This window comes from Molothrus ater, chromosome 2, assembly GCF_012460135.2.
Source record: "Molothrus ater isolate BHLD 08-10-18 breed brown headed cowbird chromosome 2, BPBGC_Mater_1.1, whole genome shotgun sequence".
In the NCBI taxonomy this organism is placed as follows: Eukaryota; Metazoa; Chordata; class Aves; order Passeriformes; family Icteridae; genus Molothrus; species Molothrus ater.
Window position 1 is genome coordinate 40,744,991 of NC_050479.2, and position 110,703 is coordinate 40,855,693.

General features: G+C 40.6%; 1 protein-coding gene across 10 annotated transcripts; it reads right to left on the bottom strand.

Annotated features, from left to right (window-relative positions):
• Window positions 1-1,587: 1,587 nt before the first annotated feature.
• On the bottom strand, window positions 1,588-107,900 carry MBNL2 (muscleblind like splicing regulator 2). 10 transcript variants are annotated; one of them, XM_036392885.2, is made up of 10 exons: window positions 107,804-107,900; window positions 70,128-70,968; window positions 35,768-35,932; window positions 32,573-32,773; window positions 31,175-31,438; window positions 25,521-25,574; window positions 24,678-24,831; window positions 21,465-21,500; window positions 19,960-20,054; window positions 4,406-4,531 (listed from the first exon to the last, which is right to left on the bottom strand). In XM_036392885.2, exons 2-10 carry the CDS (start codon window positions 70,299-70,301, stop codon window positions 4,517-4,519), a joined length of 1,158 nt encoding a protein of 385 aa, XP_036248778.1. In that variant the 5' UTR covers window positions 70,302-70,968; window positions 107,804-107,900; the 3' UTR covers window positions 4,406-4,516. The 10 variants fall into 10 exon arrangements, with proteins under 10 accessions (XP_036248759.1, XP_036248769.1, XP_036248765.1 ...); XM_036392866.1 differs by lacking the exon at window positions 19,960-20,054 and having other exon boundaries at window positions 1,588-4,531; XM_036392876.2 differs by lacking the exons at window positions 19,960-20,054; window positions 107,804-107,900 and adding an exon at window positions 95,535-95,620 and having other exon boundaries at window positions 1,588-4,531.
• Window positions 107,901-110,703: the final 2,803 nt, after the last annotated feature.

A 110,703-nucleotide genomic window follows, 5' to 3' on the forward strand; every position in this document is an offset into this window, starting at 1 on the left:
GTTGAGCAGCCTTGCTCACCAGTCCTTTTATCTATTGTCACCCACAGTACAGAAATGTTGGGTTGTTCCTGAGCTCTCTTCTGGAGTGAAACGACTCTTTTGGAAAGAAAATCCAGTTACTGTTTTAGTAACTTGCTCAAGAGTCACGCCCAAAGAGCAGCATGAACAAGGTTCAACCAGTTTTGGCTTCCTTTGCTGGATACAAACATGCAAAACTATCCTAGCAGTCTCTGATCCCTCAAATGTCACATTCCCTTTTGTTCCATGCTTTTAATTCCAGTGGATTGCGAGAACACCACAGTGCTCAGATTACTTCAGATTTTTGAACTGACAACCAAGCAAAACAGAGAATAAGTCTTATGGCCATGGCTACCCCATGTAGGGCCAGGGGAGGTGCATGGCCAAGCGCAGGGGGGAAAACCAAAGGTTTCTAAAGGCTCTTCTCTAGAAGTAGCATGCTCCATTTTGGAAACTCTTATGTTATCTGAAGGGGGGCCACTCTGCACGTGGACACATACAGACATTGTGGATTTGCTGTGGCCCCTGAAGGCTCACAGTATCCATGAGCACTTCTCCAATGCCAAGAAAGTGTCAAAGTTGACAAGAAACAAAGCAGCTTTTAGACAAGAAAAGTGACCCTTCTTGGCAGCTGACAACTGTCCAGGGTGGGGTTTAACATAATAAAGTGTCAACAGACAGGCTTCCCGCTCCTGAGTCATTAGGAGTTGAATTTTAATCATTTGCTGCTCCTGCTCTACAAAGCCCTTGCAGCTCTCTAATGCTCCAGTCCTTCCCTGTCCCTGCAAGTCATCCTATTTCTCCTCTCCATCCCACATACTCATTCTCAGCAGGCTTCTGGCTCAGTGTGTCTGTGATATATCCAAATGGACTGGTTGACCTGGTGGTTTTCCTCATCACTTGTGACTCTGGGCTCCTTTCAAACCAGCCCTGTGCTGATGAAACATAGACAACTTTATGACACAAACTCTTCTTGATTCTGCAGGATTGTATTTCCTTTCTTTAAAAGCATTTTAAAAAATAAATCAGTGAAGGCAGTGTGAAGTAACCACAGAGCTGCCAGCCAGAGTGTTTAATTTAATCCCTCTTCTGTCACTAGTTTGCCATGCAATCCCTGCCCGTTGGCACACAACTCCTCTGTGATACTGCTCTCTCCAGAGGAACTAGCAGGTAACAGGGATTATCTGTTGGTGTAACACTCTTCAAGATGTAGGAAAGAAAAGAAGATGCAAAGGATGTGCCACCAAAGTTCTCCACAATGGTCAGGCAATTGTGAGCCAACCCCTGGGATAACCAGTGCCTGCCTGCACCCCGGCATGCACGGGTGGGTGGGAAGGGCTCAGGATGGCTGTTGGAGGCGTGTGGTGCAGGAGAAGGGCATGGGCTTCCTCACACAGCATCTGCATGTCCTGCACTTGGGGATTGCACTTACGGATTTGTTACCTGAACAAGCAATTAAGGAAAAAATCCAATTTAAAAAACACATACTTTTAAAGATTCCTATTTTTTGTTACCCCAGGCCCCTCTTCCCAGAGCGCGCCACAAGAAAGGATCGCCCCGACTCCGCTCTCATTTTAAAATGCTTCTTTTTATTTCAGTGGTTGTACATTGGGTGAATGAATTTAACGTCACAACAGAAATAGAATGGCTATTTAACAGACCACTAGTAATTATATATGCTGGAAAAGAGTGAATGGAGGGGTTTCTTTTAACTGTTACTGAAATATTCATTGTACGTGTCGTCAATTATGCTGGATGAGAGAGGCAAACAAAAAGGTATTTTGGTGAGGTGCTGTATCCTTTGAAGAAAATAAGCACTGAGACATCTCAAGTCACTTGAAACCATGTCCCAGCTACAGTATTTACTGTCTCCGTGTTGGCCCATCTCATGGTTCTTTTAGGGGGTTATATTTCTTGTTGTATTTTTTTAATTAAACAAAGCATTTAAAATTTAATCATTTTCATTAGACTTTTTTTTTAAAATATAAACAAAGTTTTGGCAAATAATATTTATACAGAAAAATAGTTTTAGATCTTCCCAAATTTTGAAATAGTCTATAAAATTACTTTATAAATAAATAAAATGCAGAATCTGTTGTACACGTATTTGCACATCTCTGTAATTGCCTCCTTACTGTTAGCATAGGTTTGTACTTGTACAGTTTTCAGGAATATTACAAAGTCATAAAGTCGGAAAGTGGATCTCTTATTAAAAATACATTTTCTCTTTTTGTCTGTCAGTTTATCTGGATGAAAGACCTGATGTATCTGAAGCTTCGTCATCCATGGGCAAAAAATAGTAATATTGGATTAATTGTAAAAAACATAGAATAACAGTAATTTTGAAACATAAAAAGTTCACACAAAATGATGTCTTGAAGAGTTATCTACATAAAATATTTAAACATGGATAATTTACCATTTAGTATTATACAATAAGCTACCCAAATGCCTAAATTAACTATTATAAAAAAATAAAAACAACTTTGACAGATATAGGCAAGTTGCAGTGTCAACTACCTAGTTATAATGACTGAGAAAGTCTACAAATATTAGTGTTTTAATAGTATATAATGGTGATACCTTAACTGCTAAATAACAAGTTAAGATACGTTATTTTTCCACAAATTAAACTAATGCAACGTTACAAGCACTATGTTAATTTTACAACCAAATTGTGATTATTTTTTTTTCTTTCGGATGATCAAATCTCCAGCTTTATATATAAATAGATAGTAATTAGACATCGGACAAACAAGATTTAGCCTGGAAAATAATTTCCTAGACAAATAATAATATGGTTAGTGCCTTCAGTCGTTCAGAACAGGCAGTGCTGCCAAGGTTTAAAATAGTTTACAATCAATCTGAAGAGGTTAAGTTAAAATACTGCAATCACTAGTAATGTCCACATAGAAAACTTATGCTGCAAACAATTATACATAATATCCACTTATAACAGCTGTCTTGCTTTTTTTAAACAATAATTTAAAAACTATGTCATTTATGTGATACATGTGCAACATATAAAATGTGAAATATGAAATATTTGGTACAATAGTGCTTGAAACAAATCTCAAATCAAACAAATGAAATTTTAATTATACATATATAATTACCTTGTAAATCAACAAAGTATTTAAAAAAGTAAACAACATTAAAATCTGCTTCATCCATATATATGTATGTATGTATATATAACATGTATATAATTGTATTAAAGATATCTTCATACTTTTGTGACATAAAATATGTTTTTAAAGGAAAACAATTAAAAGAACTATTTTTTCTCCACTCTAATCTGGTTACAATCTTATAATCCAATTTAAAAAATGCAAATACAGTAATTTAAACTGAATCTTATTCTACATTCTTAGTGTTGAGTTAATAGCCTAGATTAAAGTCACCTATGAAGTCTCAGTGACTCAACTGAATTTTAATTAAATTAGAGTATCATACAATCTCTTCATCTACAGCCTTTTTTTTTGCCTTTCCTTTTGTTAGTTTGGTCTTGGTTTTTTTTTGTTTTGTTTGATTTTACACTTCTAGAAATTACTTCTTAACAGCTTGGATCTTTTTGGTAACCTGACTATGAGTTTCAAAGATTATTCACGTCTGATGAGATTTGACTGTTGGCATCAGGCTCACTTTCATCAAGTCTGATGTGACAAAATTTAGGCACTTCTGCAAAGTCTATTTTAAAAACATTATAAATATACTCGTAAAATAATATTTTCAAGACTTTGTTCTTTTGGGGATTGAAAGGGGTATGAAGTTCATACTGTGCAAAATTTTTAAAATTTTCTTCTGCTATTCTGCTATGATTCAAATGCAACTTCTCCATACAAGTCAAACACCAACCATGTGCATCTAAAGACTTTGTGCTTTACTTTGGACTTCTGGCTAAAAATATCAGATTGGCAGGATGATGTGCAGGACACCGGGCTGCGTTTCACTTCCTCTGTCTTGGAATCAACTCACCGAGGGAGCAAAACCAAGATATTTTTTTAGCTGAGAAGAAAACCCCGAATCATAGTTTGGGTGAAAATTAAACCTGCAACTGGGGAGAGTTTTTAGTGAATGCAATTCAATTATTGCTGAGCTCGAAAGATTCATAAACGAGGAATCTCACGAGACTAACTGATCTGGACCATTTTCGTTAGGTGTAGTTATGGAGAAACGACAATATTTGCAATAATTAAACTATGCTTAGAAAACCTTTAAAACTAAATGTTATCCTTTATGTCTTGAAACATCACAGCTGGTATCAGGTAGTTAACTATTTTAGGTTGGAGTATAGTAAGCATACCATATTTAATATTCATATATGACATAGCAGCACTAGCTTTTTTGAGTTTTTGATTTGTCCATAAGAACAAATTCTTGACTTAGCATGCAGTTTGTGGCAACTCTAGAGAGGAGGAGACGGGGTAGTATGTACAGTAGCCGTGCTTGGCCGTCCGCAGGGAGGCTTCGTGACACTCCGTCCCGCTCCTGCCGGCTATTTCAGGATTATCTGTGGAGAGAAAGGGAAAGCGTGATCGCGCTTTTAGGTGACGTGGGGACAGCAGTGCGCCCCCCGGCCTGCGCTGGCCTAACTGGGCTCAGGCACAGCTCACACAGGACAGTGTCCCTTGTGGGACAGTGCCCCGTGTGGGAAAACGTCCCCTGTGGGACAGCATCCCGTGTGGGACAGTGCCCCGTGTGGGACAGTGTCCTGCGTGGGATAGTCCCTGTGTGGGACAGTGTCTTGTGTGGGAAAATGTCCCCTGTGAGACAGCATCCCGTGTGGGACAGTGTCCTGTGTGGGACAGTGCCTCGTGTGGGACAACGTCCCCTGTGGGACAGTACCCAGTGTGGGACAGCGTCCCGTGTGGGACAGTGCCCTGTGTGGGAAAACTTCCCCCTGGGACAGCGTCCTGCATGGGACAGCATCCCGTGTGGGAAAATGTCCCCTGTGGGACAGCATCCTGTGTGGGACAGTACCCAATGTGGGACAGTGCCTCATGTGGGACAATGTCCCCTGTGGGACAGCATCCCATGTGGGAAAACGTCCCCTGTGGGACAGCATCCTGTGTGGAACAATGTCCCCTGTGGGACAGCATCCCATGTGGGAAAACATCCCCTGTGGGACAGCATCCCACGTGGGAAAACATCCCCTGTGGGACAACATCCCATGTGGGACAATGTCCCCTGTGGGACAGCGTCCTGTGTCCTCAGGCTGCCTGGGAGGTGTTTGTGTCTCACACACCTGGTGTCTTCTCCTGCACATGTGTGAGAACACGCAGAGAGGGAAATTTATGTGTCAGAATACTGGAGGGCAGTGCTGAACCCAGGGCCTGGCTGTAGGTGGGTGTGTACCCTCAGCACCCTGCCTATCAGAGGAGGTGGAAGCCCTGCACCTCCCGCAGGAGCTCAAAGTGCATCTGTGCCTGGGGCGATTCTCAGCTCCACTGTGCTCCCAGAAAGTCAGGAATGACCAGGGGAAACAGTGGAGACAGGGCTCCTTGCCATAACAAGCAAAAAGATGTACTGGCCTGGGTGTTTTCACAAAGCAAAAGTGTCTCTTCATTGCACTTCTAGCATTGCTAGCATGCTTATTCTCTAAAAAAATTAACTGCAGATCAGTGAACTTGAGAGGTTTTATCACGCTTCCTTATGGCAAGGATTCTAGGGGGAATACTATAGTGGTACCTCTGTGCACCTAACTAGTCACTAACCTTGCTGCTTTACCTTCATGGTGTCTCAAATGGAGGGTGAAACAACCATTTTACACATGTATTTTACTTGTGCTTCCAATATTGCAAAGGTTAAATGCACAGTGTGCTCAGCAACCAACTCCACCTGCTCACAGTATTGGAAAATGGTTCAGATTTCCATCACCTGCCTGAAATGGCTGTCAGTGAAAGTGATATCAAAAGGCAGAGGTGTGATATTTTATCACACCATTGCTATCCTGTGCTCCAGACTTAAGCACAAGTCAAGGAATTAAGAGTGTATTGCCTGCTCTTCCTGCTTCATTTGGCACGTGGCATATTTTTAAGCTGTATCTGCAGGTGGTATGCAAGGTAGTCATGACAGCACTTGGACCTACTTGTGTATTATGAAGTTAGACCACTGCTTAATGCAATATTTATATTAAAAGGGGGGGGAAAAGGTGTTTGGAAAGTAACTTAAGCAACATACTACCTCTGACATACACACCACCAAAAAGAAACACACTCGGCTCTGCGTGGCAGGCGCTCGTCCCAGTCCCCTGCCCAGCACCCCACTGCTCCTCACAGCTGCACTGCCTCTCTCCCTGTACACAAGCACCATCTCCCTGACCCCGATGACTTTGCCAGCAAGCCAAAAAGCCATCTTTGATTGCCATCAGCTCTGGAAATCTGGTGACACGTGAGGCCCCATTGTAATGACACTGTACAAACACCTGCTGCTCCAAAGGACTTAACATCTAAATACATCATGCACACAACAAGGACATATATTTTTAATGAACTTCCACCCATTGTGAGTTTGTTAGCTTATCACCTATCTTCTGTTTCCTTTTGAAATAACAAAGAAATACCTTTGCTCAAATAATAAAGCCCTGTCTGTGATAACCCTGGTCCAGCTCCAGCACAGTGATTTGACAATACGTATAAAGAACATAGCCATGCTGAAAATAAGAAATGACCAAGATTTTCAGCACTGGTATTTTTAGCATGTTACAACCAACATTAATGTAATTAATAAAGCAGCTTTAGCTACACTGGGTTAGCCATAGTCACACAAGTGTATTTAAAGGATCCTGAGGTCTCACTTACTGGGACATAACCTGAAGCTTATGCAGTAAGTTTTTTACTCAATAAAAAAATCCCAGAATTTTAGACACTGCAGCTGACTACATCATCTGCCAACTTTTGAGGGGATAAACTTACATTTCCTATAGCTTTTTTTCCTCAAGTACAGGGAGACAGCTAACTGCTCCTAGTGCCAAGATTACTTTGGTCAAACAGTCCCACAAGACCAGTATTCACAGTTCCCCCAAAATGTGTGACAGAGAAGGCAGAGGGCCTAATCTCAGGCTGTTTCTCAGGAAAATGGTAGGACTATTCCTGGAACTGTGATTAACCCAAGTGCCACTCATCCTGCTGTGGACCATCCAGGCAGGACAGAGAGGTCCTGGGCAATGTGAAAGAGCAGAGACCCCTTCTCTTCCCTGCCCTGGTGAGTGGCAAAGCCCAAGGTAAGGACTTCACTGCTGTGTCCCTATTCCTGCCTTTTCTCTCCTCCTGTCACAACTCAGGAAAACAGCGAAGACAATGTGAACACTTTCTTTTCTGTGCAAGCATGTCCTGTTTATGGGCTGCAGGTGCCAGAGGAGCAGCTGGAGCTCTCCCTGCCATGCCTTCCCTGCTGCCAGTGGCTGTGGAGCTGGCTTGCTCACACCGCATCATCCTCGATGTGCCGCCCCTTGTACAAGGGCCGTAACTAGGGCATGTTGCACCCAGCTATTTCTAGTACACGTAGGAGTCCTCCTAGGAAAAAACCCTCAAGTCTCTCTTTCAGAACAAGCTTCTCCAGTGCAGCATCACAGAACTGAGGAGCTACATTTCTTTTTTAACCTTAGCCACAAAGTGTAAAATGTCTCCCGTAGTCTTTAATTACATGTTCACACCCTATTTCTCAAAAGATATCACAACTCTGCCACAGCTACATACACAGGCATCAGCTTCTGCCACTGGTTTTTTTTTTTTTTTGCTGTGTCTGACAGAGAAACATGAAATGCTAAACTACTTTACATGGAAAACACACTGTAAACCTCTCCTGTTTAATCTACAAATGAAGTAATAATCTGTGATGGAAGGTAGAAGTTATCTAAGTCTGCTAATTGCTCCATCACTTACATGCTGAAAAAGGAGAAGCTGTACTGGAGAAGGAACATCCCTGCAAACACTTTCTACAGCGTCTGCACTCCCTTGTTACTTGTAAATAGGTCCAGCCACCTTCATGTTCACTACTCTTTGAAGAATTACATCTCAAATGCACATATATATGACTTGTTGCATTTGCTCTGGTACTATTATAACACTGTACTTCACAGCAACGGGATGCAATGTCATGACACTTTTACTATAGTATGTATAAGAAAAAAACCTGAAAAACAAGACTATACAAAGACAGGTCAAGCATGGGAAGGCATTTTCTCCTGCTCTGAATGGTTAAGAACCACAGGTGTGGATACAGACATGCCAGAAAACACATCTGCTGTTGCTGCAGTAAAAGATCTAATAAGAAGGCTAATCCCAGCATAAGCAAAATGGCCTGGCACTTAAGAGTCTTGCAAAGTAGCTCACAGAAGATTTAATGACAGAAAAGGGCATTTTCTGGGTACCCTCTCCATCATCTTTTTTCTTGGCACATGTTTGAAGTGGCAGAAAGCTGTCTACCCTTTAGATTAAAATCATTCACACTGTGCCAGTGACAGTTAACAGACCTCACTGAAACTAGTAACGCGAGTGAAACTAAATTTCTGCAAACTACTTTCTAAACTCGCTACTCAAAATTTTCCAGCTCTTTAGAGGTGACATTTTCAGCTCCTAAATGTCAAGACTTTCTTTCCTACCAGAGCATGCCTCTTTTAGACCTTTACTTTCAGGACTTCTGAGTGATCATAGTGGTCATTAAGCCCCTTGTGCAACACAGAACATGCCGAAATTCAGGGTTGCTCATAAGGGTGATACAGTTCTGCAGTGTCATCCAGGGGAATGACAACCAAGAGAGATATTACTGCCAATGGTATCAGCTTCTCACCAACTACCAGCGCAGATAAATCAATTTGGGAGTTCCTCAGACCCGGCAAAGGTGGCTGTGATCAGTCACTGTCTCAAGACTCAAAAAGTAATATTGAAAGTCTTTTTAAATTAAAGTAGAAATTCCCTTTTTGTGAACTCTTTTCTGACACCCAGGTTACTGCTTTACTTGATACAGTTCATGGAATTGACCAAATTATAGAGAATCGTGACTAGGTTCTAGCAATTACAAGAACACTGTTTGGCTTGAGATTTTCTATTTTGAAGCTACAATTCACAAAGCTTCTTTATAGTCTCTGACTTAAATGCATTTTCCAGTTCCAGATTTATTATACAATGATGAATACAGAAAATTTACCATTCTGCATGAATTCAGTGTACATGAACTCTTGTTCAACTAAAGATCTGTCACAGTGGATCAGCTGGAAAACATGACTTTGCATCTACCACTGACATATTTCTTTTCCAGAAGTTTTGAAATTATTACTCCAAAATATACTGTGCTTTATAAATCCTAATACATTTTAAGAAGATGTTAAGACTGTATTTGATCTTTACATTACAAAGCACTTACCCCTCCAAAAATTAACTCAGACATAGCAAAAATTCTGGTCTGCCCAGCCTTCCATTTTGAAAGCGATGTAGTAACAGGAGTTTCTTGTAAACAGGATTTATCTCAGAGCATTTCAGACATAAATGCCTCAGCCAGTCACCCATTTTACATCTTCCTAGGCTACCTCAGGCAACTTATTTTAGCATGAGACAGATTATCAACTCATGATGCTTTTTTGCCCTCCACCAAATGAAAGAGTCCGTGGTGAACAGTTTGCACCAAGGTATTTAACTTCTGAACACCTGGGTCAGGATAGATGAACCCTTCCACAGTGACATTTTCTGTTTGCATGTTTTTCACACAAGAAGCAGACTGGTCAGATATATCTGGGGTACACATTAAAAATGACAGATATTTTCAGACAGCCGGCTCATATCAGGCTGTCTCATAACTTCTCCCTCTTTCTAAAAATAAAAGTAACACCAAGTATTTCTTCCTTATGACAAGGAACCCAAGACTATTTATATTTCCCTATGCCTTTGGGAAATGCCTCCATGTCTTTATTTTTCATTTTCTGTTAGAATGTTCTCTTGTGGTATGTGTCTTGTTCCTTTTCTTCAAAATAAACAACTTTTCTTTTTTTCTTTTTTCTTTTTTTTTAATTACTAGTGGAGAAAGATGAATAAATGTTCAGACACTTACTTAAAGTAATCCCTATTATATCAGTTATGCCTGGTCTTATTTAATTGTTACATAGGCTTACAGATGGACTTTTCCCCCTCCTTTCCCCCACAAATTCTGCAGCAGCACCTCCATGGAGCACCATGCCAAACATTCTATTTGCCCACACCAGGGCTCCCACCAACACTGTCCCATGGGATAGGTTTTGTCCCTGCCTCAACCACTGACAGCTGAGCCAGCTCCAACTCTTGCTTGCATTAAATGCAGCCTGGACTTCTCCTTTGCTACTCTTTCTCCTCTGAAACCTTGTTCTCATTTCCAGCATATTATCATTTAATGGATATGTGCTTTGTTTTATTCACTAACCATGGTCCTCTCTTCAATCCAGGGCTAAAGGAGGATTTTCTCTTATTGCTTTTCCATTAATCCAGTTCAGCCCCAATATGCTTGTCTACTTTGCTCATCAAAAAGATGACCTCTGATTTGAACACAGCCAGTAAGATGTCTGGGCCACAGATGGCTGCCTGCCCATACAGGGTCTAATATAGGGACATCAGGTGTTTCCTGAGGGCTGGAGGTCTTATTTCCTTGGCTTTCTCATAGCCCATTCCCTCACATGGTAATTCTGGTGCCCTGTGCCATCCTCTCTTCTCTTCCCTAAATTTGAGAGTGCCTAGTTTTGCCTGTCCCATATGTTGATGATATGCCTCTGGAAATGGCTGAGGGTCAGATGTCCATGCTGAAGTGGACACATCTGCTTGCACATTTTCATTCCATCAGGCACAAGCTGTTGGCCATTAGAGTGTCATAAAGCTGACAAAGATCTTGTCTGAATCCAGCTCTTCATGATGAGCTAAAAAAAAAGTTCAAGGCAATTATGGGATCCCAAAGGGTTCAAGGGCTCAGCATCACCATTTTTCTTATTTAATTGTCACAAGGTCCTGAGAGAAGAGACCAAAGCTACTTGTGCTGCCAACTCCTTAGCTTGCTTATGAGCTTCAGTAGGTATTTACTCTAGTAATAATGTACAATATTTAAGTTCAACTTAATAAGTATTTACTCACTCTGGAGAAACAGAGGATTACTTGGTTTAGAAATGAAAGCAATCTGGCTTTATTTATTCTTCTTTAAAGTAATAAATAATGCAGTGCTAAAAATTGATCATAACATAGGCTGATATATTCTACCAAAATCTATTTTTAACTCATTGCAGAGGCAGCAGACAGACTATATAGAAGTGAGAAAACCACTGCTGTAGTATTTTAGGAGCACTCATGCAGTGACTGTTTTGGATAGCCACTCAATTTTACCTCCCAGCAGGTCCAAGCTACTGCAATAATCTGTATTTTTCATTTCCTACTTTTAGGTAATTTTCCTCCTTTTCTTGAATTTAAACTACCAGAATAGGCTTGTCCAGAGAAACTGAGAGCACAAATGTGTGAAAGCCAAGCACAAGTTGTGCATCATCTGTGGAAGTGCCCATATTTCTCTTGCAGGGGTGTTACTTCTCCACCCCAACATCCTCACTTAGCCTTTTTTTTAACAAAACCTGCTTTGCATTTTCCTTTTAGACACCAAGCATGCCCACATCATGCAACATGAGGCTGCCAATACACATACAGCATCCTTTTCAGGCAAAGGCACCAGTGCAAACAGAGCACAGCTGGCATGTCTGCAGTTATCACCACTCTGAAACCCCTCCTCTCCCAAAACCTGGCACTCCAGTTCAGACTCCCTTCAGAGCAAGAGACAACATCCAGAACTAAACTTGAACACAGAAAAGCACCAAGTTTATGTTCATCAAGCTTACTCATAAGACCTTGAGTCAGTTTTATAAAACTCATTATACTGATAACTTCTCTGAGGAAACCTTAACCTTCCTGACTTTTGACTACTTACCACTTTCTTAATTTTCTGCTTATCTGATTACTCTCACATAAACAGCTGTGCATACCAGTGTGTGCCATGGCAGGTAACACTGCACCAAAAATGAAGTCAGGCAAGTTAGCAAATTTTTGCATCCAGCTGAAAGTCACAACAGACAGAATCAACAAAACTAAATATACAGATGTTTCCAGTGTAGCCTCCTGCACACTCAAAGCCAAAGACTGGCATTTCTAGTAGGCAATAAATCATACACCAAGATAAAAATATGATCTCTGCTTAATTCTTAAAGGGAAAGTAATTGGAGCACCTAGAGATGTCCAGATGCAATTATTCTAAAGGACAGGATCCCAGACAAGTACATCTGGAGCTCCACACTGCTCTGTGTTGTTAAAATTTTATGATGGAAAAACCCAGACTCACATGGAGCTGTGTGTATAAGCCACGAAATAAACTCATTTTCCCCCAAATGCCTACAAAATTAGTGGACCTCAGAAATAATTTTCTCTGTTTAAATTATAAATACATGCCCCAAAAGACTTTTACTCCACTTATCAAAGTAACAGTTATTGAATAATTAAATGCAAGAACATAAAAAGAAATTATCATATCAAACATCAACATTTTTTCTTTAAATTTCAGTAACAGGGAAGGGAAATCTGTTTTGGTTTTTGTTATAGAAAAGAATGAAGCCTTTGCTTACTGCTGATATTGTGTGACACTGCCATCTAGCAGGACACCAGAGGAAGTCAGGTTTTGGTCCTATACAGGGGAGAGGGGTATGATGGGAGAATTTCTAAAAAAAGCCCAAAACAGAACAGAGATTTTTCCATTTCTTCCCCACTGGCTTCTTGTATATGAACATGCAATCTAAAGTTCCATATACAAGCCTGCTGGAACTTTTTATCATCTACAAAGAAACAACATGCTATGTTAAGAGGCCAAAAAAAATTATTAAAACAAAGACTCAGTAAAGTTTGCATGAAACTAAAATAGAGTTCCATTACATTTTCCAGGGTAATATTTTAGTTTTGCTTCTCTCATGCCTTAGAAAATAGTTTTGCCACTTATTTTGTACCATCAGTTGTTTCAAGGCAGTTCAAAGGATGTTTTCTTGACATTGTTCAAGATTTGCTGTGGGCTTTAATATTGGAAACTCTCACTTCTTCAGTCTGTGAGACCCAGCTACTTACCTGTGTCAGACAAAATAACTTGAGTGAGATGACGTTTGTGATTCTTGTGTGTCTAGCATGAAAGAAGCAGCAAGCAGTTTAAGTTTGCCCTCCCTACTGTGACAAACTATTGCTATTTAACTATCTTCTCTAGAGAAATGATTCAAGGGTCACTTAGGTTTGTTTTTCCAGCCTGGTGCAGGTACAAAGCAAGATGGGCAGTCATTAGGTTGGCTCGCTAGATGCTCAGCACTGTTCTCCTCTGAGCTGGCTCCCTGAAAGTATTCCCTCTGATAGTGTCTGAGGATGGAACCTGTTCCTCTGTCTCCTTTTCTGGACTTTTCCAAGTCAGATTCAAATCACTCTTTCTATTGTTGGAACAGAATTTTCTATAGGAGCATTTAACTTGGAACTTTATGGAACTTTTAGACCAAAACTTTCCATCAGAAAAAAACCTAAAACAAAACTAAAACTATTTAGACACTCATTATTCCCAGAAGAAGTGCTTTCCTACCTGTTTCCTCATTCCCTCAGAAACTGCAATTAAAGGTTTTCTATGAATTTTGCATAGGCTCTTATTTGTAATGTACTTGTATGCTGGCACTAAGGATGTAAATAACATTTGTTTCCACTTCCCACCTTCTTTCTCAAAAGCTTGCTTTTAAACAACAACAAAAATAGTCCATTTCCTACTATTTACCAGATTTTTCAATTCATTTTCTCAGCATATTGCTACTTTTCAGGTTTCCATGAGGAAGAAAGGGAACGTGAGACAGTAAAAGCCTTGTCAGCAGTGCTATGGGCAGCTCTCTGCCCTGCCAGACAGCCTCCTGAGTTACAGAGGAATGGAGAGGAAGCCCTGATGGGGGACATTGAGGAATATTTGCACAAGGGAGCAACTGGCATGTCTGCTTTGTGCAGAAGGGGAGATCACCTCGAGTCAGTGCCCCCTCAGATATTCTGGTCTGAGAAGAATCTGCCTCCCTTGGGAGTGCTGCTGCCTTTGCAGGCACCTTGGCAAGGAGAGGTGCGCTGTTGCTGCATGTCCCAGCTCTGCTACCTCCTGACAAAGCCACCACACATGGTATCCCAAATCCCAAAAGCTTGGTATGTTTGCATTTTACACTATGTTAACTGGTTTTTGAATTCTGGGGCAAATATTTTAATTGTCCTTTTGTTTGCGACACTCAAAACATAACTATTTTTATTTTTGCTTCATTGTATTCTAACAGATTTTGACAGAACTGAAGGCTACTGAATGATTTCATAATTAATATCTGCATAATTGCCACCTAATTCAGTGCAAATGCTGATGCATAATTTAAAGCAGCTGTGCCAGATAATCACAAGCCTTAGCATGAGACAGCCTGTTGATCTTTTATTTCTTTTTAGACACAGGCTCTAAGTATTTCATTTTTCTTTTGGATATGTTCTTTACTATTTCCTTCTTGATAAAAGGTCATATAACCAGTAGAATAATGTAAAGAAATAACATCTTTGAGCAGCACTCTCTATTATGCTATTTTTATACTATCAGTCTCTGCCCATTTTCATTGGTACAAAAAATAAAGCCATGAACTGTTCTGAACTGATGTGATGTGAGTAAGACTCACATTGCTTGGAATTTGGTATATGTCCTCTAAATTACCAGGAGCTATGGAAACACTCACTGAACCTGAGGAATTGATTAGCACACACAAATGCTGGTGTCTTAACCCCCTGCCACACTCACTGAGGTGACACAACCCAGTCAGTAAGCCTACACAGCCTGGAGATCCCTTCATGTCCTCACCAGCTGCAGGCTTGGGCCGTGTGCTCAGCAGGGGTTGATACCACTTGGGCTAAGGGCTAATGTCTCCTGCCTGTTATCCCACTGCCAGTTCAGAAGTAGGTGTGCAAATTTGTCTGTAGGTCCTGTACTGCATCTGCCAAGCTTGTGAAAATGTCTTGGGTAACGCAGACTTCCAAGGTTATCTTGGGACAATCTCAAACATCACCAGACACATATTTAGGCAACTGAACCAAGCCCTGTGAGACTTTTGAAGGACAAGCCAGGCTACTCTCCAGATTTCATCTGACTGTGTTGATAAACTTCACAGTCTAAAATGGGTACTTAAACTTGTATCTTGCATGTAGACACCCATACTTAGACACCAACACTTAAGTGTCTTAAATTTTGGGCTGAGTTCTAACCTTCTAATCCTTGTAGGACTCACCAAGATATACATATATAAATGGAACAGTAGTCAGGCTTGCTTTCTCATTTAGAAATTTAAAGCCCTCACAAGGAGGTGCTTGCCATTATTTAAAACTGAACTTCAGCCCCAAAAGTCAGAGTAAGATCTCTCTCAAATAATGTCAGGATAAACCATCCTCTGTTAAATTACCTTTGGTGTGAAGGGTAGAGGAAGTCACATTTTTCTGCATTTCCATTAACAGGAACATCCTCATCTCCAAATAGGCTCTATCTGATCTTTCTCCAAATTTCTAATCCTGTATTTTCTCATAAACAGCAAAACAAGAAGAGAAAAAAAACCCTTCCAAAATAATTTTCCTTAGGATCTATGACTTATATCATCCTGAAACTGCAGCACTGTTCATCTTAGCCTAAAAAAACAGTCAGTAAATATTGCTCTTCCCCTCTACAACCCTCTGAAAGGAGGTGGTACCAAGGTAGGGAGTGGTCTCTTCTCCCAAGTAACAAGGGATAGTATGAGAGAAAATTGCCTCAAGCTGTACCAGGGGAGGTTTAGATTGGATATTAGGCAACATTTCTTCATGGAAAGGGTTGTCAAGCACTGAAACCATGCCCAAAGCAGTCACCATCCCTGGAGGTATTTAAAAGAGGTTTTCTTGCTGCACTTAGGGGCATGGTTTAGTGGTGAACTTGGCGTTCCTGGGTTAACAGTTGGACTCAATGATCTTAGAGGTTTCTTCCAACCTAAATGATTCTGTGATTCTACATGTGAGTGAAACTCAGCAGGTAACAGTTTCCTGGCTTGCTTGAGTATTGCTAGTGCACTAGCTGAAAGAGTAACAAAAGCTTTGTTAAAGATCTCTGAAATACATACTCACACACAAAGACTGTATTAATATTTTAAGCAGGACGTCCTCCATACCTCTGTCCAAATGCATGCACTAGAGGGAGCTAGGACCACATCCTCTGTATTCACATCCTAACGCTGCTTCTCACCATCATTTCACACGGTTTCTAACTTTGCTCCAAGAAAATGCTGTCAGCATCCCCAAACAACTGAACTGAAAGTTCACCAAGCATCTGCTGCTGAAGTGGGGTTAAGCAGCTGAGGCTTCAAGCCCCATCCTAGCAGGAATGGCTGGAGCAATTGTGAAAAACAGAAGAAGGAAAAGGGGAAGGGCCTTTTACTTCTGACCAGTCATGCTCCTGGACCTTTCCAGCTACCTTTCACTGAAAGCTGAAGTCCCCTCCCCTCCATTCCCTCTCACCACAGCCTGGCAGCTACAGTAAGGGGGGCATTTTGCTGCATCCTGTTTACATTGGATTGCACTAAAGCAATTCTCTTCCCCTCTGCAGTACACTGCAAGAAAATTATTTTTTAAACCTAGCCTTTTTAAGTCAGAAAAAGTAAGGGATACCAAATTTTCCATATGTTCTTAACTGGTGTCACCCTGCACAGATGTACACAGTACATTCAGCCTCTAAGTCTACACAATCTTCTCACGTGCCTCAGGCCATACATTGAACACACAATGCCCAGAGCTGCTGGCCAAGCATGACTGACAGTGTGTGCCAGTGCAGGTGTGTTTTGAGCTCTTACTCATGTTATTTTCTGAAAGAAAGGATATACAGAAGACATGGGACTTAGTGACTTTTTTTTTTCAAAATAGACACTGATAGCATGTACTAAATAATTTACTGGACCCAACAGAGTTATTATGTTTCATTAGCCATCAGCTGAGACTCCATAACTTTTGGGATGTTGACTTTTCCCTTCCACTTGTGCTTCAAAGACACTGGGATCATCACACTCAATCCCAGGAAGATCTGCAATCTTTCCCCAGGTCAGAATACTAAACCAAATGATATTAGGATAAATTATTAAGCCCTGCTAAAACTTTCTTTTCATGCCCAGAATTGTGAGGAGAAGCTGTGGGAGCTAAAATGGGACAAGCTGAAGGCTGCAGGTTGTAAAAAAACCTATGGTAAAGACATTGGAAAGAGGAAACTGTACCTCACAGATATTAAAGCAGTGTGGCACAGACTAGAAAAGGAAATTTTATCTGGTTGGGAACAAAAAAGTCCTTTTCTGAAATACTCAGGAGAGTTGAAACCCATACAAGAGGACACAAAGAATGCTATGACCATGAAGAAAGTCATGCTAATTACCAAGTTAATAACCTGCTCCTGCTATGTTTCTTGGGCTAAAGAAATACTGAGAATTAGAGCCACAGAGTTACCATGGGGCTTTCCTGGCATTATAGCTTTGTCTCCAACCTTAGGATTTTGTAAATAAGCAGAAAACTTGGAGTTTTGTCTCTCATAAAGGAGAATGAAATACTACTGTTTTCCCTACTTTAAATACATGGTTTTTTTTTTTTAACAGGAGCTTTTAAAGACTTAAAATGACTAAAACAAAGACAGGAGAGAGAAAAAAGAAGACTGTGATGGCCCATGCTGCAGAAGTCAACAAGCTCCTGAGGTGGGACTCATCTCCTCCACATGCAGTGGTGCAGAGCTTTGGTAGCACACCTACATTAATTCTACAGGCAAGGGACAGAGGCAAGACCTTCAGGGCAATTTTCCCAGTCCTAACAGAGACTTCCAGAAAAGCAGATGATCTAGATGCCAAACTTACAAATGGCTGAAGTTAAACAAGTGAAAACCTATCCTCCTGTTAAACCATCCATTAATTTCAGCATGGAATTGTATGTATACACACACACACACACATATATGCAACTAGATAAATACAGACACTTTCTACAATTCCTGTTAAATTTAAAATGTTATAATCCTCCAATGAAAACAAAATCTGCACTGGGAAAGAAGGGGCTCTGCCTGCCATCCTGATGGATGAGGAAGAGTATTAAGGCACACCTTTGTCTTCTCAGAGGCACTAGTTGCTTGCATGATAGTGTTCTCATTAACTTAAAAAACCCCACCTGCTTACTGGTCCTTTTGTAGGCATCCATGTATTTATTCTACCTTCAGCCCCAGTCAGCCCCTCTGGCACTCAGGAGTGCAGGTGGCGGAGCTGCCCCAGCTGCATTCCTGTGCTGGAGAGGGTCCCTGGCTCAACCTCTCCCCAAACCATCCCATTTTCTCATAGTCCCTTAGCATCTTCAAGTCCCTCTGTCACCACTTTGAGATCACAAAACTACACTGGATACCACCAAACAACTTTCTGCTGTAGACACTGTTCTGGGAAGGACTGTGTAATGCACCATATGCCTGCTGCACTTTCATCCTTAACCCCAGCATTTTTCACAAGCTAGCTCTCAGAAAAGTAAGCACAAAACAACAATCCTCTTTTGATGAAAATGCTAGAAGAAAAAACATCACAATGTTGGAAAACGAACCTTAAAAAAACCCAAAGAAAATGGACTGGTTTGTATTTCTTTAAGAAAGTAGGATGTATTTCAGAGGTAGTATATTTTTCCTAAATTATTAAAAATAAACTCTTGCAGCAAGTTCTATTTTTCCATGAGATACCTCAATAGTTTTGGGAATGCCAGTAAAAACATAAACCTGTTAGTGTATCATTATTAAGCAAAACATTTTCACATATTTCTTTCTAAGTTCTTGGCAAGTGGAGGGGAAGGAACCAACAGGACAGCATTTCTACTGGGTCTGCGACAGCTTGTCAGTCCGTCCAGGAGCAACACAAGGAAGGATGATGGGGACACAGCCCTTTGCTTTCTTCTGGTGAGCAAATCTGCTTGTTTGCTTTTCCATCTGACCTCTCAGAACCTGAGGGGAACACATCTCAGGTGGAAGTGCCTGAGCATGGTCCCAGAGCATGAGAAAAGCCAGAGTGACCCAACTGCTGTGCAAACTCCTCTCTTGGCACATCAGGGTGGGAACCACCCCAACAGAGGAGTCAAAGCTACACACCCAGGGCTGCAATAGATATGTCTTCCCTGGGAGTTAGGTCCTACAGAAGGAGGGGAAACCCAGCCAAAATGAAAATTGCCATTAACGTAAACTGCAGAAGAAGAGGAGAAAATATCATCTTTCCTAGCCTACCTCAGACAATAATCCTTGGGGTTCTTTCTATCAACGTTCTTCCTTAGGGAAATATAATTCCCAGGTTAAAGAGACACTTTCAAATATAAAGCAGGTATAGTCATAAATATCTTCATTGCTGTTTTGATCACTAGTATTTACACAAAACATTCAAATTTTTTTTCCAGCTGCCTCGTCCTGCTTGTGATTTTTTGACAGCTTCCATGCTTACAAATTAGTCACTTCCACACCTCATGGAGAAGGCTACATTAACACACCTGAATGTTTGAAACCTGTGACGATCCTCCTTCTGAACTTAGGAGTTAATAATAGACTTTTGTAAGTAGTCCAGTGCTACGGTGATTCTAACTCCAGCTGGGTTAATTACACAATAATTAGGTACAAACATCGCAACACAAAACACAGCTACATCATTATTTGCAACAAATGTTAACTCTAAATAAGTGCAACCTGTCCCACAAACACTTGCTATAAACGACTTAAAAATAAAAGTAAAATTTGATGGGGTAAACACAGAAATAAAAAAAAAAAATTCTCTGTGAGAATTTTTTTTGTTAAAAAAAATAAAATAAAAATCTCAGCACTCATTTAGAGTTCAGGATCTTGTGAAAGAAAGCTTTAAAAGGAGCAAACCTGATTTGCTGTGGCTGTTGCGGCGAAGGGAACACTTGTTGCAGGAGTTGTTGCTGCAGAGACAGTGGCGGCCGTAGCGTTGTGCATCATGGGTACTTTCAGGAGGGGAACCATGGAAGCAATGAACAGGAGGGTGCAGCATTATGGTAAGAGAAGTGGTATTTTTGGCATGGTGAATATCAAGAGCGGCAAGCCATCGTCATGGGTTAAACCGGCAGATGGCATGCAATCACAGTGCAAAGCGAGAAAGCGTGGCGGAGAAATAAAAAAAAGGGAAAATAGCTTATTACAAGTACAATTAAAGGAAGGTTGTCAACACAATCGGCGATTCCCAGAAAAAAAGAGTAAGGACCACTGAAAATGCAAGTGCTGTCTCTAAGAAGAAGATTACTTGTGCAAATGAGGCCTTTACCAAAATAGCCCATTACCTGCGGATTGTTACATGTGTAATTTGTTTTCCCCCAGTACAGCTATAATGCATTTCAAAATAAAATCCTACTAAAAAACCCCCAGTGGTTTATACTGGGAAGAAAACTGTTAAATGTTCACCCTAATTTTTAAACAGAATTAAAAATGAATTATTTTCATGTATCTTCATTTTGAAGTATGCTAGATACTCACTGTCTTTCTTTATAATCCAATTTATGCATTTTTTCCTACTAGCACTGCATAATTGTTCGACTTTATCAGAGTTAAATTACCATCTGCTTGAGGCAAAAATCAGGAGAGGGATGATAATAATTATCCTGATATATATACTACTTTGTTTGATCTAAAAAAGCAAGATCAATTTTGTGAAAGACACTGCTTTTGCTCATTTTAAGAATGAATTTTAATCAGCATCTTCATAGGGGAATTATAATTTGATGTTTTAAAGGCTTGATATTTTAACTGTTTATGTGAGTAGGCCCAAAACCCAGAAATAAAATCACTGGATAGGACAACAGAAGAAAGATTACTTTTCTGTCTCAGAGGCTGTGGCATTGGACTTCCACTTTGCATGCCCAAAATATTAGTTTCAGGTTGCAAATATATTTAAAGAAGGAGTGAGATTCAGATCACGAGTTTTAACAGAACCTCTGTGCATCAAAGTAGGCATTTCTGGGAAACGCTGATAAAACTTTCTAACACACAGCAAAGGAGAAATAGGCACACCACTATGAAACTTTAAAACACTGATGAAATTTGCTGGCTTTTTCCAGTATTTTATGATTTTATAGTACTAGACAATATAAAATATAAAGGGAAATAAAACTTTGAAAACTGAAAAGCAGGCTGGAATTCATGGTATTATGCTTTTGCAGTGTAGTTGTTATAGCAGGTGATATCATGTCTAAACTGCAGCTTTCATCTACAAATCTAAACACTCTGCAAAGTCAACCAGAAGGATAAGCAAACCTTTAATTCTAGTCAGTGGCTAAATCTCGCCTAGAATTTTTGAAACAAGTGAATATACATCATATACGGTATAAAAAAAGAGATCAATAAAGAAATTTGGAACCTACCAATACTGGTAGCGGGTGTCATGCACAAAACTGACCCTGCGTGTCATGCAATGATAGGTGAAAAAAGTGGATAAAGGGAAGAAACAGGTTAGCTGTTTAGAGTTAACATTCAAAGTGAGATTCAAGCATAACCACAGAGAAGTAAGTTAGTTAAATGAAACTGTAAGGTCATTCACAGTTTTGCTTAAACACAAAGAGGTGATTGTGTTCTTACTAAACTCCTGCATATACTGTGTGGGTTTTGGCAAGTTTCTGTACATATTCAAGATACTTCATAAACTTTTTTACTTATTGATGTTATCCTTTCACTTAGTGCTTTTGCACCAACAGGTTTTTGTTTATAAAAACATCTGTGGTTAAAGACCACAGTATTTGGGACTTTTAGAACTCATTGCATAATTCAGACAGCTCAATATTGTGCAATCAACATTCACCAATTTTTTGACATGTGGTAGGAAAAGAAAGTGGAATTAAGACAATATTCTACTGCAGGGGTTTTGCCAAATTTGTGTTTGATGTTAGCCTACCCATTCTTAACACAAAGAAAACAGTACTTTGACAAGTCCCAAGCTAAACACCTCAAAGCGTGGAACATTCCAGCAGAAGGCTCCCAGTGCACCTCAGAGATGCTGTGGGATGACTGCTCACCTGCCATGCAGTTTACCTTTGGTGCCTAGTCCACCTTTAACCTTTCTGGAAAGGCCAAATGAAAGAAAGAGATCAGCCTGTTTCCAGCACAGTGCATACAGCAAGCTGGTGAAGGCAAGCAGGTAAGGAGACTAGTGTGAGGTAGTGCATGTTTGACACAGGGTCAAATATGCTTCCTGTATTCCTGCTGAATTACTACTGCAGCCCCGTATGGACTTGTGTGACTATGAATGACCTTACCCAAGAACAGTCCCCAGAGAATACACAAAGTTCCTCCTCTAGAGGCTATAGAAACACTAACAAACAGCAATGGGAAGAGAGAAAAGATCTGCTGTTTTTAAGGTCGTTCACCGAACAATAAGGAGAAGGTGACAAAGCAATCAAACTGATGTAAAACAAACAAAGTGCAGAACTTTAGAGGTAAGCCATGCTAAGTCAAGCCCCACACTTTTTATTAGGGGAGCCAGTGGTTAATAAAGCAGAGAAGTTATATAAAACAATTAAGTTTTATATATATTCCAGCAGCAAAACTTGTCTTAAAATTTAACACACACGCACACACACACAAGGAACACATTTGAAAATTATACCAGTATAGAAAATATCACATAATCATTTAAAATCCAACAGATAATGTCATGCATTGCTCCTCAGACGTGGGTTGCATGACAGTCCTTACACCCACCAAATCCAACCTTCCCAGGAAATGTGGGAATATCAGATGTATCATCTTTAATGGAAAGCTCATGACACCCATTCTTGCAGAGGGTCTTCCCTTTCCTGAACTCCTCCCATACCCCACTCCTCTCTTTAATATCCTTCCTTGGAGCTGATGGTGTTTGAAAAGAGCAGGGGGGTCATCACTTTAAGAAAGGTTTTCTACTCTGGGGCTTGGGCTCCATCTGGTATTTTATACCTCTGTTTCTTCATTCTTTTCATGCACTTTGTTGAGACTTGACAACAACCTGGACCTTAAGATCTACCCTTCCTACCACCAGCAATTGGTCAGCTAAAACTAGAATTACAACAATTAGCTGGAAAGAGGGATGGACAATAAAAAAGTACAAAAAATGAGCTACTTAAGGAAGCATGAACATTCCAAAAGTCTGGAAAATATCCAAATGCTTTCTCACTGAAAAAGGTTTAAACTACTGTATTTTCCATAGTTAATTTGAAGTCCTTGTCAATTGCAAATAAGAGCAATAAGCCCTGAAGGGGAGTGCTTAGGTAGGAAAAATACCTATCATGCTACAAATTCTCATAGTTTCAATGTAAAATAAATTTGTGGACATTTCTTCAAGCACAGGGCAGTCTTCCATTCATGTCCAAATAGGCGGTCTCACCATTTATTTTTTTTTTTCAAACACTCCCATAAATGTCAGTGTGTTTTCTGCCACACATATTCTGGTGCACCAATGTGCTAAAAATAAGGCTGTGCTTTTACTTACTATTACAAATACGGGGGCAGGCTCCAAGGTTGTTACTGAGGCCTTATAGAAAAATTCCATGAAGTCAAAGCCATCTGTGTTTGTTTTTTATCTTTAAAAACATATGGGAATGCTGATAGATTGGGAAATCATCATGTGTTGCCTTTCATTCCTTGTTTAACCGACATTATTTCTATAAACTAAAATAACATTGCTGAAACGTCAAGCACATTTGCAAACACGTAGTTTTAAACTATTCTGAAGTTCACACTCAAGAACACCCTGACACTAAAATATGTAATTTGTTAATTACGAATGAAATCACAGAATTCCTTAGGAGGGAAATTCTCCTTTGGAAGTTGGAGTGGGGGTGACTGACACAATTTAGAGGGTTGTGTTGTAACTGCTTACACGAGCACCCAGCACATCCCTTCTCTCGCCCTGCTACCAGCCAGGATGCAGGTCAAGCCATCTCTGAATGCTCTGATTTTCACAGAGCTCTGAGCACTAAAATGTAAATTACATTCACTCATCTTCAGATCATCTCCATCAAGAATTATAACCCCAGCTATGAGCCACAAATGCTAGGAAAAGTTCTTGTGGTGCTCCAAAACCACGAAAATGCATCTGATGCCTGAAAACCCTTAAGTGCAGCTGTGGGGAGTGATGTTTTTTGCCAATGCTTCCACTGGCAGGTATTGACTGGAGTTTATGGCTGGTGTTCCCCCTCTCAGGGTGCTCGTGTGGGGCTGGGGAAATCCCCACAGCTGCAAGACAGCAGCTGAGGGAGCAGAAGGATGCTGTGGCACCTCTGAAGCACGATGCTTTTCCCAGCATTTTTGTTAGTGGAAACAGATACGAGTCAAAATCCAGCCAATTTACAGTAGGCAAAAAGGGGCAAACTCTGGAGAATGATGAGGAAGGCTATGAATGAGCAAAAAAGCAGCTTAACAGCATGTTGAAATTTCTGCTTGAATTCTTGTCCTTTGCAAGAGGAATTAAAATAATGTGCAATCATCTGTGCAGGCTTCACCTCAAGTGGGGAAGGGAGCATGACAAAACCTTCTGTTAAGTGCAAGTGCCTGACACAGAGGCTACCTCAGGGACACTAAATTGGTTCAATGTGGATACCACATACCTGTCGGGATAAACGCTGCATGTTGCTGCAACTGAGCATTGGCAAGAGCCTGTTGATAGTGCAAGACACTGGGATTGAAAACGGCACTGGCACCATTGCTTTTTTCAAGTGCTTGTCTCTTTGGTAAAGGGTGAAGAACACCAGGAGGAAAGGCCTGTAAATAAGAAAGTTAGTTAAAATGGCTCCATTTTTAAGACCTTGTCCGTAACATATACATAAATACAAAAACTTAGTAATTTTTAAAGCGGCTAAGGATGCCTCGCCATGCATATTAACTCAAAGCACAGCAATGTAAAATGAGTGAAATTTTGTTATTGGTAGCAAAAGCATGGTACTATTCACCTAGAACTGCAGCAGCACAACTACTGAAAAGAAACGTTTGCTTTAAAGCAACGAAAATGGCATTGCCTTTAAGTAGGTTTTCAAATATTACAGGGAGAAAAAACCACTTGTGTTTCATTGCCAAGTATTTTCTTTTATTTTTAAATTTAAATATAGTTTCCTATTATTATACAGATTAATGGATTACGTTATGCATTTTCAATTACAAAAGCAGTTTTATCTCAATTCGACTTTTCATGAGAGATTTAAAAAAGATGAAACTGTGTTAGGAACCAAACTAAATCGTCTGCGGTCTATTACGTATGAGAATGAGATGGATAAATAGAGCTTCCGGTAAATTAATGAGTATGTGAAATCATTTCCAGTTGATGTTTGAAAAGTAAAGCGATACAAATTTCATTAGTTGCTTCTCTGAAGGAAAAAAACCAAAAAAAATTATAATAAACCAAAATAAAATTAAAAAAAGCTACATGCAAAGCAAAAGGTGAAAGGTCAAAGTACCAGGTCTACAGTTGCTTCGAGAGGTCGCTTCATTGCTTTGGCAGTCGACTGAGTCTTTTAATAACAGGCAGCGAGCACATGATGGCAGTGGGCCAATGGGAGTCAAGCGAATTAACATACAGGTAAACAGCAAGCAGAGGTGCGTCATGGGAACGGCATTGCATTTGTGGATAGGTGAGAAGGAAAAAAATATTCTGAATGCAATATACAACATACAAAACACTAGGCATGCACAACAACAAAAATGTCTTCTAAAGAAATGAATATTACATTTTGAATTAGTACCGAAGCAAAAATGCATCTACTATACCTTAGTTAAAAGCATATAAGAGAGTAAAATATAGATGTTTGAAATTCAGGAAAGTTGAGTAAAACAGCAGCTTGCAGACACTATTAAGCATCATATAAACACTTCACAGAGATGCAGAAAGTTTTAAGGATACACCTATTGGAATTCCTGATAAGTCAGTTCGGTCACATTTTGAAGTGAGAAAATTGATTTTGGAGGTTACATTTTCAAACACAAAAAACTACTGAAAGTTGTAATGCATTACAAATGCTATTAATATCAGTGCTTACAAGGTGATTTTCTTTTAATTTAGAGAAGTGAATCATTCAATGGTCAAAATGAGAGAGGTTCTCATTCACCAATACAAACCACAGTACATAGGATGTCCAGTTACACTAACTTATCATTAATTCCTTTTCTTTCCTCCTACAGCTGGGTCATTTTTGTAGATTTTTTTAATCTTGTAACTTACCACATTACATTGAGAGGGAAAAAGGTCTTTCAGAATTGAAAACATACTTTCTAAATTTTGCTACAACCTTCAGTTACTAGCTTCAGAAGCAGGGAGTAAAACTGGGCTCCCAGTTCATATGCCAACATTAACATATGAGTTATGATACTAGTCCAGCATTATTAATTTTTCAAAAGAAAGTATTTAGGCATAATACATAGGCATATACATTTATGTATTCTTTCATAGTAAATTCAAAATTATGGCTGATATGACAGCATTCTGTAAAAAAATTCCTCATATAAAATATTACTTTCAAGTTTTATAGTGTAAATAATTCTTACAAACCTTTAGAAAGGAAAGAGAAATTTACTTAGAAATTGAAATTTTCACTTTTGTTTCTTAAGCACAGGCTGATATTTAGCTCTTTTTAGAATATGCAGATTATGTCTACCTTGAAATCAGTATGTGGAAATAGGGAACAAAAGCTGAGGTGGAGGAAGAGGGCAAGGCACAAAATGCCTGAGAACATCTTGTGGTCATAAGTTTATCAGGTGCCAACAGGGTATTCTGCAGGACAGTCCTCAAAATTTTACTTATTTCTTGTACTTGTCTCTGTAGCATGAGTCTTGTCAACACCCTCCTCATCTCTTCTTTAGCACTTTTCTGGATTACATACCTGATCTACAGGATCTACTCATCTCTCTGGGCCCAAGACCCAGACACAACAAGAAACACCTAGTCTGAAGTGAGGATCTGCACAGACTTCTGTCTAAGCAGGACACTGAGCAGGTACCACTGCAGAGGACATCACTGCACTGCCTGGGGCACAGCCTCAGAGCTACTCTGCCTCCACCACAGAGGGAAATCCACACAGAGGTGACACAGTGCAACTGAATTCAGCACTATGCGATGATGAAGTGCACAAGTTCAAATCAACTTCACCAAGAGTAAAGTGTTTCAGTTAATTACCTTTCTTATGCAAATACAGATCTTGTCTAATCTCACTTGTTAACTTATTATCTCTCTGTTTATTATTGCCTTTCTCCAATTTTTCTCCATGCTCTTCTTAACATCACCTCCCTACTTTGAAGCTTTCTTCTGGCTTTTCCCTCATATTCCCCAGCAAGTTCAGTCTTAGTCTTCCCAGCCCAAAGGCTTGATCTGTTCTAAACATACTCATCAACCTTGCTTCATGTAGTCTCCCATTCTTTTCAAGCTTTCAAACTGCTCATTTTGCTCTCCTACATTAATATTTTCTTTTATTTCATCCCGATAGTAACACCTCCTTTGCCTCCTTTTGTTCCATCAGATTATCTCCTACTCAACATTTGATCTACATAACTAACAACCAACGAATCCATAGCTACAGGATAGAGAGGAAGAGGATACAAAAAGGAAATAAAGATAATATTAAAAATGATCAAACATCCAAGGCATAGTATTTGCCTGCCATACAGCACATTGGTATGCTATAATGTCTCCTGGAATACAAACAAGATCCACACAGCAGTGGCCTCCATGAATGTGCAAGGAGCTCCTGACTAAACTCAAATGAAAGAAGGAAAGCCCACAAGAGCTGGGAGCAGGGACAGATGCCTCAGGAGGAACAGGGACACAGCCTGAACATGCAGGGATATGTTAGGAAAGTCAAAGATCACCTGGAGTTGGATCTGGCAAGGGATGTGAAAGACAACCAGAAGGGCTTCTGAGCAACAAAAGGAAGACTAGAGAAAATGTGTTTCCACTGCTCAGTGGGGCAGGCAACCTGGTGACAGGACATGGAGAAGGCTGAGGTTCAGAAAATCCTTTCCATCTCAGTCTTTACTGGCATGACTGGCTTTCAGGCCAGTGGGAGACTCGTGGGAAAGTCTGAAGTGAAAAAGATTTCCCCTTGGGGGAGGATGATCAGGTTAGGGAACATTTAAACAAGCTGCATGTACACAGAGCCATAGGAGCTAACAGAATTCACCCTGGGTGCTGAGGGAGGTGGCCAATGTCACTGCAAGGTTACTCTTACTTATCTTTGAAAGGTCCCTGTGACTGAGGGAAATTCCCAAAGTCTGCAAGAAAGTAAATGACACCCCTATCTTCAAAAAGGGCAGGAAGGGAGGTCTGAGGACTGGCAGGTTGGTCAGCCTCACCTCAGTCCCTGGGAAAGCAATTGAGCAAATCCTCCTGAAAACCATCTGCAAACACATGAAAGCCAAGACAATGATGGGAAGTAGTCACCATAGATTTATGACAGGGAAATTGTGCTTAACCAGCCTGACATCCTTCTATGATAAGACTGGCAGGGGGGTGAAGAGAGAGCAAAGGATGTGGTTTCTCTTGATTTCAGAAAGGATTTCAACACCATTTCATCCTCATGGACAGATTTATTTATCATGGGCTAAATGGGAAAAAGGGAGGTGGACTGACAATTGTCTCACATGCCAGACTCAAAGGGATGTGACCAGCAACACAGAGCCCAGCTGGAGGCCAGTCACCAGTGGTGTGAAACTTGGAGGAGTGGTTGATACACAAGATAGACATGCTACTGCTCAGAAGGCCTAGGAAGTCTGGAGAAATGGGCACAGAGGAACTTCACAAAGTCCAACAAATATCAAGACCTGTACCTGGGGGGGAACATCACAAAGCACCAGCATATGCTGGGGGCCACAAAGGCTTGGCAGAAAAGACCCTCAAGATCCTGGTGGACACCAAGCCAGCAATGTGTCCTCAAAAGCAAAGGCAGCTAATGGAATACTGGGCTACATCAGGAAGAGTATCACCAACAGGTGGAGGGAGGTGATTCTTCCCCTCCACTAAGCCCTGGTGAGGCCACATATGGAGCCTTCTGTCCATATCTGGGCACCCCAGTACAAGAAAGATACAGGTGTACTAGAAAACACTCCCATAAAGGACTTGAAAGATGATCAAGGGACTGGATACAGCCTCCAGAAGGTACAGGGGTATCTCATCAGCGTATACAAATACCTGATTCCAGGGTAAAGATGGAGCCAGTGGTGCCCAGGGACAGAAGAGGCAATAGAAACAAATTTAAAGAAAGAAATTCCATTTAAATGTAAGATTAAAAAAAAGGCATTTCTTTTTACTGGAAGTATGGAATAGGCTTTCAAGTTATGGAGTTTCCATCCTTAGAGACATTAGTAAACCAAACAGGCACATCCTGGGCAATCTCCTCTAGCTCCTCTGCTTAAGCAGGGGAAACAGGCTAGAATATTTTGTACATATTTCTCTGCAAAATGTTACCCTGAATTACAGGTCCCTGTTGCCTTCTCCTGTGATATTAGACTGATAACATTTCAATTCTGTGTTTCCAAAGATGCTTCATCTTGCTTTGAGGCTAATGCAACTCTAATTAAGCCTTATTTAAAACCCCAGGATATATATCTGCAACCATTACCAAAGCGCAAAAAAAATTAATCCCCTCATCTCTCTCCTTTCTTATTTAGTATAGTGCCTAGAAATATTACATTCTCTAAATGAACAATAAATATTGCACAACAGAAGCTAATCAGAATAAAGCCCCAATCTTCTCTGCTTTAATTTCCAGATGGCATTCAATTTCTGCAAGCACAGGAAACTTTAACTAAAAATCATCCAATTTGAAACAAAGGCTGTGATGCTATTAGAGAAAGAATATTGAAACTTAAGAAATATTCTTCTGTATGATGGTTTGCTTTCTTGCATAACTTACCCTTTGTCCCTCAGAAAAGTCTGGTCTTTTCTAATTTGTTAAATACAATAGCTTGGGGTAGTTATGTACTGTACTGTATTGTGTTTCTTGTAGGCCTTTAGACCAGAGAATAACTGTATTGTCTATAACTATTGTATGCACTGCCCACAAGTCCACAAACCACATCTGCTTAATTATTCGTCCACTGCCAGCAATGAGGACAATGATTCTTTGATTTGCTGCCACAGTTTTGTCTCTCAAGTCAGATCCTGGATGTTCAATTTATTTAACTTTATCGATACCACTGCAAACTCATCAACTTTCCTGGTAGCAACTGTAAGAGGAATCCAATCCTGGTGAAGAGGTGGGCTGTCTTGTCTGAAGAGTTTTAAGTAAGAGGTTAAAATATCTGAAAATAAATCAGATTTATGATCACTCGCTCTCTTTTCTTCTGACTGTAGCCACAATGTTTCTTTCCTAATGATTCCCATTACAGTTTACTACTTTAAAACCTCATGATTCAAGTAACTGGCCCATAATAGAAGGAGAGGCAAGAAGTCTCTAGGCATGAAATGTGTCTAACCAAAGTTCAAAAATACACAGGCAACACTTTTTAGTCATTGGGGATAGCTGTAGATCTACAGAGGGCAGTTCTTTCTCATCCTCAGGCAGGTACTAATGGTACATCAGATGAGTGTTCTGGTTTTTGTACATTGCCAGTACAGTGAGACCAAGGTGGCTGGCTGGTTGTCTCGTTTCTAAGGCAGACTGTGCTGATCTCAATACAGGTTTCTGTTCTACTACTGATCTCTGAAACAAACACTCTCTCTTTGCTTTTCTTCCAAATTTCCACATGTATATCTGCCATCAAAGAGCTAAAACAGCATACGTGTCCCTGTTTTCCTGGGAACACTGAAGCTCATCAGTTTTGTTTCTGTTTGGAAATACGAGGGGCAAATTTACATATTATTAAGGCAGAGAACAGAAGTGGTATAGAGTGTCATTTGCTTCACTGTCTTGAATAGAAATACACATTAAAACAAGGGCATAAAGAAAAGAAAGTGCTTCCTCCCATCAAGCAATAGTAATAATTTTATAAATTCTTATCTTTCACCAAAAAAAAAAATTAAAAAACAAAAGAGGCAAAAGAGAAAAGAAAGTATAAGCAAACAGCATTAAATTGAAGCAAAATAGGCATCAAAAAAAAGGCAGCCATACATGCCAGCACTTACCATCACAGTCGCAGCTGCCGCAGCTGCCTGGGCTGCCACTGCAGCCTGGTTGGCTTGGTGTTGCGCCGCTTTGATTTTGGCCTGCAAATGTGCAGGAGGGTGAAAATACTTGCATTTCTCCCTCATGCAACGACCTTTTATGTAATCCATACACACGGTTACGGTGTTGTCATTTGTGTCAATCATTGTGCTGTCTGCCGGATGCGCAAAGCGGCAATCAGTCTCTCCACGCGCACAGTTCCCCCGCTGGAACTCCCTGCACACCTACGCGCAAAACAACACACATTGCAGGGCACAGCTCGCTGCAGCCTGGAAGGGCAGGGAGGGTCCCACGCCCCCAAAAGACAGGCCTGGCCCCCTTCCCCTGCTAGTTCAAGTTTTACAGCAACCTCACTTTAATAAACCCTGCATCTTTTGGTGGGTGAGGGGAATGCACCTATTTTATCTTGATGTTGTTGGCTCCTTAGGTAGCTCTCTGGTACTGTGGTTAAATAACAGAAGCATTCCCAAATGCCTTTTATTTTTTCCTGTTTAAAAAGCAGCTGGGAAGGATACTTACATAACTGCTCCTGCAAAACTAGCTGGGAATCACAAAATATTTTGTCTCTTTCTGACTACACTTTGTATTCTTGCAGGTGGGCTGGTAGGGAAGGAGTTCCTCTTGCTGAAATCCAGGGAAAATACACATCAGATGCACTGCATTTTTTATGGAGTCTACAAACAAAACTGAGAGCCTACTTAAAAATAATTTTCAAAAATAGGCAGAATGAACACACTTATTTTCCTAAGAAGAAATGTGCTCAAGACACTGGTGCTTAGGCTTTTGGGAAAGGGCATTCATTTCTGCAAGAGCCATTTGGCCTCCTTGTGTACTTGGATCACAGATTCCACTGAGTCCACGCAGTGATCCAGCAACTGCTGGGAGGCTCTGCACATAGCTGGGGGATTGTCCTTTCAGACTGCTGCAGGGTTGGTAATATTCCACATCCCCATTGGCAGCTCAGGGCTGAAGGGCTACACCATTCCCCTAATACCAATCCATAAAGCTATAAAATTACCTTATTATCAGTGCAGAAAAACCTAGACAATTATTACTGAAATAAAAAATGTACTTGTTAGATATTTCATCAAGGGATGCCTTTACAGGCACGTATACCTGAGGTTTTTGAGATGATGAACTTTAAAAAAATGAAAACTCATCTGTGTATTAAATATAAGCAAAAACAACCTTAAAATAACAGTGTTTAATTACTACTGGCTGTAAGTGCAGAAATCCTGCCTGGTTACAAGTTTTTTATCTGTAGCAACTAAATTTAAGCTTCGCTTCTAAAACAACAGTCATACCCTCTAAGATCTCTCACACAACCTAACAGAGAATGTGCTTCTAGTCTACAGTACCTCCAGTTTATCAGTCCTGAGGAGTTTCTGGGTAGCAGTTGAACTGGGGACTGAAACCGGTGGACTTCCAGGAACAATGACAGGCGGCGTGGGTAGGATCTCAGTCGGGACTAAGCCAACTCCTGGTGTTACTGGCGTTAGGTAAGGAGCAAAGCTAATAGCCGTGTTCGTTCCTATTGTGGGACCCACCGGAAATGTGGGCTGAAAAAGGAAAACACACACCAAGGTGAAATAAAAACTCCTTAATCAATAGCTTACTAGTTGTTCTTTGCTTGCTGTTCTTTCTGGCACTGGTTCATTTTCTAGCTGAAAAAACTTCAAACAGCTGGCAAAATACACAGCATCCTCTCTTCTTTTAATCATGTAACATATTCCAGCAGTACATGAAGAACCACCTTTGTAACTCTATTATTGGAAAAGAGTCTGCAGATGCAAAGGAAGTCCTACATTGAACCTGAATCTGTGTGGAGGTCCAGCTTACATTGCAGGCTTATTTACACACCTAAATGTAGAAATAACATAGACTTTATTGCTTTTTCTCAATACCTGTTTTCCTTGGAAAAACAGGCTGTTTTTCAAAGTATTCAGATTTCATAGCTGAAGCATTATTAACTATATTAAAGTCATATTTCTAATAAGAGTACATATAATGAGCTCTTTGGCATGTAACTTCCAGTATGTTTGCATACTGTATTTTGCCACCTCCTGCAATTATATGTTACTGTGTCTCATACACTGAAAAAACTCAACTTCACAAAATTTGTGCGCTCAGCTGTCACCAGTGGCAAGCAGAATAAATATTATAATCTCAGCTGGACACAATATTTAGAAAGGGATTATTCAAGCTTATATTAGTTCATCATATGAAAAACTTTGATTGGAGGGAATGATACGGGTCTAAAAATCTTGTTTTGTTTCTTCCTACAGTGAGTCAGTGAAGTCATGACCAGAAGAAAGGGCATTTGTGTGATGCTACAGCAGCCGTGATGAGGCAGAATAGTGGGTTTGTTAACACCAGCTCCACAGGGGGTGGAGGCAGGACATCACCATGGTCAGCTCATGCTCAGACCTGCAGAGTGCTTTAGTTCTGCAGAGCTGAGTACCCCAGAGAGTGAAGCTATAATTATAAATGAGGAAAAACTTTGTGCAAAAACAGGACACTGATCTCTGATCAGCTTTGTCAGAAATTAGGTTCCCAAATAAGCCAGCAGCTAGAAACACAATAGCACAACACTAAGACTTCAAAACACTTTAACAAAGGAGAAGTGTCTTTCATGTTAAAGTGGCCTGCACGACATAAAGTATGTAGAAAATACGCAAGAGAAAACACAGCAGCTAGAAGGCAGTTGTTTTTCTTTTTTGTTTGTATTTAGTTTTCTTGGGATTTTTTTCGTCTTTGGAACCAATTACTAAATTATAAATGGATGTGACTTAGCACCAATAAGATGCTCTGAGTATACAGATTAACCAGGATAACCAACTGTACAGAAATGGCATCTAACTGCCCTTAAGAGTTAAAAATGCTGTGTTCTAATAGTGATCAAATCTGCTTGATATCAAGCAACCCAGTTTATATGTCAAACATGAGCTAAATTCTGAAGAGCATAATAATGAATATTTATATGAAACAATGGTTTGACTATGTTGAAAACAGTATGTGTTATGTGAAATACAAATAACAGCTTTGTCTCAAACATAATTTTGTGAAAAAAATCCACTCATCAAATGACTTCTATGAAATTTTCTTTCACTTTTTATCCATTTGGTCAAGGCTGAGTCATCTTAGTCTGGCAATTTGTGTGAGACAGACCTGGCATTTTTACCGCAGCAGTCAGTACAGAAGGCATTATGTCAATGAAATTGTAAAGTTCAAATGATGAAATGGATGAGAAGAAAAAAGTATAATTTTGCCACTTCAATTTTTCACATAATATTAAGTGGTGGAATCTATTACTTCAGCAAAACGTTTTCTGGTGAAAATTCAAGCAGTAAATCCCTAGGAAATATCAAGACACATTAGGAGGCCAACATGACCAGATACAATTTGATGAACATGTACCAGAAATTCAGGGAGTCCTGACACTCAATGCCCAATCCCACCTGACAGTGGATGTTCTGAGTATAAAAAGGCATTACTGAAAAAGGCATCTGGGGTGAGCTTCCTGTGACCAAATGCAGATGTCTTCTTCTGAGATACCTACACTTGACTTCTGTGGTAGCCCATGGAAAGACAAAGGCACTTTGAAAACTAAATCACCTAATCCAAATGCTGATGTCTGGAACAAGCCAAGCAAATAGTAATTAGGAGTGCCTATGTCTTTTGATAAACTATAAATGGACCTTGGAAACTCACTGCAGAAGTTGATGCCAACACTCCAGATGCCTCAAGTTAGAGAAAAAGATCCCACTCTAGTGGGATGCCTTACACTAGGAATTTAGATTGAAAAAACATCATTAGCAGCCATGTGTGAAAAGTTTAATTCAGATTACTTGCCAAACCATGCTTTAGAAGTCTACTACACTGAGAAGCCCAACTGCAAGGACTGCTCAGAGCAACTGATCACTTTAGTGCATATCTAAAGATGCTGGTCATGCATGCTAGACTCTAGTTCTATATCACCTCCTGGATATGAAGCGTCTCAGGCACCGTATGAATCACCTTGAGACAAAACACTGAGTTGTGAAGTGCATGCACCACCAATTCTCTGTCTTATCCTCAGACACTTCAGTCTTCAACAGAGTAAGAAAATGCTAACTGTTAACTTTTGTTCCTGGTACTGGGATTAAATAATATTTAAAGCCATTCAGACCCCTAGACTCCTGAAAAACTTTGTGTTCCTTCTCAAATTACTTACTAGCAAATTATTGTTATTATACAAATTTTCACCTCCAGAAGGATTATAGGTAAAAATCTTGCAAAATCTTAAAAATTCATGACATGAAATGCATCAAGGGGGCAAAAAAAGAGGGAAAAATGCAAATTATTATGGCATTAAAGAAAAATAAATCAAGACTACAGCAACACTCCATTACATCTTGAAATGCAAATCTAAATGAGCATATCTCCAGCATCTTGATCATTCCTTAAGTAAACAGACAGGGGCTATTTTTATTTATACTATTTAGAGAACTTTTGCAGGTCAACAGAGTCTTCAACTTTACTTACCATTAAGACCACCAGAGAAACATACTTACCACTGGCTGTAGTGGTGTCCCTGGAAACATGAACTGCATTTGCTGGGCGAGCATTGCTGCTGCAGTTTTTTGCTGGATTAAGTTGTTCCTGCCATTGATTTCCAATTGAGTTTTTAAATGTGTTGGTGGATGAAGGTACTTGCAGTTCTCCCTTGTACAACGACCCTGGAAAAAGAAGTCACAGTAATCAGTCGGCTGCTTTTGATGATAGTTCAATGCCTTAGAGCAAAATATTACATCATAAGCTAAGCAACAACTAATGAAACACAGGGTGTTTCCTGGGAGCTGTGTAGAGGGCTGAGAGGAGCTGATGGCCTTGAGCTCTGCCTCAGCCCACCACCTCTGACTGATCATTAAGGCTATTAGCCACGGGAAAAAAAAAAAGAGAAAGGCTGTGAATCAGCATTTTTATTGTTAAGTACAGATCACTGCCATACAATTAATAATCTCAGAACTGTCCAGACTGCCTGAACTGCCTCTCATGACATCCTGGCTGAAGTATCTGGTGTTACCGTAACATAAATTTTTTTATTAAATAACATCACATTATGAATAACAAATTGAAACCTTCTTTAAGAGAAATGTAGCCGTATTAAAAATAATTGTGTGATCATTGCAGGGAGGATCTAAAATTGCCTTGTGTTCTCTCATACATTCACCCTTATTCCAGTTCACTGCCTTCCAGCCTCCTGTTTTTATTACATCAGCACAACTTTGAACTATTTCCATTCAAGTATAAAAGAAGTAAAGGTGGTACTTTTACAGCCTAAATTTAGAAGCAGCGCATGCTCCTAAATCTGAAGATACACAGCAAAAGGACACCTCCAATCAACATGAAAGGAGGAGTTTTTAGACAGTTGCAAGACAATAAGAGACTAAAAATACAGGTGGGCTGTCATTTTGAGGTGGCTTGGGTTAGAGGAGATGGATGTACAAGCTGACCACAAACACAGATAGAGCAGCGTAGGATGCACTGATATATTTTCCCCCAGAAAGGGAAATCGTAGGGTGCACCAGGAGGTTGTGCAGCTGCAGGGCAGGACCTGCTGAGATCAGAGGCTCCTTGATGACAGGGCTCACAAACAATCACAGAGTTTTAAGAGCTGTGACTAGAGGGCCTAAAGCATTAGTCAAAGCGCATTGGATACACTCAACCCGTATAAGTTGTTTCCAAATTGAGATGTTTTTAAGAAGTGTTTTTTAAACTTCCCATTCACTGGTATTAGGGCTTTACTATTTGCAGACAAGCAGGAATATCCTTCTATAGTCAATAAAGCATCCAGATCCCTATGCAGGAATATCACACAGTACAGACATACAATGACTCTGTATATGCACACACACACACACTGCTACAAAACTTTCAACAGGCTTCAAATGTCCCAAAAACCAGTGTTACTGTTATACTTTTGACTTAGACACCAAAAAAGAGTGGATTCTGCCTCTAATTTGCTACAAGGACGTCATAACTAACTGTTAAGGGGTGAGTTAAACATGGTCAGGAAGCTTCTCCTGTGTCGAGGCTGATGGGAATGCAAACAGCTATTTCCACACTATTAAACTATTGAGAACAGCCCTTTCTTGAACTGCCCCTGGCTGCTGCTGGGAGTATGCTAAATAGCAGAAGCCAGACAATACAAGAAAGCTAAAAATTTAAGAACAAGCAATGGCCTCAACACTCAGGAACAATAGTCTCAGTGCTGTTTCAACCTCCTAGTACAGTTGCAACCACTTTCAGGACCTTAGGCCTTCCTTCTGTTGAGAGAATCACTAATGCTGCCTGATTTAATGAATTACACAAAAGGAACATTACTCTATCAGCTGGCATGAGCAGAACCAGAAATAGCTGTGATTTGATGGACAAGAAAGAAAGCTGGCTCCTTCATTTGGGGGGAATGTGGCCTTTACCATCATAATGCTAAACTGGAGCAGATCCAGCACAGACAATGAGCATATGCTTTTTATTGGCTGATGAGGCCAACTGATTTAGACATTTTTAACTGATATTTATTTTACCTTAGCCCATATTGTACATGAATGGCTCCTACAGCAAATCTAAAAATTAAAAAACCAAAATCATATCAAACTACTGAATCTGATGGAAATATCAACCTATGGAATGAAAAGTTTTCCTTAAACAAGGACTAAGAGCAACTCTCATGCACAGTGGCTTCTGAAGTACCTTAAACCTGAAGAGTGCCTTCAGCCAGACCTCCAGTCTTACCTCTGAAAGCACACATCTACTCTATACCACCACTTCAAGCTCTGCAAAGCAAGCCACAGTGCACAAAAGATTGGTTATTTCTGAAAACTTTCAAAATAATCCAACCATACAGAAATGTACTGTCCTCTCTGAACTTATTCATGTCTGTGCATCGTTTACCAGTTCTTTGAGCTCCCGGTTAGCAATGAACGTATGTACTATAAAAGAGCTGTGTGGTCCCACCATGCTGCTATAGAAAGCCCTCTAAACAGATCAAGCCTTGTTGAAATTAAATGACCCAAAATAAACTGCAGTGGAATGAGCACTGAAAATAGTGAGTAAATTAATCCGCCCTCACTACCAAAATTAAATAAATTCTGAGACTGGCTTTTTTACTTTTTGAACCCTTAATGGTAGCAAGAAAACATCTAGAGGAATTTTTCATTCCTTTTTTCCCATATGCTCCATTTCCCAGCTACTAATCACTGCACAAACAAAAATTCAGACCTGTAGTATCATTTCAGTCAAATGAAATTATATTGACCCTGAAATTTTTTGTTTATTAAAAAGTCAAATACGAAGTCCACCTCACATGACAGCACATATCAACCAAAAACCAGAACAGACAACTGTATAAAACATGCAGGAGTATTCAATGTATTGGCTGGGTCACCACCAATAAGTCCACTTTGTAAAAAAACTACTATGCTAGAAAGCCACATCATCACAAATGCAGAGCCAAAAAGAGGTACTTTAACTTTCAGGTGCATCAATACCAAGCTTCTGGAGCAAGGCTTTCTTCATCTTAAAACCACAACAGTTTAGGAGCTGTTCCACAGACATTCAGTCCCTCTGGCACAGGACGGCACAAACTCAGGCAGGGAAAAATAATTGGTTCTTACAACTTTTAACCTGTTCCCAGATATGAGTCAGAGTCCTGAAACCGAGGGCATGGACAGGTTGGTTTGAAACTAGGACCCTAGAAACTCCTGTCACCCATGAAATGAAGGTTATCAACAAGCACATCATAAGTGGTTGTGCACTTCCCATGGGAGTTCATAAAAAAAAATCACTGTCAATGAGCTGTCTCCTTATCTGCAATGGATAAGAACAACGAACAGACATCAGATTACATTCCCAGCAGTCTGTTACTCCCCTCATCCTGGAAGGATGGTACCTAACTGACTTTTATTTCTTTGCCTTTGTCCTCTACAGCTGTCCAGCCTACTGCCCAGCACCCCATTTCAGGCAGGTAATGGAAAGTTTTAACAGAAAAAACTACTTTTCTACTGCTAATTATCTGGACTAGAACATGCTGTGGCTTGCGTCAGGCTGTTCCACAGGTTTCATTCTAGTAAAGCAGTGAGAGAGGGAAAGGGTGCATCGAGGAGCTCATCGGGAACTCAAAGGACTTCAGTGCCCAACACCAGGGCACAGCAAAAGAGGCTCCACTTTTACAGGGGCAATGGGCTGGGGAGCTGCTAGCTGATTGGCTTAATTTCATAAACTGGTAAACATCCCTTAACAAGCCATGTCACACCACTGGCTTTTTGCTTTTTTTTTAAAATCAATAGATTTTCCCATTAAGAACAATAAGTAGTTTGTCTAAGATCAATGCCACAAGACAGCCCACAGACTAAAGTACATTAAAAAGCTAGATATGTGCTTAGAATTTTACATTTAAAATAAGCAAAATGAGGTGAAGGTAGAAGTAACACCCCATAACTTTGCATGTTAACACTTGCAAAGGATCCACATAAGGATTAATTTCCTGTCTTTTAATATTTCATAAATTCACAACTTCTTTCAGTATTTTAGTCTTGCTCTATTAGTAACAATAAGAATAATTAATTCAAGCTTGAGAATTGCTTATGTATAATGATGAGATAGCTTTTACTTGTTAAAATTATCTTTCATAAAAGTAAGATGTTTGAACAGAAAAAAAAAGGCAAAACAATGTTTCTTCTATCTCTTAAGGCAAGAATCAACTAAAGTTTCCAGAATTATTTTGCTTAGGTATGGAATTTTGGGCAATTTATTTATGCTATTAGTGGGAGATAACAGAGCATGACTCCCCCTACTCACAGCACACTGTTAAAAAACAGGTCTCCCAATGAGAAGCTGAAAGTAGGAGGCCTGCTGCCTTGCAGGCATCTGTCCCTTGTTCCAAACCTCGCTCCCCAGGGTGCTTCCAGCTCCCCCTACTCAACTCTCTGTCAACTCCCAGCTTCCTACTGTACCCCACCTCTCTCCTTCCTTCTCCCCCAGAGCATCCTCTCACCTCCCCTAACTACAGCCCAGGAAACCACTCACAGGATAATTACAACAGGCTGGAGCCGTGCGTGTCCCGAGGAGCCGGCCAAGGCGCACACGCTGCCGGCAGACTGCGCTCGGGAGAGGCCTTGTGCCTGCTCCTGCCTTTTCTTAATTGGGTAAAACTTTGCATCTGCCTTCTACCCAGACACTGATTTTTGCATAACCAGTAGGAAGTTTGAGATATGTCTTTGAGATGTCTGCTTCTAGCAGCTTTGCTTGAAATTGGCTACATTGTTCAGAAGTTATTAGGGTGAGAGATGACGCTGGCAAAAATATGGACAGTGCATTTATGCAAAACCTGTTTCCTTAAGAAAACAAGCTAAACCTAAAATGCAGATGAAATTGTATGAACTCTTAAGATTGAATTGCTGTCTAATGAGAAAAGAAGAAAAGTATATGACTTCCAAGACATAAATGGTTTTAGAAGGCATCTGAGCAACTCGTTCTACAGGGGAAAAGAAGATTTTCTGGTTTCCAGATAGACACTATGAGAGCTAAACATTTGCTGGAGTTAGAAAAGACATACACAAATTTTTAAAAAGTAATAATCACCTAATGCCACAACTATTCCTCCCACTCAAAAAAAAAACTTTTGCAATTTTCTGCATGCCTTGCACATGCCTGTAAAGATCAGAACACGTTTTAAAACAGTAATGTCCTTTGCAGCTGTGGGCATGCTGCTTAGTTAAACATTGCCTACTGAAAGTATTACACACTGTCAAAGCCCCAGCAGAGTGGGAGCTAGCACAGGCCACTGTCCAGGGTGGTGGCAGCACATGGCAAGAATGGCCACAGAGACAGCAGTGTCAGCAGCTGGGGTGGTACCTAAGGCATAAACACTTCTTTGGAAGAGTTTCTGTCAACAGCAAAAACTGTTTTTCCTCCTTCGGGATTCCTCCTCAGCAGCCTCTCAGCAAATTCTGTTTGGGAACATGTGTGGCCTCACCCAGTCAATTAAAAAATTTCAGTATTACATAAACCAGGAACTTTTCAATAGTGATAATCCTGTGCTCCCTGAGGCTAAAAATAGACCCAGTCAATAGGAGGGCAGGTATTTTGAGATACTTAAGCTTCTGCTCCTATACATAGACAGCCACACTAACTCTACCACACCAAAACTTACAGTTCAGAAGTTATTTTTCAAATGCAGAAATATCAAAAAGGAAAAAAAAGACAACAAAGAAAACACTGTGTGTTCATACACAGAGAGGGATGATTTGCCTTGTTCTACAGGATTTGAATGCATGCATTTCCCTACATATTTTAGTACATGAGAGTTCAATCACCAACAGCACTTTCAACAGCCATCGAAAACCCTCAGACTCCAGTATGGACTGAATTAAAAAGCATTTCCATCTAACATCACAATCCATGAATTCAGTTTTCCTATGCAGGTCAATCTGCTTCCTAACTTCACTCAGGAAGTAAAAATCCAGACACCACAGCTCCATTAAAGTATTCCCTTTGCACTTGCTGTGAATATGCACCACCTCACACAATCTGCAGGACTACACATGCTCATAGAACGTATGCATATGTCCAAGGACTTAGGGGATTTAGTTAAGCCTTAAGAATGACTAGTCAGAGATTTAAAAAATGTAATGTAGCATTTTATTTCTTCCTTAAGGCATACAAAAAAAAAAATTCAATTTTTTTTCGTTTTGCATAATTTCACATCTAGAGTACATTGCCTTGCAAACATGTATGCTTATGAAAACACTTTTTTTTTAGCCTAAGCAGAATTTTACATAATTTCATAGAAATAAATGGAGATCAGAATAATATATCTTGAAAATGGGGCACACTTGAACTATTTGTGAAATTGAAAAATAATTCAAAAGGACCAAACTGTACTACTAATAGAAACACTAAGCTTTTGATGGTGAGTTCAAATACCTCAGACTTTACAGTTTGCCATACATCTTATAAACACAAAGACCTAAATGAAAAAATGTATTTCAAAACAACACAAGCATCTCTTATATTACACTTGAAATGGTTCAGCTCTTGGATCTGTTTTCCTAGAAAAAAAAAACAGACAAAAGCTACCCACAAAAACAACTTAAAACCAACTTTGAAACATTGCTGAGAACTTAGTTCTGTATTTATAAAGCCACCTTGCAAGTCCACCCACCAAAGTCAGTGAGTGTGCATACATATTTATACGCACCTACACACTTCCGTTTCAAGAAAAAGTAGAAGGCAAATTCACTTTCCTACTTTAAGGTAGAAAAGAAAGAAGGAAAAAAAATTCTCAGGTGACTTCAGTCTGATTCAGTTTCCAACTAGCTAAGAAAACCCATTAGCTACTCTTTTAATGGCTTCAATTTTTTGTAAGCTGGTAAAATAAAAATGATCATTTAATTCATAAAAGTAGAGAACAAGAACTGCCTGTAACTGACAGAAAAAATAGAAAAATATTGAACAAAAATGGAAGCCTTACAAAAAGATGGAATGTCTAAATGATGTAAGAGTCTTACCACTAAAGACTTAATAGGAGATATTTATTTAAATGGAAAAAGACAAAATGTTCTACTGAAGAGCACATTTGCAATGCACAAAGAGCTCTGAGTCTCTCAAGATGCTCTTTCAAACAAATGTTGAGCATAGCTATAGAGAATGGTTTAATAATTTCCCTTGCAATATCAAGGGAAGCGTACTCAATATTAAATTGCTCAGAAGACAAAGAAGTCAGGCAGATATAGCAGACTCAAAAAAAAAAAACCCTTACAAAATTCTAAGTTGTTTGACAAACATCCTCAATATTATTCTAACAAATAAGAACACTCAGACAAAGAGACAACAGTTTAATATAAATTTATTTTATTTCTATGTTTACTGCCTTGAAAATAATTTGAGAATAATAGGGCAATAGAGATTATTTCTTTCCAAATTATCTAGCTCTTTTTGTTTTTCTTTTCCCATTCCTCCTCCTTCACTGACACTCAAAATCAACCAGTAATTTTTATCTTAGCATTGTTTGGCTACCAGCATCTATCAGTAGTACATCACAAGCAACTGTGGCCAATGGACAATCCTTGAAATAAATCTTCGCTCTAATTCACACAGACAACTTCCAGGGAATGAGAGGCAGCAAAAACAGGTAGTATAAAGGAAAAACCCAACAGAATGAGCATAAAGAAAGTGGAGGGAAGCATAACCTTATTTAGATAAAATTCCTCAGACGTCTGATTTCTATTACATGGGTGGTGAGAGTGTTAACATGGTGTGAAGCTGCCTTGTGCAGGTCTCCAACACAGCTCCCCTGTGGGAGGACTGGATGCAGCCTGCCACAGGACTCAAGATGGGTTTCAAAAGCAGAGCAGGGATTTAAGCCCTCCAACTCTGCCCAGCCAGAGAAGCCAACATATGCACTGATTCCTGCATTATAGAAAAAAAATGCATTATAGAAAAAAATGTCTAAAACCTTTATAGAGTCTCAGAATAGAGCATTACACATAGTTTACTGATAGCTGGGCAGCTCTCACACATCTGCTCATCTCAAGGATTGAGTGTTTTTGCGGAAGACAGAGGAGAGATGTGTAAATTGCGGGCTGGACCACACAGTAAGTCAAGGTGACACAGAATTTTGCTGGTAAACAAAATACTACACCATTAAATTTAACTTGACTGAACAGTAAAAGAAGATAAGAGCTTGATAAGAGGCAATTTTTCTTCAAATTTTCTCCGTATCTTAAGAGCAGACAAAAGTAGCCATTTCAGAATTAATAACAGCAAAGAGAGGTAAGTTGCTTGGCTGCAGGGCAGATGGCAAGAGAAAAAGTAACAGTGATGTAGCAGAGCAGCAAAACACCGAACAAGAAGATGGGTATGGCACAGCACCACTTCCTGACATACCCCTTTCCCCACCTCCTCTCCAGTTCCCATAAAAACCTCAAGCAGACATGTGCTGACTTTAATGCAAGCTTGCTCATATGAACAGGACTAAGATTAAATTCCCTTGCTTTGGAAACACCACTTTGCAGTGATAAGGTAGGCAAGGGTAACTGCAGAACTGACAGTCAAGCCCTGAGACACCTTATTTCTCTCTCAGTGGCCTGTAAAGGAAAGGCACTGTGGGTCAGCACACAGACTTCACCCTCCAATGTCCATAGCACATACCCTCCACCATATCCAGGTTAGAAAATAAATAGTGAGTAATGGGGAGAGGTCTTTGCTGATGGGATAGGATAGGATGAACACCCCATCCAGGACCAGGCAATGGGCTGGTCTGCTGGCAATGGTTCCCTCAGCAACACACCAGGAATCTTAACACACCTCAGGAAAAGCCATAAAATCATTTATGTGGCATCAAGAATGAGCAGAAGATATGCCTAGGTATTGAGGAGCCTGGTTGACTGGATCAGAAAGAAAATAGGAGTAGAGTGCTATGAAAGTGACTACATTGGCTTCCTACAGCAATTCACCTGGCCAAGGGAGTCTTCAAAAGGTGCTTCATTTGTGAGTTGCAGTGGATGAAATGTGACTTGGAAAAGGCCCATTATTTGGAATAGTGTCACCATATGGAAAAGGTCATCAGTATGATGTACCAAGTCCCCATACTAAGGGATCCACTGGACCCACTAAGGGCAGGACTTAACGAACACCAGGAGCAAGTGACTGCCTTGGACACCAGCATGCCACTGCCCCCAGCTCTCATGCAGAATGCCCAGCAGCCCTGAACTGCAACCAGGTGACCTGGTATGTCATTGGTGAGCCCCTGCACGGCTCCTTGGGAATATGCTTTCACTCCAGCCAGGCCACCCTGCACCCCTCTATTTGCTGGGGCTCCCAGTCCAGCTGGGGCTTCCTGGGACTCTTCCCTGTTTCACAGCCAATCATTTTGTAAACAAATGGAAAAAGCAAGGGCCAAGTTAAATACACAGATGGCCAAGGACACCTTACATAACTCAGAGGTGAAAAGTACAGAGTCTTGTCCCTCTGCAGAGGAGGAGTGTTTACCCACTCCCAGTGGCAGCGCTGGCACCGCAGCTGCGTTATTAATAAATCATTGGCCTTGCTCATAGGACCAGCCAGCGAGGGCTGGAGTCTGACACCAGCTCTCAACTGACTGGAAAGTTCCTGTGAACAAACAAAAATTAAAGAAACAAACACCTAAAAATGAATATACATGCATTTTCAAGGAAGAATCACACATAAAATCTTCCTTCATTTGTATAACTGCTGAGAAGCAGCAAACAAATTATTGACATTAAAGGACACCATATCTATGTGGGGCTGCCTACAGAGAGAATCGAGTATACTTGAAAAGCCAAGGGGAAATAGTGCCCCTTTCCTCACCTTTTCTATACCCAGTTCATGATCCTCCTCTTCTGGGAATTAGTTTCTTAACATCAGTGAAACATTTCAGTTTCCGTCTTTTCTTGCAGTCTGACATACCTTGAATTTCCCTCCTCAGGGAATGGGGAAAACAGCACTACTAGCAAGAGGGGCACTGAGAACCCTGCTCTGAAGCAGCAGGACATAAGAGTTAGCAGTGAGAAATACCCAGAGAATCAACAAACTAAATTAGCTTAAAAAAAAAAAGGGAGGGGGAGAAAGAACAATGGTAAAAGGTCCATAAACTCAAGCAAGAGGAAAGAATGAAGCCCTGGCATTCCAGTAAGCTAAACCTCCCCTCCACCCCCTTTTCTTTTTGCTGAAAGGCTATCTAGCCCCTTCCACCAGGTATTAGGAAGATTCCAGAAGATCTAGCAAAAATAGCAAGAAATATAATGCAGTTACATTTATCTGAAATGGTAGCTTATGGAATTAGGCAGCTAAATCGTGGTTATGAGAAAAGATAAGACACATTAGGATGTCTTATTACTTTCCCTGAATACTATATTCATTCCAGTACTAGAATATAGGATTGTGGTCTCGAGAGTGCTTATACCTTCTCAATACTGTGTTGAAGGAGCAGATAATTATTCTCTTCCTTAAGACAGATTCAGCACTGACTAAATAAAATTCTAGGTTAATTTCAAATTAAAATAATGCCTCTAGGTTTTCCAATGCATATATCCATGACTTTGGGAGGAACACACACACTAAACTCTCTAGCATTTATTATATAGCAATGACATTGGAATACCGTGATAATCTCCATGGTACCTGTCTTCATCAGTAAGAGCAGTGATACCAACCTCAAACACATAACTACCATTTACTATTTTGCACAGCCTTTTTCACCCAGCAAATAGGCAGTCAGATGGTATTTCTTTTAACCCTGACAGTCAGTGGTCAATACTCCAACATGTGTTTACTTACCTCCTGGCCTGAATGCAAGCTACTCACTCCCTTTTGGGCGTACGCATAGGGCTGACTCTACAGGATCACATTAGCAATGGCTCCGTTAAAATTATTAATGGATTTCTCAGTCTTCTCGTGATACTAGACAGCATTACTCCCACTCTTTGCAGAATAAACTGAGACCAAATATGGTTAAACAGTTGAGAAATGCCTGCAGTTTTTGGCTGCAGGTGTCTGTCCTCCTTTCACTTTGCTGTTGCATCCATGTGGCACATGCAAATGCCTCACTAGACACCTACTGCCCTTGGGATTTGGGAGTCCCCCCACCTCATGGCTAGCAGCTATGATGCCAGTTTCAGGGACCCACTCACTGGTTTCCAGAGGAAGAGGTAAACACCTGACCAAGAGCGCATCTCCTGCCAAGTCTGCCACTGCCCACCTCTCTTGCTGTACCAGCACTGTTTGGGCAGAGACCTGACCCCTCCATTTGCCATCTCACACTGAGGCACAGGGAAATACAGGGCTGGAAGAGAGCATGCACTAATGTTGCCTGGACAGCACATCTCCCAACACATTTTCCTCAACTCTTGGCTCCTACCCAATTCACCTGGCCAAAACCCACCTTGCCCCTCTCTCTCTCCATTTCCTCACCTTCAGCCTCTTCCCTGCTGCTGGCACCAGCACCTGACACCACATGGAGCTGTTTCATTGGTCTGAAAACAGCTGAGTGTATGTGGAACCTGCCTGCCAGCACACAGCCTCTGCTAGGTGTGCATGGATGGTGAGGTTTCACACTTAAAATATGACCAAATTTGGGTGAAATTTCACAAAAATGGCAGAAGGCAAATTATTGATATCAGAGCAACAGTTGTGGTGCTGGATCTCAAGGTTCAGCTATAAACAATGAAAAATCAAGTTTATTATTGAGCCAGTTTAAAAAAAGTGGAAGGAAAACCAAGGTGTTTACATCTCAAAGATGTTTTTCAAAGATGGTTGAAGTGTTTCACCAAAACTTTAAATAAACACTCTGAGTCAGTAATTGAAATGTTTCAGCCCAGATAATTGCATTTTGAGAGACTTAGAAACCACAGAAAAGGAGGATATTATTTGGAAAGTGGTGGGGAAGATTAAATCCAGGTGATGATGATGGCACACTGTTTGTTGGTAATAAAACACTCATGTGTGCCTCATCAAATCATGCCTGACCAAAAGCTAATGATCACAGCAACCCCAAGCATTTATGGAGCAATGAAAGTATTTAAGCACAATGGCAGTAAGCAAAACATTCATGTTAAAAATGAAATCTGTTGGACCATTCATCCAGAAATACTTGAATACAAGCAGTTGTAATACGTTCAAAGCTGATGCACTCCACTGACAGAATAAAGAGCTACCAAACAGCATTTTGGAGAATGTAATGCTATAAGCACATTAACATAATTTCAAGGCAAACACTTTGTTCTACTTTAAATTCCATTGAAAGGAATCATGTACCAGTGTACCAAGACTTTCCAGTGTCACAGCAAAGTCACAATGATTTATACAGAAAGAAAAAGAATCATGACTTGAATTAACCCATTTGACTTGAACAAGGACTACTTCAATTTGTTTTCTTCAGCATTTTGAAGATGATACCTTCCCACCTTTAACTCTTAGCAGGGAAAAGATGTTCATAAAGTATTAACAGGATCTCATAACATCTAGTATGACATGTGCAAACTCACTTGGCGAAAGGAACCACTTTTGTTTACTTCTTCTCCCTTTCTACTAAAGTTTCTATGGGAGACAAGCAGGCTACGCTGCAACAGTGGCCAATTGACAACTTTCAGTGTTCTATCTCCTGGAAGCCTTCACAGGTTTGGCACCATGCTCCTCTGTTTCTCAGGAGAAACCCAGGGCCTGAAATACTGTTCTGCAAACAGGAACTGAAGTACAACACAATTTATGACTTTCCTTTGTGGGTAAAGTGTTTTCACTGCTCGCATCTTATCTGAGCAGGAGTCACAAGACAGAGATTCCCATCAAACCTCTTTTTGTCAAATGTTTCCTTTTGTTCGGGTGCTGGGAGGGAAGAGGCAGGATGCGGTCAGGAGCCAACAGCACAGCCAAGGCTTCCGTCACTGCTTTTTATGCCAAAGTGACAACAACAACCAAGTGAGAAGCTCTAAGTGAAGATTATACCACCCTCTTGCTCTCTACTCTCAAGCAGGAACAGAGAGACCAGAAGTGCTGAGAACTTTCCTCTCTGGAGCAGGAAGGAAAAGACCACAACCACCAAGACCTCAAAACTGCATGCAGACTTTGAGAACATACTCAGCTCATCACCTGGCCTGGTAGTGTGGCTGAACCATGTTTTCATTGCTCCCAGGAGACTCATTCATCACATCTACTTTAGAGAATATTTAGAATAAATATTCTTTATAAATGTCACAAGGCTGAAGAATACATTAAACTAAAACTCTACAAACCAAACCAAAGTTTTATGGAAGAAAAAAAATGTATAATGATCTTATGCTTTCCACAAGAGTGGCTCTTTCACAGCCAGAAACCCTTCAGTATTTGTTTCTATATTCTATTCATCTGATGTGCACATCATAAAGTGATTACAATAATTGTGGCCTGTCAGATTCAACCTAAGGGACATACAGGTTAGAATGTAGTATGGTTAGAAATGTTACTCATAATTGAAACCATCTTGATTCAGATTTTTCAAAAAGCCTTTGTAATTGCAGACAGTCTGGAAAAGAAGTATTTAAATGGCCAATTCAGTGGTTTTTTCCCATCCTGCTGCTTTTCAGCAAAGAAAAATTGTGATGGATGGGTACCATTCATCAGGAGAAATAGTCAAAATATAAGATCACTAACCAGCAACTAGACAGGGTTTAGTCAACTCCCTTGTTTAATCACTGGGGATTCAGTGTCTGGATGGAGGGAGGGTGGGAGGATTCTTCAATTTAATAGTAACATATTAAAAAAATTTTAAGACATTATAACCATTCAAACCAGGCTGTAGTAGCCTATTTCCAGCAGAGCAGAGAGAGGCACTCTCTCAATCAACAGTGACTGCATGAAAGTCGGCGTATGTAGCAATAAAAGCTATTTTGGCATGTTAGCAAGACAAAGTCTAGAGTTAGATCTTCTTTGTCAAGTGCAATCTAAAATCATGCCCAAAAGATACAGTTCCTGATACAAGCTATCATTTATCTCCCACCACTCATTCACAAAGCAGCTTATAAAACATTAATTTTCAGGCTATTAATCCTTACACTATACTACTTAGCAAATAAATAAAACAATAAAAGCTAAAGGAAGTTGTCAGATGTGTTTTTACATCTTCAGGCCAGTCTTAGGGGCACACAGGCTGCTCTGTAGGGTAAGAGGGCATCAAAAAACACAGTATGGGAACACATTAGGGATCCTCTAGACGACCTGTGAGACAGATGGAGCATCTTCCTATGAGGGCAAAGCTGTGACCCAGGGCACTGCTGTGATTGTGAGCACACAGGTAAAAGATGGAGGAGTTTGGGAGGACTGCACTCATTTCCCTTCATTGGCAGGCAAGCCAAATGTTACAGAATCCATGGATGATATATATATAGGCAGACCAATCACTTACAAACAGCTTTATAAGGAGTACCTCTACTTCTCTAAAAATATGGCTTCTGACACAGAGATTGCTTTGGAAATGAGTCAAACATGAAGGCACCCCAAGCACGTAGTTATTAGCTTCACAATTATAGAGTTTCCTTTGGTTTTAGATTTTTAGATACCTTTAAAGCAGACTGATTACAAGTATCTTGCCTCCCTACAAGACATATTGTGGAATACAGTAAATAATCTCAGTCTTCCTTGACAACTTCACAACAAAGGAATAAACTGCCAATGGGGGAAAAGTATTTTAATTAATTTAAAATCAACACTAAGATTACAGAAGTGCTGTTAACACTTTTTTAAGGAAATTGTCTCCTTCAGTACTTATCAACAGGATTTTAATTTATTTTACTTTACCATCCCACACTGAAAACCCAGTGTTTCGTCAGTGAGTATGTATCTGAATTCTTCCCACCAGTGGTAGTTTCAGTCTTAAAGTTTTACTGAATAGAAAATACCAAATCAGCTTTAAAAACCAGCTGTGCTTTAAGAAGAAGAAACATAGTGAATTTTAAAGGCGTGAGGGCCTCAGTAAAAGGTTCATCATATCTACAGCCACCCACCATACTGTAGACCATGTCGTATTTGTTTTCCCATGCTATAATCCTGAGAACAATGAAAGAGACAGTAAAGAATGGAGATGCATGCCTGAAGGACTCCCTTGGCTGGCTATATTTAACAAATGAAGTGTTCAGTTTTAACTAGTTAAAGAACATTTGATTAGCATATCATAGAAACCAAAGAAAAGGTAAGAGCTATGAAAAACCTTTTCAAACATCAAACAGAAATGAAACAAGCTTATAAATAGAGTTGCCTGCAAGCAAACAATTTCTGGAATGTACTGGGGGAAGCAAGGGAGAATCCCACAACAAAGGAGATTGTAAAAGCCAACCCAGTTTAACAAGTGGAATTACCAGTTTGGAGACTGCAGGGAAACAATGCAAAAACACCAGTGAGTCTGATACAAAGAACTTTTCTCAGCATTTAATAAAAAAACACCAACATAAAGGCCAATTGCTAGGCAATTAAACATGGCTCTTTGGAAATGCAAAGCCTTACACAGACTAGGTTAACTACTCATGGAGTACTAGAATTAATGAGGAACTGCAGTTCTCCTGGCATAAAGCTGAACAATTTCAGACACATCTGATCACAGTCAGAAAATGTTAAGCTACTTGAGTACCAGACAACAATTTATATATAATCAAACAGCTGTCTGCCAATTATCATCTACTTCTGGCAGACACAAGAGATGATAACCTGGTAAGATCTCAAAACCATGATTCCAATACTTTAAATCTACCTTTTATGTGTGTTGGTAAAAACAAAGCCACCCATACACACTAGACCCTAGATGATGATGCATTTTTCAGATCTCTGACTGCAGCTAAGAGGATGATGACAACCCTGCTATGATGGAAACGTGATGCTTGCCACTGCTCTCCAACACCCTTAAAACCCCCACAAACCCCCTAAGGCTGTAGAAGAGTACAGGTAATTGAGATTTGCCAGTCTGGAAGCGAGAGACTCATTTTACAACATTTCTCCCTGCCCATGCATGGCCCAAGCAGGCACCGTGGCTCATGGATCCAAGCAGCAAGCTGGTGAAGTCCCTCAGCTGTTCAACACCACACAAATACTCAACGTCCCAGCTCCCACTGCCTCTCCCCACAAGACAGCAGGATTATCCAGGATGGCTCTGAGTAGCTGCACTGAGAGGTGTGGGATTGCTGGTGCTGGCTACAAACCAATGCCGATCTCTGAGGAACCAGCAGAAAAGCCAATTTTGCTCCAGCAACCCAACCCAACCCAATCCAATCCAATCCCCCTTACCTTAGCACTGGCAGTTCCCACAAAACACGAGGTGAGCCAGCCTGGACTTGTGTGTTCAAATAATTAGCGACATAAGCACCTATTTAATGGTGCTTATTTAATGGACTTCAGATAAACATTGTCTTACATTCAGAAAGGTAATTTATATACAAAACAAACTGCATCCAGTCTTGTCTTTTGATCATGTTCATTAACAGATCAGGGACTAACACTGATATCCCTACATCTCTTTTGCTGCCATATAATTAGGAAAAAAATAAATTCCTAATCCAGAAGTTTAATTTTTTTCTTTGTTTAAAGCCAAAATAAAAAGACATGTAGGTGCTCCTTAAAATGAAAGTGCTTCAAGGACAGTGGAGTCAGATAAAAATATATTGCCTGTTGGCTACTGCACCATCACCAGAGAAGTGAAAATTGCTATTCCAAGTACTACAGCCAGGAAGTATTTAGGACAGCTATTCAGCCAACTTTAACTAACTCCTGAGCAACAAGTCAAGAAAGCCCAGTATCTGTAAATGCTCTGACAACTTAAAACATAAAGAAAGGGTGAAGGTTTGCAAAATTTCTAGCTCCTTTTAAAAATATAAAAAAGAACATAAAGGTAGAAGGTGAATGCGTCATGCAATAAAACTCCAGTTAAGTAAAAAACACTAACCTTCTTGAAAATAATTAAATCAGATGAAGATGTACTTCATTACAAAATCCCTTAATGATGATAAAATGGGTAAAAGTACAGTGAAAGTAAAGTAGAAGTCTTACTTTGGTGTCTAAACGTAGAAATGGTTGAAAATTCTGGGAACACAAATCCTAATCTTAATAAAACTTTCATATTTACATATAGCCAAATAAGCAAGTAAAATTAATGCCCACGAATACTTTCAGATTTGTCTCTCAAGCTCTCATTGTACGCCGATTTTCCTTAGTCCAGTGCCATTAACAACAACCACATGTGGGTTCACTGCATCATACCACAAATGCACTGATGAGTTCAGTGGTACATAAATTTGGAATAGCAAAAAAATTAATATCATAAGGCAATTGAGTTCACATTTCGGTCTGTTTCTTAAAAAAACCCAACCAAAAACAACAACATAACTACTAACTTCTAATTATATTGAAGTATCAAAATTAATGTTAAAACAGAAGTTTCAAAAAGAATAATGAAAGGTTCTAGCTGTGAAAGGGCCCTTATAGTTTTGCTAAGCTGACTATTTAATAAAATATTTACCACCGACAATTTTGATATGGTATTAGGGAATTTGAACGCGTCCTCTCACCCAGTTTTCTCCTATTCCCCTTCCTGAGCAGTGGCAACAACAGCTACCAAGACTGAGGCAGATTTTGTTCCCCTCTGTCACCCTGTATTTTCCTCAGGAGTGCAGACTGGGGTAGCTGCCCTCTTTCTGTGCTGTTGCAGATTTTTTGTGAGTCACTCACTTTGTTACAACACATACACGCTCATTGCCTCTGCACTCCACAGAAGGTTACAATTAGGAACACTTCTGTAATTACTTAGATGAGCTGTTGTACACCTCTGAATTTGTCTTCATACTCTCGAGAGCAAACCGCAGACTCTGCTTCTCAAGAGCCACTGCAGCTGCATACAAGTAAATAAATAGAAATCTTTTTTTTTGACAAATGCTTCAGCGTTTAAGAAAATAAAACAGCTGTACTGTGTTAGACCAAGGTCCATCAAACCCAGTATCCTGTTTCCAAAAGCAGTCAGCAGCAGATGCCTAGGGAGTAGTATAAGAACAATGAAACTATTTCATTATATATATTGAAAATATTTTTCACATATTCTTGATGGAAAACAGAGATGGAATTTTGACAGAAGAGGGGAAAAAAGCAAAAGAAAACAAGGAGTCCAACACACATACCCTTTGCAAAAGCATGAAACATTCCTTTCAAAATAAAAAGAGAACTGAGAGGAAGATAAATCTTACAGATTTCCTTCTTTTTTCTTTTTGTTTTTTAAAGAAGCCCTCAGGAGCAAGAAAAAAACAGCAACTTACTTGCTATTAAAAAAAACCAGTGTAAGTACATACTGATGCACATCACTGGCCAGCTAATTTTGAAGAACCCTTGACTATCAGTGTCAATGGTTTTTCTCTTGTGAAAGGGTCCTCATAGAAACCTACTGGTAGGGATTCACATCATGAAATCCCAGATGAGAACTCCCAAACAATTAAAATTAATGGATTTATAAATACAGCTTCAAAAAGTATATACCTCAGTCAGAGGGAAAGCCTGCTCCACTTAATTCCCTGGGTCAGACAAGAACCATTGAGGCACTAAACTGGAAATAGGCAAACCAGGCTGCACTTAAAAAAGTACACAAAGTGTGGGGACAGTGAAGTGCCCCGTGAAATCAACTGGAGGTGTACAGTTGGCTTAGCTGAATACGGGATCAGTCGCAGAAGTCATCCATGGGGACACAGGCTGGAGGGGCTATGAAATCAGAGATGCAGAAACCAACTACTTTGATTACACTGTCAAGCTTCATATCTCCAGGACACCAGATCCATGTTTTTTAGATCTGTGTTTTTCAGAAGCTCCAACTAAGCTAATGAAATGTGGTGATGACTCTTGCTTATTTGGGAATGGGAAGACAGAAGCATCAGAGTATGACAGAAGATGATGAACTTGAAATTCAGAGAGCAAGAATCAGCATGAAAGAAGAGAGCATTTCTAGGATGTGAAATGAGCCCCACCCATAAGTACAGACACAGACTGGAAGGTGTGCAGCTATAACCTGGAGAGGGAGCTGGCCATGGCAGAAGAGAACATCATGGATGCTTTGATCAGCTGCTGCCTGACGGTGGAGACACAGGTGTGACACACCATGGAAAAGGCAATCACAGCCCCAGGGATGTATCAAATGATGACTGCTGGGGAAGGGCAGCAAGGCTTCTTCCTGTCCTGTGGCAACTCTACTCGCAGTGCCACACATGGCTGTGGTCACCAATGTCCAAATCAGCTGGGTTAGACCTGAAGCAGGCATGGGTGAGGGCTGCCAAGGTGACTCAGGGAAAGGAAAGCCTGTCTTACAAACACAGAAACAGTGTGTGGAGCGGTTTTTTGACTGAGTTAAACACAGGCTGAGGAGAGGCATGCACTAAACATTTCATCTGTGTATCTGTATGTATGTATGTGAGCTATGCATTCATGGACTCCTAGGTGCATAAAAACTTGTGTCAGAGACGCAGCTTTTTCCGGATATTTTAAAATACTCTCATTTTTTTAACAAGTGAGTACTGACAGGCACGCTCTCTGTTTCCAAGATGATCTATAAATATTACCCAAAGAAAGACATGTAAATACAAAAGTTAGTCTGTTTTTTCCCCAGCTATGTTAGCATGTCTTATAGAAAGGTTTGATTCTCCTTACTAACCTTGAACAGCTTAGTAATTTTTCCTACTTCTGAAAGAAAAAGAGAGAGTAAGCAAAAAAAAACTCAAATCAAATCCCCCCAGTTGCATCCTTTTCACAAAGAGGAAAACAAAGGGGCAGAGTTGTTAAACAATTTGCTTCAAATAACAAAGAACGTAATGTCAAAAACCATCACTTAAAATAACATCTTTCAATACCCAAGGTTATCTATGACGCAAGTGCTTATTATGACTTGTAGACTGAAGACTGACTATTTCAGCTCAAAACAGGCAGATTCAGGTGTTTTGCAAGAGAGGTGTGTTGAAATATAAGATGGATATCTTCTCATTTACTACTCATAAATTTTAAGATTAATATGAGAGAAAGCCAGTCATTGCCAATTATAACTAAGATTTACAAATACTGTAAATGTTACACAGATTTTCAAGAGGTTTGCGCTGCATCATCAGACAAATGGAGCCTTAAACGGAGAACAGGAAAAAGTATCACCTTTAGGAAATTGTAATTACATCAAATTGAAGCACATTCTCTCCACATTCTTTGGGGAAGGGAAAGCATGCTAAAGTTCCTGTATTTATACTGATAAATTATGGTTATCTATTTAAACTAGGTTTTTAATTAGACACAGTGTGCATATAAGAAATGCAAAATTAAAAAAAAAAATCAAACTAAATTTTAATAATGATCCTGCAGATACCATATCAGAAAGTTTCAGCCTTCTGTTCGGATCACTTGAGGGCTTTTTTTCATTTTCTTTGTCTATAGTTCTACAGTAATTTTTTTCCATATGATAATGCTGCTCTCCAAGCCAGTCTGAACAAAACAGCCAAACCTGAGAACATGCACTACCATCTAAACATCCTCATAACAACGCCAGTATTCCCATGCTCTCTGTACCTGCTGGGCTTTTTATCATGCCAGGAAACAATGAGTTTAGAGAGAAGGTTGCCTTGTGTCACACGCAACTGCAGCACATCTGTCTGCAGCTCTCCCCTTTCTCTGTGCCTGCAGTATTCTGTGGAATTTCACTGAAAAACCAACACAGTTTCCCAGACTGTGCTCTCCTCTCTGTGGCCTTCTGCTGATATGCAGAGAGATCCAGAGCACCAGAGTCTACTGCTAGGCCCTGCTACCTCACAAGTGTCAATATCTCTTCCTTTGGACTGCTCTAACCACATCTCATTTCAAGCCATAAATCCGCTTGGGATCCCAAGGACGCTGGAAACTACAGAACCTGTTAGGTATAAGCAGTTAATTAATGTCTGTTGAACTGAACCAAAAATCAATTTGCTACCATTTCTTTATGGCTTCTAAAGGTGCTACACATTTATTAACTTATTGCACTACTTTTTCATTTGATATTTCCACATCTGTATTAATAAGTTGATCCACTAAATAGAATTTGGCCACATATACAGATATATTATGAATTAATTAACCTTCAGTTGCTACTTAATTAGCCAGTGATAACATTTCTCATTTCACATTAAAAACTTGCTGGCTACTTTCACACCCCTGATTCTCACATGCATTGCTGAGATGCACAGCTGCTTTATAGCAAATCAAAGCACACCAAGATACAGCTGACACAAATCACAGTGGATCTTTTTGCAACATTCAGGACTGAAAGGCAAATAACTAATTAGAAAGAACAGCCTTATTTAATTACCTAATAATAAACTCCCTTGCTCGTTAAACACATTACATATATCGTAACAGCTGGCATACTGAAGTATCTGATAAGAGAAAACCTTGCTTATAGTACTGCTGGTACTTTAGGGAAAGCTGGATAAATGGGATTTTTAATAGTAGTACTCATTTAAAACACGGTCTACGGGTCCAACAGTAGAGGGCTTAAACTATACTGCAACAGTACCAAGGCTGGGTGAAGAAAGTAAGAGTAACCATCTCTTACACCAGCCCTGAGTGATGCAGAAGACCAGCTTACTCCTGCAGGATCCAGGAACAACCCTGGAGGGCTGCTGCCCCAAAACCAAAATGAGACGCTATGAGCTTAGGACAAAACAGCATATGGTTCTTAGATAAAACACGGTCACCTTTTATTTCCAGGCCAGTATTCCTTTTTTTTCCTTCAAGCGTCTGTCTAAAGAAAAAATGCCTCCAGAAACCTAGCAGCAGGGATGGTACCTGCAAACCTCCTCCTTCCAGATGAGCACTCCCCACAGACTCTAGAGTGTTACATCTTCTCTGGCTCTCTCTTACTGCCTGCAGAATTTCTGTGGTGCTGTCTATACAACAGCCAGTGCCAGTGAGGGGTGTCACCTTCCCCACCTATCATCCTGCAGCCTTTCACTGCCTTGCACATCTACAAGACCTAAATCTGCATTCCTAGTGGAAATTTCCTCTCCCTGAAGAAAAAGAAGTCATGGTAAGAATATCAACGACTCAGTAAGATAAATTTGCTATTTGAAAAGACTGAATATGGAAAATATAATGAAAACTAGGCTCAAGAAGCAAGCAGAGGCTAAAGGTAAGGGGGCATAGCTGTGGGCAGTCCTTTGCCAAATGTCTGCCCAACACTATTACTATCATTAAATGGGTTGTGCTGCAAACATCTGCTTGAATGAGGGCAGGGCTTTATAGGTTTGATTGCAGATTCCAAACCCCAGTTTCTTTGTGGTTAACTGAGTTTCAAGGATTTCCCCTTGTCTGCCTGCTCTAAGAACCTCTTCCAAGTGGGAGGGCTTATGGGTCTCTCTCTTTTTCCACTCTAGTATTAGGCTAGGTGTTTTTTAAAAACTTGTAGGAACCTTACTATCCTTGAGACTAACATTTCTGTCAAATTTGACTGAAACTGGCCAGTGGGTTTACAAGTTAGCAGGGGAGGACGGAAAGAGAAGCAGACTGACTCTGTAAGCCTCATTTCCTCAAGAATCCAGGCTAAAAACAATTATAGCCAGAAGGTTCAATTAAAGAAGGAGACTCATAGACATTTGCTGCACTTCAAACACAAACTGGTTCATGCATACTAATCAGTTAACACAGCTCTCACTGAAGGAATGAGAGTTTTGAAGCAAATTAATATTTATGTTGATTTAAAGCAAGAACTGTGGCAGGCTAGAATTTCAATAGCATCAACATGTTCAGCATGAAGCACACAATCACCCTCATATTCCTTCATACTAACACTAATTTACTCACATGATAAGATGCTCACAGTATCTCCACTGCAATATCCACACACCTGCAACTCTGCACATGCAAATCCCATGCCTGCATTTTTAGTGATGCTGACACATATGGTATGACCAGTGTTTTGAAGCACAATGTGAGGCCAAATGCATGCAGGGAATAGCCTGCATTTTCATGACATCCATTATTATCCGCTAGTTTAGGAAAATTACCATTTAGATACTGTTGGAAAAGGAAATATTCTCTCTTTTGTATCTGAAATCAACAAACTACATGCATATTTGATTGCACTTCACAGATGTTCATATGTTCACATCTGCAAATGAAGTAAGGGAGAATTATACTTCAGAGGAACAAAACTTCCTCATTGTAAATTTCATGTTTTTTCAAATGCATGTTCTGGTTAATTTCTAGCTTTAAAATCTTCATAAAGCAGTAGTAATGGTTGGTATTTAATTTAAATTTGCAAAAGGTTGTCCATCTTTCTATTTTTAACAGGCTGAGTTCACTGCCATAACATTCCTAGAGAGGTTTTCTTTTTCATAGATTTACCTTTCTCATAGGTAGCAAAAATGAGCCCAGTTACATGGGTCACAACCATTTCAAACCAATGAATTTACATTAGCTGTTCATGTTACAAAGGGTGAATTCTAAATTACTCATTAGTTCATCCCCTTCCTGGTCTCCACAAGGGCATTCTTCTGCTACAGAAGACAGGTTTTTCTGAGTCTGGCCTATATCCCAGCTTTTTTCTTAGCCAGGTCATCACTATGGCAAATGCACTGTCCACCCTTTTACCCAAAGCAGTTCACACCAGAGTTTCCAGTTACTAAAAGCTAACACTGCCTCTCAAGAAGGGCTTCACTCTGTCACCACAGAGAAGTCAGCAGGACCACTTGGAGCACCCTGGGATATCCTGGAATGTTGCATGGTGCCAATAAAGGTGAGACACTTCTCTGACAAACAACTGAAAAGCCATCAAGAGTATCCAGGGCATCTCAAATAGAATCAGATGCCTCTGACTGGGCAGCTCAATTGAGCCCAAAGACTCACATCCTATCCCCAGCAAATAAATATATATAAATTTTAAAGTGATGGCCTAATCTAGCAAATGATCCTTGAAATAACCCTCAAACAATCATGATACATCTCCTGATCTTCACATGTTATATCTAGCTTAAAAAGCTGATTTTGTTGCACATTTTACCCAGCTGGGGCTGAAGGCTAGGGGCGTGTTTGATAACAGCCAGTGGGGCTCGGTTCAATGTCTGACATGCTGAATTTTATTTTTTTGGCTCACTGTGAACCAACAGAGAAGGTCCCAGCAGCTCAGCTGGCTTTGAATCACAGCTGGGCAGCTCTTATGGCCACAGTGTATCTGTACAGGTGCCACCAGCCTGCACTGGGTAAGCTCCTCTGCTGACAACATCTAAGATGGCAAACAAACCCATTCTGTCAGAGGCACAGCTGCACGATAGAATGTTCAGGGCCCAAACTGAATTTCAAACTAGAGTAAATAAACTGGGTTTTCACCAAGTTTAAAAGTTGCTTGGCCTACTGGACATGCAGGTGAGGTGGCAGCAGCACACCTGGTGGGCTGCTAGCCTGCAGCTGCCATGACACTGCACGCTGCAGATCTCCTCTCACTCAAGCCAAGAAGTCCTGCGAGGAAGCAAGGGCTGAGAACTTGTAACACCTCAAGAGAAAGGGGAGATCTACAGTGCAGTGACTGCACCAGGTCACCTGTCAGTCAGGAGCATGGCACCAGTGCTGGGCTGTGGAGCAGTGTGTGAGGCTGCAGGGTGACAGCAGCACACAGGGAGCAGGACACCTCCCTGGGGCCCCTGAGCCACCAACTACACACCAGGGTTTGCACCACAGCTGCTGCAGCCCTCATATGCTTTTCATATGCAGTATTCCACTGATTCTCCACTTCTTTGTCTTTACTGCTTGATGATTTGATCTTTCCAATCATTAGGGCCTTCTGACTCTTGAAGCACTGCTCACATTCCCCTGTAAAACAATTCATTAACAAAGCAGAGGAGAAGACAGTTTATTTTCACCATTATTAATTTCTTCTTTATTGTGGTCAAGACCTTGCAGGAATCTAATAGTGGGTGGCACACCATGCCCACAGCCACAAGACAAACATCAAGGTCACAGAAAAGGGTTACTTCTAATTGCCTTTTGCATTTCAGTTGTGGGACTTATACCTCACAAGGGGCTTTCAGTGATGTTCCAAAATCTCTAAAACCACAAGAGTTTTCCTTTTATTGCAATAGGTTTCCAATGATGTTAATCTCCTCTAAAAAAGGTGCCAGTCCTCATATGAGGAGGTAAGTTGGGAGAGGGCACAGTTGTCAAACAGTCTTGCAAATAAACTCCCCAATTCCTCTTGTATTGATTTTTTTGATTTTAAATATCTTTTAAATGCTGGGGATGAAATGGACCAATAGGAATACAAGTCTTGTTTCTGCTAGGCTTTTCCATCAGACAAGCACAACCTTGTCTTTTGTATTTTATGATGCAGTTGAAGTATAACAGCTTGGGAAGAACAGCTGATGCCTGAGCTGAGTGAAAGCTACGTACACAAGGCCAAGGAGAAAAAAAAAAAAAGGCACCTGGAATGAAAGAGGAACCACCTGCCAGAAAAATAAAGGAGTAGGTGGGGAGACCTGGAGAGAGCAAGCCTGTGGGAACAGTGAGTGACCTGAGTTAATAGGGAGCGTGGGGGAGGAGTGGGCAGTGAGCAATTGCTCTTGTGTTCAAAATCCTAGTGATGGGATGAGTCAGAGACTCTGATTGAATTTTGCCTTCACTACACCCACAAACTGGTTATTATAAGGCTTAGGGGAGCATGGATCTGTGCAGCAACAAAATCTACAGAGTGAATTGATGGGTATATGAAACACCCTGGAGTGCCTGAAAATCTGAAGAACATCTGGCAAACACCATGCCCTTTCATCCAAGGTTTCCTGTGGCCATAACTAATCTGCCTTGCTGCTCTTCTTCGCCTAATAAGATTTAGACTGATAACCGAGTGGCAGCTGCATCTGATGTGAAGGGGTATGGCACAGCACCTGGAAATGTTCTTTGCAAATCTATTCTGGAAGAAGGAAGCTTCAAAAGTTAACTCAAACTCAACCCAGCAAGACCGCTGCCCAGGAACTACTACATACTCCTTTGGTCCTTCAGGATAACACACTTCAGTGAACAAGATGACAGATTTGTACTACCTCCCTCAGTGACTGTTCTTTAACTGCTTTTGCTTTCAACCATTTCTGCTTCTTGTGCTCATCCTCATCCCCAGTGCAGGTCCTGCTCAGCCAGCTCTAACACACTGAAACCAGCAGTGGAAACAGCACTGGTAACACTCCCTAGTTCACATCTGGAAACTGCACTGGTAACACCCCCCTGCCTCTCATCAGGTGGCCCTAACAGGCCAGAGGATGATGACAGGCTGTTGTGATACATCTGCTGGTGACAAGTGCCGGCTCTGACCACAGAGAGGCTTTGCTGCTGAATCACACCACTGGGAAGCCACTTGGCCTGTGATTTCAGAGGGAAGGAAGGCCTGGGAAACTCAGTATCCAACTGCATTCTCCTTTGAAAATGGAACTTAAGTTACAACAAGGTGTGCAGTTTTCAAATCTGGCAGCTCAGGTGGTGACAGGTGATAGCAGTGACAGCCAGGATGGCTTCATGTTCTTGGTGCGGCTGCTGAGAAAGACAAAAGAGGAAACAAAACAGGGCCTTGAAGGAGACACAGCTTTTGTAGCAGGCTATGTAATGAACTTCAACTGTTTCTACTTCTCTGCTCTTCACTGCCTCGGTCTGAACCTGCTGCCCATGCCTCTGCCTTAAGACTTGCTCCTCTGAGCTGCCTTGATGGCTAGTGGCCCTCTACCACAGAGGCCAGCCCTTGGCTTAGCTCTAGCAGCTCCCCAGGACTCCTGCAGGTTAAGCACCACAGGTGGTTGGGATGAGCTGTGCCTCCAGACTGTCTTCTGAGATAAATCAAAAATGTTCCTCTCAGCAGAGAGACAAACCCTAGCAAAGAACATGGTGCCCTCTGCAGTGATCAACAGCCTTTTAAAAAAAATAAGATTAAAAAAAAAATTAAAAAGCTAAACACCATGTAATACAACAGCTAAAGGCTTATTGCAGTTTTTCTCTTTACCAATTTAAGTCAAGCTCATGAATTTTTAAGTATGTCAGCCCAGCAGTTCAGCTACTTGGTTTTTAATGTTACCTTCCTTTTAACCCTTCAAAGCCAGAAGAGCTGGCATGGAAATAGCTGCATGAATAGATATGAAGGAGACAAACAGGAAAAAGGAAGTATTAAAGGAACTTGTGCCTGCTGAGGACTACAGGGGAACATAGAGAGTTTTTATCAGAAAACAAACAAGAACAGGTTATTAAACAAACAAGGAATACTAAGAGTCCCTAAGCTCAGAGATAAAGGAGAGGTCTTCAAAAAAAGCTTAACCATTTTTAAATCCCTTTTACCTCAGTTTATGCAAGATGGTGCTGCCCAAATGTGTAGTTTCAACTTATATTTAATGTAGTTTTTCCCTTTCCTTTGGATCAACTCCAGTTGCATGGCTGCATGACCACCTGAACAGAGATAAAAATGGGGAGCTAGCTGTGATAGGCCTGGATGTAACCACCTCTTTTTAGCAGCTGCTCACAGTTGCATGGATTGGGTATAAGATGAAATACAGTCTCAGGAAATAGAATGGCATAATTCCATGCAGCACTTTATTCTGAGTGCAAAAATTGCCATAGCCTGAAAAAGCAGGGCCTTTGGGAATCATACCTGTCCTGAGAACAGCATTTTCACAAAGCAGATTTAAAACCTTCTCTCATAAGGCTTCCTTTGAAGTCACCAGGGAGAAACATGCCCCTTCCAGAGTGAAGTCAGCGAGAAAAAACCCACCCAGTTTCACCCTTAGGACAATTTAGAGGAGAATCTCTTCTGTTTTGCAGTACAAGAACTGGGGGTATCCATGGGATGGGGAGGTTTGAAAAGAACAACAGAAGTTTAGTTTCCATGCTGTACGTAATGACGTTGTGGAGGAGGTTGCTGTGCATGCTGAATGTGAGCATGGTTAAAGAGCAGGACAAATCCAGTGGAAAGATGGTGACTGAGAACTATTAGGTACAAGAGTACCATGTCTGGCTCTCCATGCCCCTGGGAATCACATCCCTAGGAGCCAGCAGAGCACTCCAGGAAGCCACTGCATGTTTACACACCACATCCAAGACACCCACTACTGGGTCACGGGGCTAAATGGGGCTTTGGTCGGCCCGAGGATGGCCATTGATATTCTGATACTCTGAGGGAGCCCACAGGGTTAATTCAGTCACAGTTAATTCCACAGAGTTAATAGTTATCTAAAACTGGCCTTGATTGGCACTTTCTCTTCAAACCCACACTTTGCAGCAACTCAGACACATGAAAGCTTCTGCCAGGTAGTGTTCTCAGACTACCTAGAGATTATTGGACATTTTACAAGAAAAAAGCAGAGGTGGCTGAAAAAGTAAGCTGTTCTGCAGGAAGAATGAGACCTGGATTCTGTATCCTCCATCTGAAAAGTTACACCCTGCAAGTTCCACATCCCCAGAGCCCACAACTACTGAAAAGGGCAGCCTATTCCCTAACATCCTGCTGAAACTGGGTCACTGTGAAGCAAAGCAGGCAGAATTCATGGGCCCAGGAGGTATAAGCCACTCTGTTGCCCAAGAGAAATTACTTTGCCCATTTCAGTAATTTTTTCCCACCAGCTGTGGGCACAGTCCTTGAACTCACCTTGTCTTTGAACTCTGTCACACCACATAACCAAGTGATGGACAAAAATTCAGCCAGCTAGGACACTATAAACACTCATTTTAAATGCTTTCTAGTATAGACAAAACTAGCTAATCCCCTTTCCATGCTCATCCACAGTCTGTTCAGAATGTTTCACCTGCCAAGTGTGAGCAGGTACCACTTATTTCAAATTGTGAAATGATCCTGAGTCCCTGACATTTGTAAAACATTCAGAGACCCACAAAAGAATTACAGGAAGACAAATGACTACCTACTGCCTCGCAACTCTGAGCTCATTCTCGTACAAACAGATTGCTCACTTTACAAAGCCTTTTTCCCCCCTTTTTCTGAATAAAGCTGAGGCCATCTTAAAAAGATTATTTTCAGTTCCAAATCTTTCAACATAGTGGATGTTCCTAAAATTTCTATTTTTTTTCCCAGCAACCTTTTAGTTTGGTAAGCAAGTCTATGCACAGCTTTCAGTTACTTTTTATTCTGTGGTGCCGAATGAGACCAGATAGACATATTCTTAAAAGGTTTTCATGAAAATGCAGATGACCAGTTCACAACAGTCTGCTAGCTCAATACGTAGAAGAGTTTGAAGGGTTTAGGCACTAATGAAAAACCTAAAAAGTTATCAGGAGCTCCTAAAGAAGCTTTTGCTTCCTTGTTACCACCATAAAACTTGCAACAACAGTATCTTCAAGATACCATCTCTGTTACCTGCATTAACTTAGACAACATATCCTTCTAGTAGCTGACCTGCAGAAAGGGTATAAATCTGAGTCAAGAAATGACACCAGGACTGAAAATTCAGACTTGCCTGCAAATGTAAGAGTTAACTCTAAGCAAAATACATGATTGTATTTTCTTATCTGTCAAACTCTCCCCTTTTCCCCCTCCAAAATATCACCATTCATTTTAATGTGGTTTTTCAAAAATTATTCCAATTCAAATACAGCAAAGTGTTGCATGTTCTTGTCCTCACACATTATATTAGACATTATATTATATATTAGTATTCCTTTGAAAGGATTTTGTTCTTTACTACTACCAGGACAAGAAAGCCTTGAAAACAGACTTGCTTATAGTGTCCAACTTGGAGGGATCTAAATGTGATATATTAAATGTTATACATGCACATTATTCAATTTTAAATTAAGCTACTTCAACCCAGGGAGAAGTACAAAATCATAAATGAAGCAGTTTCTGAAATTCAAACTTTTGTGTTAGACAGGTCACTTCACAGCCGCTTCCAAAGGCATCCAAAGGGGAGCCTGTAAGGGCTCCAAAAAGGTTTCAGGATGGTTATGGCAGCAGACAAGGCTCTGGCAGTGCCTCCTCAGCCCCTTTATCCTCCCACCCACCATCAGGGCTCAGGGCCCTGCCAGGAAAGGTCCCCTTCACTCACCTCAAGCACAGTGACCCGGATTAGCCCAGAGACACTTTCATCCTCACATTAAGCTCACCAAGGTCACTTGCCCATAGCAATTTTGGGTGTGTTTGTCTGGTGACCCAGTCATGCGGGGCCTCTCCTGGCTGGAGCCTCTCTGCTGAAGGCAACGTTGTGGCCACCTACTGGGCACACATCTGTCCAACTGCTACATCCACCAGCCACCACACAGGCATGATCCACCTGCATTCTCTTAAAAACCCACAAATGCCCTGTTCAGAACAGAGCAGACTCTGTCCTTCACCAAAGAGGGAGAAACAAATGCTGAGCTGCCTCTCAGAAGCCCATACAGCAGAAGCTGGCTTGAAACCAGCAGGTTTCCGGCCTGAATCTGACCCAGGCTCATTAGTCTTTAGCTATTTCTGTCTAGCCTGGAGCATCTCACAGATGAAGGATATTCAGAGCCCAGACAGTCTTCCACAGCGAGCATTTTGGCTCCTCAAAGCTGTGATCAGTCCAACGGGTTGCTGTTGCAACTTTTGCTGGGTTTAAAGTCAAGTATTGCAAGGATAGGTATTGGGAGCCAAAAATGCCTTCTCAGTTAAAAAAGTAAACAAGGTCCATTAAATTTTGTTGACCTTTTACTTGGTACCACTGGAACTACAAAGTTACTTCTTTAATACAGGAAAATTTGGATTATGACACAATTATGTTACTCCAGAAGGGCAGCCTAAGGCCACAGCACTGTCACTGGCAGAAGGGATCCAGTGCTCTGCTGGTGCCACATAGCCCCTTTCTCTTCTGCAGCAACTACAGCAACAACTTCTGTTTCCAACCTGGTACGCTGCACAATCACAAAGAGAGCAGTGGGAGCACAAAGGAGGGCATGGTAGGGCTTAGAGGCAAGTGTCCCTGGCTGGGATTACATCCTTTGGTCCCAAAAGCAGCTTTTGCTAGCTGAGAAAAATCCTAAAACTATGGAAAAGTCTATGTCAAGATGCTTCTGGTCCCACAGTCACAGGATAGCTGAAGTTCAAGAGGTCCTCTGGATGTCACCTGGTCTAATCCCCTGCTCAAGCAGGGTCACCTGGAGACAACTGCCCAAGGACTGTATCTTAGACAGTTTTTGAGGATCTTCAAGGATGGAGACTCCGCAACCTCTCTGGGCAACCTGTGCCAGTGCTTACAGTGAAAAAGTGCTCCCTGATGTTCAGAGGCAGCTCTTGTGTTTCAGGTTGTGCCTGCTGCCTCCAGCCCTGTCACTGGGCATCCCTGAGCAGAGCCTGGCTCTGTCCTCTTTGCACCCTCCCTGCAGGTATTTATACACATTGATGGGATCCCCCTGAGCCTTCTCCAGGCTGAACAGTGCAGCTCTCTGAGACTTTCCTTATGAGAGGGATGCTTCAGTCTCTTCATCATCTTTGTGACCTTCCACTGGACTCTCTCCTGCAGCTTCCTACTGGTGCTCTGGTAGTCTGATCCAGCTGGCAGACACTGATAGCATGCTCCCTTGCCTGCCCTGGAAATCTGGTGAGAAGATGGCATACAGGGGAGCATATGTCCCTATCCAGAACAGGGACTCTTTTGATCAATCAGTGTGTAAAGGAAAGTCTGTCTCAGAGTCCTGTATCTTGTGTTTGACTGACTTCTAAGGGAGCAGCTGTAACTACCAGGCACTACCTAAATGTAACCTAGCACAGACTAAAAAAAAAAATAAAATTGTCTTTTCTGGCTAGAAAGATGTTTATCCAGAGACTCAGCATAATTTATTTTTACAGCAGGTATACCAAACCAAGACAGTTAAAAGGCTAAGTCTCCAGAGCTCTAGATGCTATGTAAATAAATGCTAAATAATTGCCTGCATTTAAACTGTGGTTCAATGTTCAGCAAGGAAAATAGCTCTTGTTTTTCTTAAATTAAATTCTGATTTTATCTAGACTATTTTGCTTGTTCAATTACATGAAAAGTCATCCCACTTGTTAAGTGCCAAAGCCTTATTCTGAAACTGTATGATTAACAACAGTTCTTCCAAAAGCTACATACCAAATAGGTTTATGTGACTAACCTAAAGTCCCTCAGCTTGCAATATAAGCAAACTGACCTAAGCAGGCACACACATTCTTGCTGTGGAAATATCAATTTACAGGCACTCTTCTGAATAACTGAGATTATGACTGTGAGGACACCAGACAGCACAGCCCAGAGCCCTGCACCCACAGTGGTCCCAAATAGTTTCCTGTGCACAGCAGGATCAGGTAACACTTGGGAATGCTCAATTCCAACTCATGCTCAGAGCCAAGGAGCTGCAGTTGAAGGCACTGTCATCCCACTATTGGATTTCCCTCAACCTGTAGCAGAGTTGGTGGCAAGAAACCTGTGCCTCCTCCACCTCTGTTGCTTCAGGCCAAAATCTGAATTCTTGCTATAATCCCATCTTTCCCAGCAATTTAACCCATTAGACTCAACTAGAAGATGCAAGATGGAAGGCACAGGTGCATGCTCTCTTCTGCATGAGAGAGGGTGATGATGGGCAGTGGGACAGAGCAGCACCACTTCAACCACCAGAGCTGGGCTGAAGTGGGCTGGCCCTTCAGGACAGATGTCCTCCCACACTAGGTGAAAACATGGCTACTTGCTTTAACTACATTTTTTTACAGGGTTTTGGATTTCTCTCCACTGAGCAATGATGCTGGTTGTCAGTAAATTATCCACTGTGATCCCTCAGGATTTCTCTTCATGGTATTATTAGCTTAGTCTGTGACTCCAGTTTTTATTTGCAGACAATAACCATCCCTGAACAAAAATCTCCAGCTTGAGTAGCTGGCAACTCCACTGTGAGGCATCAAGGACAGGTGCATCACTGCTTTGGCCAGGATGATGCAGCAGCAGCCCCTCCTTCACTGCAGAGCCTCTGTCCTGCCAGCCCAGGGGTGACCGAGTCCTGCTGCTTATCTCCAGCCTCCCAGCCACAGATCTGAGAATTTACAGCACATAAAAATAGTACATAAAACCCCCTTCCACTGACCTGCTTAGTTTTTGTAAAATCAGAGTATTGCCCACTTGCTGCAGACACTAGTCTGCTTGTTTAAAAACAAAAATCCCACTGGCAGACAACCAACATACAAGAACATCTACAAAGAAGCTGTTACAGTTTATCGTGCAGTAATCCATGGATTAAGGTCATTAATAGCCCTCTATGACATACTGCCATGACTCCAAAGGTGCTCTTCTGCCTTACAGGACAGATATACAGAACATAACCCCCTCATAAATATCTCCCCTGAGATACTGTCTTCTAAATCTTCAAAAGAAAAGAAAAAAATGAGAAAAACCAGAAGGCATATGCCTAACACAATATTTTGCATTGCATTAAAAAAAAAAAGTCATAATGGAAATAAACCACCCTGAGTTTTCTTATCTTTCAGACTGATGTTTTCACAGTAAAAGAGTTGTTGGTAACTGAAATTTTGATCCTCAGAGCTAAAAGAGCGAGCCAAGACATTCTCCCATGCCCAGAAGATAAAGTCATAAGTAAAACTTTCAAACTAAAATTTGAAATTCTCAATTCTACCCTTTAATTATTTATATGAAATAAGCTTTCTCCTTCTGTTGACATGAGAACACAAATATATCATCATGGAAAACACTACATACTCCTCAAATCCCAAGGGATCATTAATCTTCTTTTACGCAGTACATGAACTGTTTTCACAGAACTTTTAAAAACAGTTTTCTAAAGCATGCCTGATGTCATTAGGAAGTCCAACGAAGCTGATACCCTAACAATATGATTGCTAAATATCCTCCAAAGAAGAAAATCCCTTTGCTCCTCCTAAACTTATGCTCATATCTGCACTATCCATACATGTAATTACCAATGATATTAATTTACCCGAGTCCCCAATACCAAGAGTAAATAAACCTTGTGTCAAATCTGAACTAATGGATAGACTTTTCTCACTTACGTTGATCTAAATGAAAAAATCTGCACTCTTTCCCTATGATTTGTTTCTTTAGGACTCTGGGAATGGCATAGTATTGTGCCACTGTGTATTTTCATTTACCAGGAAACAGTTATAATTCATAAAATGTACTCAGGAGAATACAATTGTCCTACCAGCTGCAACCAATTCTGTATCCTGCAGTCACATGCAATTTTTGTAAACAACATAGTGACATTTGAAAAAGAAAAACCTTAGAAAGAAATCTTAAAAGCTTCAGTAAACAAACATTATGATAAACAACATTTGTTTCAATATACATCTCACCAGGAACGAATCACTCATCATTTCCTATTTTACTTTCACTACGATGTAGTAGCTTTTTCACTACACATGCAGTTTCTTTTTCTTACCTTTAAGGAATCAAAGCAGGCAATAACTCTTCCATTTTCAACCTGGCAACTTTTAGGGGGGTGTGCAAATTTGCATTCTTCATCAGAGCGTGAACAAGTTCCCCTCTGAAACTGCCTGCACACTTCTAATGTCAGCCATTTTGTGTCTCTTACGGGAGCAACATTCAAAGCCATGATGAGAAGCTGATTTTGAACTTGTAAGTTGCTGTCAGGTGAATTATGCTGAAGAAATTTCCAAAACTAATGACAAAGGAAAGGGGGGAGGGGGGGGGAAGGAAGTCAGGAAAAAAAAAAACTTCAATTCTAATGAAAAATAAAGTTAAAAAAAACCAAGCAGTGGGGGACGATTAACGACGTCCAACGCACACAAAGCAGAACAAGCAGGGAAAGTTTATCAGCAAGCAGTCACTCATCAATCATTAAGTCCCGCTCGTAGACTTTTGGCTGGGAAAACACATGCTCAGTCGCATTTCTGTCTGTAAAACACGTGGGTTTGTTGATTGTAATCACGGATGCACTGGTTTAAAGCCAAGGTCCATCAATGCAATGGCACTCCTTGATAGAATAGCAGTCCTCTGATGGTTGCTTGCCGGTATTGATTACATGAGAAAAGCAATGCAGTCATTTGTTCATGTCCCAGGAATAATAATAATAATAATAATCCTTTTTCTGCTTTCAGTTTCCCATCAACTAATTGGCAAATGGAGACAGCTGAGGTATCTTCTGCCAGGTGTAAGGTGAAGGCAATGTCTGGCTGGCAAAGACGGGATTTTGAGAACACAGGCGTAGCAGTCCTCGCTCGTAAAAGTGACTTGGCAAAGGCACTTTTTAAGTCACTGACCTGACAAAACAAATACAGCTTCAGTTCACGTGCAACTCATTCAAATCAACATTATGAAACCTACAGTCTCTTTTTATCAGATATTATAAACATACAGCCAAAGTTCACTCTTTAAAAAAAAAAAAAAAATCACCGTCCTTTGTGAAGTTACACGTGATAGGGGAATAACCAGTTGAAACACGTACTGCAGTAATATTCCAGGCAGCAATCCAAAAGTTGGGAATGATTTAAATAGATGAATGTGGCAGACACAATAATTAGGCACACTAGTTGTGAAACAATTCAATCAAATGTGCTTAGTCTCCAAAACTGTATACAAGAACCCTTTTCCATTAATTTATCACTTGGCCCTTTAGACTGTGTTACTACATTCTAAATTGTTACTCATTACTTGCTCTTCCTTAGAAACCAGGATGGTAGTATACTGCTCAGATTTTTTTCATCTCCCTCTATTTTTTAACAAAAAAGAAACCAAAAAATGTAATTCCAAAATTATAGGAAATAAAACCCCTCCAGATGCAGACAATATAGTTAGTCTTCCCATTAACCCACATGCTGTTCCATAAGGGCTTCATGAAAGGGCTTAACCACCAAGTCACCGTGCTCCAATGAGTCCTTTCTATTATGAAGCAGTCTTTATCTAAATATTCTTTTGGTTTAATTAGCCTTTGTGTACCTCTGCAAATACATCCTTCAGCATCAAAACATCAGATTCCAATATGGCACTTAAACTGTTTGGGCACTATAAAATACCTAGGATATTTTACAGAAAAACAGATTTGAAAATCAAAGGGTTAGATATTACAAAAATATTTAATCACTAACTATATTTTATATACAGACAGTGAAATCATGAATATGATGTTTCCTTCTACTTAGCTTCAAAGGAACACAACTTTTACTTTTCAAATACCAGCCAGAAACAGTTGATGGATTATTTTTGTGTATGAAAAAAGAAAAGGGGAAAGACTGGAATAAGTGAGATTTTAAAATACGTCAGTAAAAATACTTCTAAAATCACTGTCAGCTTTTCCATGTCAGAACAACTACCATTCTGTGCTTCCATTCACTGGCCTTAACTGAAGTCAGTATTGTTTGTTAAGGAAGAATTACTCACACCCAGTTTCAGGATCAGATCCCAGTTCTGACTTCTAGGTCTTCACATCAAAAGGCTTTTCTACTACTTAGTAATGCTACCAAAAGGGGTTTTACTATGTGACCAATACTTCCACCAAAAGTTCCTACTGCTAGCATGAATAAAGGCAACGCAATGCTAATTGCTCAAAATTCAGTTTCAAGTCCAAAGTGCAATAAGATGGGTCTGGATGACACTTAGCTTTACTTGGTCATGAAGAACAAGGTGCAAGAGAATCAGTACTTTTTGACATAATTATATGCAATTATAGTACAGCACATAAATTACAAACTCTTTAAATTAAATATTCCATCAATGTTGTCTGACAGCATCAATGAAGAATGAGATTAAGCTAAAAGCATACAAAGAGGTGAGAAAATACTCATAACTGATGAAAGGGAAAGAGAGGAGGAAATACAAGAAGAGCCTCTCCACAAGGGCTTGTTGAGCTGATAGCTTGTTGGGCTGATGATTTAGCTGGCTAAATGTAAAAGAGGAAATACTCTCCCTAGAGCCACACATTCCAATTCAGAAATGTCAGTAACGGTTTTCAGTAATAGATGTAGGAGACAGACGGAAATTTTGGGAAAAGGGTAAATGTTATACTGCACACTGCTGAAAGTCACAAGTAGTAATACTCTGCAGGGCTGCACACCATAAAATTGACAAAGTTGTTTCTCAAGTAGTAGGTGTTAAGACTGAAAAAAACCAGACACAGCACGTGGCAGCAAAGCAAACAGCACACAGTATAGAAATGGCAGTAACCATGGTTTTTAAAAAAGAAGTGCACAGCAGAATCACATACAAGATTTGTGAGACTATAGCAAGAATTCACACCAAAAAGCATTTGGGGGTGCAGGGTAGAAGAGTGAAACACAGTATCAGCCTATTTCTTACCCTCATGCTACATGAAGATTTTCTAAAGAAAGGGAAGCATAAAAATTTTGTCTCTAAAATCCATGTCTTGTCCAACATAACAACGCCATGTGATTTCTCAAGAGTCATCAAGTGCCTCAGGAGTTCCTACTGGTAAAAACTCAGGAGACAGAACTGAGTCCTGTCTCCTTTCTGAAGGAGGCCATGCCTTCAGCAGGAGGCAAGTTCAAACATGGTGAAGACAGAACAATTTGGAGTGCTTCATCCCTACCACTTACATGACCTATGCGCTCACAATCACGCTAGGCAGCTGTCATACCTCCTCTGCCCATCACCTGCACCAGGAGGATGAAGGAAGAGATGCCACCTTGAAAACCTGAACATGAGGGACACAAAACGAGGAGGAGGGAGAGAAAAGACAAAGCAGAGAATAAAATTATTCTTCTTGGAGAAGTCAAAAAAAGTAGAATTCAACATATGAGGAAAGTGCTCAAGAGAAGGAAAAAAATGGGAGAGGAAGGTAGGAAAAGGAAATGGCTGGTTGTGAAACTGAAAAGAAGGGAGAGACTTCATAGCAAATGGAAGAAAGATGGAGAAAGGCTGTGAACATTGGAAGAGAGAGGGACAAGAGGAAATTTTAGAAGGAAAGCAGAAGAGCTGTGGTTACGGGGAAAAAACTCCAGCAGTTTGAGTAAACAGGGAAGTAAATAAGGGAAATGAATGGAGTTTATATAAGAAAATATAACAACAATAATCCTCAATAAAATGCCTGCAAGGTCACACACCATTATTAACATCATGGTTAACCCTGACCTTGCATGTTGCAAAACCCATCCATCTGGAGAAAACCAGTGGGTTTTGCAAATGCAAACTCTGCTCCTCTTCCCACTATTTCTAATTGTGTCCCAACACATCAGCTGAAGTTAGATGTCCTGACGAAACCAATGGTACCTCACTGGCATAAAGCCCTCAGCACGAAGTGTCCCTTATCCTGGCAGAAGATTTTGTTTGCCTTATGGTTTTGTTTAGTTGTTTTGTTGTTATTACCATTAATGATCCCAACTCAAGACAACACCCACCACTGTAGCTAAACAAGCTATCAAAACTTACAAACAAACAACTGAGCTGCAAAATATTCTTACTGAAGATGAAAGAAGTACTCAACATAAGAACAAATTATTTTTGTCTTTTTACAACTATTATTGTTTATTTTCAGTCTCTCACACAGTTGAATCAATGGAATTGATCAAGAATTCACACTTACAAATGCAGCTTTTTGCAGGTTAAGTGAAATGAAATTCATGGACATGTATTTGTAAAAGTTATTTAGCTTTGGATCCCTTTTAGGATAAGCATCACTTCCCTTTCACAGAAAGCTAGCAAGGCATAGGACTAGAAGGCCTTTGTCATGGTTAAGAAAAAAAAAATCCTTTTAATTAGTAAACAAGACAAAGCACACAGACATTAGAAGCCCAAAGAAAAAGTTCTCAGAGAAATACAGGGCAGCCTCATCTTTGGGAATTGCAAGTGAACACAAAGCCCTGCCCTATTATGAACCAGCTGGATTTTTCAGCTGGAAAATAGGAGCTCTTACTATCTACAAAATATGAGTTGCTTTGGTACATTAGTTTTACTTATCAGCCAGATTATGTGGCAATGGATCATGCAGTATCTGTCTGATGGTGAAACTGAGACTTCCTGGACATGATATACTCATGCTTCAGTAGGTAACGTAGTAATGAGCAGCCCCATCTTCAAAAGTCATCTCTGCAGGTGATGACATCCAGTAAAGGAGCACAGTCTTCTACATGGTCTCACCACAGATATCTAGAGGAACCACTAAGTCCACCCAGAAGGTGTTAAAACAGTTTTACACTTTTTGAGGTTTAAACACTCTGTATTATTCATCACATCAAAATCTTCAGTAAGAGATGTCAACACTGGGGCTCAATTTGTTGCTCCTACTGTCAAAATTTATCAACATGATCCATATATTTCTTCTATAAATATACCAGAAACGTAAGAATTAAAAAGTTAGAAAACCCTCAGTTGTACTTAAAGGGGACTGTGCAGTTTGAAGTATATAAGCTCTTCTTTCCCAGACAGAAGACATGTACTAAATATACTTAGCCAAGTACAAGTTTGATAATTTGTATTATTATATAAGTTTGATAATTTGTAAACAATGCTCTGTTTTAAAGACAAAGACCCAAAAAAACCAAAATGAAAACATTCCTCAAACACCAGAGACTCACTAAGCTGTGAAAGCAAGGTGAGCCTTCCCTAGGTCACTAGCAGGGAGGAACATGTTGACTTACAGATTGCTGCCCAAATTCAGTTAAACACATGACCTCAGGTGGGAAAAAACTCACCTTCTACAGCCTATCTACAGCCACCACAAATGACCTGCTGGATACTGCAATGCCAACACAATGTACTGAAAACTCAGTTTTTAAACCCAGCATACTTATACTGCCACTCTTCAGGGACAAACTGTTTTCTCATCCAAATGTGAGCTCTTTTTCAGGAAAACCAAGGTCAACTCTCTAACCCCAGGGAAACAATTTTAAGCCCTTGGCCCAAAACAGGTTGCTTCTACAACTTTTATCCATTTACACATAAACAAAATCTCATGTTGCTTTCTCACAGAAAATCATGGTTATAGTCTTAAATTCCAGAAACTTTTTAACAAAGAAACAATAACAATGACCCTGCAGGAGACACCAGGCACAAAGAATTTAATGTCAAAATTTTAAGGTCTGGCTGGAAGCTGGAAGAAAAAGAAAAACAGTCTCTACCCTTAGACAGGGTTAACCATAAGCATCACTAATTTCACATCCCACAGCACAAGTTCATGAACCAGCAGTGTCTTGACCACATACTACTTTAACTCAGATTCTCATGATGTTCCTTTTTGTTCAGGAAATAAACTGATCTGTAAGAAAAAATAGTTTAGCGATTTCTTTCAACCTGGACTCACTAGTTTTGAATCAATGATTTCACCTGGGTCAGATGATGTGGAACAAAACACAACCATCTCCAGATGCCTCAGGACATCTGAAAACACAGATTAACCAATGTGCCCCACTACACAGATGCATCCTCAGACTACCGACAAGAATTGTGTTCCTTCAAAAAGCTGCTGCTTCTTCAGCAGTTGACCTATCTGCAAAGGAAACTCAAATCTCACTAAGTCATACCTCTTGTTTGCAGCTGCATAGAGGACTCCACTTTCAAATCATTCAGGACACAGATGTATGTTTAGAAGACACTGGCAGTTGCTTTAGTCCAAAAGAAAGTGGAACTTTGCTTCCATTTTTCACCTTTTCCCCCCATTGTTTGTGCTTTAAATAGCATTCAAAGCCTCCAAACAGAAGATAAGCTGCCCACTAAAGGACAGCCACAACTCCACAAGCTCACTCCACTGTTGCTTTAAATGCCAGCTCCTTGACTCCCCTGTGAAGTTCTCTCTTGAGGTCTCCCAAACTCCCTGCTGAGGAAAGCAAGACTGCAGCTTAATCCCAGGCTGGATCCATTCTGATCTGCCTCATCAGGTGCAGAGTAGCACAGCAGCACAATGCCCCCTGCCTCGCACGCGCCAACTCAACAGAGACATGGCCACCGGCTCACGTCCCACTCCAATGGAGCAGGGAGCAGAGCAGGCAGGACAGGGCACCCCACCTGCAGCAGGTCTGGCTCCTCTTTGCAAGTACCTTTAGCTGCAGTGCTGTATCCCACAGGATATCCTCCCTGTCCCTGGAAAGCAAGGCTGGCTCTCAGGCACCACGCGCTAATTTAAGCCTATTCCCCACTAGCCAATACAAACAGGATCCTACATCAAAATATGCCAACATGAATTAAATAAAAAATAAAGTGATTTTACAGGCAAATAATGTGGCAGTCAGCATGCTTGTTAATCACATTTCAATAAACTACATCTTAAAGAAAGAACATGCAAGAGACTCTCCTGTGGTGGACAGGCTTTTCTCAACCCATCAGCTTTCCAAACTAGGGAAACAGGACCAGAAGTGATGCATCAGTACAGAGGTATAATTCATCAATGAGTACTATGCCAGCTTTGTGTTCTTCTCTTTAAACCAATGTCTAATATTCATGTTTTTTATATGTACCCTTTTACTAGGTATCTAAAAAGACTAGACAATGCACAGTAGAGTTTAGTAGTGTCTGCAGAGTTACATAAAAAGACAGCATTAAAACCAGAACCAAGCTTTTCGCTCTCCTCTGAACTGTTGTGGAGTCAAAAAAAATAATAATCCCTAAATTCAAGAAACAAGAGAAAATAGGACAGGTTTCCACAAAACATCATCCACTCTTTGATGGCAAACATGAATGGGATATCTTTCTGTCATCATAACATTTTTAAGAAGAGCCATTCAACTACAGGAGAGCATGTATAAATTCTTCTATAAATTTCAAACAAAACTTACAAACATTTCTTTAATCACTTTCAAGCGTTTTTTTCCACTTTAAGATGTTAAGCAGCTCCCATGTCACACTGAGGAAACCAGTATTTCTCAAATGAGGAAGAAGCCAGAACTGCCATATCAGGGAAGCAGCCCACTTGTTTGATCAGGTGGCTGGTAGCCAAAAATACTAAAATTCTAATCCTGGTTCTTGTATTAATTCAACATGAAGCAGCTCAAGTCAGAAGTGCCAGGACTTACAAAAAAGACATTATTTACTTTATTTGCTTGACTTGGAGATCAACTATTGCAACATGTCTTTGCCTGTTATACAACCAGCAATGAACACTTGTGAACTGTAATTCAGATGAACACTTTACACAGCGTAGAGACAATCCTAACTATTTTAGTCAAGCTGACTGAAGTTCAGGCCAGGGACAGACTAGAAAACCAGTCTGCTTTATTTAAACTGAGCATGACCTTCAAATCAGTTTTGCTAAATGAGCCATATTTTCCTTGTCACAATCACTAATGTGCCAGGTTCAGGCTTTTTAGTATGTCCCTCACTATTTACAGCATGGCAATGAGCTTCTTGTTAAAACCTGCCGCTTCCCTTTGAAGCTGGCTTTACAATATAATAACACTAATGTCCTTTGTCCCTGGGGAAGTAGGTGAGGAGGAAGGTGTACCACTGACTGTGAAACAACCCACACAGCCTGGGACCTTTTCAGCAACCCACTGTACTACTTTGCTAATGGACCGTGAAATATTTCTGCTGAACTTTAGGTCAGTGGATGACTACAGACCACAAGAGTATTTTCAAAAACCAAACTGCTTCGAAGTCATGCTGGAAAAACTAATGCTTGTTATACTTCAGTTAAAATGCAATTGCAGAAAAGAGTTTTCTTCTTCTAGCAAACTACTTTTGTTTTTATTCTACTCCTCCTCTCTTGGCTTGGATCTTCTCACAGTTTTTAACTTAAACACTTTCTAAGTCCAAATTAACCTGATTTTTCCTCTATGTGCATCAATTTCATACAGAAAATTCCCTTCCCACCTTGACAAAAGGGCAAAAGCAATTTCTGTTTCTGTGCCTCGGCAAGCAGAGTTAATCATCCCCGGCAGCAATGACGTTACCACTTGGCCTCTTGTGGACACAAATGTTTTGCTTTTGGCAGAGTGAAACATGTAATAGCTATTAATCAAACCCAATTCCCCAGGAAAGGGTACCCCAGTGCATTAGGAGCTTCCACTCACCCAGCTGCAGACATGCATTGTATTTATGTTTTTTTAGGACTGTAAAATATTTATAGAAAAGTGTGCTTATGTACTGTGAAATTTTTACAGACTGGCATGGAGGGAACGTGTGATCAAATGACTGTTCTCACCTGCCAAAGGACCGATAACATGCTGTTACACAGGAGCACAGTCTAAAAGAGCTCAGGCTGTTGTAAATTTTCTATTTTCTCTAGTCCAGTTTTGCTCTAAGCCAAGAAGGCAGAACTCTTGCTGAGGTATTTATGTGACAAACAGCACCCCTTTGCATTGAAAGACAAGGATAAATCTGAATAAACCAAGGACTGTATGTAAATTAATGACATGTTGAATTCACAAGCTGCACCTGTTTTAAGATGGCCAACAGCATTATTAATAATAATAATATATTATTATTATTATTATATATATTATTATACTCCACAAATTACCCAGCTCTGGGAAGTTGCATGGCACACCTAAACCAAGCTCCTAAGGTGAGGGCAGCAAGAACACTACCTAATGCTATTAACTCCAACTGCCTCTTAAGTGCTTAACCCATCCTGCTGAACAGATTTCCTACACTATATTCAAGCAGCATCACCGTTCTGAGATAAAATACCTGCATTCCTGTGCCATTTCCTCCACCTTTTACCTGAGTACAGAATAACAATACACAAAAGGATGACCCTAGCAGATGAGCCAAACAGTCCATCTTGCCCAAAATGCAGCCTGCGACTATGACTTATACTAGATGTCCTCAGAAGAGTGCAGAACCAGGGCAGTCAGGGTGTGATAATTTCCATGAATTTTCTCACAACAACCTGTAACTGATGTCTTTGGATTTAATAGGTTTCACCGAATTTTACTTCCACGGATTTCCTCAATCCCTTTTACAAATGCTGCTGTCAGAAATGTCCTTTATAATGTGCATGAAAAGCAGGATACCAAGAAGCAGCCTGACTGCTCTCACAATTGTTGACAAAAGCACAGACTCTCAGGGGAGGAGCACGGATATGAAAGGAAACACTTCAGGACTTTGGAGATTCACAAAAATGTGAAAACCACATTTGGAGCTGGAGAGTAAGATGACTGATTACAAAAGACTTCAAGAGAATCTGCGTTGTTTCACCCGTACTCCTGAATGTGTTAAACTAAAAGCTCCAGGAGAAGTGGAGCTTGGAGAAAAAGACTTAAAACCTACCACAAGAGAAAGAAACACCAAGACCCCTTCCTCTACCCCCCAAGCTGCATCACCTAGGAACACTCCCAGAAGCAGGGATCTTTCTCAGCAACCCAGCTGAGAAGGAAGAAAACCTGAGAGCCTGTCTAAAGGAGCCTAGGCAAGGCACTCCTGCATTCTACCAGACCCAAAGCATTTCACAAGCATCTCAAACATATTTTGGAAGAACAAACTTATCACAATGGCAAAGTGCTTCTGGCAGGGAAAAGAAAAACCTCAGTAGTATCTTTTGTACTCAGAGGGTTGCCAAGCAAGCCTTCACCAGAGTCCATTTTATCACAAGGATTCAATTCCCCTTTTGCTCCATTAGTAGCATGCACATAATACACAACACCAGTTTTATTTACTTCCAAAACTAAAGAAATCCTCAAGAAGCAGAACATATTCAAGTGCTTTACTGCTTAAATATCTCACAGGACATACTGCAAAACCTATTAGGTGCCTATGTCAGAATACTTCATATCTTACAGCAGTTAAAGATGGAACCTAGCCTTAAAGTCACCTATAGAATAGTAGATAGTTAAATTAATAATCTTCAAAGATTTTTTTTTAAAAATATTTTTAAATAGTGTTTTTATACTAACGTTCAGACAGCAGCTGAAATCTCCCATTAAAAGCCATTTTTTCAAAGACGTTTCCCTGAAATGGGGGGTTTAGCATGGCCTTGAAGAAAAAAAGTTAGTATTTAACAGGTTGGTCTCTATTGGTCTCTTCTGAAGGTAGATTGCCTTTTTGTGTTGTAAACAGAGATGGCTTCCTGCCTGATTATCTTTGGTCCTCCAAGGTGAATAAAGAAAATATTTAATCATGTTCCATGTGAAGATGACAGTAAGAAACTTCATTTTCAAAATTCATGCATTTGTCCACAAGAAAAGACAAAAACCTCTAAACAAAACCAACACATAAAACTTCAAAGGCTACCTGTGTTGTATTTGATAATACATAATTCTGCTAAATTCTGCAAGCTCTTTATTTCTGGAATAAAATAAATTTGCATTTAGTGAACCACTATTCAGCTGTCAAATAGCTATGACAAGTTCAGAAAGAGAATGCTTTTCCCCCTAAAACTGTTCTTGCAACTAGTGGCAGAAAAGAAGAGAAGAGCTTTTCTCATATGACTTGCAACTTCTGGTGAATGTCTGTTTTCCTGGAAGTCTTGAATACTTCTATTTAGTCCTGAGGCAAATAATGGAGTTACAACTGGAAGGAGTGCACAGTAACCATCTGCAGACATTGCCTACCAAGTAAACTTCCCCTGAGCTCCAGGATGACGAATTTTGGGGTTGGTGTGCAGTACAGCTACTGACCTTCCTTTTTGCTTGAGCACCAATTAAGAAGCACTGACCCAATAGAAATGGGTCACATTGATCTGTTGTTTTGATTTGTGTAACATGTCTCCCTCAGTCCAAAAAGCTCACCACCCGTTGCCACTTGAAGAAAGTTACTTTTCAACTCAGTTTCATTTCAGAGAGTAACTTCTTTTCTTTTTTTTTTTTTTTTTAATTTACAACTAACAGGAGATAAAGTACTTAAACACAGAAAGGCTACACAGAAATCAACTCAGAAAGTTTATTGGCCTACAGTAAGGACATTGGATAGTTCATACTCATTTTTCTACCATGTATATCGTCTATTTGTTTGTAACAGTAAGAGGAGATAAACTACATTCAGGTTTATGTCAGGAAAAAGAATCACAAACCACAACAAAACTCCAGCCAGCATCTTTCAAAAGCAACTTCAATATATAGAGTCTTGGTTTTAATTTCTCTTAGCTTAAAAGCTGAAAAGGGAATGGATTTAGGCAGCCATACAGGTTAGGCTGTGTTAGCCTATGTCTCAGAGCCAGGCATGTCCCCACTTTAAATCAAAAAATTTTCTCAATATTCAAATTATAGCTTCTATTTTAACTCAGCTATTTACTGTGAAAAGAGCAGTAGGAAAAAAAAAAAACATTGAAAAATCAAGTGCTTTCATGCTTTGACACAATGAATTGCAATGTTTTGCAGTGAAAACTGAACACATTTCCTATAAATGGTTTGACAGAGCCCTCTTCCAGACCTTTTTCTAATATCTCTGGTTACTGGTAACTGCACAGATTTCTCTGTCCTGCTGGCAATGGCAGAACAGGTAAGCAAAGCCTGGCATTTTTGAAAGACAGTGTCAAAATTTCTGTGTTACAAAGTGAATAAATAGCAAAAAAGAAAAAATAAATTTGATTTGGTCAAATAAATAACATCATCAACAGCACTCAGGGATTAAAAAAAAACATATAAACATAAGAAGTGGACTGTTTCTGTTATGCTTACACACATTTCTATTCCAGAAACAAGTTTTCAAAAATTACTTAAATGTGTTTTGAATGTGCCTCATTTTAGTGCAATATTTGCTTAGCTTTTAAATAAGAGAATTTACAACTTCTAGCCTTCAGCCTGTACATACACTGATCCCAGATACCTGGTAAAAATTTCTTCCATTTCATACAGCATTTCCAGGATAAAACAGGTGAGACATAAAATCAAACCAAACCAGAAAAAAAATAACCCAAACAAAAAAAAAAAAACCAAACCAAAAACAAAACAAAAAAAAAAAAACCTAAAAAAAGAAAAGGAAAAAAATAATAAAAAAAAAACAACAACCTCACACTTGGTCAGAGTTATATGCCCTCTAGTAATCCTCTACAACTTTAAGGGATGCAAAGTTTACACTATCAATATTTGGCTTTCACAGAGATAAACACTTTATAACAATGCATAGGTTCTAGAAATCCTGAAAAACTACTTGAATGGCTTTTCTCCACATTTATCCTTCCGCCCATGACCTGAAAGAACAGAAACCATGGTACCACTTTATAGCAACTGAATAGGACTGTCCACTATAAAAACAAAACAAAACAAAAAAAACCCAAAAAACCCCTAAAAATACAAAACATTCCAACAAAAAAAACCAACCAAACAAAACTCCCAAAAATCCAAAAGCAAAAAAATCTACAAACAAAAAGCCTCCACAAAAAAAACAACATAACCAAAAAAGAAACAATAAGCCAAACCACCAGCCCCCGCCAATAAAAACACCAAAAAAACCCCAATCCCCCAAAAAATTATACTCTAAAAAGACAGAAAAGAGAGGGACAACAAAGATGCAGAGGTATTCTAGCTCTATGCTTTCTTACAACAAAAGTTCACTCAATTTACATATTGGGGGAGTGGTCAATTTAATTGCTATGATTCTGTAAAATTGAATGAAAATCCACAATTTAATGTCCTATATTTTTTCATCTCATGAACAAAATACATCAGGAAAACAATTAAAGAATAATCCTGCATGATGTACCCTAAATTTCCTAAATACAAAACTGAGTCAAAATAGCCACACAAATTAAAAAAAAAAAAAAAAAATTGAAAGCAGAAGAGTAGAAACCTGTCCACAAATTTTAATGTCCTGTTTCAAGAAAATCATTTTTACCTTGCAGTGAAGCACTTCAAAGATTATAATCATCACATATACTTTTCCCCTAAGTGAAAAGTATGCTGATGTTTTGCTGATTGGAGACCCAGATGGGATAGATACAGGTGGTTATCCTCATCAAAGCAGAATATTACTACTAAGTCTGTTTTAATTCCTATTACAAGAATCTTCAAGTTTAAGAAGAGAAGCCACTGCAGCACAGCTATCTCTTGCCCATTTCACTGGAAATCTGAAAACATCAAGTGCATTTCATACAACCTTATCACCTACAAGTATGTTTACAAGCAACTGCCAGTTTCCATTAAGAAATACAATTCTGACAATGGTAGGGAAGAGCTAGGAAATACAAATCCTAAAAGCTCAAAATTAAGCAAAATTAAAGCAAATTAATCATCTCATCTTCGTAACCTGATGATTTTTGTGGAACCCAGTTATCGTCATGTGACTTAGGCCTTGTGGATGTTAAAGAAATTTAATTTAAAAGAGCAGCAAAAAGTGCTAAGCATTGCAGATAGTATGAAGACTAAAGTCAGAGCAGAAATTCACAACAAACTCCCAAGATGAAACATCATGTTTTACTTCTAATAATATACTGTAATTTTCATAATTAGGTTTGCCAAGAGAGTTTCCTTCTCTGCTTTGCAACAACAGCCATAACCAATAAGACGGTTTGCAGTTAGCATAAAATTTTTGCGAAGTCATACCTGAAGCCAACTGTGAGGAGTTAGAAAAGGATCTCATGATAATGAGCGTGCTAGGTGATAAAATGACATCAGTTTTAACATAAAGATAGGCACAATAATGCAGATGAGGGGAGAAAAAGACAAATAATGAATAGCAAACACACAACACTAGGTTCCAACAAGACACTGCTACAGAGGAAAGATCATGTGGACATCAGAGGCAATTCAGTGAAGACTTCTGCAAAATATTCAGCAGCTGATGGAGTATAAAACAAGCAGAGCATTTGGCACTATCAAAGGGAAACAAAAAGGAATTACACTTGTGTGTATAGTCATGGAGCATGTAACTCTGGAGTGATAAAAGAGTGAGAGAACAGTAACAGCACCATCAGCACTGCAGAAAGGCTTACATGTACAAAGAGGCAGCAGTGAGGTTTTTGACAACAGAAAGAATATGAAATTCATACAGGCTGATGATGAGGATCACCAGATCACGACTAGGAGGCAGGGAGTGTTCAGTCATTTACCAGTGGGGAAGCCACAGAAAAGACAGCTGTTTTTGTACACAGCAAACAGCACAAGGGTGAAGTTAAATGGCAGACGATGTGTTGAAAGTCAAAAATACCAACAAGTTAAAAAATAACTTTTTAATTAAAAATCAGGTTATTTAAATAGTCATCAGAATCAACAATGGCTACTATGTTTGAGAAGGAAAGCCCTCCTCAAAAAGCTTCTCACCCCTGGCAGCTCAAGCCACGTGCCAGTCAAGGCACTGCCATCTTCTGCCTTCCTCATTTTTGGAAGGCAGCTCCTTACAAGCGGCCTAGCTCTGCAACCAAGACTGGCTACAAATCCATAGGAACACACTGATCCTCAAGCCCCAACGAAAGAAACTCAACATTTTAATCTCCTATTTCAAACAAATGTATTTCAGAGATGACAGACTCATCCCACTTAGCTTTGAGCATTTAAATGAGTCATTGGTGACCAAAAAGCACCATCTCCTTCACCTTCCTTGTGCCAAAGGGGAGACAAGCACCTGGGCCCACCATGAAGCCACCAACCTAACTGGACACACAAATGCCCACAAGGACCAGCAGATGGATTGTGGGACTGGCTCTGCACTCCAGAGGAAAGATTTAGCAACTTGAGAGAGCAAACAAACCCAAGCACAAACATGTTTGCTCTCAGGCCTTACTCTCTCACCTCTCAGTTGTGCCCTCCTCCTCAAGAAAGTGCTGGGACAGAACCAGAGTGAAAAGCCAGAGAGATGAGAGGGACTGCATCCCTCCTGTCCTACAGAAGTGTCCAACCAGTTCTAGCTCCACAGATGAGGTCCAGGATACAGATTCAGTTGCAGGTATCACTCTCCAGCTCCTCCCACTGAGAGGGATGTTGTGGCTTCTTACCATTTAGGACCTTTTACACCAAGGATTAAGCTGAAGGCTTGTTCCCCGCTGGCGTTTCCACTTCAAAGAGCTGCTACTGTGGATACTAAAGCCTTTGAAAGTGGCCTCACTGCACAGTCCTGAGCATTAAATGAGGTCTTTAAAAAAAGGAGGGGGGGAAAAGTGGAAAGTGCACTGGCTTTATAAACACATCAGTAGGGCTACTTTCAAAGCCTTTCATGCCATCTACAATGTGACAGAGAAAATCTTGGAGTTTTAGCCACCACCCCAACTTCCTTAAAATTATGGCAATAAAGTGATCCATCCCCAGAGTGTTTCCCAGCATTAGCAGCAGGGAACTAAAATACACAAGGGAATTGTAAAAAAAAAAAAAAAAACCCACACAAAGCAGAAAAAGTTTTTAAAGACAAGCGCTAGACTCCAGGACAGCGGCGCGCCGTGCTGCCAGAGCATGTTCAGCATGCCAATAAGGACTGCAGCACTGCAATCCCCAGCACCAGCAGCCCACGCACCGGCGGCCTCCTCTGCACAAGCCTCATGCCAGCTGCAGGAGGTGCCCCAGGCAACAGCACTTTTTGGCTACGGGGTGAGGAGATGAAGGTGAGAAAGCTGGCATTGGTCTCCTCACAGGCACAGGTGAACACAGCCATCACAGAAATCCCACACCTGTTATCACAGGCTTTTAAGTAAATAAGAGTGAGGCAGTGCTGAAGTCCTGAATCATTAACTGGGTGTGGAGGTATGCTCCTGCCAGCAGTGAGCCTGCCTGTCCTGCCAGGGGCACAGCCAGAGGGGTCTGCTGACAAACTAAGGCAGCTCTAGGCTTGAAATATGCATACAGCTGCTGATAACAGCACTGCAGATAGTGAAAAGTGGAAGGAAATACCTGAAAAATATTTAAATGAACTAAAATAGGGCTTTGCCAGTCCTACAAGGCAGCCACTTTACCCACCTAGACATTAGCAGGAGTGTCCCGCAGAGAGCTGCCAAAGGAGACTGTGAAGGCACAAACCTGACATGCTGAAACACAGCATTGAAACATCATCCTTCTGAACAACGGGAAAAAATGGAAAACTTGTCACTTGGAAATTGTAGGTTAGTTTTAGACTAAGTTCAAAACACTGCCTATGACACCTGTAAAGTACATAAATCATGAGGGATTCAGAAAACTAGGGGCTGGGGGACTGTGCCATTTAACATACCTGAAGTATATATATCAGAGCAGTAGGGGAAAAAACAACAACATAAAATTGCTCAGAAACTCAAGTTTTAAAGTATTCAGTCTGGATAGGAATGAACACTAGAGGGTTAAAACCCCAAAAATGTATTTCCTAGGCCTCTTAAAAGTGATCATACACAAAAAAACATACTGAAAAGCTGCCTTCAGAATTCCCACAAAAAAAAGAAAAAAGGCATTTCTAACCAAAACTTAGCTTTCTCCTTCCATAGAACTACCACAGGTAAAACTTCCTGCATTTTTCTTTACTTGTACTCTCTAATTCTGCCTGCTGTCACAGGTGCTGTATTCCCTGCAGAAGAGAAGATTTTACAGCTCATGAACCTCCAGACTGACCTTGTCTCTATTTATGAGTTCAGCAATGTATGATACCCAGATCTTCCCAAAACGCCTCCCAAAATGTTTATCATCCACTCAGAAACTGATGAAAAAAATCATTAATCTAAAATAAAAAAAATTAATAGACTCTGATATGAACCATCTGTTCCTATTTCTTGAGCCACTTCTTTATGCAATAACTGTATCACTTAATCCCTCCCACTGTCTTTATTAGCTATTGTTTTTGTATAACAAAAATCACAGATGAAAAATTATTTGTTATGAGTGTGTGTATATTATGTACATGTGTAAGTATTCGTGGACATATATCTAGGTATGAAAAAGAAGGGAGAAAAAAAAAGGAAAAACAAAAGGAAGAAAAAGAAAATAAATAATAAAAAGAGCATGAACCTATGTGTTTATCAATTTGTTTACAGCTGAGCTCTTCTAGCTGGCAAAGTTTCAGGCATCACAAGCCCACCAGGTCTTTTGCCAGACTTATGACTCCAGAAATCCTACAAGTCTTCTGCAGCAGCAGCAAACTGGCAATTCTCAACAGCTTTAGTAATCATCAGTAGCACAAAGAGTCCCCTACATAATTAGTATTTCTTTGTGTTAGTTATAAGGATTGTGCATATAATCCCCTGTTAGGTATGCTCTTGAATCTTCAGAGCCTCAGACTTTTCCTTTTTTAGCAGGGCTGAAATAGGGAACTAAGAACTTGACGTTGCCAGCATTATCAGAGAGAGAGCTCGGTGTTTTAACGGCCCGGTTACAAAGGAATAATAAAAAATTGTGGCGATTAAGAAGTTAGCAGATTCCAGAAAGGAGATGCATAACTTCTTTCTCCTCATGCACTCTCTACTCCAAATAGAGACAAAAAAGTTTGCTTTTAAAAGAAGACATTTTAAAAAGAAGACTCTATATATCAATAACCAACAACTGTTGCTGCATTTGCCAATAATGTATAAGGAGATTAGTTTAATTAGTCAAACAGTTAATACTGCTATTATTTGAACTAGTTTTCAGCACTGACACTCTCTTGAAATGAGTTTTATTTTCCTCAGGCTATAATTTCAGCCTGTTTACAGACCAGTTACATAGCACTGGTGCACATTAGTTAACCATAATACATTGTATAAAACACATCAAATTAGCTTCACAATCACAGGTTTTAAAAAGAAAATACACACTAACATTTTTTTTTTAAAGTGATTTAGCTATCTTTTGCTACAATTTTGCAACAGCCATATTCATAAAAAAGGGAAAAATAATTTGACTTTAAAAAAAGTGTTTCTTCCCTGGAAGAGAAAAAACAATACTCAAAGTCAGAAATTTCTAGCACAGTATCACTAATAGCTATCACGTGGAATTTAAATATTAGCAATGTGTTAAAACTGTATGCAAAATTATTTATTTTAATTAAACACTTTATTTCTCATCTCTCAGTATTATAAAAATGGAACATTTTACAGAGCTTTTACAAGTAAACACAGTACAGATAATTTCTGACACATTTCTGAGCAACAGAGAAGATAATTCATTCACAGCTGAAGTGATACCTGAGTGCCGGAAATCCCACGCAACATTAAGAGCCATTTTTCTTGCTCAGAAAAAAAAAAATAAAAATGGTAGCACATAATTATCTCACATTTCTGTAAAACGTACATTCACACACTAAGAAGTTGATTTGCCTTTATAATCGCTCTATTGTCAAGCACTATACTTCAGGACCTCTAGCTCATTAGAAAATTCTATCTTAGGAAAATAGAGTAATTCTAAACAAAGTAATTACTCCTTGAAAACAGATAGACTGCACATTGGAAGGTTACCACACTAATAGCCCTGATTAAACACACAGAGCAATTAAGTAGAAAAGATATTACTAAATTAAATAGACACCAGAATCTGGTCTGAAATACTTTTAATACCAAATAAATGTAAACACAGAATATTTACTACCACCTCTACTCTGTAAGCTGAAGGTTCATTTACCTAATCATATAAAGTAGTAGTATATATATGCACCTTGACCAGGAAATAATTTTTATAAATCCTTTTGTCATTTGAATGTCTGTCAGTAGTTTGATACAGACTACTTGACAAAGTGATGAATGCAAATTTTCATTTTGGTAGTCAGGCATAACAAGATAACTCCAGATATTGTGATCTACAAGGTACAGAAACCAGACGCTGAAATTTTCTGAAAGAGATTGTCTCAAAACAGGAAAGTGAAAAGTTTTCTCTGAGACCTCTGCATGAAAACAGTTTTCTTTGCAATAACTAAATATTTGTCTCGTATTTTACTGAGAAATCTCTTGAAAAATACTATTTTACTTGCTTCTAATTATCAGTCTTTGCCTTGCATGCCTAACACAGTCTGCACACAAGCAACACATTTAACTCTCAATCAATAGTGATAGAGAGTTAAACATATATATCCATACCCTATGGATTTGTAATAATAATGCTCTACATCCTGACATTTGTTTCATTTGTTAGCAGATCTTGAAATTCTCAAAAGACACAAGGTTGTTTTGACTTAGAAGACTGTAGCCTTCAAAAATAACTGGTTCATGAACTGAGTATGTGTCAACAACCCAGCCACAGGTCTCCAACAAGTACTTGGCCAGGGAGCAGGGAAGTCGTATCAACCTTCCCTGAGCAGAGTCAGCTGTGAGGAGTTGGGAGATGATATCAGGAGTTCTGAGTGCATGTGCTGTACTTCTCCTTGAAGAACGGGAGGGGCAATGGACAGTGGTTCTATGGACAGTTGGACTAGAAGGGCCTACTTGCCACAATACTGTTAAAACTTATGTAACTCATTCCTAGGATAAAGGAAATCTTGAAACTTTCGCCCCAAAATTACGTCACCGAAAGTTTTTTTTAGGCAGCAAAAGGTTCTTCCACCTGCTTTCTCTTTAAGAAATTGATCTTTAGTCTTCCTGAGTACATATAATTATTTTTTCTATTGACATCTTAGCTGAATACAAGTATGCAATGTACATGGCTATTACAAAATAATTAAGAATACAACATTTTCTTGTCTCACCAACGGGTAATCTTAGCGGGAAAAAAAATTAAAACCCAACTATAATATGTACAGTACATATGAATGATGCTGCTATAACACAACTGAAGTCAGCATGTTAATTTGGGTCACTAACTGGGTGACATCCTGAAAAGGTACTGAGTACCATCAATGCATATGGCAGTGTGAGAAAGTTGAAAAGGCTTCAGCATATAACAGGATGAGGAAATGTTCTCAGACCCCTCCTGCAACATGATGGTAAAGTTTGCCTTCTCTCTAAAAAATAATAGTAATAACTGAAAACTACTCTATTCTTCCAGAATTTTACAGTATTCTGCTCTCTCTAGAGCATTTAACATAAATCTTCTCCATTCCTTACTGAGGCTCCTCCTCTGGAAGAGAGTTGATGTGCCTTAGCACAGTGAAATCATTGCTCTAAAAGCCAGCCCGCTCATTAAATTATTCTGCTAGCTGTGTGCTCTCTCATTAAAAATGTATAAAGATCAGATAATTGCAGCACATATTATTAACCTTGTTTTCCTTGTTTTCATGTACAGGTTCTGTTTTGCTGCCTAGACAAAGATCTGGAAAGGGCAGTTTTCTACAATAAACTACAGTAAGCTAAACTACATTATGAAAAATTCCCCCGGCTTTCATTGAAGAGCACAAGGAATCACAGCACAGTCAAAAAAACACCCTATAGTTTTATAACAGGGTAAAATACTGTAATATTGTTGTATACTCCTACAAATCTAAACCAGGCAGTCTTGGCTTCAGTTAAAGCTTCCGATAGGGAATTATTTAGATCAGCCAGTCTAATTCACCTAAATCTTCAAACATAGCTGCTATAAACTTCACAGATTTCCAGGTTGACTCCTTCTCCTTCTTAAATCTAGGCTGCACTTCCAGACAACAACCCAGCTAAAAATCCAATTAGGGTAGCAGCACTTCTGAAACACACTGACCTATTTCTTTTTTTACTTGTTTTAATATGCATATACTCATGTTCTATTTCTGAAGAGAGCTATTTACACTGGAAATTAATACCCTTTGAAAACAAGTTACCATAAAATCCACCTATTTCACCCAAACAGAATCCATTCACAGGAGACACAGTGTTTCCCTGACTGCCCTAAGCAACACATACAGTATGCAGTATACTGCAGCAAACTCTTGAAACATTGGATAAAAGACAACGATCCTCCTACCTTGTTTAGCCCTGTCTATTCGACACATTCCCAACGTGAACAGGAACATCTGATACAAACAAACAGCCACATCTTCCCCATCGCATCATGGTAACTAATTCTCGCACAAAACGATGAGCAGTAATGTTTTGGGTTTTTTTCCTCAGAAAGCCTTGTGACTTATCGGGGGATTTTTCCTCAGATGATGAAGCAGACACAGCCTAAACTCTGTTGCTGAAAGACTGCAGCCCTTCCTTCTCACAGAGCCCTCCCAGCATATGGCAGCCAATCACACCCAGCTTCGTCAGCCCTACTGCTCTTAAACTGATCCTAACGGGATGATTGACACAGCAACACAGCACTTCTAATGTGTAAAAACAATGCATCCATACCAATGAACCAGGAATTTCCCTCGCACAGGGAAGGAGTTTTACTGGTGAGGCAAAGCGATAGCTCTGTGAAATAACATACACAGCAAAAGCAAAAACAACTCCCTTTCCCTCCACTGCAACAGCAGCTTCAGCATTTCTTGCACAAGGATTTTCAAAGCTTTTGCTAATCGTAAACGCGTGCACAAACAACGTTTCTGAAACTGCAAAACTGCAGTGGTGCTGTCTTGCTTGCAAAGGTGAGATATGCACCATAATAAATCAAACCATCTGTCTTTTATTTTAACATGCAGCCAAAACACGCTCCGATTGAGGCAGTAATATTCTCGTTTTAATACTGCATAATCTGTGTCTGCATTTAACAGCAATACAACCATAATGTCTTTTCGATTATTTCAGACCGGTTGTTAGGGACTGCAGGTATGCTTCTCAATGAAAACACAATCTATATGATGGTGTTTTAATTCATATCCATGGCAGGCAAATCCCATCAGCAGCATCCAAACTGAAGTCCATGCAATTAGCTTGCAACTGATGTTCATTTGTGTCAAGGTTCTGGCATAAGGACTACGATACCAGTTGCCATTTTCAAATCAAGTTGTGGGCAGCTCGACATGCTTGGTACACAAGGTCTGCTGTGAACCAGTTTTCCTATAAATTTTTCTAAAGTTTTAAAACATGAGAACAAAGCAGCCAAGGATTATTAAACAAGAGTTGCAATTAAGAAAAATACAAAAAGGAGCTTAAGCTGAAAGTCAATTTTTATCCAAAAAGGGATAAAGATTGCAGGGCAACAGTACTTTATGCAGCAGTTTAGGCAATTCAAGACATTACACAAAAAAATGTGTAAAATGTGTTTAAAATGCCACTAAAAGTTTAGAAATATGAATAGACAAGAGGAAAACAAAGCTCTCATTCACTGGCAGCTCTGTCCCAAGGCCCCATTGTTTCCTGTGGACTATTTTGCATATTATAAACACAGCTTCCCAAAAATCCATTATTCCTCTATCCAGCAAGTAGCAACTCTCCTTTGGGTTCCACCATCTCCCACACAATTTGTAAAAACCCTCCCCTTCCAGGCATGGCTGAAACGTGTTCCTGCCAAGAAGGTTCCTGCCAGCCAGCCCTTACTTTCTGTTCAATCACCCTCTCCATTCCTCTCTATTCTGCCCTATATTAAAAAAACCCAAAACAATCCTCCTGAAAAAAAAAAAAAAATAGTTGATTTTGGTGGGTTTGAGAGACCCTGGGGACAAGGGTAGTAACTCCACCCATTATTAAGATGGCTTGGTGCATCTCATCAGGATTTTCCACATTCTTTTGACTCTGCCAAACTTGAGCTGCCCTTGTTAAAAATTTTCCATGCTGGACATCTGCTGCAGGATTTATTGACTTTTGTGCCAAAAAACAGTTTGCCTATTTCTGAGATAACCTAGACAAAAACATGTTGCTCTGCCATCCTTATAACTCACTGGGGAACTCTGGCTCCTCTGCCGATGTTGGGGCAGCCTTGAAATTTGGCAAAGTGCTTTTTTGATGTTGCTTTTCGGGGTGGTTTTTTTTTTTTATATGGAGGGGTTTTTATATGTTTTGCTACGCATATGAAAATATTTTCCTATTTGACAAAGCTTTAAAACCTGCTAATATTCAGCTGACTCACAGCATCTTTTTAATTTTTGTTTCTGATCTCTACAGTGCAAATCTCAGAAGGTGTTCTGCAGTGAGCGTCTGATTCCTTCCTTCAGCCATCCGTCCATATGTGGCTGGAAAGGCACCAGCCCCACAGTGCGACTGAGCATGTAATGGGCTCAAGTTACAGGAGATTAGCAGGATTTCCCCTGTAACTGCTGCTCCCATCTGCCAGAGACCAGACATTGGAGCTGACAGCAGGAAGACAACCTCGCCTGTTGCTCTCATGACCCTTCGGCGGTGCCCCACGGACGTGCGTGAGATGAGCCCTTCCGAGCACACTGCAGAGGGGACCGTCAGAAAGGGCAGGTGGGCCAAAACATACCACGAGGCTAGGCAGAAGAGGGAGAGAGTGATGAGAGGGAAAGGGAGGAATAGATGCAGGAGCCAGAATCTGGCTGGTCTAGTCGAGCAGGTTACAGCAGAGAGGAAGATGGTGCCCCTGCCAGACGAGGCAGAGTAAGCAGCACAAGCAGCACCAGTCAGCAGGAGCTGGCTGCCCTCTCCACAGAGCCAGGCACATCCATACCACAGCCCCCACCGAGAGCTTCTGTGGCCCATTAGATCACTCCAACTTGCAAGCTCCCTCAACCCTTCCCTGCCACAAACCCAAGGCAAGTCACTGCTAACACAGCCCCTGAAAAGGCACGGGCTCAGCACTGCCTGCACAACCCAATTTCTTGTGCCACTGCTTCACAGTGCACACACTGTCTTCAGCCACTGCAGAGCTCTAACTGCAGTCAAACGGGGCTGGGGTGCTTCCAGACAGCATTCCCAGGACTCCTGAATCACAAACGCAAAGCCAGCAGCCACACACCCACCCAGATCCTCATGTGGGTTATTATGTTATAGATTCTCGCATGACAGAGGATCAGAAGACCCTCAACCCAATGGGGCATGCTGAAAATACATCACATCCCATTTGTGAACCCTTTAGTTAAGACCCATCAAAAAGCTCAAGAGAAAATTTCTGCTCTTTCTCAGAACTGGCACTTGAGTAGTACCGGAGTAAGGCATGACTTCATTCATGCAAAAAAAAATATAAATTAAAAATAATTGCTCTGTACGTTGAGGAGTGAGTAGTTCTCAAATGGAGATGTGCCCATGTATCCATTCATTTTTCACATCAGTTACAAAGAAAAAGACCAGAAATTAAATTTTCAGTCTGATTTATACAACCATATTATGTATTTAATTGCAAAACAATATCATCTTAGAGAAGCTGAGAAATTCACATGTCAAACTCAACAAAGAATAACAAAGGTAAATTCCCAGCTCAAAAAATGCCATCTGCTCTGCCTGATATGCTCCTGTAATTAATGAATCAAGGGAAAAATGCTTCTCTCAGTGACTATTACACACAATTTTCTGAATGGTCTTGATACAACTTTTGAAGAAAAGTTTGGAAGCAATAAAGAGGAGGAGAACTGAAAAATGCAGAACCCACACAGTTATTTTTCCTTCCTTACTCTTGAATCACAGCAATTAGCTCTAATTCCAGAAGCAACAAAACTTGCCAATTTAAAGGGAGTTTTGCAAGAAGGGTGGAACATATGTAACACTAGCACCAAAGTCACCAAGCAATTTATGTGATATTCAGTTGCAGCAGATTGATGATTTTGAGCTGTGCCTAGATGACCTATGGCAACAGTGACGTTTTGGTGAGTTTGGCAATGACAAAAAGAACTGTAAAGCCATTTCCTGTGTCAGTAATAGACTCTTCCCTTAGTAACTTCCCACAACTGTTACTACAAGCAAAATTCAGCTTTGGTAGCTATGGTCTGAATGACAGCATAAAGAAAAGTCAAAGCAGCTGCCAAGATTTTAAAACTAGGCACTCATGCATAATACCACTGTTGCCAGCTTTTGCAAAATACCTCAATATCTATATTGGGGCTGAAGGGATGGTGGAAATCATTATTAAATTAAAAATTTAGAGAGTAATATCAAAATTCCAAGTTACTAACTGGGAACAGGTTCTGAAAGAATGGGTCTAATTTTTGTTTTAAAAATAGGCTTAATCACAAGAACTTTAAGTCTGCCTTTTCAACTGTTTTAATTTCCTACCTCCCAGACATCCCAACATCTCCCTAACCTAGGAAAACTGGAGATTGTACACAGAAAGGAAAACTATTTTCATGATATATATGCTGAGAGAAATATAAAATGGAAACACTCCACAGAAGCAAGCACATATTCAAGTTACATGTTAGGAATCAATCTTACCAAAATTAAGGTGGCTCCTGGAGGCTTTCCAAATGCTCCCTCTCCTTCCGCTGCTTGCACAAGGAGTTTAAGCCATGTCTAAATTGTGAGATCCAAACACATGGGTTCAGGCACACATCCAGCCTGCATCCTGACTTTATTTTAGGATGACACCAATTCCCCATCAGGATGAGAACTAAGTACATGTGCACAATTCCTTTAGAGGGTGGTTCCAGCTGGGAAGGGTGATGAAGGCATCAGCCAGAGAAGAACTGCAGTTCACTCCAACCAGGCTTTTGTAGCTGAGTGTTTGAGGCACATAGACCAGGTGCCATGGAGAGCTGAGCTGCCTCAGGATTGTAGCCTTATGCACTTAGCTCAAAATACATTTGACCAAATATAAACAACCACATTTCACTGAGTCACTCTACTCCCCCTCTCTCTTTATAGTCACTGAAGAGAAATAGGCATTTGTGGGCTGTGATTCATCCTATCCCAAAGTAGCTATTCTAAGAGATTCCATCATATCCTAAAAGCATCTGTGTTTCTGTATTGGTTACCTGAGATGGTCACCCTTAGGCTTCTTCTATCATGTCCTTCATTAAACATGTAGGAGATGAAATCTTACTACAGAAGAAGCCTTATTAGGAACATAAATATTTAGATATTTCTGTTACATACACGGGACAGCACTTTAGATTTTCAAAATCAGTTCAAATAACTAAAGACATTAGCATAGGGCTAAAGGACACCTGTATTTTGACAATGTACAGTCACAGCTTTGGTGTAAATCCTCAGCTTGCCATAAGCATGTTCCAGCTATGTTGCTATATAAGCTACATAAGCTTGTTCTTAAGCTATGCTGAACATGTTCCAGGTTTTTTTTTTTCCCTTGACTGAACAGCAATCTTTGCACTTGCTCATGCTTTCCTCCTCTGAACAACTGATGGACACCAAATTAACCTAAGAAGAGTTGAACTGGGATTCTCCTCTTGATTTTCTGTTTTGTTTTGGAGGGGACATTTTTGGGGAGAGGGAAGGTTGGTAAAATAACCATTATCTTGCTGACTCTATAAGGCAGATACTATAAACTGGCAAAATAATAAGCTCAGAAAAATAAATTGGCAAACCACCTACACTGCCTTACTCTTAGAACACTGACTTATGCAAAAGTTTTTTCAGGAAAGTGATTCTGTTTTTCTTCATGACAGCTGAATAAAAAGCAGTTTTCAGTTTGCTCATCTGAAACACCAAATCATGGAAGTATTAAAACTGAAATTTTAATAATCCAAACCCAGATATCTAGTTTCTTCTAGATGGCCTAGGGAATTTCTGTTGGCCTTCAATGGCCATCACTGGAAGGACTGGGTTACTGGTATGTCTTATATCTGCCATACCCACACAGATGTCCCAGATATAAAATTGTCTAGTGCCATTTTAGATGCCATATATTGAGATACCTGTACCCATCCAAAAATGCAACCATTTCCTCAGAAATATTCCTATCAGAACAGATCTTCCCAAAACTTCCAGCAGAATGTAAAAAGGTTATATACAAAACAGAAACCCTTTATCATCAGCTGCTGAACCCTGTCCAGAATATGTTTTATGAATCACAAGGAATCACAGTGTAAAAGTACAAGCACTATTTAAGCCAGAAACATGTATCATAAATTCAAGATAAATCTCTCTCTGCTAACTGACTTCATGTCCCCCTAATTTGTACAATACATGCCACAGCCAGGGACTTACCTGATGGAAGCCTCCTGAGTCTTTGACTTCAGCTGATATAAACACTAAATGCTTAATCCTTCATAAAAATGTATTGGAAATCCATGTGGTTAGAAAGAATACTTCCCAAATGTATCAAATTAAGAAGAAAGTGAGTGCTGTACCTTTAGGTTTTTAATACTCAGCTGGAAACAATGCAAAGGTGTAATCCAGCCCTACCCACTGATGCATAAATCATCTTTAGCAAGACTCCCATGTACTGGGAAGTTCTTCCATCACTGATAAAAACATGCTCCTTCCTCCTCAGACCCTTCCATGACTAATTTCCTCCATAGCCATTGTTCTGGCCTCAGATTTGGAGTAGTTCCTATTCAAAGCCACAACAGGAGGAAACCATTTGATAAATCACCTTTTCGTAAAACCTACTAACCTCTGCCACAAAGTCACATGGGCACAGGAAAACCCTCTTGTGTTTCAAGGAATGTAGTGGAGGATGCATATACTAAACTTCTGCTCCTTATCTTGGGGATTTCCAACATATTGGGAAGACGCAGGAGCAAGAGTTTTCCTCCAAGAAGCTCGTAAATTACTAAAATTAGTACTTCATGTAACTATATGAGGGATATATTCCAAGTAAGTTTGCTACATGCAAACCCAGTATTTTTTAAATCTATGAAGATTCAGTCATCAGCCTCAAATATATTTGCATATAATTCAAGCAATGGCCCCAAATAATACATCTTTAAATGAGTGATGTAATGAGAACTCTCTAATTATCCTTTAAATCAAAAGCTCTATTTTATTAATCCTTTATGAACTCAAAGGGAAAAAATGCTACTGAAACTAAGCTACCTTTTGAATTTTCCCATCTTCAATTAGCATAAAAATAATTCAACTTGCTCTTTCTAATTCATTAAAATTATGCTATTGTTTTTGCACACTCCTGCAATACAGGTGTAAAACAACCTAATTTAGGAGGTGATGCTGCCTCCCATTTCTCTACAAGCTGCCTCTTAACAGCCTGAGTCTGTAGGGTAGATGCTCAGGGGCATGCAGCAAAATCAGCAAGCAATCTCCACTGTAAGCAGAGAAAATAGGCTCCAGGAAACTTCACAGAAAATGAAAGCCAATTGGATAATTTTTGTTTTTTAAAATCAGTAAGAGCAGCTTTCAATCCGTCACCCCTTTACAGCAATTAATAACCCACACATGTAAGAGCAGAGGACTCTATATAATTAAAAAAGCATTACTTTGGCAAGAAGAGAGGGCCTGGAATATATAAGTGCAGGGTTTTATTTCTTTCTGTGAAGTATGGATGACAGGTAGGAGAAAGCTATGCCAAGTGAACTGTTGGCAAGCAACTAGTCTTTTGGTTAACAGGCAGCTCTGTTTTGTGAAGTCTACGAGTTTGTGCTCACTTAGGCAAGCTTTTCTTTAAACATTAGACTTAGATGCATTCAGTCATGAGTTTTGCACCAAATTTCCATATGCACCTCAAAAGAGGTTGCTTTTTTTCAGCTTGTTTTCTGATTACTGTGAAGTGTCAGGAACACTTTGTTGCATGATGCTTTTAAACATTACATGTGGATCTTTGCCTAATTACTCTGCCACAAAATACTATATACATGAACATGAACCTTCAGTTTTCCCAAATGTCATGTAACAGAAACCAAGAAATAAGTAACTGTAAACACAAAGAGAAACAAGAATTGTTTTCACATAGAAAAAAAAGCAAACAAGTATGAGTAATGCAGGGCAAGAAACAAGGTCCTCTAGCAGAAGTACTGTGTGGGATAAAATGGCATCCAACAGCATGACCTCTGAAAACAGCATGTTTCAAGTAGCACGTGTCAATATTCAATCCCACCACCAGAAAAATGAAGCAAATTACAGAAAAAAATGTTTTAAAAATCAAAATGCATACAGGACTTCATTCACCAGAGACCCAAAGATGGAATGGAGAGTTTATTTGTAGTGAAATGTCTACAAAGGGATAGCATCCAGCTTTCTAATACAGCTACTTCCCCCATTCTGTATTTTTCTCCAACTCTCCTCTTCCTCTCTCTCTTTCAAAAGAAAGTATTATAAATTGACAAAACCATTCATTTGGCTGTTCCTCCTCATATCAGCTCTAATAAGGATAAATAAAACCACTAACACATATTAGTAGAGCCACAATACAATTAAATAAAACCACTAACACATATTAGTAGAGCCACTACCTTTGGCTTACCTAAAGGTAGTACTACTAAGGAAAGGGGAATGCAGGGAAAAAGTACAAGATTAAGACTGCACAGGTGTCTTGCTGTGGGGTGTATAGACTTATAAACTTAAGATTTGAAACTAAATTTCACTGCCCTTTTGGCAACTGTAATGCCACCTCATCCCCCAAAGCTATCTTCAGCAGACCCACAAGGAGAGGTTTGCCTGTTAAGACAGGATTGCATTAACCATCAAAGAGTTCTGTCCCTTCCTTCAGGGACAGGTAAGAACAAAAGAAACCTGTTGACAAAAATATTCTGCTGATCCTCAGGTCATAAATGCTTAGATGAACAATACTAATCTAAGTATAGTACACTGAAACATTACTATTTGAACATCATGAAGGTAAGTTTACCACCAAGCATCCCACAGTAGCTGGTCAGCTCAGTCCAAAGTTGTCTAAAAAATTCTTCATTTGAGAAGGAAGGTGTGGGGGGAATTCTCCTAGAAATTTGGATTGTAAGAAACCTAAGGGGATTTCTTACCTAGTCCAGCTTCTGCCTCAAAATAAAACTATCATCAAGAGCAGACTGGGTCAGCATGCCTTTGCCTTGATGAGTCCTGAGAAGCTCAGAGGGCAGAAACTTGCTCCTCTGGACATCCTGGTGGTGTGCTGCACTGCTGTACTAGTAACAAGATTTTTCCAACATCCAACCTGAATCTCCAAAGAAACAATTGGTTGTCACTCTCCCATGGTGTCACCGGGGACTAATAAATAAAGTTTGGTCCTACTATTTTCATAATCCAATAGCTGTAATAGCTACTAGACTGTCCTTTTTCATCCAAGCAAATAAGCCCAGCTCCCTCAACCTAGACCCCTACTCATAAAAGTAACTTTTCACTGGAGCTAGACATGGCAATGGAACTTCATCTGAGCTAGAAGTACTGCCTCGACAAAAGCTGTGACCACGTGCTCAATTAACACTGGATGAACTAGAAAGACTTCTGCTTTTCCCTTTACTACTGGCTGCATATACAAGGGACTACTACTCAGATGTTTTGCATTTGCTTCTTTTGATTCCTCTTTGTACTGCTGACAGAAGGGCTATGTTAAAAGCCTTGCATCCTGTACAGAAATGTCCACAAAATTTCAGACCTTTCTATTTCAGTACTCTCAGATATTCTGCATATTGAATGCACTTCTATTTTACAAAGGTATCTAAAATCAAGACACCTAACAATAAAAAATGAAGTTACCAGTGCTTATTTTATATAGGAGTTCTTTATGGGTCCTTTAAAAACTCCCAAATTTTATCCAGCTGTTTCCAATTATGGCCATCTCTAAAGATTTGTTTTTGAGACAATGTAACTTCAAGAGTACTGGCAGCTAAAAAAGAAAAAAAGGGGGGAAAAAGGCAAATCAAAAAATCTGACCTCTATGGATATCCATTCATTCTGCTCCTTTTTTCAGTCTATTATGCAGAAATCAACAAATAACTAAGAACTCGCTGACAAAATCTTGCTGGAGTAAGCAAAGTGGAACTACAGCAGTTTCAATTATTCTTCCTGTTTAGAAAATACATTATCTCAATCCTAAAAGCCTTCTGCACAGTTCTGCACTAATAACATTTTCCCCCACCCCAGTATGTTTCCAGCAGCAGACTCCACCAGGGACTCAGCAGCAGTGGGGACCAGCTCTAGCAGATTAGGCACTGCTCGTACCACGTAAGGAAAAACACTTCAGTCATTTTTGAAATTTGTAAAGAAGTATGGTGTAAGCTTTCCAGAAAGCAAGTACAGTGCTGTCGTAATCCTCCTGTCAGCCCCAGGGCCGTCACCACAATTCAGATGACCAAACTCTTCTGCTGCTTTGTGAGGGAGGAGTATTGAGATCCACCCAGCTCTGGCCTCCAGTTATTGCCACACCATTAGTCAAGTGGCCTCTTTACAGCTCAGGAAGCAGACAGATTTTTCTTCTCCCTTCCTCTAACTCACAACAGCAAGGACAGGTTACTGTAAAATAAAAAATGACTGCCTGAAACCACCAACACCATCTTCTGATGGAATGTGCCTTAATCTTAACATTACCCTGCCCTCATCCTTCCTGTCCACACTCACCACAACTCCCATAGGAGGCATATCCAGGTCTACCCATTCCTAGGATTCAACAGCTTGTGCCTCCAAGACAAATCACATGCCTCTCTTGTGGGACCCAGCAATCCAAATGACATGGCACACTTCATCTGCCATGGTATAAACTGGATTGGGCTTTCCAAGGAATTAGAGGGAAAGAACCAGAGAAATCAGATGCTTTCTGGTAGCTGCAAGTAGCAGAAGAAATACACTCCACTACGAACAGGAAGCAAAGAGCACAAAGCATTATGAAATTACTTGAATGAATTGAGTAATGTAAGACCTACCTCTAACTGCCAACAGGCAACACACAATCCTGAGAGTGAAATACATGATATACATTGCATCACCCAAAGCTCTCTCTAGATGAGATATAAATTCCATGTCTTTTTTCCCTGCTCCTCACAATACAGCGTCCAAGACAAGCAGACATGAAGACGCACTTTGTTCACCTGTTCTGCAAATGTGAAATCTAAGGTGCTTATATTAAAGCATCTTTATTAGATTTCATTAACCTGAAAAGCCAAAGCTAAAATTTATTCACTCAAAGATTACAATAAAGAAACAGCTTTAGGAAGGCTAGCATTATTATCTTGCAATGGAAGGTAGCAGAATGTCCCAGAATTATGAAGCTTGAGAATTTCAGCAGATACTTTGACACAAGGTCGAACATGATGAAATCCCCAAACCTTATCACCTGGTGTTTTTTAAGAAAAGCCAATTCCTCATAGTCCTCTTGGCACCTTCACAGATCACACCTGGAACAACCTGCAAAGCTGATCATATTGTTGACACTTGACGGAGAAGTTGAACATTATGGATATCACAACACTGCAGTTATGCAAAGAGCATTGCCTCATTCAGGGAAGTGAAAGCATGGCCAGCTTCCCAGGAACCAGAGAAAGCCTAAGCAGAGTAAGGACTGAGAAACTCCAAAATCTTGCAGATCTCATCAACAGCAGCAGGGCAAGAGCCTGAGGGCTCAGAGACCCACACATCAGCAACGATCAAAACCACAGTCAACTCCTGACAAACACTGCTCCAGTGACATACCCAGCAATCACCTTGGTGTTATCTATCAGTATCTCACAATAGGCATAGGACAGAAACTCTCAAATGAAGAAATGGCCAATAAATGCTGAATAATCAAAGGCTATGCTAAGGCTTTCCATACTCAAGGCTTGTGACATCCATACAGTTATACTGCACAGCAAGGAAATACTCCCCTTTGTGAAAGTCTTGTGCACACTTGGAAAGCCCTCTCAGGAAACAAAACCATGCCTCACCCATATCCACCAACAGCCAGCTTACACAGCTCAAGCCAACCACATTTAGACATCACCTAATCTTAAAACAGGGTGTCTTTTTTTCTCTGAGACCTGAGAATTCAACCATTCTCCTTCCAGTCTGAAATCATTAACAAAATACTTGGAAGTCGTCTTCCTCCTTGAAAACGTAACAGTGGATATACTCATAGTGGATATACTATCTTGAGCAACCACTGGTTAGTGCCAAATCTCCCATTCCTGAAAAAGATAAGCAACAAAACCAACTATTGACTCACTTCAGTAAGCCCAATGGAACAGACCAGGGACATCAAACTAGAGAAAGGACATGGATCTTCCCATACTTAAAATTATCTCTTTTCAGAGGAGGTATGGGACGATATAAACTCAGCCTCACAGACCTCCTTTTTGATACCATCAGGCACGAAATATTTGTCTCTCACCAGGGGGGATACCTCAAAAGGGCCCACAAAAATATAGTTTAGGTCCTTCCTAGATAAACTAGGGGCAATGGAGAAAAGGCAGCAGTAAAGGTGCTTCCACATCACCTCTTCCTTCCCCTGTAGAGACCAACTAAGCTCAATTCCCTATACACTAGTTTTTAACATCAGTGTCAAACCACCAGGTGAATTAGCCAGCAACAGTCTCAAATTCTGCCAGTGTGAAAACACAACAGACCTATTTAACATTCAGCACAAACAACTGCAGCACCATCCAAGCAAGGAGGAATAGCTGAAGTTAAACCTAAATCTGGAATTCAGTGGAGAACAGAAGAAAGCCCTGTCAAGAGTTTGCAGCCACAGACAGACCCTAGGTTTGTTGCTTTAAGATACATGATCCCAGCTGGTCATAGGTCAGAAGTATTTCTGGACTTTACACTGACATTATACTTTCACACTGAAACACTACTCAATAACAGCATTGCTGTCTCAGCTCTATCTAGGCAAAGAGTCATCTGTGTCTCCGTGGGCAGCCCATGAAGCCTTCCAATCTAGGAAATCCGATTATTCCAGAGTGTGTTGTGTCCTGTCGTTCCCTAGGAACACAGCGTGATACCATCATCCTCCCATGTTCCAGGCTGCATCCTCACAGAGCTCAAACATCTACCCAGTATCCTACAGCCCCCTGAGGCCCCAGCCCTGGGCAGCAGCAGGGCTGCCTTGGGCTCTGCAGAGGAACAGCCCCTGACAGTCACCCAACGCGAGCTCAACGTGGCGCCATGCAGCTGCAAGGCAAGATAAACTGTGGAGTTCTTCAGCACTTCAAGATTTTTGAGGAGATCTAATCTTTCTTCATACCTGTGGTTGACTGAGCCATATATTTTTATTCCAAAGCCAGCTGAGTGTTTTGATACTGTGTTTCTCTAAAGCCCTAAACCAATCGATTGTGTCAAACGCAGTTACCACAAATAATCCAACCACAATGATCAAGACAGCAAAATGCACAGGGAAAGAAAGTATCAGCTGTATGAAAAAAAAGAGATTGTTTTTGTTTTTGAAGGTTTATTCACGAGAAATGAGTGACTTGAAACTGAAAAGCATTTTTGATTAACACTCTGCCTTGACTTTCATTTCAATGACATTTTAATGAACACTTTCTAAGTAGCTCTACTTGCAAATGAACGTGGGAGAATATTGAAGAAAGGTAATGGGAGGGGAAAAGAATAATCCATCAGTCATTTTATTTCTTAGGTGCCTCTGAGAAAATAAATAAAATTCATCAGGGGAAAAGTGATCCAGCAAAGATTCGACTGTTAAAAGACATCTGGAAAGGAATAATAAGTAGAATGGAAGAGTCTGAATTATGATAGAGGGCTATGAAGAAAGATACAGTGTGATCTGGAAGCCAATTAGGTAACTTTATAATTCTTCAAAGATGAAGGCAGTGTGTTCACATCTGTCCTGAGTACTTCAGCCACAGAGAGCTAACAATAAACTGTCAGAAAAAAATTTATAGAAGAGCAGTAAATATGATTGTAGGACTGTCTGGAGCCATGAGGAGTGAGATTTCTACCCTGGTAACTGACAGCATGAAAATACCTTCTTTGATAACAAGTTTAATGTGATTCATAGTTCTTTATTTCTATTTTAAACGCCAGATTCAACAAAATTCAGAAATGCTCAAGTAGAGCTATAGTAAGACCTGTGAGGGCCTATTAAAAGGGGAGTGGGGAGTGAAGGCAATATAAACAAGAAAACCGTTCATTCACCTAGCATGGAATGACTTTCAGTGAGAACATGCCAAATCTAAATAAATTAGGCTATATAATTCTACTTGGCAGCAAAAGGAGTAAAATAATCATGTAGTGTTGCTGAGATTCCAAGAGCTACTCAGAGGATGCAAAAAATCTAACACCATCAGGCAGCAATGGGAATACCAATTTAATACATTTTTTCTTTATTCCTGCCATAAATCAGGACAAAAAGTTAACAAAACTTTTCCCAGTGCCTTGTAGCTAAGCTTATAACCCAAGGAAAAGCAAGACTAAGAAGGTTCCCCAAACAGCAGTCACATGCTATTGGTGGCAGCATTCATGTACTACTTTTCTATGGTAGGTATTACCACAGTTTAAGAACCCCTAGGTTAGGAGAAAAAGCATTTAGTACTGCACAGTACAATTCTAGAGACTGCAACCAGCAGAGAAACTGCAGAGCATCTGGAGTATAAGAGATGAAAATTTCACCCACCAAGTGTTAGCAGCAAGTAGACTTTATTTTTAATCTTCTTATGACAACTGTTATTCTATAAAAGCCAAATTTAAGAAAATGATGCTCAGATGAAGATTTCAGCATCACAATCCCAAACATACCAATTCCAAAGATTAGAGATCTTGGCAGAGCTGCTGTTGACTAAACCCAGGCCATTTCTTCAGAGAGGGGGCCATAAATAACAGAGGAGATAAGTTTCAGAAGAGAAGGTATGTTGAAGTGACCCATGTTATATCATCCACCCACTTACGTGCACAATGCAGATAGGTACCACTCCTGTGGTGACAGCAGGGATTCCACAACAGAACAGCCCATCTCTTCAGCTGCAGGAAAACAGGCACTGTCCCACAGGTTACTTTGCATGGACAGACAGACAGACCCCTCTACACTGTACAAATCACCAGGGTGGCCCACTGCTATTCCAAATTTCACTGCCATGCAGATAAGCCATAGCATATGCCTGCAACTATGACAAGTGCCGAAGACTGGCGTGCCCTGACTGGGAGCTCCAGCCTGTGGCAGAAGTTCTGTTGCTATGATCTCCAACGAGCCCCACTGGAGCTGGCACCCCACCACCACTTTACCACTGGAGAGAGAAACCACAGGGCTGGCTCTACCCAGGGGTTCATGCATCCTCTAAAAGCATGAGGTTTACACTGCACAAAAGGGCCTTGTCCACAGCGGGAAAAACTACATCCCTTCCAGAAGCAGTATCAACTGTACTCGACAAATGCAAATAGTATCCGTGCCAAATACAAGCTACAAATTGACATAATTGATGCCGGAGCAACTATTTTTTTAACTTTAAATATACTCAGAAACTGTATGAAAGATGTTTTCCACTAGTCCTTGAGAGTAACTTTAGAGCATTTCCCAGAAGAGATGAAATATGCATTTGGCCCTAAAGCTTACCGCAGGTACCTTTTTCATTTGTGCAGTGTGGTACGTGCACACACGAAGAGAAAATAGAGGACAGATGGCTAAATCTATGCATATTTACCAAGGTACGAATACCACGTTAAAATCATAAGCACTAGGCCAAGTCACATGTTTAAAATTAATTACACTTCCGCTACTACCTACAAGTCCACACTGCTTTAAAAATCTACAAGTCTGAACAAGATACGTCAGTGTGACACGATCACTTATTAATCCCACATGGATATCCTCTGCAGCTGAATTAAAGGCACACAAGTTATTCCCTGCTACTGCTCAAATACATATTCAGCCACATTACTGTTGTCTGTTTCCCTCCCAGCAGAAATGTAAATATGCCCAAAAGAAACAGAAAACAAAACATCTGGAAACAGAAGCCTATAGGCAATGTTCTCACAGTTCAAAAACTACACGTGCATTTTCTGTGCCTATGCAGACAAATACATATGTGCGTACAAGGAATAAATATATAGGGTATCCACACAAAACCAGGAGTAAGAAAAACATTTAATTTCTGAGTTTTTTCCTCCTCTGTCACATGCACCTTCACGGGTGGCAGTCCCGTGTCGTGTCCCCCCCACGAACCTGCCCAGCGCTATTCCCCGCTGCCTGCAGCGAGCCCCCGGCGCAGGGATGAAGCGGGCGGGCATGGAGCGGGGAGGGGGGATTTGGAGGAAGCCGCTGGGGCGGCGACGGCCCCACGGGGCCCTTTCCCTTTCCCTTCCAGAAGTAACACAAAGTTATGACTCCCGCTCGCCGCTCTCCCCGCTCGCACGCCGTGCCAAATGCTGAGTTAACAAAACCATAAATCACTGCTGAACCAGACGCGACGGCCCGGCAGCAGCGCCCGCCGCCTCTCGCCCCGTCCCACGCCGCGGCGGCTTCCCCAGGGAAGCGAAGGGGAGGCGAGCGGCGGGGGCAGCGGGCACCCGAACGGGCGCGGGGCTCGGGGCGCCTTCCCGCGCCCTTGGCGGCGGCGGCAGCGGGGGAACCGCGGGTCCAGGTGCGGCGGGACGGGCAGCGGCGGCAGCTCCCCGCGCAGGGAGGCGCCGCGGGCCGCCGCGGCCGCCAGGCTCCCCCGGGGCCGGCGGCACCGCTGCCACGACTCCTGCCCGGGGCGCGGGCAAGCCGAAGTCCCGCCGCCGCCGCGCACCCGCCGCGTCCCCGCGCGGCCCGGCCCCGCGGCGAGAGGACACGGGCTGTCCCAGCGCCGTGGCCCCGCAGCCGCCCCGGAGCGGGGGTGGGCTGGCGGCGGCGCGGGGAGGACTGGCGGCGGCGCGGGCGGCTGCCTTACCTCGGAGCGGAGCGCGGAGCGCGGGTACACCCGCTTCTCCCAGCCGGGCGGAGGCGGCTCCGCGCAGCAGCGGCTTGTCACCTCTCCCGCCGCGACCGCGACGGCGGCGGCTCCTCGCGTAGGGGCGGTCCGGCCCCTCCCTGCCGGGGCCGAGCGCCGCTCGCACCGCCCCGGGGCCGGGCCCGCCCGCCGCAGCCCGCGCCGTCCGGCCGCTGCCGGGGCCGGGGAAGGGGCAGCGGCGGCGCGGGGCCCGGGGCTCCGGCGGGGGTGCCGCGGGGCTGTGCCTGGAGCCTGGCCCGCCTCCGGGACCGGCCCGAGCGTTTCCTCCGCAAAACAACGGGGGCAGCGGCGGGCGGGCGGTGCTGCAGAGCGGCCAAAATCCTGGGTTTGCGTCGTGTTCTTCGGCTTCCTTTTGACTGCTGGAGCTATGGCGTGTCACCGGTTACCGTGGACGATTTTCTGGAGGAAACAAACGCGTGGCTTGGCTGTCTGGGCTTATTCTTCCCGCATTTTGACCCGAATTCGTGAGCAGTTCCTGTTCCCTTGAAGTGTCGTTCACAGGCAAAATGGGCTCTCTTCCCCTCGCCCGCAGCAGCCGGCGCAGGCCCCCGGTACCCCTCTGCCCCCGTTCTCCCACTGGCCGCTGTCCCTGGAACAAGGGTTGGCACCTTTCCCTAAAAAACATGGAATAGTCCCCATGCAGAAAAAGGGGCAGCTGCAGTGATTCCCGGTTTGCCTCCAGCCCATCAAACTGTGCTTGTGCTCGTGTGCCGGGTGAAGCTGAAGGTGCGGTGGTTCAGGGGAGCGCTGCCCGCTCCGGCCCAGCCACCCCTGGCCCCACGGTCCCAGCGAGCCCCTGCTCTGCGTGCGGCAGGGCTGAAGCCACTTGTGACAAACCCCACAATTCATTTCCAGGCAGCTCCGGTCCCTGAACAGGGTCTCCAGAAAGCCAGGCAACATCCAGGGGTGAGGCCGCAGCTGCCCCATCCTCGATGGATCTCAGCCGCTGCAGCATCCCAATGAAAGGGTGGTGGAGCAGGAAATAAATCATAAAACAGCTGCAGTTCAATTTCAGGTAAATTCCTTTAGACTGTCTCTGAGGTCTTTCACAAGGATCAGTAACCGAACTGCTACTGAAAAATGTGTTACATTTTGAGAAGAAAAGCGACCCTTTCAACTCGGACACATCCTTTTGGTGTTAGGACGCTGAAAAAAAGCAAAAAGAAAAACCTGGGGTTTTAAATTTTTTTTCTATTTAAGAAATGAGCAGAGTGACAAATTATTATTTTAAAACAGACTGTTTTAACATGTTAAAACAGACTGTTTTAACCAGTCTGTTCAAGGCAACCCCATGGTTAAATGTGTTTGAATATACCCAATGAAAAAAATTATGGTAAAATTGTTCTACTTTGAAAGGGAAATAGAATAAATGGAGTAAACACAAAGCCAAGCAAGAGCCTAGCTGAGATGCCACCAGGTACAGTAAGCACCCTCCCCCAGTTTGTAGGAGGAGACAGTGGCTTTGAAAAGGGTGGAAAATAAAATTTAAAACTCTGCTGCTGCTCCAGCATAACCCAGTGCTGATCATGGTAGCCCCTAGGTGACCAGAAGCAGCAACAGCAACATCTCTATTTCTTCCCTCCTTTTGTATGATTTTGATCTTGGTGAATGGCAATTTTGTGAAAGAAAATAAATGAGATTGTAGCATTTTTTTCCCTGGCACATTGTTTTTAATCTTCATTAAATGAGAGAAAGCAGAACTAAAGAAGTTGTTATATATGCAAAAAGCCTCAACAGGAAGTTCCATCACTGAGAGTTTAGTGCACAGCTGATACCAGAAAAAGCAGGCTCTCCTGAGGCCTTCTATTAAGCATCTATGCCCTGAAGCAGAATTTCAGGCCAAATCCAACACAGGTTTTTACCCTGCTTTTAAAAACCACCCATGAGGTGCCTATTCTCTTCGGGCAACTTGATGTGCCCATCAACTGGCTTTGAGCAAGCCCCTCTTTCTGCAAATTAACCTGATTAAATTCTGTCTTCCTCTCTTGGCTGTGAAGGATGACTGATGTTATCCTATTTCTGACGATCTTTTACATATACTTCTAAAGCTATAATGAGTTATATTTTCCCTTCAGATTTTACGTTTTGATTCAAATTGCCACATTTTCTCAAACTTGTATCATCCTTTTGCTCTCCTCCAGTCATTTGAATGAAACATCCACAACAGGACACTGTAGACCAACCAAGTCTCAGAAGTAATGAAGAAAGTAGAATAATTAATGGTGACTTACAAATAGAGTTTTTGCCAATAAATCCCTCAATGTGATTTGTTTTTGTTGCAATGGCAATTTCATGCTGACTCATTGAGTAGTGGATCAGTGCCAAGGGCACCCTTTCTTCACCAGCTCTTCCCTGTATGAATTTCATGCCTTCCTAAGTGCCTAGCCAGCACTTGGCCCCATCTTGTTCATTTTGCATACCAAATTGAGAGTATTTTTTACTAGTAATAGTTTATCAATGTACATTCTGAAGTGGCTTATTGATCTTGCAGTATGGATCATTAATTTTGCATTTTTCTTTAAAAGATTATTTCTCAATCAGCTTAATGAGGCTTAGTCAATATTATCCTACTTGGAAAGGTGCAGCCTAGAAAACTGATGAGAAGACAAGACAAAGTTAAATACCATTAACTCTTTAATATTTGCAGGGATTTTTTTTGTCTTATTTGTATTATTAATTTTTACTACAAATGTACCACAAGGACTAAAGGAGTTTTACTGTTTAAACAAGATGTTTGAATAGAACTATTCATATTTTATAAAATCATAAAATGATATTCAGAAATTATGCTGCATTTTGCTAAAACTTGCCAGCTTATCTGTCGAATCTGTGAACAGAAC

What these genes read in the sequence shown, in the direction of transcription:
- MBNL2 (XM_036392866.1), bottom strand. Translation starts at nt 70,301, where the DNA reads ATGGCTTTGAATGTTGCTCCCGTAAGAGACACAAAATGGCTGACATTA. An exon ending in TCAGGACTGATAAACTGGAG is followed by an intron (nt 31,439 to 32,572) that starts GTACTGTAGACT and finishes TTTTGCGCGTAG; the next exon opens with GTGTGCAGGGAGTTCCAGCG. An exon ending in CGGCAGCTGCGACTGTGATG is followed by an intron (nt 25,575 to 31,174) that starts GTAAGTGCTGGC and finishes TGTTATTAAAAG; the next exon opens with ACTCAGTCGACTGCCAAAGC.